Raw genomic sequence first — 131749 nt, forward strand, 5'->3', positions numbered from 1 at the left:
TGACGGTGTAAGTTCACTATGTGAATATGGGCCTAGGTGGGCAAATTGGAAATCCTGCTCCAGGTTTGTGCTGAAATAATTGTTTATGAGTTTGTGGATGTCACTGACAACAATTTCTTGCAGATCCAGACTTGTATCTTGAGAAGATGGACGTGAACCATCTTAGTGAACGTTACACAGCGATGGAGAGTGGTCTCATCAATGATTCCTCCAGAGTTGCCGGCTGACCAGAGATGAGTGACCAGACAGGGTACCGTGAACAAAGGGGGACCCAGTGGGGGAGCCGCCGAGAAGGGACGGGGACTCGGCGGGGGAGCCGCCTATGGCCACGTGCTACTGCAGGCCTGGTTGTAGATAAGACTGTTTATGAACTTTTGTAACTTTGTTGCCGCCAGAAACATGGTGGTAACTCTGTCTACTGCCTAGGTGAGAGGTCTGTATGATTTTATCAGGCTGTAACAAAGAATTTCACTGTACCCAAGTACATGTGACAATAAAGTAGCATTAAATCATTGACCTGCACTTTGTGTTTTACATGCAAGAGTGCCATTTATGGCATGGTCTAGAATTTGGGCTCAAAACCAGAAAGGTGCTTGTGCATTTAAAAAAAAAAGAAAGTGCATTAATCCAAGCAACTTCAGTTTGAAAAATTTATTTTGATTATAGTTTGTGAGGATTTCACAGCAGTTCTCAAATCAACACAGAGACAGGCAGACAGAATACAATACACATGCACTATGAAGAAGAAACATGGTGCCCTTTATTCAGACCAAGCTGACACATGTTACCTGAGTAACCCAAGAGGATCTTGGGGGAATTGAGTGCAAGATCTACAATTAAATAATAAAGGCTTTGGGAGACAGCCAGCTATAAAACACATTCCTGAAGAACACAAATTAAATAGAAATGAAGAAATCAATGACGCACTTTAATAAATAATTAAACTTCAGGGTACAATAATTTACAAATATTAGAACTAACTTCTTTAAAACAATATTAAATATAATAGATATATATGACAAACCAATTCAAAATATAAAAGATATGAAGTTCTTAAGATGTCGTTCATAAATAAACAATCTATCACAGCGTGGACAACAGCTATTAAATAGAATGATTTGTTTTTAAATATAATTTTTTTTTAACTCAAAAAACCTATGATTTTAATTATTTGCAAAATTTTGGTTGATGAATGTAGAGAGGAGAAAGTCAAGGGGATTTGGATAGGATGTTTAGGAAGGAACTGCAGATGCTGTTTTACACAGTAGACACAAAATGCTGGAGTTACTGAGTAATTCAGCAGGTCAGGCAGCATCTCGGGTCAAAAGGAAAAGGTGACGTTTCGGGTCGAGTCTGAAGAAGGGTCTTGACCCAAAACATCACCTATTCCTTTTCTCCAGAGATGCTGCCTGACCCGCTGAGTTACTCTAGCATTATGTGTCTATTAAGAAGATTTGGACGTTCAAAATGATGAGGGCATTTGATAATAGGGAGTAACTGTTTTACAGGTAGGAGGATCAGTAACCAGAGGTTACAGATACAAGGTATTTGTCAAAAGAACCGGAACAAAGGTGAAAAATAGTACTTAGTTTGCACGCAGAGTAAATTGTAGATATCTAAAGGGGGAAAAATTGTCTAGCAATAAAAACAAGGGAGCATATCCCTCAGCAAAACTTCCACCGAGCTGGCACAGGCAATAATGACCTTGCTCACTGCTCATGATTCAATTGCAAATTGCGACACAGCATTAAAACTGCCAACTGCTCTTTTGTCTGCATGCTACAGTACGAAGGAGTGGCTGCATGCTAAATGCAGGAGTCTGCCATGATGCAGATGAAACCAGTGTCTGGGTCACCGCTGCTTTGACTCCAAATTACCACTGTACAGTAAACCAGACATATTCACTGTACCATTTTTCCAGTTAACAAAAAAAACATGCAAACTCATCTCAGTGGGGCTCAGTGGGCAAATCCATCATGTTATGTGTTGAGAGAAGCAAATAGAATGCCGATGATTTTGTTCCCAGGCTCAGTAAAATATAGTCAGGCCAGCAACTAATGCCCTTGGGCTTGAGTGGGAGAATGAACAGGAGAGGAGAGTAACGTAACCTGCAGTGGTTCTTAAACATGACTACGAGAAACCAGGTGATAAATTTATATAAAGGAAAGATTCAACCACAGGTGTGATGCCTTCCTTTGCGAAACAGCCCATGAATACATCGGATAAATTACTATTTGAATTAAACAATAATATAAAAGGTAAATCAATAAAGTTAAGGAGTATGAACAGCGGGTAGAGACACTGATAAAATACCTATAGTCTCTTGCGTTTTATTTGATCAGGCTGAACGTTGTATCCTGTCCCCATGTACCCAGGCAGTTGGTTATCTGATCCACTATACACTACTGTGTAGGAAGGAACTGCAGATGCTGGTTTACACTGAAGATAGGCACAAAAAGCTGGAGTAACTCTGCAAGTCAGGCAACATTTCTGGAGAAAAGGAATAGGTGGCGTTTCGGGACAAGACCCTTCTTCAGACTGAAGACTGGTCTCGACCTGAAACGTCACCTATTCCTTTTCTCCAAAGATGCTGCCTGACCCACTGAGTTACTCCAGCATTTTGTGTCATTCTCCACTGTACACTATTGTTGTATCCGTTTAAATACAGAACAAATGAAGCAGCACAAAGAACCGATTATGTTGAACAATAACGCCTCTATGTGACAGCTTCAGTTACCTTGAAGGTTCCAGCTATTCACAAAACGACAGGTATCATGTTCCAAAGTCCTCTGCAGAAACCTTTCAACTTTCATTGTGAATATTAAATATTTACGAGAATGATCCGGGGGCTGATTGGGTTAACCTATAAAGAGCGTTTGATGCCTGGGCCTGTATTCACTGGGGTTTAGAAGGATGGGGGGGGTCTCATTGAAACTTACCGAATATGAAAGGCCTAGATAGAGTGGATGTGGGAGTGGGAGAGTCTAGGACCATAGAGCCAGAGGGCAGATGAGAAGAATTTATTTCAGCCAGAGGGTGGTGAATCTGTAGAATTGCATTGGGTACGTTTAAAGCGGAGATAATCTTGATTTTTAAGGGCATCAAAGGTTATGGGAAAGAGATAGGAGAATGGAGTTGAGAAGGAAAAATAGATCAGCCATGATTGAATGGTGGAGTAGACTCGATGGGCCGAATGGCCTAATTCTGCTCCTATGCCTTATGGTCTTATAAAACACTGGCTAGGAATGACTACCGATCACTTGGACTTGTATTTGGCCACAGAGGTCCACTTGGAAGTGAAGGGCTGGGAGAATGGGTGGGAGAATGTAGGGTGGCTGGAGGAAGCAGACACGTAGTCAACCTATTCCTGGAACAATGCAAGGAAGTGAAGAGGAGGAGACTGAGCAACGCAAGAGTGCACTGACCATGCGAATCCTGCAGCAGCAGCAGCAGCAATAACTCTGGAGATGTCCATCAATTGATACCAAGGAATGACTTCAAGCAGTTTCTGTAGAGATGTCAGGAGCAGCCTCTCAGCCCCAGATTGCCCTTTAGTGGATGTGAACCTGTAGTTTAGTTTAATTTAGAGATACAGCATGAAAACAGGCCCCTCGGCCCAGGGCAACCATCGATCACCCATTCACATTAGTTCCATATTATCCCACTTTTGCATCCACTCCCGACACACTATTGAAATTTACAACGGCCAATTAACCTACATGTCTTCGGGATGTGGGAGGAAACCGGAGCACCGAGAGGAAATCCACGCAGTCACAGGGAGAATGTGCAAATTCCGCACAGATAGCACCCGAGGTCATTATTGAACCCAGTCTCTAGCGTTGCCTAGCTGTGCCATTGGAAGGGAACTGGAAGGAGTGAATTTCCAACCCAATCTACAAAACAAGAATTCTTGTGCAGAAAATTTGCTGCATGCAGATTATTGAATGTACCTTGTGCAATTAATATGCATTTTGGACAAATAAATATTATTTTAAAGACTGGAGACACAAGGAACTTGAAGAAAACATGAAATGCTGGAAGAACTCAGCAGGTCAGGCAACATCTGTGGAGGGAATGGACAGACCAAACAGTCTCGACCCAAAATTCTGTATGTCCAATCACTCCACAGATGCTGTCTGACCCGCCAAGTTCCTCCAGCAGTTTGTTTTCTGCTCAAGTTTCCAGTCCTGTTTTTTACACAGTGTGCCTTGTTTACAGACATCAGTCAGGACCAGAACATATTCAGCATATTAACCTTGCTTTAATAACCCACTGGACTGCGTAAACAAGACATCAGAAGATATCTGGCAGCTTCTAGCAAGACTGCAATATTAAACAAAAATAGCATAAAAAGTCTCCTCCTAGCATCGTCTACCCCTCCTTGACCTTGAGTGCAGTTCCACAAGCACTACTTTCCTTTAAGTATCTCATACAAGCAGATAGTCTTTATCCGAGTACAGGATGTGTAGGCAGCTCAACAACCAAAGGAGAAACAAGTAACTGCAGATGCTAGAATCTTGAGCAAAACACAAAATGCTGGAGTAACTCAGCAGGTCAAGGAGCATCTCTGGAGGACATGGATAGGTGACATTTTTGATCGGGACCCCTCCGGACCCATTTACGTTCTGGGACTGAAGAAGGGTCCCGACCTGAAACATCACCAATCCATGATCTCCAGAGATAGATACAAAGTGCTGAAGTAATTCAGAGGGACAGGCAGCAGCTCTGGAGAAAAAGGATGGGTGACATTTCAAGTCGGGACCCGTACCATCACCAACACTTTATCTCCACAGATGCTGCCTGACCTGCCGAGTTACTCCAGCACTTTGTGTTTTGCTCAACAACCAAAGGCCCTGCTGCCTCGTTTGATTCTTGCCCAATCTCCACACCAATATGTCTCCCCAATACGTCACCATGAAGTGTAGGAAACTTACCAGATTTCTCCTGTAAAAAATGCTTATTCCAAGGCCAGTGGTAGTTATTCTCAAACCACTCCGACAAGACCAATGAATAACAACATAGTATAGTGTAAAGCTGGCACCTCACTTGTCAGAGCTCCGTTAGTGCCTGGGAACACTGACTGGGAAAAGTAGGAAGAAAAAATAATTTAAAAAAAGACCAGGATCTGGAAATCTAAAATAAAAACAAAAATACTGGAATGCAGAGTGAGTGAAGGGTGTTAATATTTTGGGTGTGATCACACATAAACAAGCTCACTCTTATGCCCCTCTTCAAGCAAGAAGACTAGGAGTTGTCGTTCCTGCCTCTTACCCTGCAGTTGGGCAGGTGAGAGGTCAAATAAAAGGGTAAATAACACGGAGAATACAAAGTTGAAGATTGCCCTTCCTAATCACTAGCCACTGATCCAACTTCCGAACAGACATCCTGGCTGGACCTGGCGCAGCTGAGGTGATATGTGCTGCCAGATAGCCTGCCAGTGCTTGCAGACAAAAGCTGACGGAGGAATGAAGTGTGGGTGAACAAACGGTATCCACCCCGACGTTCTCTTTTCGTTCTGAACCCTGATTTAAGGATGGGATGAATATAAATGGGGCAGTTTGTCCTTGCAAAGCATTCAACGCCATTCATTATTCTGGAACGGATTCACAGCTCCACATGCAGATCGCGGAAAATGGTGTCGACAGCCCACTCGGCAGGAGCATCGTCACTGGCGTATCTGGAGATTGCCTGCTGGAATCGCAGCTGCCGCTGGATGTCGGGGTCGATGTTGATCCAGTTGTTGGCAATCCATTTGGTCCCCCGGATGACAATGCAGCCGCCGTGCAGGGAGTATTCGTCTTGCTCTCCCACCCAGCCTGCAGGAGTCCGGAGAGAACAATGAGGAACACATTTCCCAGGCTTCTCACACTGATCTGACAGATTGAAATGTTGGCTTCACACAGCGAGTCCCACTGGGCAGACTGCACTAGCATTTATTTTGTGAGGACTAGAACATAAAAACAGGTATGTAATGCTGAGGCTTTATAAGGCACTGATCAGACCCCATTTGTAGCTTTGTGAGCAGTTTTGGGCCCGATATCTGAGGAAGGAGAGAGTACAGAGGAGGTTTACGAGAATGATCCCAGGGACGATTGAGTTAACATGTGATGAGCGTTAAATGGCACTGGGCCTGAACTTGCTGGAGTTTAGAAGGATGCATCTGTGGAATTCTCTGCACAGAAGGTAGTTGAGGCCAGTTCATTGGCTATATTTAAGAGGGAGTTAGATGTGGCCCTTGTGGCTGAAGGGATCAGGGGGTATGGAGAGAAGGCAGGTACAGGATACTGAGTTGGATGATCAGCCATGATCATATTGATTGGCGGTGCAGGCTCGAAGGGCCGAATGGCCTACTCCTGCACCTAATTTCTATCAGAGGGGACCTCATTGAAACTTACTGAATGGTGAAAGATCTGGATGGAGTGGGATGGGGAGAGGATGTTTCCACTGGTGAGTGAGTCTAGGACCAGTGACCATAGCCTCAGAATAAAAGGACGTATCTTTAGAAAGGAGATGAGGAAGAATTTCTTTAGTCAGAGGGTGATGAATCTATGGATTTCATTGCCACAGAAGGCTGTGGAGGCCAAGTCAATAGATATTTTTATAGTTGAGATTGATAGATTCTTGATTAGTACGGGTGTCAGGGGTTTATGGGGAGAAGACAAGAGAATGGGGTTGGGAGGGGAAGATGGATCAGCCATGATTGAATGGTGGAGTAGACTCAATGGGCCGAATGTCCTAATTCTGCTCCTACAACTTATGAACTTATTGCGACAGGATGCCTTAATGACCGTCGTCAAAGTTTATGCTTGCAAGGCAAGTTCCAGCTTATTGACTGGAGGTTGCGATGAGAGGATCTGCAAACAAGCAGGTGGAAGGGGAGGAACTAAATCAGAGGAGATACAATCAGCTTGGCTCTCCAATGCACCCTATGGCTGGTTCTAGAATAACAACGGAACAGGAGAACGTCAGAGCCATAGATAAATAATGTTGCCGTACAGTAATGGAAGGGGTCATAGATAGGGTAGACAATCAGAACCTTTTTCAGTGTGGAAATTTCAAAATAGAGGACACAGGTTTTGTTTAGAGAGGTAAAGTTTAAAGGAGATGTGCGGAGCAAGTTTATTTATACAGAGAGTGGTGGGCTCCTGGAACACGCTGTCAGGGGTGGAAGTGGAGGCAGATGTAATAATGGCATTTCAGAGGCTTTTACATAGGCACAAAGATATGCAGGGAATGGAGGGATATGGATCATATGCAGGCAGAGGAGATTTGTTTATCTTGGCATCATGTTTGGCACAGACATTGTGGGCCCCTCTCACCTGAAGCTATGCCCTCTGGTCTTTGACATTGAAAGGATTTGACTGCCTTAGCTATCTATGCCTCACATAATTTTATATACTACTCTCAGGTCTCCCCATAGCCTCCAACGCTCCAAAGAAAACAATACCCAGTGGCAATGACTCGCTATTTAGTTTCGAGATACAACATGGAAACAGGCCCTTCGGCCCACCGAGTCCACGCTGACCATCGATCACACATGCACACTAATTCTATGTTATCCCACTTTTCCACTCCCTACACTCTAGGGGCAATTTACATAGGCCAATTAATTTACAAACCCGCACGTCATTGGGATTGGGTTAACCCGAGCAACTGGAGGAAATCCATACCGTCAGGCACCCGAGGACAGGATTGAATCTGGATATCTGACTCTGTGCGATGGCAGCTCTTCTAGCTGTGCCAATGTATATGCCACAGGCAGAGCAACCATCGTCGAAGTCAGGAGAGACTCCCAAATGGTACTTCCAATTGAATAAATGCAATTTTCAGAAGAAAAAACAATTTCTGAATAAAACAGCAGCAGTGATTTCCATCTCCTCTATCCAGGTTAATTTGAAATGGCAAATAGAACAGGAGGGAAATTCAGGAGGAACTGCAGTTAATGGGTTACAAACAAAGACACAAAGTGTTAGAGTAACTCAGACAGTCAGGCAACAACGCTGGTGCGCATGGATAAGTGATGTTCTGAATCGGAACCCTTCAATGGATCAGGCAGCATCTGTGGAGAACACGGATAGGGTCGATATTTTGGGTCGATAGCCTTCTTCAGTCCGATTCCATCTCTTGTCCAGAGATGCTGCCTGACTCACTGAGTTACTCCCAGCATTTTGTGTCTTTTTTAGGAGGTAAATTCAGTTAGCAAACACAAGGGGCACCTTACTTCTCAAGCAGCGAGACTGTAAAATACTGTAACTCCAAACTGGAGCAAGTACCTTCGCCGTTGGAGAGGTAGTTGTACCAGAAGAGAGCGGTGCCTTGCACAGGCTTCACCAGCAGGTTTGCTCGGTTACAGTTTTGCCGTGTATCTCGTAGATCCACATCATTGTGCATTAAAGACTGCGGAAGGAACCAGAGACAAGATTGCAGTGCATGTCAAGAGATCTCATTCAATATTATTTTCTAGTCTGTCTATTTATGGAATCCGACATAAATTATCTGCACTGACTATCCGTGGATTAGCTTGTTGGAGTGCTATCCAAACTTAGCACTGACAAGTCGACCACTAATCCTTCACTGGTGGAACGATATATTTAAAGTTCACCTCATACTATCAAAGGCTTCCTCTCACCGTCCCTGTAAATAAGAGCGATGATTAATGATAGAGAATGGTTTCGAGAGGCCTGCCACCTCATCTCTCTGCAGCTATTCCACATGTGCAGACATTGAACGTTCTGCGATGGGGGAAAAGGCAAAAGTATAGCTGAGCACAATCCTGTCTGCACCGAATGTCTCATAGAAGTCTTTCCAGCAGGCGTCACTGGAGAGTGATCAGAGCAAGACACAATTGGCTTGCTTTCACTTCCCGAGCCCCAAGAGCACTGGGAACTTCCTGACCTGATGTGTTCTAAATCGGGCATGTGCCTTTCCAATATAATCAAAGCCAAAGTGATAAGGGATTCACAAAAATAGCAGCTCGCCCTGCCACAAATACATCATGTTAATTTACAGAATACTGTTAGAAGCTTCTCCTCACTGATAATATGAACTGCTATTTAATGTACGGTAAGAGCTATAATTAAGTGAATGCAACAGGGATTGAAAGCCAATCAGCACCGTGAAGCACTTTGAATACCACGTCAGCCTGGAACGTTTCCTCTGTGCCAAAAGTGGGAGATGGACATTGTGTAAATAGATGCTCTAAGTCATAGTGGCGCCAAACAATGTGGGCCGCTGCCAATAAAAGATGCCACCACAATGATATCACCCTCTTGGGCTTAAAAAATCACGGTAAAGCCTCAGCAGACTGATTTCAGCTACCGTCGAATTTGAAGATTATGAAGGCAACACAATGTGCTGCTGTTTCAATAATCAATTGAATGCATGGTTTTGTATTGAATTATTATCATAGGAGTCTGGAGTTCTTTTGGGTTATTTACATCAATGCTATTCCTGGTATCTGTCTGAACTCTCTTCATTTATTTATTACCTTCACTATTCTGCATACACCTCCCCCTCCAAGTATACTTATCATACCATCGGCTGCACTATATTAAAGGTCAGCCATGTGTCAGTGAACGCACTTTGAGAAGGTTATCGGGGCTTCTAGGGGTGACACAGTGGTGCAGCTGTTATAGAGTCGTAGAGAGATGCAATAAGAAACAGGCCCTTCAGCCCAGAGTCCACGTTGACCATCAATCACTCATTTACACTAACCCCACATTAATCCCATTTTTTAATCCCTCTACATTCTTGTCAATTCCTCCCCCACACTGGATAATATCACTCAGGAAAAAGGCTCTGCTTCCGAACAACAGGGCAGTACTTTCACAATCTGGCTTCTAATCAACAGCACTTTATATTGTCTTGTCCAATAATTTTATCACCATGACTTGGAATCACATATATGGGTGTTGGTTAGATAATTGATGGCTGGGCTGATCTGATCTGCTCTGACCTCTATTATCTAAAAGTTTGTTGTCAAGACACATGCAAACAATGGTATTTACAAGTACATTGAAAATGTACCCCACTAACGAGGCCAGAGTTCCAGGAAACTGGGCAGAAATGGAAAATAAATCAATTTGTCACGGCGTTCATTTAGGGCAGGATGAAATCTCGGTACAGGTGCCTGAAAATCATTACCACCAGGTTCAAGAACAGCAACTATCAAGCTCTTGAGCACTACACGATACTAACCTTTCATTATATACTTCCTGCATGTTATTGCACTTACGAGCCTGTTAAGCTGTCGCAAGTAAGAATTTCAGTGTTCTGTTATTGATATATATTAAACTCTCTTGACTTTTGAATACTTAGATAAAATCAAAAATGGGCAGCTCAACAAATCAGGTAGCCAACACCCTAAGCCTAGTCTGCAAATCCTGGGGCTAACATACCAGAAATAAAGTTAAATGCTGATTGTTCTCTGATTGTATAATAGCTTGTCAGAAAAACAAGTTTTTCTTTACCAGTTCTTCATACGTCCTGTTGTCTGCCACAGGAAATGCCGTCTCCCCTCCTTCAGAAACATTGTTCAAATAAAACAGCACTGTCACATATCTGCAGCAGGAGTGGGGATGAGGGTTATGCACAGAGTGAGACATCATTTTCTTAAATATTGTAAGAGGTACAAGTCAAAAAGGCTTTAAAAATAATTTGACTTCCTTAATTGTATAAAATAAATTACATAATTAAGTATAAAATGGAAGACTGACACAGTTCAACCCTAAACATAGACTATCCCTTTGCCTCCACAGATGCTGCCTGACCTGCTGAGTACCTCCAGCAACTTGTATTTTGCTCCAGATCCCAGCATCTGCAGTCTCTTGTGTTTCCATAGACTACAAGAATGGGGCATCATGATTCATGATGGTACTGCACTTGGAGTATTATGTGCTGTTTTGATCCCCTAGCTATGGAAAGGTTTGGAGGGATCTGGACCACAGACTGCCAAATGGGAACACCTCAGTTAAGTACCATACTGGGCACGGATGAGTTGGGCCGAAGGGCCTGTTTCCCTGCTGAACAACTCAATGACCTCCAGACATATAATTTGACAAAGTCTAAGGAGCCCCAACAACCCCCAATCTACCTTTAAAAAAGTGTAAAGCGGAAGGAGTAAAAGTTTATGCTTTGAAAAACCATATGCTGATGTACAACATCCTCAAGTTTTCTTTTTCAGTTTGGAAGGAGGTGCATGGCTTAACTTTGACAGCTTTTAGAAGGACACATTAAGCACATACATTCTTTGCACTGAGAGTTTGCCCTTGGCATGTCAATGATAATTTGATAGGGGGCAGGGGGATGGGGAGCTGTGCCCATTTCAACCCCCTCCATGTTTTCATGAAGCTTAACTTCAACAGGTTAAGAAAAGACTGAAGATAAAAAGGAGAGTTAGACCTGTCACTTATGTGCACTTTGAAGTCAATAATGTTACAGCACATAAAGTGAAATGCTGACTTATCGAATTGTCCATGACACAATGGAAGAAGAAAAACTTCAGGGCAACAAGGAAATAAAGGCTCCTATCTGATGTTAGCCTCTCAAAGCTAACATTAATTGGATGATGACACATGAAAATGCAGCTGCTGATATCTTGAGTAAAATCCATAATGCTGGAGTTACGCAGAAGGTCAGGCAGTGCCTGTGCAGGGAATGGATAAGCGATGTTTTGGGTTGGAACCCTTCTTCAGATTTGGTCAGCCCCTTTAAAGAAAAGACTGGAGAGTAAAAGGAGGAATAGACCTATCACTTATGAGCACTTTGAAGCTAACAATGTTGAAGAGTCTGGAGAAGAGTCTTGACCTGAAACGTTGCATATCCACGCCCTCTTGAGGAAGTTCATTGTCCCAGATGGTGGTGGAGGCCAAGTCATTGGATAATTTTTTTATTTATTTTTTTGATAATTTTTAAGGCAGAGATTAACAGATTCTTGATTAGAAAGGGTGCCATGGGTCATGGGGAGAAGGCAGGAGAATGGGGTTAAGCGGGAAAGATAGATCAGCCGTGAATGAATGGCCTAATTCTGCTCCAATGACTTTTGAACATGAACTTCATAGATGGTGCCTGACCTGCTGAGTTATTAAAGGACTTTGTACTTTGCTCATGAATGGGATGGCAGTAGCTTTGAAAGGAAAACACAGAAAGCATTCTGTAGAGGAACAAAGCATAAACTTGCTAGAAGTGGTCACTAACCGACAGGAGGTTTCTAATGGAGTGGATCCATTGGTTACTAGCTTTGTATGGAAGCAGCTGGTCTCTGCGTAGATTGGACCACTGTCGTGATGAGCATGGTAGTGCCCGCCTTGATCATACTTCACCACCTGTAGTGGCTCACTGTGCTCCACTATCTCCGGAGGTAACTGCGTCAACCTGATCACTCTAACAAAAGATAACATTTAAAGATGGTTAGAAACATCACCTGAGATCAGTTTAGTTTAGAGATACAGCACTGAAACAGGCCCTTCAGCCCACCGAGTCCTCTCAGACCAGCGATCCTCGCACACTAACACTATCCTACACACTAGGGACAATTTACAATTTTTACCAAAGCCAAATTAACCTACAAATCTGTATGTTTCTGGAATGTGTGAGGAAATCGGAGCACCTATGTGGTCATGGGGAGAACGTACAAACTCCGTACAGTTAAGATCGAACCTGTGTCTCGGGCGCTATAAGACAGCAACTCTATCATTGTGCCACCATGCCGCCCCTGATCAGTGGATAATACTCTCACACCTCAGTCATCTGCGCTGACCACCCCAGTGCAGTGCTGAGGGAAGGCTTCACTGTCAGAGGTGCAAAAGTATGAACAATTATTTTGGATTAATATAAATGATCCCATGCAATTATTTTGAAGTAAAGCAGGAGTTCTTCTCGATGGCAGCAGCATTTTGCTCCTCCCATCGGGAGAAAGGTACAGTAAAACTGTGACCTCCAGGTTCAAGAACAGCTTCTTCCCAACAATCATCAGGCTCTTGAACGCTACAAACACCAACTAAACTATGAACGCCCAAGGACTTGGGTTTTTTTGCACTAATATTAGGATTTTTAATTAACTGTATTTTATTTTGTTGTCTATGAGTGTGTTTACAAACCTATCATGCTGCTGCAAGTGAGAATTTCATTGTTCTGTTTTCAGTACATATGACAATTAAGAACTCTTGATTTGACTCTTGAGTTATCGCCAACATCAAAAAGCTGGAATAAGTGCTGGAATAACTCAATGGATCAGGCAGCATCTGTGGGGGAAATGACATTTTGTATCAGGACCTTTCTCTCCACTCCCTCCAGATACTGCTTGACCTGCTGAATTCCTCAAGTACTTTTGCTTAAGATTCCAGCATTTGCAATTCCGTGTGTCTCCAGTTATCCAGTAGGGAGTGGATGAGAAAGTGGGATAACATCGAGCTAGTTTGAACAGGTGATTGATGGGTGACATGGATTTAGTGTATCTCTAATCTAATCTAATACCTAACCTAATAATGTTCTCTTCCAATGAATACAAAGGAGCAGGTCCTCATTTAAAAATCTCTCAAACCTGTCACTGATGGAATATTTGGGAATGAAACATTGATGTTATGTTGATATAATCTAAATATGGTTAGTAGATGTAATATCTTTGGTACAGTAAATGCAAAGTCTCATAAATGTCATGAATAAAATATATTTTCGGAAAAGAACACCCCCTAACCTCCACGTCACCTCCATTTGAGGCCATGGCTATTTTTACTTCAGGACTGCCTTCCTGAACTAACCCAATAACTCCCCCCCCCCCCCCCCCCCCCCCCAACCTTCAGTCTGAAGAATGGTCCCAACCCGAAACATCACCCATTCCTTATTCTCCAGAGATGCTGCCTGACCCAATGAGTTACTCCAGCATTTTGTGTCCATCTAAGGTATAAACCAGCATCTGCAGTTTCTACATCATACAGGTACTGCCTTTCTAGTTTCTTGGTACATACATTTAAATAATTAAACACTTTCTTCAGGAAGATAACGTGATACTGTTTGAGTGTCAAATAAGTACCTGTAATCTCATAAGGAGTCACAGAGCAAACAACGAATAATTACTTTGCATAACCATGGACTCCCTTTCAATGCATTTCCAGTGGTCAATTCAATGCATTGTGACTTTTCTGTTCACACCCCATTATCAATTGGAGCTGCAGAAATGTTTGCATTTGTAAAGTTCTGTAGTGTGAGTATAATATTAATCTTACTTTTGCTTTACAGACCATTTTAAGGGAAAGCTTCTATTCTACCTTACACTGGATTTAGAGTGCACTTTGGAATATGACCAGAAAGACAAATAGGTTGAAACATAAGCAACTGCAGATCTTGCCCAGAACACAAAGTGCTGGAGTAACTCAGCACGTCAGGCAGTATCTCTGGAAGATATGGATTCCTCCAAAAAGGTATATGTGACAGAATAGAATCCTGCCCTAATATCTACTTCTGAGATCTGGACGAGTCAGAGCAGACATCTCAAGGCATAGCATATATAACACCAACACCACCTCAATTAAAAAACCTCAAAATTAACAGGAACAATAAACAACCACTGGCAGCTTTGCCCAGGCCATTATACACTGCCTTGAGCCTCTCGTTATCAGACCAGATCCATCAGGAATAACTGAATCCATTAGGAAGGCATTTGTTTATTCCTTGGAGCATACAAGACAAAGGGTTGATAGAAGTGTATGAAATCATAGAAAGGATACATGAACATAGTCTTTCAGCCACGATAGGGTAGTCAAGAACTAGAGGGCAGACATTTAAGGTGAGAGGGGAAAGATTTAAACTGAGGCAACTTTTTTTTTTTTTTTTTTTTAAAGAGGATGAAATGTATATGGAGTGAGCTGCCAAAGGAAGTGGTTGAGGCAGGTACAATAACAACATTTTAGATACATTTGGACAGGTACATGGATAGGATAGGTTTAGTGGGATTTAGGTCAAATGGAACCAATGAAGATGGGTATCTTGGGTGGCATAGATGAGTTGAGCTGAAGGGCCTGTTTTGAACTGTCCGACTCTATAACTCTGTGACTCAATGTTCAAACTCACCTTGAAAGAAATGCCTCATTCTAATTTGACTTTTGGGAATTTCTGGCCCATAGTCTTTCAGTGATGTAGCTGCGATTAGAATGGTATTGCAAGCCTTGGTTATGCAATGGGTCACAAACAAATCCTACATAAACAGAGAAAAAGGCACACCTACCTACCCACCCTCAACAGATATCTCATACCCTGCTGTGGAAGCATCTGCAGTTTCCTCAATGACCACATCACTTACCCCAAATTCAGAAAACTGGACTGAAAGCAGGTCACCCTCAAGGGACTGCCAAGAAGAGGAGGAATAGAACCAACAGAGGCCCTGAATTTGCAAATGTGCAAATGCATCTCACATTCGTGATAAGTTCGGAACACAAAGAAAATGTAAAGTCCTTTTCCCTGTTCAGCTATTCAACAAAATCACAGCTGTTTTGATCTTTGCCCTCAACCCAAAAATGGTCCAAAAATCCACTTCTCAAATCCAAATATATTTAATGTCAGCACACAAGTCAATTTAATTGTGTCCCAACTGAGCAGCTCTATCCTTCCCTAGGACTGACGCCCATACCCAATGAGTCAAAATCTTTTTCTCTTGCATCACCCTGAACTGTACATTAAATTCCATTCCCCTCCAGCCCCAAGAGATGTCCTATGCCATGGCGTAGTGAAGGCTTCACAGGTTTAACAGCTCACACTAGTGGCTGCAGAAAACAGTAAGTAACCCCTGAGTACACTGTACCATACAGCTACCACATACCTACCTCTCTACCACGTCGATGAGGTCACTTTGCTCATCCCGCCCTTGCAGTCTCTCTATATCTGCAGGCTGCACTATCCTTATTGACTGCTGAACAAATGCCAGAGCTGAAGCTCCTCAACCACAAAGTCTTGAGTAATCACATGAGCCTGATTTGATTATACCCTCCTTTCTTTGACCGACGACAGAGCGGCACAGTGGCGCAGCAGTAGAGTTGCTGCCTTACAGCACCAGAGACCCGGGTTCGATCTCGACTATGGGTGCCGTCTGTACAGAATTTGTATGTTCTCCCTGTGACCACGTGGGTTTTCTCCAGGTGCTCCGGTTTCCTCCCACACTCCAAAGATGTACAGGTTTGTAGGTTAATTGGGTTTGGTAAGTTGTAAAAATTGTCCCTAGTGTGTGTAGGTTAGTGTACAGGGTGATCGCTGGTGGGCACAGACTCAGTGGGCTGAAAGGCCTGTTTCCTCATTGTATCTCTAATGTCTCTAAAGTTAAATTTTCCCTAGTCTGTAGAATAGAACTAGTGTCCGGGTGATCACTGGTCACCACCACAGTGGGCCGCAGAGCCTGTTTCCACACTGTATCTCTAAACTAATCTAGTTTGAAGAAGGGTCTCGATCAAAACGTCACACATATCTTCTCTCTGGAGATGCTGACTATCCCGCTGAGTTACTCCAGCTTTTTGTATCTATCTTCAGTTTAAACCAGCATCTGCAGTTCCTTCCTAGACTATAGCAGTGACTGCCTCTGTGCATCTTCTCCATTCATGATGTTTTACAGTGTCTGCAGCTCCTTAATCCCAAGTCAAACAGCCAACACTTTCTGATGTGCAAGGAATAGAGGGATATGGATCATGTGCAGGCAGGAGAGGTTGATTTGGCATCATGTTTGACACAGACATGGTGCACCAAAGGGACTGTTCCTTTGCTGTGCTGTCCTATGTAAGATGCTATTGCTGGGGCTATGACTGGTCTCCAATAACTGTCACACGCTGTAACAATGACCTCTCACCAGTCCGATATCTCTACTTTGTTTCATTTATAGCTTTAGAATGTTATTATTCATTCAACTATTTATAGTTTCATAATCCAGCTGACAATCCTTGTTTAAAAGACTGCCAGCTGGACAATATGTCAATATGAGAGGTGTGGATAGAGTAGACAGTTAGAACTATTTTCCCCAGGGTGGAAAAATCAAATACTAGAGGGCATTGCTTTAAGGTGAGAGGGGCAAAGTATAAAAGAAATGTGCAGGACAAATTTATTTTTACACAGAGAGTGGCGAGTGCCAGGAACGTGCTACCGGGGGGTGGTGGTTGAGGCAGATATAATAGTGGCATTTAAGACACGTTCAGATGGGCACATGGATATGCGGGGAATGGAGGGATATTTATTATGTGCAAGCAGGTAAGAGTTGGTCTTGACATCATGTTCGGCACGGACATCGTGGACTGAAGGGTCTGTTCTTGTGCGGTACTGTTCTATGTTCTAAAAGATAAATATGTGAATATTAATTATTTATTTGCTGCCAAAAATATTCATAAAACCTGGTAGCTTTTTCCTGCCCTGACCTCTGGAAGCGTTTCAGGGATAGCGCTTCTTCAATGCAATGCAAGAGATCCTACCACAACACAAGCCTCATCTCTGGTGTTTGGATGCTTTGAGCCAGTAAATGAGGCACTGCTATTCCGGGCCATGCAAGCTCGGGCTTGATATACAGTTCCCTCCATAATGTTTGGGACAAAGACCCATCATTTATTTATTTGCCTCTGTACTACACAATTTGAGATTTGTAATAGAAAGAAAAATCACGTGGTTAAAGTGCACATTGTCAGATTTTAATAAAGGCCATTTTAATACATTTTGATTTCACCGTGTAGAAATTACAGTTTATACATAGTCACCCCATTTGAAGGGACCATAATGTTTGGGACATATGGCTTCATAGGTGTTTGTAATTACTCAGCTGTGTTTAAATGCCTCCTTAATGCAGGTATAGGAGAGCTCTCAGCACCTAGTCTTTCCTCCAGTCTTTCCATCATCTTTGGAAACTTTTATTGCTGTTTCTCAACATGAGGACCAAAGTTGTGCCAATGAAAGTCAAATAAGCCATTGTGAGACTGAGAAACAAGAATAACACTGGTAGAGACATCAGCCAAACCTTAGGCTTACCAAAATCAACTATTTGGAACATCATTAAAAAGAAAGAGAGCACTGGTGAGCTTACTACTCGCAAAGGGACTGGCAGGCCAAGGAAGACAGCCGATGACAAAGGAATTCTCTGTATAATAAAGAAAAATCCCCAAATAGCTCTCCGACAGATCAGAAACACTCTTCAAGGGTCAGGTGTGGATTTATCAATGACCACTGTCTGCAGAGGACTTCTTGAACAGAAATACAGAGGCTACACTGGAACATGTAAACCACTGGTTAGCCGCAAAAATAGGATGGCCAGGTTACAATTTGCCAAGAAGTACTTAAAAGAGCAACCACAGTTCTGGAAAAAGGTCTTGTGGACAGATGAGAGGGAGATTAACTTGTATCAGAGTGATGGCAAGAGCAAAGTATGGAGGAGAGAAGGAACTGCCTAAGATCCAAAGCATACCACCTCATCTGTGAAACATAGTGGTGGGGGTGTTATGGCCTGGGCATGTATGGCTGCTGAAGGTACTGGCTCACTTATTTTCATTGATGATACAACTGCTGATGGTAGTAGCATAATTAATTCTGAAGTGTATAGACACATCCTATCTGCTCAAGTTCAAACAAATGCCTCCAAACTCATTGGTCGGCAGTTCATTCTACAGCAAGACAATGATCCCAAACATACTGCTAAAGCAACAAAGGAGTTTTTCAAATCTAAAAAATGGTTAATTCCTGTGTGGCCAAGTCAATCACCCAATCTAAACCCAATTGAGCATGCCTTTTATATGAAGAGCAAACTGAAGGGGACTAGCCACCAAAATAAGCATAAGCTAAAGATGGAAATGTAATGGAATGCTATTTATTGTCATTTACTACTAAAGATGGCTGCAATACAGGCCTGGCAGAGCATCATCAGAGAAGAAACCCAGCAACTGGTGATGTCCATGAATTGCAGACTTCAAACATTCATTGCATGCAAAGGATATGCAACAAAATACTAAACATGACTACTTTCATTTACATGACATTGCTGTGTCCCAAACATTATGGTGCCCTGAATGGGGGGACTGTGTATAAACACAATTGTAATTTGTACATGGTGAAACCAAAATGTATAAAAATGGCCTCTATTAAAATCTGACAATGTGCACTTTAACCACATGTGATTTTTTTCTATTACAAATATCAAATTGTAGAGTACAGAGGCAAATAAATAAATGATGGTTATGGAGGGCACTGTGACCATGGGTAGTAAATGTGGACAATGGGTCCATGCCATCTGTGAAGTTATTAATTTCTAGAGTTAATCCAGCTTTATTCAGAGTTAATAGAGCTGTATTCATCAATCAATCAGCTATCAGCCTGCTTTTTTGCCACTTTTAGGAGATAAAACACACCCTCATCAGATCCCTACAAGATTGCAGAAAAGTTGGAAGAGCAACACTATTCCATTGCCTTGAATGGAACTCAATAACACTCATGTCAGCAGCTTGCAAAATACATATTCAATTAGATCTGCACATCAATTCTATTTGCCTTCTGTCCTTCCACCGCCTTCAACATTCCCTTCATTCTATGTCGCTTTAATTAGCATAATATAATTAACAAATAAGAGACTTGCATTAGTACAGCACTTTTGATGTGAGTTATTTCTGTTAAAGGCATAAGCTTGGCCTCACCAGCATGGACATCAGTGCTTTAGCATTATTGCTGCAGTGTGGGTGTTATTCAAGCCAATTCAATTCTTGCACAGTGGCACAGCAGTGAAAGCTCACAGCGCCAGAGACCCAGGATCGATCCTGAACACGGGTGCAGTCTCTGTGGTGCTTGTGATCACTTGGGATTCCTCTGGGTGCACCGGCTACCTCCAATATCCAAAACACTTGCGGGTTTGTAGGTTTATTACCCTCTGTAAAATTGCCCCTAGTGTGTAGGGAGTGGATAAGAAAGTGGGATACGGATGAACGAGGGTGATCGATGGTCGGTCTGGACTCATTGGGCTGACAGGCCTGTTTCCATTGTGTATCTTTAAACTAAACTAAAATGAAAAGCATTACTGTAAGCTGTCAAAAAAACACCAGTTGCACTTAGCCATTTGCGACTGATATTCTAGAAAAATGGCCGACTGCACAATTTCCTGGCTTGCAAATCACTTCAATATGAACAGCAATCTTGCCAAATGCAACAGAACCCACGGTTGGAATCTCACCTATGCCGAATGGTCCTCAGGATCCGGTGTGCCCCTTCGCCCTGGTACAGCCACGTGTGCTTGCTGTTGCGAACCAGCTCGGTCTTTTGCACCCCACGGTGCCGTAAATATGATTGGAAAGCATTTGTGTTAAGTTGCTTAAATTCCTCCAGGCTTAGCAAACCTGAAACACAGATCGTTTTTAGTCCTTACATTTATCTACCCTTCCCTGTTAAGAAACAGCAACTTATGCTGAGATGTGCACACATGGAAATGCAGATGCTGGTTTACAAAAGAAGACAAAAAGTGCTGGAGTAACTCAGCCGATGAGGCAGCTAGTCTGGAGAACATGGATAGGTGATGTTTCAAGTCGGGACCCTTCTTCAGACTCACGTTACCTATCCACATTCTCCAGAGATGCTGAATTGTTCCAGCACTTTATGTCAGTTTATACTGAGCTACATTATATAGGCCAATTAGGGACAAAAGCAGACTATTTTGCCTCCTAACCTGTTTTACTATTCTATTAGTCCTGCCCTCTATTCCACATCACTTAACAGACTTAGCAAAAAAATCAATCAGTAAAGAAAGAACTTGCAATGGTACAGCACTTTCCACAATTACATGATAGCCCAAAGCATTTTACAGCCGACTCTGAATTATAGACACAATCGTATTGCAAGAAAAGAGCAAGCAATCTATGGACAAGTAGTTCAGACAAACTGTAATGAATTAAAGGACAGATAATTATTTATATTTTTTTACAATCAGCTTGATGGTGAGGCCAACATTTATTAGCTAACCCTAACTGTTTGCAAGAAGATGGTCATGAACCACCTTTTTGAACCGATGTGGCCTTTCAGATGCAAATATTCACGCAGTGCTGTTAGTTTCCGGGATTTAGCCCAGCGAAGGACTGGTGAAAGAATTATAAGTCAGGATGATAAGCAATGTGTGGGTGGTATGTTCTCTTGGGTCTTGATGGCAGAGGTCACAGGCTTGGGAAGTGCAGTCACGGTGAATTTAGTATGTAACTGCAGTGTATTTTGTAGACAATACTTGCAACCCACTGCCGGGGGTGGTGGTTGAGGCAGATACAATAGTGGCATTTAAGAACTTTTGGATAGGCACATGGAAATGCAGGGAATAGAGGAATATGGATTATGTGCAGGCAGTTAAGCGTTGGTCTTGGCATCATGTTCGGCACAGACATTGTGGGCCGACGAGCTGTGCTGATCTAGGTTCTAAGTATGTTTGTTCAGTAACTATTTTCAAATAGATATAAAATTATCGATTGATACCCTTTTTAAAATTAGTACAATATCTCTTACCATGTAAGATCTCAGCTGATTTTCTTTAACTCCACAAAAAAAGTTTAATTTATGTCCCAGCACATACAAGTGCAGGTGGTGGTGAGAGCCAAGGATTGCAATGTTGGACATATCCAGCCATAATGCATTGGTGGTCGGGGGAAAGTATTGACTAAGATACTTGATAACTCCGACCTTTCTGTCCTGGGCCTCTTCCATGGCCAGAGTGTGTCCCTCCTCATATTTCGTTTGGGTATTTAACACCCCAACGGTATAAACATTGAATTCTATAATTTCAGGTAGTCCTTGCTTTCTCCCTCCTTCCCCTCCCCTTCCCAGCTCTCCCACAGCCTACTGTCTCCGCCTCTTCCTTTCTTTATCCCAACCCCCCCCCCACATCAGTCTGAAGAAGGGTCTCGACCCGAAACGTCGCTTATTTCTTCGCTCTATAGATGCTGCCTCACCCGCTGAGTTTCTCCAGCATTTATGTCTACCTTCGATTTTTCCAGCATCTGCAGTTCTTAAAGATAACAATCTTGCTGCATTTCAAAGGGTTTTGTGGGATATTTATGCCATCTGAAAGGGTGGGAAATGCCACAGTTTAACGTGTTATCTTAAAGATTGCACTTCTTAACGCTTTCTTAAGGGCCTGTCCCACTTATGCAATTTATTCGGCAACTTCCCGGCACCCGTCATAGTCGCAGTAGGTCGATGAAAATTTTCAACATGTTGAAAATCCAGCGGCGACCAGAAAAAGGTACGACTCTTTGGGCAATATAGGTGTCACCCCGTGACATGTCGACATGTGACGCCAGTATGCTCGTACCTTTTTCTGGTCGCCGCTGGATTTTAACATGTTGAAAGTTTTCAGCGACCTGCTGCGACTATGACGGGTGCCGGCAAGTCGCCGAAAAAATCGCGTAAATGGAATGTGCTGCAGAGGCTAGTATGTGTGCTCAAGTTTCTGGAGTTTCAATATTATTAAAAGTCCATTTGCAATGCCTTCCTGACCAATTTCAACTCCCATGCCTCCCCACACCCCTTCCCACCAATCCTTCTAACACTTCATTACACCCTTTCAACCGCTCTGCCTGAAGTGAAATGACAGCAAGCATTGAAAAGTTTACAATGGTAAAGGGAACCACAAGTGAGCACAATACTGTTCACACTAATGTAATAAGAAGGAACTACAGAAGCTGGTTTATACCAGAGATAGGCACAAAGTGCTGGAGTAACTCAATATCAGGCAGCATCTTTGGAGAAAATGGATAGGTGATGTTTTGGGTTAATTCCAACCTGAAATGCCACCTATCCATGTTCTCCGGAGATGCTACCGCTAAATTAAGTCGGCACTTGTGTCTATCTTCTGTTTACATTAATGTCTGCTCTGATAAGTTGTCGTATTCCAGGGAATCTGGTTATTTTACTATCTGTCGCTTAGGGTGCAATGTGCTCTTCTGAGCCAGATTACCCAAAAGTGGGCTCCTTCCAATTCCAAACCAACAGCCTGGTTTCATTCATTTCCGACACTTGCAAATCTAGAACGGGCAGGATGTGAAGTAATAACAAGCAGCTGTAAATTGGAATGTTATGTTGTTCTTTTTTTTTTTAAACTCCCCGAACACGTCAGGGAGAGGGGATAGTGTTCATGATTGAAAAGAATTGGCAAAATTTCTCTGCACATTGCAAACCCTAAAAAAAAGAGATAATCTGTAACCCAGCAGGAAAGAATTTGCAGCAGAGGATTAAAGCAACGTGCTACTGGGATGTACACCCTCCCTCGGTGAAATGAAAAGTGGACCCTCTAAATGCCACAATAGATGTGGTGCCTCCTATGGCTGAAACTCACCATGGGGCCTGAAAGCTTAACATGGACTACCGATTCCACCTAATACCTTATTTACATTAAGCTCCCTGCATAACTATTCGGTTGGGATGAGGATGATTAACGCTGAATAGGATATAGATATTCAAACTAGTTTGAGTGCTGAACCACTTGCAAATATTGCCCCACTTGAATTGTGCCACCCTGTCCTAACTTCCGAAGATGTTCTTCAGAGAAAAACAGCAAAAAACAACTTTTGTTTATTATAACGCATTAGAAATTTAGGGATTTAGAAATTGTAGGGAAAAAAAAAATCTGATGACATGTAGAACCAAATCTCCTCACCTCAAAGACCTCCTCCATACAGCAGGCACTTCTTGGACAACTATTGTTACTTAAAATATAATAGTTCAGTATATGCTAAATAAATACTATACATTATTATATGGAGACATCTATTGTGTCAATGAATGTGAATATAGACATATATTATATGGACATATTTGGAAATTTGAAAAAATACAAAAGGAAAACACTGGGTGTTTGAAAATCACATTACATAATCAGTGTATTTTCCACCATTCATTAAAGTCATGACAAAGTCATTAAAGTCAAAATCATGACCCCATTGCCATATTCTTATATATTTCCCGTATTCCTTGGTTCTCAAAATATCCAGAGACAAAAACAAAAAAATGATATATTCAGGTCAGATAAAACCAAAACGCATTGAAATTTGAAAACGTCCAAATTTGATGAAAGGATTCCATCTCAACAAGAGGACCGGCTTTTAATCTGGAGAATAAAATAATAAACTTTAAATAACTGGCCAACTTGGAGTAAGGCCACATTTGGGGTACTGTGTTCTGTTTTGGTCACATTGCTACAGGAAAGATGTTAAGCCAGAAAGAGTGCAGAGAAGAATTACGAGGATGTTGCCAGGACTTGAGGGCCCCGAGCTAGAGAGAGGAGTTGGGCAGGCACGGACTTTATTCCTTGGAACACAGGAGGTATGATCTTATAGAGGTGTATAAGATCATGAGGGGAATAGACAGAGCAGATGCACAAACTCTTTTGTACAGCAGGAGAATCAAGACCTAGAGGACATTGGTTTAAAGTGAGGGGAAAGATTTAACAGGAAGTTGAGGAGCACCTTTTTCCTCACAAAGGGTGGTGGGCATTTGAAACGAGCTGCCGACAGGTACTACAACAACATTTAAAAGACACTTGGACAGGAACATGGATAGGAAAAGTTTAGAGCGATATGGGCCAACGCGGACAGGTGGAAGTAGTGTAGATGGGGCATCTTGGTTGGCATTAGCATATTGGGCTGAAGGGCCTGGTTCCCTGCTGTATGACTCTATGACAATAGAAGGACTGATGTGGGAAAGTGTGGATGAGAATGTTACAAATGAAGACAATGTAATTAATGCAACTTCCTAAGTGGTTGTTTACATCTAAACTTACTTCAGAACTATTTTCTCTGCTGAATAACTGAAACAGGAAATTTGTATTAAACACAGCTGTGTTTAGTTGACAATAGTGTCATTCTCGGTAATAGCAGGGTAGTAACACCAGGATACATTGTGGCCCTATTCAAACAACCCCCTTCAGAGTTCTCATCTTCAATTAGTGAGCAGAAATGACAGCATCAATTATTGAATCTATTTTTCTGTAGACCCCAGGCAGTACAATAATTTCATGAAGCCTGATTGCACACAAGTACGCTCCATTTACTCAAAATCAAATGAAGTAAATCTAATAGATTATAAAACTGTAGAAGTGTCCACTCTAATCTAAGCCTTATTAAACCATAAAGTCAATGATATAATTTTAGTCAGATGTGTAACAACACAAAGCAAGCTTTCTTGTAATCAACCTCTATTTTTCAGCATCCCTGGACTCCCGAGCTCATCCTCACCCCTACTCTCATGCTTTCCAAGTTGCAATTTTTTCATTGGGAATATGGTAACCTAATACATTTGTCACTTGGCTGGTCACCCCGTGGTCTGTGCTAAGATTTGGAGACGAGTTTTAATCTGGAACTGACGACTGAGGAGTTTAAATTCAGTTACTGAAACAATCTGGAATGAAAAGCTACAATCAGAAATGGAGCCACTGTATCTCAAAAGAAAAAGAGAGCTTGTTTACCCATTCATCCCCCTTATTCAGCATAGGCCATTTGGAACTTTAAACATGCAGTAATCATATAATTCCAGAACATTTATGATACGGAAGTGGGCTGTTTGGTCCATCATTTTGTGCCAGATAAAAAAGAACAGCCCTACCTTAACGTAACTTTCTCTATTTGGAGCAGAGCCCTAGACAGGCACATGGAAGTGCCCCAATCAGTACCCCATTCATGCCTTCTCCCCATATCCCTTGATTCCGTTGGCCCTAAGAGCTCTATCTAACTCTCTTTGGAATGCATCCAGTGAATCGGCCTCCATTGCCTTCTGAGGCAGAGGTCCCAGCACTGAGCCTTGCGCCACCCTACTAATCACCACCTGCCATTCTGAAAGGGACTCGTTAATTCCTACTCTTTGTTTCCTGTCTGTCAACTAATTTTCTATCCATGTCAATACCCTACCCCCAATACCTTGTGCTCTAATTCTGCCCACTTATCTCCTGTGTGGGACCTTATCAAAGGCTTTCTGAAAGTCCAGATACATTACATCCACTGGCACTCCCTTATCCATCTTATTTGTTACAAAACATTTCCAGAAGATTAGTCAAGCAAGATTTCCCCTTCGTAAATCCATGCTGACTTGGACCGATCCTGTTACTGTTATTCAAATGCGCCGCTATTGCATCTTTAATAATTGACTCCTGCATCTTCCCCACCACCGATGTCAGGCTAATTGGTCTATAATTCCCTGCTTTCTCTCTCCCGCCTTTCTTAAAAAGTGGGATAACATTAGCTACCCTCCAATCCATAGGAACTGATCCAGTATCTATAAAACATTGGAAAATAATCACCAATGCATGCATAATTTTTAGAGCCACCTCCTTGAGTACCCTGAGATGCAGACCATCAGGCCCTGGGGATTTATCAGCCTTCCGTCCCATCAGTCTACCCAACACCATTTCCACACTAATGTGAATTTCCTTCAGTTCCTCTGTCACCCTAGATCCTCTGGGAGATTATTTGTGACTTCCTTACTGAAGACAGAACCAAAGTACCTGTTCAACTCGTCTGCCATTTCCTTGTTCCCCATAATAAATTCACCTGTTTTTGTCTTCAAGGGACCCACATTTGTCTTAACTAATCTTTTCCTTTTCACATACCTAAAGAAGCTTTGACTATGCTCCTGTATATAGGATGTATAACCCTGAATTTTCAGTTCCCAGCTCCGATCCCCTTGCAGCCAAGTCTCCGTAATTCCCACAACATACCAATCTTTAACTGAGCCCCAAGTTCATCCACTTTTATTCCTTATACTTTGCGCATTCATTAATTCGGTATTCACTTCCCCTCTCACACTGGTTCCTATTTCACCTGACTTCACTCTCTTATCCCTTCTTGAACTTTCCGTCCCATTAATTCGGGTGTCTTTCGTAACTTTTCCTGTACTCTCTTTCCCTTTAACTCCATCCTTATACTTCAAATTTGTCGATCCCTCCCCCCGCTATTTAATTTAAACCCACCCATGTAGCACTAGCAAACCTGCCTGCCAGAATGTTGGTCCCCCTCCAGTTAAGGTACAACCCGTCCCATTTGTACAGGTCACCCCTACCCAAGTCAGAGACACTGCTGGTGCCTCCGACAACTACACCTGTGGAAATTGTGTCCAGGTGCAGCTCCTGAAGGACCGTGTTATAGAACTGGAACAGCAGCTGGATGATCTCAGGACCATCTGGGAAACCGAGAGCTTCCTGGACAGACCTACAATGACATTGTTACACCAAGGATACAAGAAGTGTGAAGGTGGGTGACGATGAGGAAGAGATGCAAGTGTGGAGTGCCTGAGACCCCGGTGGCTGCACCTGTTGAAAACAGGGACACCCTCTTGGAAGCTGTCGGGACGGACGATACTTCCAGTCCGAGCGACGGACAGGTCTTTCAATTAAATCCTGGTACTGTGGCTCAACTGGAGAGACCAACATCAGATACCGATAGGAGATTCTGTGGAAACAGGCGAGACTCGAGGATGGTGTGTTGCCTCCCTGGTGCCAGGGTTCATTGAACGTCTTGGACGTCTTTCCCTTTAACTCCATCCTTATACTTCCAATTTGTCGACCCCTCCCCCTGCTATTTAGTTTAAGCCCACCCATGTAGCACTAGCAAACATGCCTGCCAGAATGTTGGTCCCCCTCCAGTTAAGGTACAACCTCTGTCCCATTTGTACAGGTCACCCCTACCCAAGAAGAGATCCCAGTGGTCTATAAATCTAAATCCCTGCCCCCTACACCAGTTCCACAGCCACACATTCAGATCCCCTATCTCACTGTTCCTGCCCTCATCAGCAAGAGGTACTGGATGCAAACCAGAGATAGCCACCCTCGAGGTCCTGCTTTTCAGCCTTCTTCCTAAATCTCTAAACTCACGTGGCAGAACCTCCTTCCTCTTCTTCCCGACGTTGTTTGTGCCGACATGCACAACCACTTCCGGTTGCTCCCTTTCCCCCTTGAGGATGCCCAGCAATCGGTCCAAGACGTCTTCAGCTTCCTCGCCAAAGACTTGCACTTTACTCACCAAGGCACTTCACCTCAACAAGGCCGCTCCGCTACAGCTGCACTTATTTCTATCTCCTTCATAATCAACTACTTTAGGGCTAATTTGTAAATGATTCGAACCTGGGCATTTGGTGCACTTTTTACATCTTTGTTCCTTCTGACTCACCTTCTTTCAGCCAATACTCGCTCTCGCTGCTTCTGACTGTTGCTTCACTCTGACCTTCACGGTAAAAATATATTACACTTGCGGGCACCGGCATTTTTGGCACCATTATTCAAAGTTTAAAGTTCTGTCGGCCCGCCCGCTCGATGTACTGGAGCAGTTCCCGTGAACCAACATCCCTCTCCTCTCCCCGCCATCTTTGTGTCCTGGGGGCGCCTCCTGCAGCCTACCTGAGGCATTACCCCAGTCCTTGCTCCTTACATCCGACTTCTCCAGCTCCCTCCCATTTACGCCATCTCGCAAGCTTTCGGGTGGATCCAGATCCCATCGGCCGCCAAACCTTCGGGCGAGGTCCCACCAGAGGGATATGGATCATGTACAGGCAGGTGAGATCAGTTTATGTTGGCCTCATGTTTGGCACAAACATTGTGGGCTGAAGGGCCCATACCCATGCTATACTGTTCTATGTTCAATGATCAGACCTAGTGGGTATGCCAAGCTCCATTCCTTTAAGGGGAAGAGCAAACTTGTTGAGTTGTCATAACAGGCTAACCACTGACATGTCAATTTTTCAGATGATCAAAATTAATGAATTTATTAATCTGCCATGATTGAATTGAAGCTCACAAATTTTGAAATTGGTCGTTCTGTACTTAGATGCGATAGCATTAAGTTCACTAGTAGGCATCATGTTCGGCACAAACATAGTGGGTCGAAAGGCCCATTCCTGTGCTCTACTGGTCTCTGTTCTAGTAGTTGGTCATTATTTATGCACAAGCCCAGATGGAAAGGAACAAAGTGCTGGAGTAACTCATAGTTTCGGGCAGCATCTCAGGAGGACATGGTGACATTTCTGGTCAGGATCTTTCTGCAGACCGAGTCTTCAGACTACTTCTGCAGTTCCTTGTGTCTTAATTGAAAAGGCCATTTACAGTTATGATGATCTTCCCTAGATGCTTGTTCTTCTCTTGAAACTGGTTAGGCGCTTTGAGAGCAATTCAAATCAGCACAATCCAGGTATCCAGAGAAAAGATGTTTAGACTGTGATTTTCAGCCATGTCCTGGCTACACTGCTGCAGCAGCATTAAAAAATGAAGCAGAGTTCCTCACAACCTGGTTTACACTGCTTTAGGACTGTCATAACTTTACCTGATAACATCACCCATTTTTTATACACATGTAGAAATTAATAAGCTTTAACTTTAAAGAATCAGAGATCAAAAATCAGTCACAGCTTACAAAATATTGCTAATTTCTTTTAACGTTTCTTTTGCTACTTAAGTCTGTGCCTCTAGTGACCCATCCTTCTCCAAGTAAAAATAATGTCCGCTTATCTACTCAATAAAAATTCTGCATTATTTTGAGTAATATTAAATTTCCTCTGTTCCAAGAATAATGACCTTGGCATCTTTTGTCTCTCTACCTGCATTACGGTTTCTCACCATTCCCATCAGGGTCAGCTTCAAGTCCTGTGTAGATTTCGCGAATATTTTCAGGAGTAATCCAGACACCATCACCAAATCGTGTGTGCGTCAAAACCTGTTATTAAAAATAATACAATCTTTAAAAACAGTGTTCGATACTAAATAATTGCATTTTCTAGAAAGGTAAATGGTGTAGGATTAGTGTGGTTAGTAAATGCAACTTTGACTGAAATATCATAAATTATTGTATAATGTTTTTCAAATAACCTGATGTATTCTTGTCAGTAGCCACCAAACACCAGAATGAATTCACATAATAAATCTGGCTAAATTTGGCTTCAACTTGCCAACATGCCAGCCAAATACTTTATGTTGATTTTTTTCTTCCGTCATGTCTCTCTGTTGTCCTCATGCTCAAAAGTGGAATTCAATGAGATCCTCAGTGAACAACAAAAGTAATGAAAGTTCACTTAATATAGCAAACCATATGGACATAATGAAATTCAAAAAAATCTATGGTTGCTGGAAATCCAAAATAATAACAGATGATGTTGAAACATGAAGGTATTGGTTTATTATTGTCACATACACTGAGATACAATGAAGGAAGGGACAAGAAGGCACAGCCTCAGAATAAAACCATGTACCTTTAGAATGGAGATGAGGAGGAATTTCTTTAGCCAGAGGATAATGAATATGTGGATATCATTGCCACAAATGGCTGGGGAAGCCAAATGCCATTGAGTATTTTTAAAGCGGAGATTGATAGGCTCTTGATTAGTAAGGGCATCAAAGGTTAAGGGGCGACGGCAGGAGAATGAGGTTGAAAAGAAAAAATAGATCAGCCATGCTCAAATGGTGGAGCAGACTTGATGGGCGGAATTGCCTAATTCTGCTCCTATGACCTATGATCCCATTCTTGAAATGTTAACCTGTTTCTTTTTCCACAGATACTACCTGACCCGTTGAACATTTCCAACATTTAGTCTTTATTTCTTTATGAAGATAATAGATGTTTAACACCATGGTGTATTGTTGTATGACTCAAAGGGTGATTGTAAACCATTTAGAAGTTGGGAGGGTGGCAAAATCTTGCAAATGCTGACTGGGATGGAAATAAGATCCAGCAATATGGGGAAAGATGCATCCAAAACGAGCTTCTTTTCTTTTCTGGCTATCACTTTATTGCCTAAATTATATGTGACAATAAACTGAATTTATATAGCACTTTTACCACAGAGATGATGAAGGGTCCAAAGGGTGACTGACGAACAGGTCAATAATAATAGCAGATCATAATGAGGATTCCAAAGATGAAGAAGCAAAGAAGTTTAGGGAGGAAATTCCCAAACTTAGCGGGATCCAATAACCAAAAGCTGGGGTTTCTATTTTATCCAAATGATAGTCATATTATTTTGAAAAGCACCTTCACCTCATATTCATGTGCATTGAAAAGAGAGCAATGTTTCTGGTTGTTTGCACCAGTAACATCAACACAAAAAGAATAGAATTGGCTGGTGTGAGTCATACACAAACCCACATATCCATTTGTTTTAACATCATTTCAAGATTTAATGCACCTTCAATTGGGTCTCATAATTATTTTCAGGATTAGTCTTCAAATTTTGAATGTTTTCAAAGATTTAAAATACTGAAAAATATGTTATTATTTAATTCACACATAAACTGATTGATGAGCCATTGGGAAAACTTTAATGTAGATGGTACAGTTAATCTTTAATTGTTCCTATTTATTTCAAACTGCTTCAGATTCTACAGAAAATACATTAAAGAACTATGTAATATTCAAGGAGATTTATTCATTGAAAATCACTATTTGTTAATCCTAGACCTTGTGATTTTTAACCACTGACATTATTAGTCATACAGCATGGAAACAGGCCATTCGGCCCAATTCGTCCATACCAACCAAGGTGCCTGATCTAAGCTAGTCCCATTGCCTACATTAGGTCCATATCCCTCGAAACCGTTTCTATCCATGAACCTGTCCAAAAGTCTTTTAAATGTTGTTATTGTATCTGCCTCAACAACCTCCTCTGGAAGCACATTCCATATACTCACCACTCTCTGAATTATTATATGGTATGATCCACTTCAGGGAGCATTATTATCATATATCATTTCTGGGCTGAAGTTTAATTCACTCGTACACATCTTTAATGAAAATATTAAAACCAAGATAAAGTGTCAAAGAAAAACAGCAGCTGCTGGAAATCTTAAAACCAAGCAGTCATTCCTTAGGCTTTAGTTAATACTAGACTAAGTGGAACCCGTTGGGTCCCATGTTCACACGGGAGGGCTGGTCCCCCGACGCAATATTCCACCTCTCCACCAATTCCAATATTGGTGGCCAGTGGGGGGGCTTTCTGGAGTGCTGGTATGGGTTCTTGGGGTGGCAGCTCAGTCCCTCAAGCTTGATCTGCTGGCAGCTAACTCACGGCTGGTGGGCTGGCAGTTGACTCATGACTATTCCTTGAAATTCCATTTCAAGCAGGGTGCAAGGCCACCAAATTCAAATCCATGTTCCTACCATTTCAAGCAGGGTGCAAGGCCATCAAATTCAAGTGCAGTTTCTTACCACTACGAGCAGGGTGCAAGGCCACCGAATTTAAGTGCAGTTTCCAGCCACTTCAAGCAGGGTGCAAGGCCACCGAATTCAAATGCAGTTTCATACCACTTCAAGCTGGATCCATGGTCACCAAATTCAAGTGCAGTTTCATACCACTTTCAGCAGGGTGCAAAGCCACCAAATTCAGTGCAGTTTCATACCACTTCAAGCAGGATGCAAGGCCGCCAAATTCAAGTGCAGTTTCATTGCACTTCAAGCAGGGCCGAAGGCCACAAAATTCAAATGCAGCTTCATACCATTTCATGCAGGGTGAAACCACCATAAAACCACACAAAACACCAAACTCACAGTTCAGTAGACATTCAGTGTGTTCAGTTGATTCACAGCTCAGAGTGAGTCATGACCTCTCCCTCCCCCATCATGCAGAGACTGAGCCACACCCACACTTCCGGGTTTTATAACCCCTCCCCCTCCCACCGGAAAAGGTGTGGCTTTCAGGGCGTGATTGACAAGAGAGAGATTCTCAACATTTTTTAAACACTAATAACACTTTTATTTTTCATTGATCGGAAGAATTCTCTGCACCTGCTCAGCGGAGGGGAGACTGAGTAAGATGGCCATAAATCACAGCCGTAAGTGGTAGCATTTTATCTTAAATTAATATACAGTGCAAACAGGAAGTAAGTGCATTTGCAGTAGTGCCTTTCAATTTCAAGCAAAGCACCCAAGCCACCATTTGCAGTAAGTAGTGCCTTTCAACCTCAAGCCAAAGCACCCAAGCCACCATTTGCAGTAAGTAGTGCCTTTCAACTTCAAGCCAAAACACCCAAAGCCACCATTTGCAGTAAGTGCAGGTGCACAACCTTTTATCCGAAAGCCTTGGGACCAGACACTTTTCGTAATTCAGAATTTGTCGGTCTTCGGAATGGAAATTTTTTAGCGTAGATTTTAATGGCTGGCTCAGTGGTAGAGTGCTCGGCTCATATCCGCAAGGTCGCGAGTTTGCGCCTTGATCCCGGCAGTTACTCGGTCGCGAGTTTGAGTCTTCAATGTCGTTTTTTCTTGCAGAATAAATGTCTGTATGAAATGCAGTGTGTTGAATGAATTCCTGAATTTGTAAATGTGCCCGCAGCATTGAATCACCTCTCGCACTCATGTCACCCTAGCGGGGCTACATGCCCTTAGGCGGCCTAGCTCGGGGATTCTTGAATCCCCGAGCTAGGTCGCGAGTTTGCGCCTCGATCCTGGCAGTTACTCGGTCGCGAGTTTGTGTCTTCAATGTTGTTTTTTCTTGCAGAAAAACTTGCAGGTGTACTGACTGTGTGGGCAGAACTTTGGAAGTGATTGCCCACCAGTCTAAAAAGCCGCTGTGTCTCCCTGTCCCTGGGATAGCAGGGGGCGATCAAACAGCACAATACCCCCTCCCCCTCCAACTCCAGAGGGATCCGCTCCCCGATGGGCCGCTACGGCGACAAGTGGCAGTTTGCCCACAGCCCGAGCTGCGCCCCCTCATCAGCCACCCCAAGAACAAGACGTACCTTGCACACCATCAGCTTCTTCCCCTACGTGTTCCTCTGGAGTTGGAGCGGGGCTGGGCTGGAGTTGCTGCTGGCTGTGGGTCTCTGGGATCTCCGTGCTTGCAGTGGGCCTGGGGGTCGGTGTCCCGTTGGTCCTGACGTCTCCGGCCACCCCCGTGGACTGGAGCTGAGACTGGGAACTGTACCGCCCTTGCCCCCTCCCTCTGCAACTGCAAACAACCCCACTCTCCTGCAAGGGCGGTACAGTTCCCGGAGGATGGCAGGTGGCCGGAGACGTCAGGACCAACAGGAACCCGCTCTCCGATGGGCCCCTACGACGCCCCGAGCTGCGCCCCGTCATCCGCAACCCAGGTTCCTCTGTAGTTGGAACCAAAGATCTTTGGTTGGAACAGGGCTGGGCTGGGCTGCTGTTGCCTGTGGGTCTCTGGGATCTCCGTGCTTGCAGTGGGCCTGGGGGTCGGTGTCCCGATGAGGGGGCGCAGCTCAGGGAACGGCTTCTGGTGGTCCTGACGTCTCCGGCCAGTTTGCAGTTTTCCTCTGTAGTTGGAGCGGGGCTGGGCTGGGCTGCTGTTGGCTGTGGGTCTCTGGGATCTCCGTGCTTGCGGTGGGCCTGGTGGTCGATGTCCAATTGGTCCTGACGTCTCCGGTGACTGGCACGGTCCTGCTGGAATCGCCGACGCGAAGACAGTGCAAAGCCCCCGCGCCGGTGCAATGGGCGGGGAGCTGGAGAGGGGAGGGAAGGGGTCACACACATGGCCGGGAAGCAGAGGGGTGGGTGTAGGTGGGGTGAAACTGAAGGGAGCGACAATCTGCTGCTGCCTGCGCGCTGAGTTAAAAAGTTCCCACGCAAGACTCACGATACACTGTGTATCGTGAGTCTACCGTGGGAACTTTTTAACTCAGCGGGCAGGCAGCAGCATATTGTCAATTATTAACCTTCCCGCGCAATATACCCTCACCTTCTCTTTTATGAATGGGGATTTAGTTCCCCTTTCTTCGAGGACCGACCGGAGGTTCCGCTGTCACCTCTGCGGGCCGCCCTCGGTGAACGTTTTCAAGGACCTTTCTTCAAGGACCGAAAAAATGGCTGCTATTCGAAGGTTTTCGTTATTTGGATCTTCGGATAAAAGGTTGTGCACCTGTAGTGCATTTCAACTTCAAGCAAAAGCACCCAAGCCACCATTTGCACGTAGTGCCTTTTACTTCAAACAAACCATATTTTCATTTTCAAACCACATTAAGGGTACTCACAGTTGTGTAGACATTTGTTCAGTTATTCAGAGCTCATAGAGACGTGACCCTTGGCTTCATCCATCTTGCAGAGAGTGAGTGAGGCACACCACTTCCTGGTTTTATAGTCCCTCCCCCTCATTCCAGCAGGTGAGCAGAGAGAATGGTGATTTATTTAAACTTCTAGCTAAAGCTCCCAAGCCACAATTTGCACTAAGTAGTGCCTTTCAACTTTAAACCAAAGCTCCCAAGCCACCTTTTGCAGTAAGAAGTGCCTTTCAACTTCAAGCCAAATCACCCAAGCCATAATTTTCAGTAAGTAGTGCCTTTCAACTTCAAGCCAAAGCACCCGAACAACCATTTGCAGGTAGTGCCTTTTACTTCAAACAAACCATATTTTCATTTTCAAACCACATTAAGGGTACTCACAGTTGTGTAGACATTCGTCCAGTGTTATTCAGAGCTCATTGAGACGTGGCCCTTGGCTTCATCCATCTTGCAGAGAGTAAGTGAGGCACACCACTTCCTGGTTTTATAGTCCCTCCCCCTCGCTCCAGCAGGTGCAGCAGAGAGAATGGTGATTTTTTTAAACTTCAAGCCAAAACACCCAAGCCACCATTTGCAGTAAGTAGTGCCTTTCAACTTCAAGCCAAAGCTCCCAAGCCACCATTTGCAGTAAGTAGTGCCTTTCAACTTTAAACCAAAGCTCCCAAGCCACCATTTGCAGTAAGGAGTGCCTTTCAACTTCAAGCCAAAGCACCCAAACAACTATTTGCAGGCAGTGCCTTTTTACTTCAAACAAACCATATTTTCATTTTCAAACCACATTAAGGGTACTCACAGTTGTGTAGACATTTGTCCAGTGTTATTCAGAGCTCAGAGAGACGTGACCCTTGGCTTCATCCATCTTGCAGAGACTAAGTGAGGCACACCACTTCCTGGTTTTATAGTCCCTCCCCCTCCCTCCAGCAGGGGCAGCAGAGGGAATGGTGAATTTTAAAAATATATTAATATCTCTCTGATTTTTCATCGATGGGAAAAATCCTCCGCACCCGTAAGGCGGAGAGGGGCTCTGAGCGAGGTGGCCAAAAATGACGGCCGTAGATGGCGGCGTTCTGTCGGAAATCGCAGCACAGTGGGCCAAAAGCGGTCAAGATCAGAGATTTAGTAATGTAGATAGATACAGGCTGGATTGAATGAGAAAGGTCTTCAGTGTGCGACTGCCACTGCAGTCCCCTCTGACAATAGGTTGTGTCACGCCTCATATCCGTTCCGAAGCGACTGAATTGGCAAAGTTACCCAGATTCATGAGAAATTAGAACAGCTGGCAATCATTTTGCATAAGATATATGGATAGTATGCAGATAGCTTTGGTCTGAACCTAATCAGTGCTGTGCCTGATCACAATACATAATGGTGACAGATTATTCAAGTAGGAAGTGTTTAATTCTCACCAGTAGTAATAATCAACCCAATGAACAAGAAGTTACATAATTATTTTTCATCACAAGAACCACAATCCCTAGGAAATACTCTCATGCAATCCAATGTACCTCTGTCATCTGTAGCTGCCCATCTTGGTTGTAGTCAAGCAGATTGAAGATTTCCTCTTTGCTAATGTCCATCTCATCGATGGCCTCCTGTTGAAGGTCAGATGGCATAATCTGGCTTTCCTGAAGTCCCTTTAACTTTGCGAGGTGGATAACCAGTTTACATTCTTCCTCTGAAAGGAAGTTTGCAATCTCTGAGGGGAAAGTAAGAAACAAATAGCTTCTATGATTTAAAACTCCAACCTTACAGAATGCAAAAACAAAATACCAAACAATGACTAGGCTTCATTCATTAAGATCTTTGGTTCAAATATCACTTCAGCCACGTCAACCTGTCAAGACGCTTCAATAAAGTATCGTGCACATTGTAATAATGAGTGCACTTGGCTGCGGAACAGTTTAGCGATGTCTGAGATTATGAAAAGTGATACATGGAATTTACATTTACTTCTTTATAAAACCTAGAGAGTGGCCAACGATTTGGCCAGACACTTTTATAACAAAAAAAGGAGTGTGACCATACACACTTGGGAAATGCTTAAGTGACCCCACGTGGCTATTGGCTAAAACAGCATGGTTTACATAATCCAAGATTTGTTATTACATATTGCAGTGGAGACTTGGGTGACTGGATGATGTTTAAATTTAACATTAATGTAATTTGCACAAATCTCATTACTGTCAATAACAGATTTTGGTATTCCCATTTAGAATCATCCCACATGATGAATAACAAATAATATTCAAAGCCAAGCAAATGCCAAGTACTAGAGGAAAGACACAGAATGCTGGAGTAACTCAGTGGGTCAAATGCTGGACTAACTCCTTGGAGAACATGGAAAACTGATGATTCGGGTCAGGACATTTCTTCAGACGGCACAAGTATTGACCTGTGCGGAAAAGGAATAGGTGACATTTCAGGTAGAGTACCTTCTTCAGACTGAAGTCTCAAGAAGGGTCTCGACCAGATACGTCACCTATTCCTTTTCTCCAGAGATGCTGCCTGACCCGCTGTTACTCCAGCATTTTGTGTCTATCTTCGGTGTATACCACCATCTGCAGTTCCCTCCTACACATGTACTGATCATCTCCAGCAAGAGTTTAGCCACATCCCATTAACATTCAAAGGCAATGCTAACCATGCCACTTAAAATCTTCTCAATATCACACCAATGATGTGATGACCCGCAGTGAATTGGCCACCTTGATATTTTGGAGCTCAGCGAACACTCAACGCTGAGCAAAACCATCAATGAAAGATGCTGTCTTGCTTTGACCCACATGAGAAATCTGGGGCAAATGTATTCATGATAGATATCCAAAGGGAGATAATGTCCAAACGCTTTCCTGATGCAATGATGCCAACACCTGGGTGTCAATGGAGCTTTCAATACAAATGATTGAGCAGGGCACCTATCTCCTCCTTGTACTTTTACTGGACTTCAGAAGGACATTCACCAGTTCAGACAACTATCCAATTTAACATTAGTCATTAAAGGTTTCTACAACCTAAGGGAAAGAAGTTGAATTACATTCAAAACAGATGTTAATTCCAAAATGCTCTGTGGAAGGGGAAACAGTTAACATTTCAGGTCCAATCGTCTGATTTTAAATTCAAAACCAATTTGCTTTCAGAAATTCACATTATGGAACATAAAACATAGAAATGTAAAGCCTGCAATATCTGTACCGAACTACAATTCTGCCTGCAATATCTGTACAAAACTTGACACCTACTTAAACTAACCCCTTCTGACGGCACGTGATCCATCCCCTACATATTCATGTGTATATTAAAAACCTCTTAAGGGTCTGTCCCACGGGCGTCATTTACGAGACATCATTTACGTGTCATGACGCACAACGCGCGCGTGACGTGTGCATGACGTGCATTACACGTGCATGGCGTGTGGTGAGGCGTGGTGGAGTATGCAGTGACGCGCGGTAGCGCGGCGCCCCAGGATTTTGGGATTCTCAAAATCCTCACGTTCCACCTGCGTGACGCGCAAATGACGCCCGTGGGACAGGCCCTTTAAATGCCACTATCATATCTGCTTCCACCATCAGCCCCGCCAATGTGTTCCAGGTACCCACCACCCCATGCGAAAAAAATATAATTCTCTTTTACACTTTACCACTTTTACTTTATAGTGATGCCATCGTACAGTATTTGGCATGTACACCCTGGGGAAAAAGTCAACCATATCTGTGCCTCTCATACTTTTATGTAAGATCTCCCCTCAGCCTACAACGGTCCAGAGAAAACAATCTAAGTTTGTCCGACCTCTCCTTATTGTTGATATCTTTTCATCCAGGCAGCAACTTGGTAAACCTTTTCTGCACCTTCTCCAAAACCTCCAAATTTCTCCTGTATGGGGGCAACCAGAACCGTATGCAATATTCCAAATGCAGTCTAACCAAAATTCTATATTGAAACATTTTCAATATTCCTTCGGGAATTTCCTGGCAGGTCCTCTTTTGTTCTGTAGTCAGGTCAGCGGGAAAGAAATGTTCAGCTACAGTCCTCATAAAATTAAAATGACAAAAGAGTTTTTAATTTACACTGCCGTGCTTTTTAAATTAAAAAAACTTGGCGTAGTTCGGTGTGGTCAGAAAGCGGGATATGCACTTTCCGGAACAAATCTTGAGCTTCGCGGACATTGAGGATGAATGCAGCGAACAGGAAAGAACCCCTGTTCTCTACATTCATCCCCGATCCCCGCGACGATATCCAATGTAACGTCAAATTCCCCAGGGATTGAGCTCGCTTTGTAGCAAACATTAGTTTTATTGTCAAAACACATTCAATGGTAACAAAGCAATTTCAGTGAAGTCAAAATGTTGCAACAGTGATAGAATTGAACACAATTCTCCCGAGGATTCCCAACCAGGAAAGAACCATTACACAGTTCAATCGCAACGGGAATATATGGTTACTCTGTATTGAATTTCAATCTGATCAGATTTATAATAGTTATGGGAATCTAATTCGCAAAATCCACATTATTTGCAGAAAGTTAAGCATTGCGTATTTTAAAACCACATAAAAAATATTTAATAGAAACATAGAAAATAGGCGCAGGAGGAGGCCATTCGTCCGTTCGAGCCAGCACCGCCATTCATTGTGATCATGGCTGATCGTCCCCTAACAATAACCCAATAATGAAGTGTTAAAATAACTACCGGAGTCAACTTGCTTCAAGAAAATACCAAATAAGAAGATTTTGAATCCTGCAAGCTCTTTTAGCTGGGTGGTATTTTAATATTACCTACTAAAACAGCAATGTTTTTATTAATTGCAGAATTGATCACCTCTCCCCCCAAAAATATGGATCTATAGTCCCAGTGAAATCTTTAATAAATTGTAAATTGTTGATATGTTTAAACGTTTAACTTTCTCTGGCGCCGTCACATCTTGGGCCCGTCTCGAGATCAATAGTCTGCATATAACCAAAAGTACGTATTTCAAAATTCTGCAACCATGAGAAGTCCTACGTTGCCTGCAAAAGAATTCCGAGCAGAAAGTGACACGAATGGGTTTACCCAGAAAAGGTGCCACACAGTAACTAGGATTTGAACTCGTCTAAACCCGATGGTGTTACATGTGTGGTTCGCTGCACAAAATAAACAAGAAGCGCATCTAATTTGAAGTAGTCACAATCCATCCCCAGATGTGACATTTCACTTCCGGGTAATTATCGGGAAGCGTGTGGAGGCAAACAGCCACCACCGATTGCTTCCACATAATGAATAAAACCAAGTTAATAATTCGAAGCCTTGTACAATGGCAGCCCCCACCTGCTCCCATTAAGGTTACCTGCTGATCCCAGCTTGTCTCCACCACTGAAAAACACAAAACAATTGGTAAATAAAACTATGGCATTGTCCTTGTTCAACCTAATGAGCAGGGATTAGGCAGAGATCCTCTCCTATAAAATGGCCCGAGCAGTGTTGAGAACACTTGGCCACTATACCCTGACCCACAAAGCTGCTGCTGCTTCTTTGGCTTTGTCCAAGATTCAGGGAGAGCTGGGATTGGGGGGAAAGTGAACGAAATGGAAAGCAAACTGCTTGTGACCTCTCTGCTGCTTGTGACTTCTCATGGCTTGTTTGTTGCCCTTGCCACCTCCACCCGATGTGTGCCCATCCCCAAGGCCATGGCTCTATGCCATGACATTGGCTATTCGGAGATGAGGATCCCAAACATTCTGGAGCATGAAACGATGGCCGAGGTGATCCAGCAATCGTCCAGCTGGTTACCCTTGTTAGCCAGAGAGTGCCACCCTGATGCCAGGATCTTCCTCTGTTCTCTCATCGCGCCCGTGTGCCTGGACAGGTAAGAAGCATTAATGCAACTGATCAGCGCCTATTGATATGTAGGAAGGAACTGCAGATTCTGGTTTAAACTGAAGATAGACACAAAATGCTGGAGTAACTCAGCGGGATAGACAGCATCACTGGAGAGAAGGAATAAGTGACGTTTCTGGTCAAGACCCTTCTTCAGACTCGACCCGAAACATCACCCATTTCTTCTCTCCAGAGGTGCTGCCTGTCCCGCTGAGTTACTCCAGCATTTAGCACCAATTGATGGTGGCATTTCAACAGATAGCCTCGTGCAACTTTCACCTATTAACGTCTGAACACACCGAAACCAAACATCGTGAAATAATAGCTAGAAACAGGCAGAACAAAGTTGTCTTATGCAGTGTTTTAAATCCTGTCGCGTTTCATAATGGCACCTTGACCAATTTTACTACAGAATGAGAGGAAGTGTTTAAACTGGTGGCGAGTGAAACTTGCATGGTCTGACTCAAACTGAGAAACAGTTAAGAAAGGTTCAATGCTTTCATTTAAGCTTACAGAACTATCTTTTCTGCTTAAAAAACATTGAGTGAGTGGATTGTCCATGGCGGACACAGTATAATGTTGATCAATGTAGGATTATCCACTTTGACACAACAGGAAGGTTAATTATTTAAATGGCCATATATACGGGTGCATCATAATAAAACTTTGGTTAGGCTGCATTTGGAATATTGTGTGTAGTTTTGCTCAGCCTCTTACAGGAAGGATGTGAAAGGGTACAGAAGTGGTTTACCAGAATACAACCTAAATTAGAGTGCATCAGCTAATAGAGAGGTTGGATAACCTTGGATTGTTTTCTCTGGAGCATCAGAAATTGAGGGGAGACCTGATAGAACCATAGAAAATACTGGGGCATAAATAGGATAGGCCGTCAGAACCTTTTTTCCAGGGTGGAAATGTCAAGGACTAGAGGGTATAGCCTTTAGGTGAGAGGGGCAAAGGAGATACGTGGGGCAAGTTTTTTTACACAGAGGGTGGTGGGTGCGTGAAATGCGCTCCCAGGAGTGGTGGTGGAGACAGACATGACTGGCGTTTAAGAGGCTTTTACATTGGCATTTGGGAATGGATCGATGTGGATCACATGCAGGAGATAGTTATTTAACGGCATCGTGTTTGGTACAGGCATTGTGGGCTGAAGGGCCTGTTTCTGTGTTGTACTGTTCTATGTTCTATGGTCTTACAGGTTCAAAAAAACAATAACTGCCTCCTGTTCTTAACTTTCATGTATTTATGGAATAATCAAATTTAGCAACAATATTTCAGTTATAAAGTCACTGAAACAGTCACATGAGCCATTTGGCCCGTCAAATATGTGCCAACCATCTATTTACACTAATCCTACATTAATCCTATTCTCCCTACATTCTATCAACAACCCCAAATTCCACCCATCACCCACACACTAGGGAGAAATTTGCAGTGCACAATTAACCAACTAATCATTATGTCTTTGGTATGTGGGAGGAAATGGAGCATCTGGAGGAAGCCCACACAGCAAAATCGCATTGGCAGCACCCAAGGTCAGGTTTGAACCAGAACCATTTGTGCTGAGAGGTTGCATAATGGTCCACTAATTACACCATTATGCAACTGAGAATTTTCAGCTGATTTTTAAGCATTCTCCGAATAGACATTTTGGGGTTATTCCCCCCCCCCCCCCTTCCCTTTCAACAACATCCTTCATCCAATCAAATTTATGGTATGTCCTCTACACAAATCTGTCAATAACCCGGGATAGCTCTGCAGAAAATCACCAAGGGCTCATTCATAAACTTTATTTTTGTAAATGTACTTTAGTGTCTACAAAACATTTCAGAGACACTTAATCCCTTTGATCTGTGTAACAGAAATTACATTTACAAAGCTTGTACAATGAATAGCTGATTTCTAAGCTCCCCGATGTGACAATTGCATTATCCCGAATATCTGACCTACGTCTTTCTTGTGATTAATCATTGATTTGTTCTGGTAAAGTTAATACGAGCATAGCATCCGTCAAGCATAAATATCTGACATAAAGCTCTGGGTTAAAATGTTTTTTCTTTACAAGGTTTAATATTAAAATCACTAATTAGCAGCCATGTATGGAACATGTTACTAAGTAAAAGATAACATACAAAGATAACAGCTGCAAAAATGACAATTTCCTTCAGAAAAGCTATACACGGGATCTATTAGCATTTAAAGACACAAAGTACTGGAGTGACTCGGCAGTTCAGGCAGCATCTCTGAAGAACATGGATATGTGATGTCTCGAGTCAGGACCCTTCTTCAGACTGAAGAAGGTTCCCAACCAGAGACATCACCTATCCATGTTCTCCAGAGATGGTGCCTGACCCGCTAACTTGCTCCAGTACTTTGTGTCCTTTTTTGTAAACCAGCATCTGCAGTTCCTTGTTTTTACATTTTCTCTATTAGCATTCAGTTTAGTTTCACCAACCATTCCCAATTTCCAATCAAGTTCAATGAGAACATAGTCTAATGATGTCTTTAGCTAAAATTGTACATCTCATTGGACTCCCAATCCAACGCAAAACAATAGTCCAATGATGCTCACTTACATCTCCTCCACTGAAATCCTAGAATTTCCAAGCTCGGCCTCTCTCCTCCCCTCTTCCAAACAAATGCTGACCATATACAAACAAAAGACACAACATACTGGAGTAACTCAATGGGCCAGGCAGCATCCCTGGAGAGCATGGATGGGCGATGTCTTGGGTTGGGACCCTTCTTCAGACTGACCATATACACAGGTTTCCACTGCAAGTCTGCATACAATGCCTATTTGATCAGTGACCTTGTGCTCCTTCCCTCTACACCTTTCACCTTAGTCTCTGCAGGAGTCCTCTACTTTCCACTCTGCATGATAGACCAAACTTACAACCACTCTATCTGCTATGGAACATTTTTCCAAGGTCACAGTACTTCACCATTACTGGGTTTTTTTAAAGCTACATTTAAGAAAATAAACTTGCTGGTATTAGCTTTCAGTATACCAAGTGAAATACTTTGCTTTACTGTAATTGTTACAAATTTTACTTGAAATAAGATTAATAAGAATCTAGTATTAAGATTATCTCATGGCTGTCATGTGCTGTGGAATTCACCTAATATACCGTGCATATCTATTGGATTTATTAAGCAAATTAATAATGTACGAAAGGACGGAAGAAGCAATTGTGCAGTCCTAACTGCCACAAACATTGGCATTTGAAGGAAGAGAACGTGGTGAAAAGGTAATGCTGCAAATAATTCATCTTCACTTTTTTCCTTTTTGTCCCCTTAAGGCTTATATACCCTTGCCACAGTCTCTGTGTGGCCGTGAGGAACAGCTGTGCTCCCATCATGGCTTGTTATGGCTACCCATGGCCTGACATTTTGAATTGCGATCGGTTCCCCACTGACCATGGCATGTGCTTATCCTTGATCAACAACAGGACAGCATCTCACAAAAAGAGTAAGTAGTCATGATTGAACTGAATGATTTCAATTAATGGTATATTGCAGAGAAAATAAAACAGACACATATTCTAATCAGCTTCCAATTCCAACTATAGCCATTAAAATATTTGAAGTGAGTGCTTGCAGTATCATGGTTACGATGAGGAAACATAAAATATGAAAAGGTTTGTTCGGCTTGATCATTTGGAAGGCAAATACAATAAAATACAATACATGGCATCTACAATGCTCATTGCACGTAATCACTAATCAGAAGAAAGACACAAAGAGCTGGAGTAACTCAGCGGGACAGGCAGCATCTCTGGAGAGAAGGAATGGGTGATGTTTCGGGTTGAGATCCTTCTTCAGACTAGTTAGGGAAAAGGGAAATGAAAGATATAGACAATGATGTAGAAAGATAAAGAACAATTAATGAAAGATATGCAAAAAAGTCTTTATCTCTCTACAAGCCAGAGGGTTGACAAACTGCTAACATTCCATTGTTCAAATGGAGGTTAAGATAAAGCAAGTAATTATAGGTCAGTTCATGTAACCAGTATTGAACAGATTATTAGAAACCCTTTTATGAGGCAGTATAAATGTTAAATTAGAAAGATATAGGACAACCTGATAGTCAGCATGGATGTATTACGGAAAGCCCTTTATTGACTGATTTAATCCTAATTTTTTTTGGAGGAGGCCACAAGGGGAACCATGGACCCTGTGCATTTGGTGCTACCACCATGAGCTTTGGTAAGGTTTTTGTGTTGAGGTCCCACAAAACAGACTGATCTGAAAAGTAAAAGCCTATATATCCATGGAAACTGCATGCGGTGTCAGTACGCAAAGCATAGTGTTTGAATGCTTTTCCGACAGGGTCACAGAGGTCAGATATTTGGTCATTCCTTTTGTTTTATATATATGAATGAATTAGATGCAAGTGTAGGGAAAATACTTATTTAAACATTTTTTTAAATAGAACGTGGTTTGCAGTGAGCAGGAATGTTTTAGATTACTGTTCTGAGAGAGGAAAAGTAGCAATCTAGCAAAATGGTGTACCTTCCCAAATGTATTACATTACAAGCAAAGAGAATAAACAATAAATGGAGGCTACTGCGTAATCTGGCAGAACTGGGGAAACTTTGCAGTGCATATCCACATACTATTAAAAGATTATGGGTGTGGTCAATAATGGTTAAAGTACAAAGACTTGTTTTATTAGTCAAGACCTAGAATGACAAGAGGAGATAATTTATGCTAGAACTGCATTTAGCATGTGTTCTGATCATCATATTACAGGAAATATATGATTGTAAAAGAGCTGCGAGGACTAGAAAGTTTTAGCTATGAAGAGTGCTTGGAACAGCTGGGTTTTGGTCTGTAGGACAGGTAAGGCTGAGTGAAGACTTATGTGTCAAAGTTTGTTTCTTAAAAAGCAGATAGCAACAAATGTTAAAGGTAAACCATGGCAATCTTTAATTGATTCTTCAGACGGGAGTGGCAAGATCTACAATGAGCACAAACGTTGCTCAGTGCTTCTCGGGCTCCACTCACAGAACAAAGGAAAGTTAGCACAATTATATATTTTTCTTATCAGTAAAACACTCCTACCAAGTTTGAATATGGCATGACTGAAAGATTCTGCAGCCTTTCAGAATATAGGAAAGCTGGGTCAAAATCAAGCTCATCCAATAACAAGTTATTACTTATCTCTGGAGCGTCAGCTATTTTTTTCAATCTTGGCTTCTTTATGGCCTTGAAAAGAAGCACATATGGCCTTGAAAAGAAGCACCCGCAGGCAGCCATCTTAATGTCTTTATTGAAAAGACAACCTGTCCTCCATATTGTGTTCCATATAATTTGCAAAGTCATTCAGTCTTGTCACCAAGCCATTCTTTTGTTCTACTGGACCATGCTTTTGGAAAAGAAAGACTCCAATTTAGATTTGACTATTAGATTTAACTATTAGCTCCATCATATGTAATGAGGGGTGTAGTTAGATATATAGGAATAACCCATTTCCTTTTGCATACGAGTCAAAACCATTTGACATAGATTTAAAGTAACTGTTGATGGATCAGAGGGGAGAGATGGAATCTGTTTCTCACCAAGAAATAACTGGCAGTGATAAGAGCTCAGTACTCAAAGGAGTGGCTGGTCGAGAAAGTAACCCTGATTCCATTTTTAAATTATTCAAATGCAATTGTAGAGCCACAACCTTCAGGCCAACAAACCACGTGCAAGAAAGTTGCATCCGACTGGATGCCTCATTTTGGATGGCAGAGACATGAAGGGCCGAATGGCCTTCTTCTCCATGTAATTTATCTATGAATTCATCATAAAATGGTATTGTAGCAAGTTTCAAAAGAAAAACAATCCCCTCTATGCTATTCAACAATATAGGTAGATGGATTAACAGAAAAATCAAAGATCTTAAAGAAAACCAGTATCGACTGCTCTTCCTCAAACCTAGAGAAATGGCAGTAGCAATTTATTGCAGAGCTTGGTACATGTGCTTCCTGTATCTAATTATAAATCTGCATTTCCACCCATTACACAGCAGTGCCCCAAGCAAGCTGTCGAGATTGTGAATTGGAAGAAACTACCTCATCAAAAGAAATACTCAATACGTTTTGTTCGCATGATTTTGGTAAGTACAGGTCAGGGAAATGTTGAAAATTGCCTCTTATATCGAAATATTTTATTAGAAATATTTTTGCAACTTTGTGTGAGCGACACACAAAGAATGCGGTTTGCAGATTTCAAGAAAAAAAGAAATGGGAGCAAAACTAGGCTGTATGGCTCATCAAAGCAGTTCCACCATTCAATAAGACCCAAGCTGATTTTCGCCCTATATCCGCCTGCTTGCCTGTTCCCCATAACTCTTGGCTCTCCCTCAGCACATAAATCTGACTATCCTAATCTTGAAATTAGTCATTGACTGACTCCATGTGGATGTAGAGATTATGTTTCTACTAGTAGGAGAGTCTAGGATCAGAGGCCACAGCCTCAGAATGAAAGAATGTACCTTTAGAAAGGAGATAAGGAGGAATATTTTTAGTCAGAGGGTGGTGAATCTGTGGAATTCATTGCCACAGACTGCTGTGGAGGCCATCATTGGGTATTAGTAAGGGTGACATGGGGTAATGGTGAGAAGGCGGGAGAATGGGGTTGAGAGAGATAGATAGATTGGCAATGATTGAATGGAGTAGGCTTGATGGGCCGAATGGCCTAATTCTGCTCCTATAACTTATGAACTCCACAGCTATGAGGTGGAGAATGCCAACGATACACAATATGAATAAATACATTTAATCTCTATCAAACAGGAAAAAACTATTACTAAAATTAAATCGGATAAGGGTGAGTTTTTAACACTGCCTAAGGATATTAATAAGAGGTTTGCCCAATTTTATCACAATTTATAAACATCTAAAATAAATACAGATGTAAGTAAAATTACAAATTTTTTAGATAATTGCAAGCTCCCAAAATTGGATAATTTAGAACAAGAGCAATTAGGAGCACAGATTACTAGTGAAGAAATAAAACAAATAATAAACTCACTGAAAAATGGGAAGACCCCAGGACCAGACGGTTTTAGTAATGAATTTTATAAAAGATTTCAGGAGTCAATTATACCAAGATTATTCAATTTATACACGCAGGCTTATACCGAAAATAAACTACCAGAAACCCTAGCAGAAGCAACAATAACACTTATACCAAAAAAAAATAAAGATTTAGATGAACCGGGTTCTTATAGAGCTATTTCACTACTAAATACGGATCAGAAAATTTTAGCAAAGATTCTAGCTAGAAGGCTAAATAATTATATTAACAATTTAATAAATACGGATCAAACGGGATTTATACCCAAAAGACAATCATTTAATAATTTGAGAAGGCTTTTCAATATAATGTACTCTCATAATGAGGACAATGAAGATATTTCAGTTGTCACGCTGGATGCAGAGAAGGCATTTGATCAAGTAGAATGGCAGTATTTATACAAGGTACTCCAAAAATTCAATATGGGAGAGAATTTTATTAGATGGGTTAAACTACTTTACGATAGACCTACGGCAAGAATATTAACTAACAATACGCTATCTCCAAAATTTTACTTATCAAGGGGTAATAGGCAAGGGTGTGCCTTATCACCATTGCTATTTGCCCTTATGATAGAACCGTTGGCCGAAAGGATTAGAAATCACCTGAATATTCACGGATATAACACTAAGGATTCAAAGAATAAAATTTCACTATATGCTGATGATATTCTTTTATATATTACTAATACACAAACGAGTATACCCACCTTATTAACACTGATTGAGGAATTCGGCTCTTTTTCAGGATATAGAATAAATTGGAATAAAAGCGAAATTATGTCTTTAAAACCACAGGATTCGAGACACTTACTAAAATTCCCCTTCAAAATTGCAACAGAAAAATTCAAGTATCTGGGTATTCAAATTACGAGAAGACACAAATCATTATTTGGTGCCAATTTTATACCATTATTAAATAAACTGAATGATATGATTAAATTTTGGAAAACACTTCCGCTCTCATTGATAGGTAGAATTAACGCTATAAAAATGACTTTCTTATCACAATTAATATATTTGTTTCAAGCGATCCCAATATATATTCCAAAATATTTTTTCAAAAAACTAGATTCCACTATCACTAATTTTATATGGGATTACAGAACACATAGAATTCAACAAAAGCATTTGTGCAAATCTAAAAAAGTTGGGGGTTTATCATTACCTAACTTTATGTATTACTACTGGGCAGTGCATATTAAGAACATAATGTACTGGCTGGATAGTTCCACTCAGCAGTTGTAGTGGATAAGAATGGAGAAAGAGGAGTGCTATCCGCACGATATAGGAACGATCCTGCTCTCACCGATAAAATTGAATAGTATAATATATAAGAAGAACCCAATTATTCACAATATAATAAGAATTTGGAAACAAATAAAAGTATCCTTGAAATTAAATAATTTATCAGTACTAACCCCACTATTGAACAACCTCGCATTCAAACCTTCTCTCATCGACAACACATATCAACAATGGGATAGACTGGGGATTAGGAAAGTAGGGGATATGTATGAATTGGGTAAGCTGTTATCATTTCAACAATTAAAATTTAAATTTAAATTGAAGGATAATCAATATTTTAAATATATACAGGTATGTGACTTTATGAAGAAATATACACATAGATTTCAAACTATATTTTTAGATCCTTTAGAAGAAGCAATGAATATTAAGGCTGATTCACAAAAATTAATATCATACTTTTATAATAATATATTATATAGATAATCACCCTCAACAGAAGCACTAAGGGAAGATTGGGAACATGAGCTAATGATAAAGATCTCGAAGGATAGATGGGAAAAGTATTTGATGAATACACATAACTGTTCTTTTAATACAATACATAATTTAATTCAATTCAAATTATTACATAGACTATATTATTCAAAAACGAGGTTGAATAAATTTTATCCAAACGTCTCTCCCAGATGCGATAAATGTTTGTTTCAAAACGCTAATATAACACATTCATTTGTAGGATGTACAAAGTTGAATAAATTTTGGAGTGATATATTTACAAAGCTCTTCAAGTCAAGAATAGAACCCAAAATGGAATGGATTATATTTGGAATAATAGAAGATACCAATTTAAATAAAGACCAAAATGTTTTTTTTAATTATGGGTTAATAATTGGAAAGAAATTGATACTTAAATTTTGGAAAAATACAACCATACCAACTGTTAAAATGTGGATTAGGAATATGATGGACATAGCACGCCTTGAAGAAATGAGACTCCGACTAATAGATAAATATGACCAATTCTTAAGGAGTTGGTCTCCTTTCATCGACTTTTTGGAATCATGTGATGCAGCGGTACCATAAGGATTGTTGATTTCAGTTCATGACGTGGATAGATCTACATCTCCGAATATAGATTTGAAAATTTCTCTTTTAAGGGGCCTTCTCTTCTATTTCTACTTTCCACCTTTTCTTTTTTATTTTATTTTTTTATTTTTATTTTTTATATCCACACTTCACATTTTTCTACTCTCTACCATCTATTTTTCCACTCTTTCCCCTTTCTATTGTTTTCTTTTTCTTGTCTTGCTTACTTCCTTCTCATAACATAAAACTAGAGGTTGTACATAGAATGGATTACGGTATGACATAGTTGGCACCTAAAATTAGGTGCCACTGTATTGTTTTGTATTGTATTAACTTCTAATAAAATAAAGAAAAAAACAAAAAAAACAAAAAAAAACAAAAATGGGGAATCCCTGATTCTGAACCTGCTTCTTAGTTCCAGATTCCTCAAAGAGGAGAAACATCCTCTCAGCATCCGTTATGTCAAGCCTTTTCTGAATCTTATGTGTTTCAATAAGCTCATCGCTAATCTTCTAAACTGCAATCAGTTCAAGCATTCTTTCTTTTGGCTGAATCAGCTGAACTGGTAATGAAATTGAGACGACATGTTTGGCAGAGCAAATTAGATTGCTAGATACAGAATGTTTTCAGCACTATCTTATTTTTAAGAGGCAAATGCATTTCAGTAGAGTTAGAATTAAAGGCAATCAGTAAATAAGTCAATAACTGTTCTACCAGATAGATACCCAAGTACCCTGCTGGACATTTCTTACTAATTTAAGGATAGGAGTACATCTGTTGAATTAATTCCTCATTTTATTCATTTACACCATGGACGCCATGTGACTTAATCTTCTAGACAAGCCAACCAAGAGGCACCTTGTCAAATGCCTTAGTAAAGTCCTTGTAGAGAATGGCCACTGACCTACTCTCATCAATCATCTTCATCACTTTTTCAAGGAACTCAATTGAATTTGTGCGCTAGGACCTCTCCCTACAAAGGGATGAGTATTTTAGAGAGAAGTGGGTGCTTGGACAGTGCTACCAAGAGTATTAGTATAGGCAGATACGATCATGGCATTTAAGAGGCTTTTCGATGAGGTATGGATCAAGTGCAGGCAGTGGAGATTAGTTTGTTGGCATTATGTACAGCATGGACATTGTGGGCCGAAAGGCCTGTTCCTGTGCTATAATGTTCTGTGTTCTATGTAGCAAAGCCATGTTGACTATCTCTAAGTCCATGCTTTTGCAAGTAAACCCTTGTGACTGATTGCACTGGAAACTTATCTACAATATTATTTCATCTTCCACAGCCGTGAAAATCAGAATCTCAAAGAGAAACATGAGTTTCTCCCGGATCTTGGATTTTGAGCTTGATAGCAAGTTTGAGGTCTTCAAACATGGGCCCCTCCTCATGACAGAGATTCATCCCAAACTTCAGCGCTGGCTTGATTTGGATGCCACATGCGTCCAGAACATGACACAAGGAAGGCAAGCAGGGACATTTGTGATTGTGGGTAGAATCCAGAATGGCAAAATTATGGTGAATAAGGTGTACTTATGGCAAAGGCGTGACAAAAATCTCATGCTTGCTGTCAGAAAATGGAAATATTATAGGTGCCGTTCACAATATTAAAATGGATATTTATATATTTGTAAATATTTGTATTTTTAGGCAAGTGTAAAAATCCTATTAAAAAAACTTTATTTTTTTCAGTATCAATATCTATTCTTTACAGCAAATTCAAATCAAAAATGTATAAGTGAGCCAAACTCCTATCATAGAAACATAGAAATTAGGTGCATGAGTAGGCCATTCGGCCATTCGGCCCTTCGAGCCTGCACCGCCATTCAATATGATCATGGCTGATCATCCAACTCAGTATCCCGTACCTGCCTTCTCTCCATACCCTCTGATCCCCTTAGCCACAAGGGCCACATCTAACTCCCTCTTAAATATAGCCAATGAACTGGCCTCACCTACCCTCTGTGGCAGAGAGTTCCAGAGATTCACCACTCTCTGTGTGAAAAATGTTTTTCTCATCTCGGTTTTAAAGGATTTCCCCCTTATCCTTAAGCTGTGACCCCTTGTCCTGGACTTCCCCAACATCGGGAACAATCTTCCTGCATCTAGCCTGTCCAACCCCTTAAGAATTTTGTACGTTTCTATAAGATCCCCTCTCAATCTCCTAAATTCTAGAGAGTATAAACCAAGTCTATCCAGTCTTTCTTCATAAGACAGTCCTGACATCCCAGGAATCAGTCTGGTGAACCTTCTCTGTACTCCCTCTATGGCAATAATGTCCTTCCTCAGATTTGGAGACCAAAGCTGTACGCAATACTCCAGGTGTGGTCTCACCAAGACCCTGTACAACTGCAGTAGAACCTCCCTGCTCCTATACTCAAATCCTTTTGCTATGAAAGCTAACATACCATTCGCTTTCTTCACTGCCTGCTGCACCTGCATGCCTACTTTCAATGACTGCTGTACCATGACACCCAGGTCTCGCTGCATCTCCCCTTTTCCTAATCGGCCACCATTTAGATAATAGTCTGCTTTCCTGTTTTTGCCACCAAAATGGATAACCTCACATTTATCCACATTATACTGCATCTGCCAAACATTTGCCCACTCACCCAGCCTATCCAAGTCACCTTGCAGTCTCCTAACATCCTCCTCACAGCTAACACTGCCTCCCCAGCTTAGTGTCATCCGCAAACTTGGAGATATTGCCTTCAATTCCCTCATCCAGATCATTAATATATATTGTAAATAGCTGGGGTCCCAGCTCTGAGCCTTGCGGTACCCCACTAGTCACTGCCCGCCATTGTGAAAAGGACCCGTTTACTCCTACTCTTTGCTTCCTGTTTGCCAGCCAGTTCTCTATCCACATCAATACTGAACCCCCAATGCCGTGTGCTTTAAGTTTGTATACTAATCTCTTATGTGGGACCTTGTCGAAAGCCTTCTGGAAGTCTAGATACACCACATCCACTGGTTCTCCCCTATCCACGCTACTAGTTACATCCTCGAAAAATTCTATAAGATTCGTCAGACATGATTTACCTTTCGTAAATCCATGCTGACTTTGTCCTCATTAACAGTGGCATATTTCTACATGGGCACTAAGTAGTATTTCCTCTACTGTGCAATTCATATCCAAAACTTGCATTTTTGCAGCACCTAGGTTGAGGCAAGCAGATGTAGAAAAGACGTTGATCAAACTAACATATCATTTGGTTAAATTGCTTATATTCAAAGACCGTAACTATTTTATCTTCACAAATTTCACCGTGTTTTAACATTGTTGCTATTCATATTATCCTATAGATTAAAAGACACAAAATGCTGGAGTAACTCAGCGGGTCAGGCAGCATCCCTGGAGAGCATGGATAGGTGATGTTTTGGGTCAGGACCCTTCTTCAAACTGGGTCCTACCCATGTTCTCCAAGGACGCTGCCTGACCTGCTGAGTTACTCCAGAACTCTGTGTCTCTTTTTGCAAATCAGCATCTACCGTTCCTTATTTCTACATCCTAAAGATTAATTTTCAAGCCATTCTTCATAACCCTAGCCCCTTATTCCTGGTTAAACTTAAGATAATCTTCACTGTGCCCTTTCCTTGGCATCAATAATAAGATGCCCAAAACCAACAAGTATGGTGGAGAATGTTCTGCGAAGATTATGGTGGTATTGGTTACATATTGCTCTATGTTTATATATCTGTTGTGCTGCTGCAAGTAAGAATGTCACCGTTCCGTTTTGGTGCATATGACAATAAAACATTCCTGACTCACTTGACTCTTGGTGCCCTGAAATACAATGAAAAACGTTTGTGTCCTTTCCAGGTCAATCATCCATGCATGATTACAATCTAACCATGCACAATACAGTGTTACAGCTGCAGAGAAAGTGCAGATAAAAGCGCCAGTACTGTAACGGGTTACGTGGCGAACTCGCTGTTGTATACGTAATCCTGAATTTACTGCAAAAGAAATATGATTATTCCACACCAACCTCAGCGCAAGTGACCACAGATTAAAACGTGTTATATAGAAGCAGCTATGTGTTGTACTCTACTCCATTTCCTATGGAAGCAGAATTTGGATAAATACAATTGCACTGATAGTAATACTGCTTTACATGTTTGATGCGTGCACACATGGGAGAATTTCTAGGCTGTGCTGAGTTTTTAAAAGAATTAGCCAATTTAATACCACTCTTGTTTTTCAGTATGGGAGAGAAAACAAAGTTTAAAAACGAAAAGCAAAAGTGCTGTGCAGTAAGATTTGCAACTGATAAATGTCATACCTGAAGCACAAAAGCTTCAGTTGAAATTGATACATTTCAATACTTTCCCCATTCCTGCAACAACTTTCTCTGTTTCCCCCCATTTCGAAGACAGATTGAAATTCACAGACCAGCAGAGAATACAGACAGGAGCATTGAAAAGGTGCTGGCAGACGATATAAAGGATATTGCTATTTTGAGCCTGCAGGAACAGACACCAAAATTCTGGATTTTCAAGGCAACAACTCTGTAGCAATGTGTAGGAAAGAACTGCAGATGCTGGTTTAAATCGAAGGAGACACAAAATGCTGGAGTAACTCAGCGGGACAGGCGGCATCTCTGGAGAGAAGGAATGGGTGACATTTCAGGTCGAGACCCTTCTGGGCTTAGTTTTTGGGTGCCCGGACGTGGCGCCGACAGACAAGAAGCCGAGGCAAAGAAGTCGAAGCCAAAGAACCAAATGGAAACGAGGCCGAAACGCCAATAAACCAAAAGAGTCCGAAGACGAAACGCCTACTAACCGAAAGGATGGGACACCTAAATGCAAACTAACCGAAAGGGCGGGACGCCTAAAAGCCAACAAACCGAAAAGCTGCGTCGCCTAAAAGCAAACTTACCGAATGGCCGCTCTGTCGAAATGCCACCTACCCGAAAGGCGTCGTCGCCTACAAGCCAATAGACCGACTGCCGCTCAACTGAAAAGTCCAATAACGGACATGACGTTGCCGGGGGGCGGGACTTGTCAGTGATTGGGGTTCATTTTCCCACACAAGCCATAGGTGACTGGGCAATCTGTACCCAAGCACCAAGTTGAAAGCGGCCGAAGGTGTACAGCCCCCACTCTCCCACGGCCACCCTCCGCGGGCTGTGGGTCGGGTGGAGCGGAGGTGTGAGACAATGTTCATGCCTTCACAGTGATGTGATGGACGCGGGGGGTCTGGACCAATCGCTGACAAGTCCCGCCCTTTCGGTTAGTTTGCGTTTAGGTGTCCCATCCTTTCGGTTAGTAGGCGTTTCGTCTTTGGACTCTTTCGGTTTTATTGGCGTTTCGGCCTCGTTTCCATTCGGTTCTATGGCTTCGACTTCTTTGCTTCGGCCTCGCGTCCGTCGGCGCCACATCCGCACACATAGTTCTTGATACATCTGAGGATAGACACGAAAGGCAGCATCTCTGGAGAATAGGAAGAGATGACGTTTTGGGTTGGAACTCTTCTTCAGACACCGAGTCTGAAGAAGGGTTCCTACCTAACCCGCTGAGTTACTCCAGCATTTTGTGTCAATCTTCGGTATAAACCAGCATCTGCAGTTCCTTCCTACATAATTTGACACAACTGTAAGAGATCAGATTGACTTCACATACACTAAGAAAAGGATTCAGATTCTATTTATCTGAAATGATCCAAAACATTGTGCAAATCCTTACCAAAGAGAAGTGGTTTTAAGCTCAGCGTTTTCATGTAGTGTACTTTGTTTGGGACAAGATCTACTTTTTGCACATGGCCAACCTGAAGGAAAGAAAAACAACCTTACTTAACAGAAAATATAAAATGTGACAAATCTAAAAAATACTGAACCAAATGAAATCTCAGTTAACAATCTATCTATACATAACTAAAACTCTGATCTTGTGCTTTTCCAGTTTGCGGGGATTTTCTATTTGCGCAAAAACGGTATGTGATAGCGCTACGATTTTTATTGCCATGTTACTCGCCGTTCTTCTGTGCTGCGAGTGCAACAAGTTTCGTTCAGATCGGTGATATATTGTAAAAGTTATCGAGGTTTAAAAATCTTAGAAACCGTGCATGCGCAGATTCCTTCAGTCAGCGCCGCGCAGATTGGTCTCTGCCCCTTCCTGCCCCACCGGTGGCAACCTCTCCCATCTCACTCACAAATTCCTCTCTCCCCTCCTCACAGTAACTGTCCATCGTGTCCCCCACCACCGGCGGCGGCCGCGGGAGAGGGTGGGGATTCAGTGGAGGCCGTGGTCCGGTCTCTCTCTCCCTCATCACTCACCCCTCTCCCCACCCTCCCTCTGCGGCAATAGCGTGGAAGCAGGCTTTGGGTGTCCTCCGTGAAGTAAAGACGCCAAGTGGGGGCGCTGTTTGAAATTTTTTGATAATAATGTGACTAACATAAAAAATAACATCAATCTGAACAAAAGTTGACAGACCACAGCACAACGGTGAGTAAGGCGGTGCAAAAATTGTTGCGCAATTGTGTACCGTTTTGACGTAATTCAGGGTATCTGGGCATGAGTCACAGACAGACTCACAGACAGACACGCAGACTCACAAACAAACAAGATGAGAGGATAGATTGACAGACAGACAGACAGACAGACAGACAGACAGACAGACAGACAGACAGACAGACAGACAGATAGATAGATAGATAGATAGATAGATAGATAGATAGATAGATAATCATCATGAGGGGTGTAGATAGGGTCGATAGTTATGGACATTTTCCCAGGATGGGGGAGACTAAATCTTGCATTTAAGATGAGAGGAAAAAACTGAAAGTGGATCTGAGTGGTAGGCGTTACGCACAGGGTAATGGGGTATATGGAATGACTTGTCAGAGGAAGTGGTAAAGGTAGGTACATTGACAATGGTTAAAAGCCTTTTTGGACATGTTCATAGAAAGGAAAGGTTTAGAGGGACATAGACAGATTTTAGGTGTGCGATTACTGTAGATAGGCATCTTGTTTGGCATGGATGATGGGTAAAATGGGCTGTTTTTGTGGTGTATAAACTATGTGTCCTTTGCAAAACCTCATCATTTTACATAAAGTTTGACTAGACCAAATAAAAGTAAAAATAAGGCATTATCATAATCATTACGCAATGAATTTAATGAAACATTAAATTTGTATTACCACATATCCTGCGTGACCTCTTGAATGTCAAGACTCTTGTTATTAATCACAGCATAATTTTCCTCACTAATCTTCAAGATGAGCCACTTTCAAATCCCTATTCTCAGAAGTTGCCTATTACCCCAGGTCTCACTCTGTTCTCTCTAAACTACCTGGCTCCTCTGCTGCTCTCCCAGTCACTGTTTTAATCAAAGGCTCTGGTCCAGACCACTCCTTTTAGCGTATTAGCTAAGTTCCGCCAATTGAACCAGAGACCAGGGTATGAATCTCACCACAACTAAACTAAACAATTGTGGGGCAATTAAATTCGTGATAAAATGAATTTTAATAAAGCTAATCTCAGCAATGAGGAAAATGTCAGAAGTAGCTATACCGGAAAGAAGTCTGCCATCCTTAGTTGGTCTGGCTTAAATACAACTTTAGACCCAGCAAACCTGTTTACTCTTAAATGCTTTTAAAGTTTTGGGACAATTATGGATGGGCAATATTGTCAGCAGTATTCGTGTCTTATGGATGAATAATTACCCTCAGACCGGTTTCCCCTAATGACTCTCTCTCTCTCTCTTTTCCTCTTGTTTTCTCGTTGTTTATCTCTCTCCTCTCATTTATTTTCTCTCTCTCATGAGGGGAATAGATAGGTGGAATGCACAGTCTTTTACCCAGGGTAGGGGAATCAAGAACCAGACTATATGTCTAAGGCAAGAGAGGAAAGATTTAATAGGAACCTAAGGGGCAACTATTTCACCCTGCCCCAATCCCCACAGGCCCTGCCCTTGCTGCAACATGCCCCTCCAAACCAATATAAGCCACACCCCCGCCCCACACAGCTAGCCCCGCTTCCACCATTACTAGGCCATCCCATCATCATTACAAGCACCGCCCCAGTCCCCACTTGCCCTGTCCCCGCCACACAAGCCTCTCCCTTACCATTATGATCGGACACATACGATTTCATTTATTTATAGATATTGTTTATGACACTTTATAAATATTCTTGTTTTGTTTTTTGTATGCTGTTTCACAAAGAATCAAATAAATAAATAAAGTGCCACCCAGCTGCAAGCCCCTCCCCTTGCAGGAAACCACTCCCCCCAACGCCCCAGGTCCCGCCCACCAACATAAGTCCCGCCCAGATACCCAACTGCCCCGCCCACAGCACTGCAAGCCCCGCCCCGCCAGACGCCCCGTCCTAATTCCCATCCATTCACTACAAGCCCCGCCCCTACAAGCCCCTCGCCACCATTACAAGCCCCGCCCCTCACCTTGATGCCCTCCAGGCGGTGCAGGCGGGTGAACGCCTCTTGCTGCAGCTTGGCAGCAGTGCGCTCCGGCTCCGCCACCTCCTGCCGCGCACTCGCGTCCTGCCCAGGCGTCGTGGACGCGCCTCCTCCGCCGCCATCCGGAGCCGTGTGCGCGCTCTCGCTGGTGTAGTACACGTAGAGCAGCAGGGCCAAGACGTTGAGGATGTAAACATGCACGAACACCATGACGACCACGAAGTAGGAGCGCGAGCACACACTGTCTTTCTGAGGCATGGCGGCCCCGCCCCCTCCCTACTCCTGGCCTGCCGTTACTTTCAAACCCGGCTCGCGACGCACGGCCAGCCAGCGCCGTGTCCTCACGTCATCGCGTCGGCCTGCCCACGTGCTCACAAGGCGTCAGTCAACGGCCGACAGGGGGCGGGGCGTGTTGTGGAGGGGGCGGGGCCTGTGAGAGGGGCGGGGTTGTTGGAGGGGGCAGGGCTTGCCATCAAGACCATCAGATGAGTGGGAGGACCATCGGAGGAGTAGGAGGATCATCAGAGAATAGAGATGTAGAAGGACCATCAGAAGAGTGAGAGGACCATCATTGGTATGGAAGGGCTGTCAGTGGGGAGATCATTAGAGGAGTGGGCGAACCATCGAAGACCATTAGAGGAGTGGGGGGACCTTCGTGGAAATAGGGAGACCATCAGTGGGGCGACCAAGAGATGAGTGAGCAGACCATCAGAGCAGTGGAAGAACCATTAGAGGAGTGGGAGGACCAATAGAGGAGCAGGAGGGCCGTATTGGGTATGGAAGGGCTATCGGAGTGGGGGACCATTTGTGAAGTGGGAGAATTATTAGTGGGGTGGAGGGACTAAGAGAAGAATGGGAGGACCATCAGAGGAGTGGGAGGACCATCAGAAGAGTGAGAGGGCCATAATGGTTAGGGGCAGAGGAATAGGAGGACCATTAGATGTTTGGGAGAACCACTGTGGGTATGGAAAGACCATCAGAGGAGCGAGAGGACCATCTTGGGAGTGGGAGGACCATCAAAGGAGAGGGCAGACCATCAGCAATGTGGTAGGATCAAGAAGGGAAGTGGGAGGACCATCAGAGGAGAGCAAAGACCATCAGAGGAGAAGGAGGACTATTAGAAGTGTGGTGGGATCAAGAAGGGAAGTGCGAGGGCCGTCAGAGGAGAGCAAGGATCATCAGAGGAGATGCAGAGTCATTAGAGGTCTGGTAGGAGTTTTGAGCCATTTGGTCATTGAGCAGACATAATGCCCTTCGGCCCAACATGTCCATGCCGACAAAATTCCCCATCTAATCTAGTTTAATTTGCCTGTGTTTGACCCATAGCTGTCTTAACATTTCCTACCCATGTACCCATCCAAATGACATTTAAATGTTGTTATTGTACCTGCCTCAACTACCTCCTCTGGCAGCTCATTTCATATACCATTCACCTTCCGAGTAAAAATGTTGCCCCTCAATTTCCTTTCAAATCTTTCCTCTCTCGACTCAAACCTAGGTCCTTTGGTTTGGGAATCAACTACCCTGGATAAAAGACTGTGTGCATTCACCCTGCCAATTCCCCTTAGGTTTATGGGATATGGCTTGATAATAATATAAGAGCAGGTGTAGGCCACTCAACCCTCTTGTTGGTTCTCCCATTGAGTGGTAGATTACCTGAATACTATTTAGCCACTCACTCCCCAGGCCCCTTGATTTGTATCTTAATTCTACCTCCACACCCTCTCATAGAGCGATACAGCGTGGAAACAGGCCAACATGTCCCAACTAACCACCTGCCCGCATTTGGTTCATATTCCTCCAACAATGCTTGAGTCGATTGTTAAAGATGTTATTGCAGCAAATTTGGAAAGCAGTGACTGGATCCGCCAAAGTCAGCATGGATTTATGAAGGGGTATCATGCTTGACTAATCTTCTGGAATTTTTTGAGGATGTAACAAGTAGAATGGACAATGGACTTTCAAAAAGCCTTTGACAAGATCCCACACAAGAGATTAGTGCAGTGACTAGTGGGGTGCCGCAAAGCTCGGTGCTGGAACCCCAGTTATTTACAATATATACTAGACTAAGTGGGACCCGTTAGGTCCCAGCATCACACGGGAGGGCTGGTCCCCAACGCAATATTCCACCTCTCCACCAATTCCAATATTGGTGGCCAGTGGGGGGGGAGGGGAGATACTTTCTGGAGCGCTAGTATGCGTGTTGTGGGCTGAAGGGACTGGTTTCCAGAGGGCTAGTATGGACATTGTGGGCCGAATGGATTCTTGGGCTGGCGGCTCAGTCACTCAAGCCTGTTGTGCTGGCAGCTCACTCACGGCTGGTGGGCTGGTAGTTGACTCATGGCTATTCCTTGAAATTCCATTTCAAGCAGGGTGCAAGGCAACCAAGGCAACCAAATTCAAGTGCGGTTTCATACCATTTCAAGCAGGGTGCAAGGCCACTAAAGACACCTCTCCCTCCTCCATCACGCCCACACTTCTGGGTTTTTATAGGCATTTCCCCCCCCCCCCTCCCACCAGAAGGGGCGTGGCCTTCATGGCGTGATTGACAGGAGAGAGAATCTCAACATTTTTTAAACACTAATAACTCTTTTATTTTTCATCGATGGGAAATATCCTCGGCACCTGATGAGCTGAGGGGGACTCTTAGTAAGATAGCCAAAAATCACAGCCGTACGTGGTAGCGTTTTTTCTAAAATCAATATAAAACGCTAACAGGAAGTGGTCAAGATTAGACTTATATAGAAGGCAAGGCAACTTTAATTAGGCAAGGCAACTTTAATTTGGCAAGGCAACTTTAATTATGCAAGGCAACTTTAATTGGGCAAGGCAACTTTAATTAGGCAACACAGCTTTAGCATTTCCAAACCAAAGGCAACACAGCTTTAGCATTTCCAAACTATATTTTCAAACCACATTAAGGGCACTGACAGGTCAGTAAAACCACTCACAGTTTAGTAGACATGTGTTCAGTGTTATTCACAGTTTAGACTGAGAGACGTGACCCTCTCGCTCCCCCATCTTGCAGGGACTGACTGAGGCACTCAACACATCCAGGTTTTATAGTCCGTCTGGAAGGGGCGTGGTCTTCAGGAGAGAGAATCTCAACATTTCTTAAACACTAATAACTCTTTTATTTTTCATCGATGGGAAATATCCTCTTGTCCTGCGCAGCAGATGGGGACTCTGAGTAAGATGGCCAAAAATCACAGCCGTAAGTGGCAGCGTTTTTTCTAAAATCTATACAGAACAACAGGAAGTGGTCAAGATCAGACTTTTAGTAATATAGATTAACGATTTAGACGAGGGAATTAAATGTGACATCTCCAAGTTTGTGGATGACACAAAGCTGGGTGGTAGTGTGAGCAGCGATGAGGATGCTATGAGGCTGCAGGGTAACTTGGATAGGTTGGGTGAGTAGGCAGATGCATGGCATATGCAGTATAATGTGAATAAATGTGAGGTTATCCACTTTGGTGACAAGAACAGTACATCAGTCACTGAAAGTAAGCGTGCAGGTACAGCAGGCAGTGAAGAAAACTAATGGCATGTTGGCCTTCATTGAGAGTTTTGAGTTTAGGAGCAAGGAGGTCTTTATTGCAGTTGTACAGGGCCCTGGTGAGATCACACCTAGAGTATTGTGTGCAATTTTGGTCTCCTAATTTGAGGAAGGACATTATTGCTATTAAGGGAGTGCAGCGTAGGTTCACCAGGTTAATTCCTGGGATGGCGGGAATGACAAATGATGAATGAATGATTGAATGACTGGGATTGTATTCACTGAAATTTAGATGGATGAGAGGGGACCTTATAGAAACATAAAATTCTTAAAGGATTGGACAGGCTAGATGCAGGAAAAATGTTCCCGATGTTAGGGGAGTCCAGAACCTGGGGTCACAGTTTAAGAATAAGGGGTAGGCCATTTAGGATAGAGATGAGAAAAAAAAATTTCTCCCAGAGAGTTGTGAATCTGTGGAATTCTCTGCCACAGAAAACAGGGGAGGCCAATCCACTGGATGTTTTCAAGAGAGAGTTAGATAGAGCTCTTAGGGCTAAAGGAATCAAGGGATTTGGGGAAAAAGCGGGAACGGATGTACTGATTTTAGATGATCAGCCATAATCATATTGAATGGCCGTGCTGGCTCGAAGGGCCGAATGGCCTACTCCTGCATCTATTTTTCTATGTTTCTAAGTGTTTCCCTCAGAATATTGAATCTCCCTTTGCCTTATTCCATTGTCATTCTGTGAATTTATGGATACCCAAGTTGTTAATCATTTATTAATTATGTACCACAAACATGTCTCCTGCTGCCTCAACCTCCCCATATGACAAATAAACGCACTTAACTATGAGCCCTCTTGATTTAACACAGGAACAACGTGTCACATTGTTATAGGAAGGAGGTCGTTAAGCTGGAAAGAGTGCAGAGAAGATTTACGAGGATGTAAGGGTTAAGTCCCACAGATCCCTCTGTAAGTTAGATGTTATATGAGTCGAAAACAGAAGTGCCACTGCGCGCACGTAAATTTACTATCCTTACTGTGTAGTACTGTGTAGCCGGTGGCACGGTGGCCAGCAGTAGAGTTGCTGCCTTATAGCACTTGCAGCGTCAGAGTCCCTGGTTCAACCCCGACTACGGGTGCAGTCTGTACGGAGTTTGTACCTTCTCCATGTGACCGCGTGGGTTTTCTCCGAGTTCTTTGGTTTCCTCCCACACTCCAAAGACGTACAGGTTTGTAGGTTAATTGGCTTGGTATAAGTGTAAATTGTCCCTAGTGTGTGTAGGATAGTGTTAATGTGCGGGGATCGCTGGTCGGTGCAGACTTGGTTGCCCGAAGGGCCTATTTCTACATTGTATCTCTAATCTAAACTAAACAAAACCACCAGTGGGAGAGCACGTTGGAACTCCGATGGGGAGACCACGGGGGCGCTTTGACGCAGAAACCATATGGAAGCATCCACGAGAACAGCTGACTGGCTTCCCAAAACAGCCACATGCGCAGTAGCGCACTGCTACCGAGACTAAAGAGACGTGCAACTCAGAAATAAAGCAGTGGGCTTAAAGAGTTGCTTAAGAAAGTGCGAGTTTAACTAAATCACCAATTACAGAAGTCAGGGAGTGCCTGTACATGAGGGGCTGAGCTGTAGGGAAAGATTGGACAGACTAGGACTTTATTCCTTGGAGTGTAGGAGGCTGAGGGGTGATCTTATAGAGCTGTATAAAACCATGAGGGAGATAGAGTGAATGCACAAAATCTTTTGCCCCAGGTAGAGGAATCAAAAGCAAGAGAACATATATTTAAAGTGAGAGGGAAAAGATTTAATACAAACCTGAGGGGCAACGTTTTCACTTAGAGAGTTGTGGGTATATGGAACGAGCTGCCAGTGGAGGTGGTTGAGAAAAAGTCCAATGTTCATATTGATGTAATATTGCAAATCAGGAATGAATCTTCAGCCACAATGCTGGGGGATATTGATTTTCAAAGTATGCAGGCCCTTTGATCGACAATGTCTGTGCCAAACATGCCAAGACCAACTCTTTATCTATAACTCTGCACATAATCCATACCCTTCCATTCCCTTCATATCCATATGCCCATGCAAAAGTCTCGTGAATGCCACTATCGAATTTGCCTCCACCATCACTCCTGGCTTCATGTTCCAAGCACTCACCATCCTCTGTGCGAAAGACTTGGCCCACACATCTCCTTTCCCTCATCCCTGACCAGTCTGAAGAAGGGTTTTGACCCGAAACGTCACCCATTCCTTCTCTCCAAAGAGGCTGCCTGTCCCGCTGAGTTACTTCAGCTTTATGTGTCTATCTTTGGTTTAAACCAGCATCTGCAGTTCATTCTTACACATCTCCTTTAAACTTTGCCCCTCTCACCTTAACGTTATGGCATCTAGTCCTTGACATTTCCACCCTGGGAAAAAGGTTCTGACTGTCTACCCTATCTATGCATCTCATAATTGTATATGCTTCAATTATCCAATGAGCAGATTTGGAGGGTAGAGTATGGGTGAAATCATCCCAATGTCTTTAACAGCTTGCTTTAGCAAGTCCAAATCTCAGAAGCACTCAGGACAGGGATGATGGCTGCCTGGTAGACCGTAAGCTTCTGAGCCAGATCTGGGGTCATTATCTACCCTCTTCCTCAATCAACCAAATATGGTTCTGGTGCATCAAAGGTGATGGTGAACTTCTTCATTGACGTCTTCCTTCACCAAGAGGTGGCTGCTCTGGGAAGTGGGGGTCACATCATCCAGGCCCCGACCATGGACCATTAATGTTAGAAGATAGCATCATACAGCAGGGACAATGTGAGGACAGGTATTGCGTAAGTTGAGTACAAGGTCAATCCTCTTCAGTCAACAAGTTGATGATGGCTTGTAAAGGACACAAAGGGCTGGAGTGACTCAGCATGTCAGGCAGCATCTCTGGAGAACATGGAAAGGTGACTTATCGAGTCACAACCCTTCTTTGATGATTTGGACCACGGCCAGCAAGCCTGGAGATGCACAAACATCAGCAATCTACTGAGGTCCTGGAGTGGAGGCAACACAGATAGATTGTGCCAACTGCATTCCTGCATTAGAACACCAGAGAGTGCCAGAGGTGTTTAAAAGAGTGATTGCTGACAACCTGCCCAGCAGTCTGCGAGTCTTGTACCAGATTTCAGGTCCTGATCATCAAATATGCCGAGCAACAGAATGGAGATAATTCTAAGGTTAAACAAAAGGAAAGATCCAGAGAGAGAAGGTCAAATTTAAGAAGAGGGACTGAGAAAGACCGAATACTAGGGATCTCAGGAAGTTAATAGTAATTTCTTGAAGAGAGTCCATGGTACACAAGAGGAGGTCTTAAAACGCACAAAGGTAAATAAATCCTGAGATCTAGTGTATCATAGGGTGTGGTAGGTAGATGGGAAGGAAATTGCAGTGCTCCCAGCAGATATTTATATAATCGATAGCCATGGGTTAGGTACTGGAAGACTGGAGGATGGTTATTTATGGAAGGCTGCAGGGAAAATACTGGTATCTGACGTCAGTGGTGGGAATCCTGGGAGACTGCACTTAGTGAATGGAAGATACAAAGTGCTGGAGTAACTCAGCTGGTCAGGCAGCATCCCTGGAGAACACAAAATGCTGGAGCTACTCAGCGGGTCAGATAGCATCCCCAGGGAACATGGATAGGCGATGTTTCGGGTCAGGACCCTACTTCAAACTCACCTGAAAAGTAGTTTACGTCCGACTTAATAGAGATAGTCAACATAGCTTTACAATATAGAACAGAGAACAGTACAGCACAGGTGCAGACTGTGTACCTTTGGCCCACAATGTCCGTGCGAACATAATACCAAGTTAAACTAATCATCTCTACCTGCACTTAATAATAATTGATCCATATCTCTCTATTCCTTGAACTATCATGTGCTTATCGAAAAGCCTCTTAAATGCCACTATCGTATCTGGCTATACTATCACCCCTGGTAATGTACATAAAAGTACTGGGCAAGATTGGATGTGATAGACTTAATGAATGGAAGATACAAAGTGCTGGAGTAACTCAGCGGGTCAGGTAGTATCTCTGGAGAACATGGACAAGTGACATTTTGGGTCGGGACCCTTCTAACATCCTTTTATTCTGAGTATGGACATGGGATCAAATGTAATGGGAAAATCATGCACCCCCAGGTAGAAGCAAAATATTGACAATATATTTACTATAACATGGTACCCAGAACTGAACACAGTTTTCTAAATGTGGTCTCACCAACGTTTTATACACTGCAACATGACCTCCCAACTTCTATACTCAATACTCAATGAAGGCCAAACTGCCAAAAGCCTTTTTGACCACCTTATCTACCTGCGACTCGACCTTCAAGGAACCATGCACCTGCACTCCTCGATCCCTCTGCTCTACAACATTCCCCAGAGGCCTACCATTCACTGTGTAGGTCCTGCCCTTGTTAGACGTCCCAAAATGCAATACCTCCCATTCTCTGTATTAAATTCCATCAGCCATTCCTCAGCCCACCTGGCCAATCGATCCAGATCCTGCTGCAATCTTTCACAACCATCATCACTATCTGCAAAACCACCCACTTTTGTATCATCAGCAAACTTGCTAATCTTGCCCAATATGTTCTCATCCAAATCATTGATGTAGATGACAAACAGTTACGGGCCCAGCACCGAACCCTTGGGAAAGCACTTGTCACAAGCCTCTAGTCCGAGAAGCAACTTTCCACCATCACCCTCTGCTTCCTTCCATGAAGCCAATTTGCTATCCATTCAGCTATCTCTCCTTGGATCTCCTTGGATCTCATGCAAATTTCACTGTACCTTAATTGGTATATGTGATAATAAACTGACCTTGAAACCTTGATCTAACCTTCCATAGCAGCCTACCATGCAGAACCTTGTCGAATAAAATAAAGGATGCGCTTATTTTTGTTTGAGCTTTCAACATCTGTAAGAATTTCCTCTGTGAAGCTAACTGTTATAATATTGTCTGCTGGGTTCTGACATTTGCGAGTTCCCTCCATTTACCATGTAAAAAAATTAGATGTACTGTATTTCCAGCCAGAAATAGGGCTTTAGAAATAGTGGTTGCATTGGGCGAGAGTGCATTGGTGTGGGGACATGGAGGTAACGAATTGATTCTGCTATTGTTAGCTCTTTCTAAAATTAATAAAGACATGGAGGCCAAGTCACTGGATGGATTTAAGAGAGAGTTAGATAGCGCTCTAGGGGCTAGTGGAGTCAAGGGATATGGGGAGAAGGCAGGCACGGGTTATTGATAGGGTAGGGGACGATCAGACATGATCACAATGAATGGCGGTGCTGGCGCGAAGGGCCGAATGGCCTCCTCCTATTTTCTATGTTTCTACAAAGTCTGTATCACTGTATACCAGCACACTTTATCTGGCACATACTGTAACAAATAGACATGCGGAAGCCTTGTTATTTAAGTCTCTGTGGCGCAATCGGTTAGCGCGTTCGGCTGTTAACCGAAAGGTTGGTGGTTCAAGCCCACCCAGGGACGCAGATTTTATTAGCTTACAAGTGTTGTTCGCTCGACTTACGCACCTTTTTTTTCTGTTCAATTCTTCGCACTTTGCCTCCATTAGTCCTTGCTTTATACAAACTTTTCTTGCTTTTTTCAAATCCAAACTGTATAAATATTCCTTAAAATATAATCATTTTCATTGCTGTCATTACTTAAAAAAAACTATTAACATTATTATATTTTGCAAACTAATATTCAAAATACAAATTTTGATTGAAAATAGGAGCTAAGATGATTGGATAAATGTTTTAGATTTTTGACCAAAAATAGTATTATTAATTTATAATGTTTTCCAAAAGATTAGTGGGTCTTTAAAAATGTCCGCCAGTGAGTGAGGACATTTTTAAAGACTCGATAATCTTTTAGAAGTTTTGAAATTGGGATTAACATTATTCTTGGCGGTATAGGGTGATTTCACGAAAGGTCACTGGAGCGTAGATCCGCACCCACGTGACCGCAATATTTAACTGGAGTACATGCGTCACTTCCGGTACATGTTAGTGAATGGGAAAACACGCACTTTCACACCCGTTAAAAACATCGAAACCTGCCAGTTTTTTAGCTGTAATTTACTGTGCCAGTCGGGGTGACCGTGAGGCACAGCTACCTAAATTTACAGTCCAAAAGAAAGATAGAAACTAAGGTAAATTCAAGAGGGAGCTGAAGGTGCAAAAACAGCGGAAGTGCTTAGCGGACATTTGCCGTGGAGATTTAAAGATCGAAAATATCGGGAATTATCGCTTTTGCTCGCTGCATTTCATCAAAACTAAGGCATTATTGACTTTTTATCTTTATTCATTTGTTATATGAAAAGTTTTAAAAGTGAAAAATCCGTCAGTAAAATTGCAAAATCGCCCATGGTTCTCAGGTGGGTTTTAACATGCAAAATGAAAATGTTTCTGAAGCTCCATTTACCATTTAAATAATCGTAAACTATCAATGCTTGAAATAAATTTTACTCAGATGCAAGCTAAGGAATGGGATAATTGTCAGCTGTTAGTTGGACAAAATTAGGACATTTTATTATTTGCCAAAATATATTTCTCAATGTTTCTTGTTTAAAGCCTGCACAATCACCCAAACTACTTATTTATTTATCATCTAATAACAGACAAGCCTGCAGCATGGAATGATGTCAACAATCCTGATTGGGCACCACTGTGAGCAGGATAGACAATGTACACAAGAACGCCATGCATGTGCAACAAGAAGAGAGTATTAAAGCAGATTTGGTTGCAGCTCAAGCATCTATAGCTCTGCAAGATGATGCTGAACTTCATTTTGCATGTTAAAACCCACCTGAGAACCATGGGCGATTTTGCAATTTTACTGACGGATTTTTCACTTTTAAAACTTTTCATTTAACAAATGAATAAAGATAAAAAGTCAATAATGCCTTACTTTTGATGAAATGCAGCGAGCAAACGCGATAATTCCCGATATTTTCGAACTTTATATCGCCACGGCAAATGTCCGCTAAGCACTTCCGCTGTTTTTGCACCTTCAGCTCCCTCTTGAATTTACCTTAGTTTCTATCTTTCTTTTGGACTGTAAATTTAGGTCGCTGTGCCTCACGGTCACCCCGACTGGCACAGTAAATTGCAGCTCAAAAACTGGCCGGTTTCGATGTTTTTAATGGGTGTGAAAGTGCGTGTTTTCCCATTCACTAACATGTACCGGAAGTGACGCATGTACTCCAGTTAAATTTTGCGGTCACGTGGGTGCGGATCTACGCTCCAGTGACCTTTCGTGAAATCACCCTATACAGAATGGAAGCAGGCCCTTCGGTCCAAAATGTCCACGTTGATCATGTCGGCGTTCTGGGCATTTGTGACATATTCCTCTAAACCAGGAAAGACTCCTGTCCAAACCTTTAAAAGTACTCGGCAAAAACATTGAGATGGAACTGCTACACACCAGTATAGAAACACGGTGTGCCACGGATATGCATTTCAGTGAAAATGAATGTCACTGTACCTCCTCGGTACATTTGACAAATAAAATAGCATACCATACACTGACTAGACGTTCAGAAACATGGAAATTAATCACAACAACGTGTTCAAAAATGATGCTGTATTCATCCGAATTTGTGTTGTTGTTATTGTTGTTTGTTAAAGGAATGAAAACGATACTTGCCAAAGGCGCGGGGGGTGGCAATGTATTATTTTATTTAGTGCTTGGGAGCTTGATATGTTTTTTTAATGTCATATTTTGGAAGTACTTCAAAGAAACCAGTTTCCATGCCTTAAATAATCGCAACGTGCACTCATATAGCTATATAGGGTTTGTTTCAGAAACGCAAAGGAATTGTTATTGTGTGCCGAAATAGCTCAGTTGGGAGAGCGTTAGACTGAAGATCTAAAGGTCCCTGGTTCAATCCCGGGTTTCGGCAAATGTTTTGTTGCAATTTGTTGCACTTGAATGTAAGCCATTGACACGTACTTTGCAGTTCATGTGGAAACAACTTTTCTTTGTAACTTTCCTCAAATGTTGCCACCGAACAAATTAGAACTGAAATGATACTGCAAAAGGGAAAGTGTAGACTCGCTGCAAATGTTGGAATCTTGAGCAAAAGACAAAGGCAGCATCTGGTGAGGGAATGGTCTGGCAACGTTTCGAATCAGGACTGAGTTACTTCAGCACTTCGTTGTAAAGAGTGGATTAGACCAGATTTGGCGATCGTTCCCACAAACAGAGCACGATTAAGTAAAATGCCGAAACCCGGGATTGAACCAGGGACCTTTAGATCTTCAGTCTAACGCTCTCCCAACTGAGCTATTTCGGCAGATGACAGTAATTAATTAAAATGTATAGCAGAAGGACTTAGGAACCGATATATTTTCATTGATTTAAAGTAATTACATGCCTTTTTTTTGCACAGATATCCCCTGGCCTGATTATTGCCCCAGCATTACAACAAACCCCCATATTACAAATGGAGGCCATTCTACCCACCTTGCCTCTGCTGGTTCCTTCCGTTCTCCTCTTTCCCATTTGCTGCATAGCTCGAGTGCGGAATATTTTACTGAATTCTCAAGACATACACTGAGATGCAGAAAAAAAGAAAGGAGGCGATACAAAAGGCTGCAGATGATGGAATCGGGAGGAAACAAAACTGCTACAGAAACTGCAGCGGGACGAGCAGCATCTGTGGGGGCAATGCGCTGGCCAATGTTCCGAATTGAGACATGCATCTAAAATAAGGCAGTTTGGCCAGGTTTCTAAATCTCTCAGTAAAATGTTTACTCTGGGATGGATAACCTTCTGCAGTGTTACGAAGGATTACAAAAAAAATAAACATTGGGGGAGTAGGGATGAGGGAGTAGTAGAGGGCAGGTAAAATTTTAAAAAATGGGCTGTGCTGGAAGGAAGAAAGAGGTGATAATGAAGCCCCGTATAAAATAAACACCAATATTGCCGAAACCCGGGATTGAACCAGGGACCTTTAGATCTTCAGTCTAACGCTCTCCCAACTGAGCTATTTCGGCCGATGTAAGAGAACCATTCAGCCCTTTGAAACCATATTGGTTTCCATAGACTAAGCTTTTCAATTAGTTTTACTATCCTAGAAAGAAAGAAATGCTGGATTACTAAAGAATACAGGAAGTGTTGGAATCATTCAACAGGTCAGGCAGCAGCTCTGGAGAAAAAGGATAGGTGACGTTTTAGGATTGGACCTACTAAAGAAGATTTCAAAGGCCTTTTAGAATAGAATAGAATAGAATAGAATAGAATTGTCACGTACCAATTAAGGTACAGTGATATGCGAATTACCATTACCATACAGCCAAACTAAAAAAAAGCAACAAGACACACAACTATATAAAAATTGCCATAAATGTCCACCACAGCTCATTCCTCATTGTGATGGAAGGCAATAAAGTCCAATCTTCTTCCTATTTATTCTCCTGCGGTCGGGGAGATCGAGCTCCCGCAGCCGGCGGTCGAAGCCCCCGCGTCGGGGCGATCGAAGCTCCCGTGTCAGGGCGGTCGAAGCTCCTGCGGCTTGGAGCTCCCGAAGTCAGTCTCTAACCAGAGACTGCGAGTTCCACGTTGTTAAAGTCCGCAGACTCCCGCGGTTGGAGCTCCCGAAGTCGGTCTCCAGCAAAGGCCGCCAACTCCTCGATGTTAGGCTGCAGTGCCTATAAGATACGATAGGGAAAAAAATCTCTTACCTCGATCTCTGTCGAGGTAAGAGATTAAAAAAAAGTTTCCCTCAACCCCCACCCCCTATATAAAATAAGCTAAAGAATACTAAAAGCATACATTTAGCATATACTATTAAAACAACAAAGAAGGAAGAGACAGACGGACTATTGGCGAGGCAGCTATTGCTGACACCACCCGGTGGGCCCTGACCCGAAACATCACCCATTAATTTTCTCCAGAGATGCTGCCTGACTCACTGAGTTACTCCAGCACTTTTTGTGTCTATAGGGAGGTTGCACGGCAATCGGGTCACGACCCATGACCCGTGCTGTTGCTACGCTAAGCCAACTGGATTACACGCGATGAACTGCAGGTAAGCACTGACCATTGTTTCCAGCGTAGCCGGTCCGTTAAAACCCGCCGAAATGGTCCATTTTTGCGCTGTAAATAATTATGGAAATCGGGATAAGCGCGAGAGACATTTAGCCTACAGAATTCCAAAATTGAGGAGAAATTACGGTAGATAGTAGCGAGAGCTGAAGGGACAACAACAGCCAAAGTGCTTGACGAACATTGGCCGTTTGCTCACTGCATTTCATCAACAGTAAGGCATTATTTGTGTTTTTTCTTGATTCCTTTGGCATCCAAAAAGTTTCAGAAATCATATATCTGGCTGTAAATTTTTTAAATCGCCCATGGTTCTCAAGTGGGTTTTTACATACAAAAAGAAAATGCCTCTGAAGCAAAATTTACAGTCAGATTTATCACTTCTGAGACTTTTTAGATACCAAACGAATCAAGAAAAAACACAAATAATGCCTTACAGTTGATGAAATACAGTGAGAAAACGTGATAATTCCCAATATTTTCAATTTCGATATCTGCACGGCCAATGTTCGCCAAGCAATTTAGCTGTTGTTGTCCCTTCAGCTCTCGCTTCTCTTTACCTTCATTTCACTTCACTTTTGGAATTCTGAAGTTGGGTACATGTCTCTCACGCTTACCCTGAATTCCACAATTCTTTACAACACAAAAATTCAACATTTTGGCGCTTTGTAACAGGTAGGAAAGTACTCGTTTCATGTATTAACAACATATGCCGGAAGCTGCGATGTACTTCAGATGGATTGAGCGGCTCCGTGCGTCAAGCCCTATGACCCAGTGACCTTACGTGCAACCCCCCTATAATTTATTTTCCTACAGTCCAGTAAAGTATTGGCATACCTAAGCACAATCTGGCAGATGAGATTAGTTTAACTTGGCATGTTCAGCATGGACACTGTAGGTTGCAAGACGTGATCCTGTGCAGTCTTCCCATGTTCTATGTTCACCCAGAGGAAATCCATGCGGTCATAGGGAGATACAGTACATGCGAACTGACACACAAACAGCACCCAAGGTCAGGGTCGAACCTGGATCTCTGGTGCTCTGAGGCTACAGCTCAGTAGTTTAGTTTAGTTTAGAGATACAGCGTATCTCTATATCAGCGTATATCAGCGTAGGGCCCACCAAGTCCGCACCGACCAACAGTCACCCCGACACTAGCACTATCTTACACACCAATTAACTTACAAACCAGCATGTCTTTGGAAGAAACCGGAGTACCCGGAGAAAACCCACACAGTCACAGGGAGAACGTGCAAACAGGACCCTTCGTCAGGATTGACCCTGGTCTGTGGTGCCGTGAGGCAGTAACTCTCGCACTGTGCCACCATACCCGCAGGTATAACTGCCCCATGACTGGGCCAGCGAGTCGCAGTACTGCATGCCCATCCATCTCCAAATTGTGAGCAAACCTGAAGATTCATTTATCTCTGGCATGAAGACAGTTTACAAACAGCAGTATCCCTTCAGGCTGGCAACAATTTACTGACCCATAACCCAATTCCTTATATTTTATCCTTTATTTAACCCTGTGAGCTCCCTTCTCATACAAATACACTAAATCCAAACGCATTATACCCTCCATTTCACATGTCGCCACAGACTGGATTTAACACATACTTAAAATTGTTGGCTTATTTTTTTTAGGTCAAGCAGATTATATTACTGTATTTAACTTTAGTCCCTTGTTTATTTAAGGGATTGACAGCTGGTATTTTTGCAACTTGCTTACAGCTCTTTTAACGTAATCAGGCTTTGATGAATTTTGAAAAATCCCTTGAAATTGCTATTAAAAATGGTGACTGGCTGAGATAGTTCGGCCAGTGTGGCACAGAAAGAGGTCTTGAGGTCCCTTGGCTGTGTCCTGCAGTTTGGAAGGGGCAGGCATTCATCTTTTAGTTTTGCGTTCGCTCCACCATCTCCTCCCTTGTGTATCAAAACCCTATTTTGTCTTTTCAAAGGTTCAATGGTACTTTATTTGTCACATGCCTCCAGCAGCCCAAGTCAAGCCAGGTCCAACCTATTTTCATATGCACATGTACGGTGAGGTACAGGGACAATGACAATCTTGTTGTATCAGCATTACAGGCACATAGCATCAGACAACACACAAAACATTAATTATGCATAAATTCCACATAAATTCTACAGGACAATGAAAAGAAAAAATGACTGTGCTAAAAACAAGGGATCAGTAGGTTTCCTCCAGTTTCCGGTTTCCTCCCACATCCCAAAGACGTGCGGGTTTGTATGTCAATTGGCCTCTGTGAAATCACCCCTTGTGTGTAGGGACTGGGTGCTAAAGTGGGACAACATAGAACTCGTGTGAACAGGTGATCGAGGATTGGTGTGGACTCAGTAGGCCGAAGGGCCTTTTCCCTTGCTGTATCTTTCAATCAATCAATGAATCGTGAGTGGGCCATTTGGGTCAGAGATGGGCGGCGCAGTGGTGCAACGGTAGAGGGGCTGCCTCACAGCGCCAGAGGCCCAGGTTCAATTCTGACTACGGGTGCTGGCTTCATGGAGTTAGTATGTTCACCCTGTGACCACATGGGTTTTCTCCATGTGCTCTGATTTCCTCCCACATTCCAAAGTCGTGCAGGTTTGTAGGTTAATTGGCGTCTGTAAAAATTGTCCCTCGTGTGTAGGATAGAACTAGTGTACAGGTGATCACTGGTTGGCACAGACTCAGTGGGCCGGAGGGTCTGTTTCAATGCGTTATCTCTAAACCAAACTAAAGTAAAGATGAGGAGAAACATCTTCACATAGAGGACTTTAATTTTCTCCATCTTGGAGGGTGGTGATAAGCTTTAGTTTAGTTAATTATTGTCACATGTTCTGAGGTACAGCAAAATACTTTTTGTTGTGTGCTATCCAGTCAGTGAAAAGACTATACATGATACAGCGGTCATTGAAGTTATTAAAACTTAGCAATTGATGCATGAAATTAAGGGATTGATCATAACTGTATCACACTCTGCTTTTATTTCTTAAATCACAGTTTCAGCCCACTTCTTCCTCTCGGAAACGTAAAGATGAACTATGTGTTAGCAATTCCAAGATTTTATATTTTTTTTGTTGATCCATTTGCTTAAGAATTTCTCCAAATATTTACTCTTTTCCCTCTTTACTTCATTGACGTTATAATGAAGCAGATCCCCTGGGATGGCTTCAGGTTTCGAGGCACTGAATATTAGTGCCCCATGTACTGCTGCTGGGGATAGCTCAGACAAACACCAGAATACAGGATCAAAAAGATGTTCTTTATCTTTTCATGTTCAAGAAAGAACTGCAGGTGCCGGAAAAATCAAAGATAGACAAAAATGCTGGAGAAACTCAGCGGGTGAGGCAGCATCTATGGAGCGAAGGAATAGGTGACGTTTCGGGTCGAGACCCTTCTTCAGACTGATGTAGGAGAGGGGGGGGGGAGGCAAAAAGAAAGGAAGAGGCGGAGGCAGTAGGCTGTGGGGGAGCTGGGAAGGGGAAGGGGAGGGAGAAAGCAAGGACTACCTGAAATTGGAGGAGTCAATGTTCATACATCTGGGGTGTAAACTACCCATGATGCTACCTGACCCGCTGAGTTACTTCAGCAATTTGTGTGTCCTTTTGTGTGTTAACTGACATCTGCAGTTCCTTGTTTCTACATAGAACAGTACAGCACAAGTACAGACCCATCGGCATGCAATGTCCATGCCAAACATGATGCCAAGATAGATTAATCTCTGCCTGCATGTGATCCATATCCCTCCATTCGCTGCATGTCCATGTGCCTATCTAAAAACAGCTGAAAAGCCACTATCCAAGCTGGAAAGTGTGCAGAGAAGATTTACAAGGATGTTGCCAGGACTTGAGGGCCTGATCTATAGGGAGAGGTTGGGCAGGTAGGCCTTTATTTATTGGAACGCAGGAGGATGAGTATTGATCTTATAGAGGTGTATAAGATCATGAGGGGAATAGAGGGTAGATACACAGAGTCTTTTAATCGGAGTAGGGGAATCAAGAACCAGAGGACATAAGTTTAAGGCGAGAGTGTTAAGATATAAATAGGGGGAATTTTTTTCACACAGTGTTTTCTAGCTTTTGTGTCTTAACCAGGTAAAAATGGTCCCTGATCATGTTGGCTGCTTTCCCGAGGCAGCGTGCAATGCAGATGGATTCAATGGTGGTGGAGAGGAGGCTGGTTTGTGTGATCACCACACTGTGTCATTGTGCTGCATTAGCAAAGATTTTAGCATCATCTTTTGTAATCGTCATTAATGTCTACCATTTTTTCCCTTTAACCTAGAGAATGTTCACTGAACTAAAATTCACTGCTGGGTGGGATTTGAACTCTCGGCCTCTGTTATACTGATCACGTCAATGAACCGCTATACCAACATCAGACTACAGCCAACCTGATAAACTGTTACCCATTGCACATATTCTGAATTCATTGCAGGAATTTCCAAACCTCGGAAAACGGACTAATTTTCTCCAACAGATCCCCAAACCTCAAAGAACCTCACGGTGGCACAGTGCCACCTTACAGCGCCAGAGACATGGGTTTGATGCTGACTACGGGTGCTGTCTGTATGGAATCTGTACATTCTCCCTGTGACCGTTTGGATTTTCTCCGGGTGCTCCGGTTTCCTCCCACATACCAAATACATGCAGGTTTATAGGTTAGGTTTTTCAGCCTGAAGAAGGGTCCCGACCCGAAACATCACCTATCCTATTTCTCCAGAGATGCTGCCCAACCCACTGAGTTACTCCGGCGCTTTGAGTCTTTCTCAGGTTTTGTAGGTTAATTGGCTTCTGTAAATAAGCGAGTTCGGTATTCAGAAAAACGCAAGGAATCGTGGAATTTGTCAAAGATCACTCGTGATAAACATTCTTGCCAGCTGTGCGACTGCATGAATACAGACCTGCGTTTCATCCGTTGTCAGGATCGAACCCGGGTCTCCGGCGATGCAAGTGCTGTTGAATTGCTACTGGACCGTCCCCATCCCCGTCCTGAGTGTCCCATCCCTGTCCGGGGGTGGCCGGAGCTGTCTGGGGTGACCCTGGACTGACGGGACACCGGCCCGTTGCATTGGCGGCCCAGGCTTACAGCCAGTGCATAGAAGAATACCAAACTCGCTTATTGTCCCTATGTGTAGGATAGAACTAGTTCACTGGTGATCGATGGTTGGCATGGTCATGGTGGGCCGAAGGGCCTGTTTCATGCTGTATCTGAATGACACCATCCAGTCGAAATAATTTCTCTCATGTACCCTGCGCCCGCTAATATCTTTAAAACCTAAATCAAGTTACCACTTAACCTTCTACATTCCAGATAACACGATCCTAATTGGTGTAATCTCTTCCAGTAATTTAACCCTTGGAATATAAATGTCATTCTGGCAAATCGGCTCCACTTTTCCTCCTGAGGCCGATGTTCCCTTTCTTAACTCACTTGTTTTGCAGTTGGTTTTTGGGTTCGAAAATGATTGGCGACCTGGAGAAATGTATTTGAAATTCTACCCGCATCTGAAAAAGTACACAACGCAGATTTTCAGGAATACAGTTGCAAGGACAAAACTTGTAACAAGAACACCGTGTTTTACTGCTTTGGCGGTGTTGCAATCAAGATTAGTCAAAGTCCTGGGTCAAGGGCTGGCACCCGCACATGGGACTGACAGCGAAACGCTCCACGTCAGCCTGAAGGCATTTTTCTCCTGGTCGTTATTTACCGCTTTCATTCCCCACCGCGAGAAGAGACGGCTTGTAACATCTCTGCAATGCCCCGACTAATTATAGCGTCATAAACCCTTGACAGATAATCCGCTGTAATTGAATCAAATTCCCCCCATCACTGTGCTTTTGAGATGTGTTCATCTGTTTTTTTCCTGTTAAAACCCCAAAGGTTACTCCCATCTGGCAGCTTAGTTTTTTAGTTTAGAGATTCAGTGTGGAAACAGGCCCTTCGGTCCACCATGTCCATGCCGACCAGAGATCACCCACACAAACCAGTTTTAACCTACACACTTGGGCCAATTTACAGAAGCCAAGTAATCTCCAAACCCGCACATCTTTTGGATGTGGGAGGAAACCAGACCACCCAGAGGAAACCTATAGAGTCTCAGGGAGAACATGTAAACTCCAAATACAGACAAGACCCATAGTCTGGATCGAACCCAGGTTTCTGGCGCTGTGAGGCAGCATCTCTACCGTTGCTCCACTGTGCCACCACTGCACTGCTTCCCATTCTGCTTTACGCTTGGTCTCACTGGGTTGGTGAGGTGCTGGTGCTGTGAGGCAGTGGCATTTGGTGTTAAATAGGAAGAGCATTGATTGTAGGGACACAGAGAAACAGCACAGAAACAGGCCCTTCAGCCCACAGAGTCTATGCAGACCATCAACCACCCATTCACACTAATCCTACGCTAATCTCATTTTTGATTCTTAGGTTCAGATTTATTATTGTCACATGTACCGAGGAGAGTGAAAATCCTTGTTTTACATGCTATCCAATCAGATCAGGTAATGCTATACATAAGTACAATCAAGTCAAACTTAATTACAATCAGTAGAGCAAAGGGGAAGATGCACAGTGCAGAATATATTCTCAACATCGTGGCGCATCAGTTCCAGAGACAAAGTCCAATGTCCACAATGGTGTAATGGTAGAGTTGCTGCCTCTCAGCGCCAGAGACCTGGGTTGAAACCTGACCACAGGTGCTGTCTGTATGGAATTTGTACATTCTCCCTGTGACTGCGTGGGTTTTTTCCAGGTGCTCTGGTTTCCTCCCACACTCCAAAGACATACAGGTTAATTATGTTCAATAAAAAAATTAAATTGTCCCTAGTGTGTAGGACAGTGCTATCATACGGGGTGATCACCGGTTGGTGTGGACTTGGTGGACTGAAGGGCCTGTTTCCACACTGTATCTCTAAAGGAGAATTGGACAGCAACCTAGCTTATGGAAAGGGCATTCAGAAGCCTGATAGCAAAGGGGAAGAAGCTGTTCACGAGTCTGGTGGTGCACTCTTTCAAACTTCATTACCTTCTGCCCAACATGAGCAGGGAGAAGAGCGGGGAGAAGAAGAAATGACCAGGGTGGGACGTCTTTGATGATGTTGGCTGCTTTTCCGATGGAGTCAATAGTTGGGAGTTGGGATTTTGGACAAAGCATACGATGAGGTAAATTTAAAAAATAAATAAATGCGGAGATTTAGGGAGTGGGAAGAAGATGTGTGGCGAGAAGGGAAAAGGGGCAAACAAAAATCCCCCTCATATTTACTGAAGACGTTCAGAATGTTTTGGATGCACATCTAAGTGTGTGTTTGTTGTGCCCCTCCTAAATAAGAGATGTTTATATTCCTCTGCATGTTTTTATAGTCATGCCCAACACCAAACTAAATGCCGGTTTGTGACTAAACCCACGTCTGAAAGTCACTTCCCGTGAACCACCTTCCTGAAAGTACGTTCCAGCAGAAAACAGACCACAAAATGGTAGAATTGCTGCCTCACAGCGCCGGAGGCACGGAATCAATCTTGACTACGGTGCTGTCGGTGTGTGGCGTTTGCACGTTCTTCCTGTGGGTTTCCTCCAGCTGCTCTGGTTTCCTCCCATATTCCAAAGACGTGTGGGTTTGTAGGTTAATTGACCCTCTATAAATTGCCCCTAGTGTGTAGGGAGTGGATGCAAAAGTGGGATAACATAGAACTCGAGTGAACGGGTGATTCACTAATCCTGTATAGGTTTTTGATTGAAATTTGAAAAATACAGCATGAAAACAGTCGTTTTTGCCAACTGAGTCGATAGCCAACATGGTCTTGGTGGGCCGAAGGGCCTGTTCCCATGCTGGACCTTTCAGATTTCAATCAAAAACCTATACAGGACTGCAGAAAAGGCATGAGACCCAGGCTGCCTGGCTGTGGGTTAGAGTCAGTGAAGATGTTTACCTAACCTTTTCACAGAGGGAATCAGAGCCTGTTATCTGCAGAGAGAATGTATGGAGACATGAGGCAGGATTCCAAACTAGTCCCCGGAGACTGCGTTTAGCCAGAGTATCCATTAAAGTTTCAGCTTCCCCACCCCCACTGCACTGATCATTCAAAGGGTCAGGCTTAGACTGTTTTCCTCCTGACGTGGTCTCGGTGAAAGTGTTCTAGCTCCAGCGACTAATCTCGAGAAAACATTGTGCGCAGATTATCCTTACAGTTTATTTTAGTTTAGAGATACAGTGTGGAAACAGGCCCTTCGGCCCACTGATCGATGCCGACCACCTGTTCACACTAGTTCTATCCTACACACTAGGGACAATTTACAAAAGTCAATCAACCTACAAACCTGCACGTCTTTGGAGTGTGTGAAGAAACCGGAGCACCCGGTGGAAATTCACGCGGTCACAGGGTGAACGTGCAAACTCCACACAGGCAGCACCCGTAGTCAGGATCAAACCTGGGTCTGTGGCACTGTGATGCAGCAACAATACAGCTGCACTACTGTGCCAGCACATGATAAACTTTGTGAGTGCTTATTCAAAGTAAGCAACTGGTAGAGCCACTGCCTCACAGCGCCAGAGACCTGCTTTCGATCCTGACCTTGGGTGCGCTGTCCCTGTCTGGTCTTCGATTCCCCTACTCTGGGCAAAAGACTCTGTGTATCTACCCAATCTATTCCTGTCATGATTTTGTATAACTCTATAAGATCTCCCCTCATCCTCCTGCACTCCATGGAATAGAGACCCAGCCTACTCAACCTCACCCTATAGCTCATACCCTCTAGTCCTGGCAACATCCTCGTAAATCTTTTCTGAACCCTTTCAAGCTTGACAATATCTTTCATGGTGCCCAGAACTGAACACAATATTCTAAATGCAGTCTCACCAATGTCTTATACAACTGCAACATGACCTCCCAACTTTTATACTCAATACTCTGATGAAGGCCAAAATGCCAAAAGCCTTTTTGACCATCTTATCTACCTGCGACTCGACCTTCAAGGAGCCATGCACCTGGTGAGGTGTTGGATACATGGATATTGGCACAGTGGCGGAGCTGGTAGAGCTGCTGCCTCAGCGCCAGACACCCGGATTCAATCTTGACACCGGGTGCTGTCTATGTGGAGTTTGCATGTTCTCCCTCTGACGATGTGGATTTTCTCTGGGTGCTCCGGTTTCCTCCCACTTCCCAAGGACCTGAAGTTGTTTCTGTAAATTGTCCCTTGTGTGTAGGGAGTGGATAAGAAAGTGGGATAACATAGAACTAGTGTGAACTAGGGTGATCAACAGTCGATGTGGACTCGGTGGGCCGAAGGGCCTGCTTCCATGCTGTATCTCCAAACTAAACTAAACGTATGCCTGTTTTAATCGGGAAGTGACAAGATTGAACAGGGAACTGATGACCCACTGAGAATTCTCCAGCTTCTTGATGTTAATCGCTGCCGTCAACAGGAAGTCACGGCTTCCTTCCTACCAACCTGGAGGAAGAACAAAGGGGGTAGGCAAGGGGGAACGGAACCGTGACCACTTCCTGTCCTTCTCTCACCTGCCCATTTGGACTCTTTCTGAGGGCCCTGGTTTGGGTACAAGAGGCAGAGCACTGAGATATGTGTCAAGTGATAACATCTGTGCGCACCCCTCTGCCTTCCTGTGATCCCTCATTAGAGTCATGGAGTTATATAGCACGGTTAAGACCGAAATGTCAGATCTCAGAATTTTCTATGTGAAGAAATTAAATTAGTACATCTCACTGCACGCTGGTATTTTTTAACACATATTCTGCACTCTGGTTTTTTTCTCTTTGCACTGCCTGTTGTACTTGCGTATGGCTTGATTATACTCAGGTATAGTATCATTAAGCTGGAAAGAGTATAGAGAAGATTTACAGAGATGTTACCAGGACTTGAGGGTCTTGTTTCTACAAGATAAAAGGAACCGTAGTGGGAGCCCTCCCCGGCCTCCTGGCAGCAAGCCAGCTGAGCTCAGCACGAATCATACCACAAGGAGAGCAAAGATCGACACAACGTGTTGGAATAACTCAGGGTTCTCCCGTTTCCAACATCCTCTTCCTCGGTTGCTCCCTCGGAAGGCCATTTCCCATCTGACTTTGGAATTGCATGGTGGCAGAGTGGTGCAGCGGCAGAGTTGCTGCCTTACAGCACCAGAGACCCAGGTTAGATCCTGACTACGGGTGCTGTCTGCACTGAGTTTGTATGCTCTCCATGTGACCACATGGGTTTTCTATGGGCGCTCTGGTTTTCTCCCACACTCCAAACATGTACATGTTTGTAGGTTGATTGCCTTCTGTGAATTGTAAATTGCCCCATAGTGTGTTGGATAGTGGTGATCACCAGTTGGCGTGACATGTGGGCCGAAGGGCCTGTTTCCATATGATAGTCCCCACCAGACTGGCTGAGAAGATGCTGGAACTGGGACTTAACACTCCCCTGTGTGCCTTGTTCCTGGACTTTCTTACCGCCAGGCTCCAGGTGGTCAAGATGGGAAGACATACATCCAACCCCCTCAACCTGAAGACAGGATCCCCCCAGGGCTGCGTCCTTAGTCCCAGGACTGGACTCCCTATACACACATGACTGTGTGGCCAGGTTCAGCTCAAACTCCATCATCAAGTTTGCTGATGACACTGTGGTGGTGGGCCTGATCTCCGATAACGATGAGAAGGCCTACCGGGAGGAGTTGGCTGATCTGGCACTCTGGTTTCAGGCCAACAGCCTCCTCTTCCATGTCACAAAAACTAAGGAGCTGATTGTGGACTTTAGAAGGGCACAACATCCGAGGACGTACACGCCACTGGAGATAAATGGGACTGCTGTGGATAGGGTGAGCTGCTTTAAATACCTGGGAGTCCACATCACAGAGGATCTGACATGGACAACACACACTGCTGCACTGGTGAGTAAGGCAAGGCAGCGCCTTTACCACCTCAGGCAGCTGAGGAAATTCAGAGTCTCTCTAAGGATCCTTCAGTGCTTCTACTCTGGGGCTGTGGAAAGCATCTTGTCCGGCAACATCACAATCTGGTTTGGGAACAGCTCTGCCCAGGACAGGAAGGCTCTGCAGAGAGTAGTGCGTTCAGCTGTACGCACTATGGGAACTACACTCGCCCCCCTGCAGGACCTATACACCAGGAGGTGCAGATCCAGAGCCAACAACATTATGGGGGACCCCTACCACCCCAGCAACGGACTGTACCAGCTACTACGGTCAGGCAAACGCCTCCGCTGTCATGCTGTGAAAACAGAGAGGATGAGACGGAGTTTCTTCCCACAGGCCATCAGGAATGTAAACTCTTATCTCACCAGGGACTAATTTACTGTACTAATTTACTGTTGTGTGTTTTTTGTAAAAAAATCTTTTCTGACATGTAAATACTGATTCTGTTCTGTTCTGTAGTTTTTGCACAATCCGCAGGCATTGCCACTTTAATTTCACTGCACATCTTGTATGTGTATGTGACAAAGAAAGTTGACTTGACTTGAGGATCGAACCCGGGTCTCTGGTGATCCAAGGCAGCAACTCTACCGCTGCACCACTATGCCGCCACTCAGTTCTGAAGCCAGAGAATTTCTTAGATTCTTTATCTGGCTCCCACATAGCTTTATATGCATATGCTTGTTTAATTTACATACTTTAGAAACTAGACCAAGTCAGAATTGACATCAACACACTTCAAATCTCAACATCTGGAAAATAGCATCCCAGAACCTATGACATCTACACGGAGGAATGAGATCTGGAAGCAATCAGGAGCGCAATATCCCACAGGAAACATTCAATTTGACTTTGGCATAAACACACATTTCCCTCTGTTTACACAGCGCAGTTTCACCTCACTGCAATGTTCAATTGTTTCAGGCTGTTCTCAGGGACTTCACTTCATGTTTGCTCTGTCCTTCCCGCACACACTCCTCCCACTCCTTAGAACTCCGATTCCTGTTCTCATCCAAGTGAAGAGATTTTGTTCTGGTTGCACTTTCACACCGGGTCTGCCCCTTGCCCTGTGAGGCGGCTATTTTTAGATTCACTTTGATAATATTAGACCGGTTAAGAATAGTAGAAACAATGGGACTGAGGATCAGCCCTGTCAATACAATCTGCTGAGTGGAACCTTGCACATTGACTGCAGTCAATATTAGCCTTGGCTACACTCTTTAGACATTAGACTTTAGAGATACAGCGCAGAAACAGGCCCTTCGGCCCACCGAGTCCATGCCGACCAGCGATCACCCCATACACTAGCACTATACTACACACTAGAGGCAATTTACAATTCACAGAAGCCAATTAACCTGCAAACCTGCACATCTTTGGAGTGTGGGAGGAAACGGGAGCACGCATGGAAAACCGGTGTGGTCACAGGGAGAATGCTGACTGCAGTGTGGAAGCTCATGATACGATTAAAATAGACACGGCAAATCGTAACGTTGGCAATGACAAGTGGGAAGTGGGTGCTAAAGACCAGGTGAGGTGGTGAAAGAGCCTCACAGCGCCAAAGACACTGACTACAGGTGCTGTCTATACAGAGTTTGTACATTCCCCCTGTGACCGTGTGGGTTTTTTCCGAGTACTCCGGTTTTCTCCCACATCCCAAAGACATGCAGGTTTGTAGGTTAATTGGCTTAGGTAAAATTGTAAAATTGTCCCTAATGTTGAGGTTAATGTTGGTTTATGGGGTGGTGATCGCTAGTTGGCGCGGACTTGGTGGCCCAAAGGGCCTGTTTCCGTGCTGTATCGCTAAAGTCGAAAGGCCTCCAGGCAGGTATGAAGCACCATGACAGCAGATGGTTCAAGACCCCGGAGGCCAGGTACCAACGTTACAAAATGATCAATGGCAACAGCAACAAACTCCCCAATCCAACAGCCAGAGATACGTAACTTCACCTGTGGAAGCAGTGGGAGGGTCAGCCTGTCAAGGGTAGGCCTAGTCAGCTACAGTAGGAGATGCAACCAGGAAGTGAAACATTTCCCTCTCCAAGCAGGACGACATCAAAGCCGCATCATCATGTGGAACTGAGAGAGGGAAGCCGCTGAGCCCGGCCCTTTTTCACCCCCTGATGACCGGGAACCAGAGAGGAGGGTGAATGGAGCTGATGACAGCAGCGGATACCGGGGATCTTGCTTTCCGCGTCCTCAAAGCCGGCTACGGGAGGCACCTCTGGTGCAGGAAGGTTAAAGATGGCCGAGCAAGGAGGACGTCGGTTAGCGGGATGATCGGATGGAGAGGCTGGCTGCAATGGAACTTTATGCCCAACTGCGGTTGGGACTGTGAAAATGCCGCCAAAACCTGGAGACTCTTGTATATGGACTCAGTGTACTGTTTTTGTGCATTCTGTACCAAATCGGGAATATTACTTATGTATGGCAATAATCTTACTGATCTGTATGCAGGAAACAAATCTCACTGTACCTTGGTGCACGTGGTAATTGAGAACCATTGAACCATCTCTCGCAGATGGACTGATGTCAATCTGCAAGCTTAAGAACGCATGATATGGCCTGACTAATGCTGCTCTGTAAATTGTGATGTTAAAATGAACTTGGATATCAATTTTTCAATTTTGGAGGGAAAGCATCATCTTCCCTGAGTCTTGGCTTCATCCAACACAAATAAAAATATAGACACAAGGAACTGTAGATGCTGGTTTTCAAAAGTGACACAAAGTGCTGGAATAACTCAGCCGGTCAGCCTGCATCTCTGGAGAACATGGATAGGTGACATTTCGGATCAGGACCATTCTTCAGACCCTTCTTTCGGGTCCCGACCCGAAACGTTGCCTATCCATGTTCTCCAGGGATGCTGCCTGATTCGCTGAGTTACTCCATCACTTTGCGTCTTTTTGAATAAAAATATATATGGCTATCATCTCTTCTTCTTCTTGCATGTGAGGCAGCAGCAGTCTGCAGCAGGGTGATGCCGTCTGGTTCAACATCTGTAGGTGCCCGCCCTGTCTCTGTTTGTTGTAGTTCGCCTGACTGAGGTCAGTTGACGGGGCTCACCACGGGGAGGTCGACAACATGAGCCCCGCTGTCATCTCAAAACCCTTTGAATGAACTTGAATTGGTTCCCACAACTTTGTACATTTAAGTATGCTCCAACTAATCTAGTCCCACGCCCATATTTCACCCTTATCCCTCTAATCTTTTTCCTATCCATGTACCTGTCCAAATTTATTTTAAATGTTGTTATTGCACCTGCCTCAACTGCTTTCTCTGGCAGCTCGGTCAATATACATGTGATACTCTGTGTAAAATAGCTGCTCCTCAGGTTCCTATTCAATCTTACCCCTCTCTCCTTAAATCGATGCCCTCTGGTTCTTGATTACCCCACCCTGGGAAAAGGATTGTGTACATTCACCCTATCTATTCCCATTATGTTATACACCTCTATTAGATCACTCTTCAGACTCCTGCGCTCCAAGGAATAAAGTCCTAGCCTGCCTAACCTCTCTCATTAGCTCAGGCCCTCAAGCAATATCCTCATAAATCCTCTCTGTATTCTTTCCAGCTTAATCACAGAATATAGTATTAAAAAATGCCAGAGTGCAGTGTGATGTACTAATTTAACTTCTTTACATTGAAAATTCTGAGGTCTAACATTTTAGTCTTAACCATGCTATATAACTCCATGACTCCAATGAGGGATCACAGGAAGGCAGAGGGGTGCACACAGATGTTATCACTTGACACATATCTCAGTGCTCTGCCTCTTGTACCCAAACCAGGGCCCTCAGAAAGAGTCCAAATGGGAAGGTGGGAGAAGGACAGGAAGTGTTCACGGTTCCGTCCCCCTTGCCAACCCCCTTTGTTCTTCCTCCAGGTTGACAGGAAGGAAGCCGTGACTTCCTGTTAATGGCAGCGATTAACGTCAAGAAACTTCTGACCACACCAGAACGTTGAGAATTCTCAGTGGGTCATCAGTTTCCTGTTCAATCTTGTCACTTCCTGATTAAAATAGAAATACGTTTAGTTTAAGTTAGAGATACAGCATGGAGACAGGCCTTTTGGCCCACCATGTCCGCGCCAACAATCAATCACCCGTTCACACGAGTTCCATGTTATCCCACTTTCTTATCCGCTCCCTACGTATTAGGGGCTATTTGCAGAGGGCAATTAACCTACAAACCCACGCATATTTAGGATGTGGGTGGAAAGCAGAGCGCCCGGAGGAATCCCACATGGTCACAGGCAGAACGTGCAAACTCCACACGGACATCATCCGAGGTCAGGATTGAATTTGGGTCCCTGGCGCTGTGAGGCAGCATTCCCACTGCTGCACCACTGTGCCACCCCAGTCATCCTATCCAATCAGAACATTAGAGTTGCTGCCTTACAGCGCCACAGACCTGGGTTCGATCCTGACTACCGGTGCTGTCTGTACGGAGTTTGCACGTTCTCCCCGTGACTTGTTTAGGTTTACTCCAGGTGCTCCAGTTTCCTCCCACACTCCGAAGACATACAGGTTTGTATGTTAATTGGCTTGGTAGAATCGTAAATTGTCCCGAGTGTTCGTGTTCGGGGATCGATGGTCAACGCGGATTCGGTGCTGTATTTCTAAACTAAACTAAAATTAGTTCTTAGCATTATAGCGCACCATCTCCATAGACAAAGTCCAATATTGTAATGGGGTAGAGGTGAATTGGACAGCTCAGATTATAGAAGGATTGTTCAGAAGCCTGAAAATAGAAGGGAAGAAACTGTTCCAGAGTCTGGTGGAGCATGCTTTCAAACTTCTGTACCTGCTGCTGGATGGGAGTGGGGAGACAGAATGACCAGGGTGGGACAAGACTATGTTGGCTGATTTTCCGAGGCAGCATGAAGTATAGAAGGAGAAGTGCTGTGGCAGTACCCTAGCTTACGGAAGGACCATTCAGAAGCTTGTTAACGGAGAAGAAGGTTGAAGACTAGAAAATATATTGTTGTTGAGGTTGTCGATCTAGACAAGATATTCCACTTCAGGAAAAAAGATAAGGCGAGTACTATAAGTGTAACAATATATCCCAGAGTGGAATGGTAACAGATTCTTGACATGCTTGCAATTCTGGGTGCTTGAAATAGCAAACAAATTCTTAACACTTCTGAAACCAGTCTCCAGTCTGCAAACCATGGAAAGCCAAAAGCCTGACTCAACCACAAAAAATATACCTTGAATGGGCATCATATGAAAGTGACTCAATGAGTCATTTTAATTTTATGTTAATTATTTACCTGTAAAATACCTTAGCAAGCTTGTGCAATATTTGGGAACAAATGTGTCAGGTTTGCTTATCAGAAATGGTCGTAAAGTCTTAGACTAAAAGCCACACAGAACAGAAACAAACCTTATGACAATGATCAAACGTGTATTAACACTAATCCCTTATTATCTCCACACATTCTCATCAACTTCCCGCAGATTCGACCACCCCATTTGGGATTTGGGAAGAAACCACAGCATCTGCCTCAGATTGAGCATAGCACAGGAGCTGGCCCTTCGACCCACAATGTCTGTGCCGAACATGATGCCAAGACCAACTCTTATCCAAAGCCCTCATACCCTGCATATCCACGTGTCTATCTGAAAACCTCTTAAATGCCACTGTCGTATTTACCTCTGCCTCAGCGCTGTCCAGGCACTCACCTCCCTCTGCATATAAACCTACTCAGCACATCTCCTTTAAACTTTACCCGTCTCACCTTAAAGCTATATCCTCCAGTCTTTGACATTTCCACCCTGGGGAAAAGGTGCTCATTGTCTACCCCATCTATACCTCGCAGAATTTTATTTATTTATAGCGCCAGAGATCAAGGTTTGATTTTGACTATGGGTACTGTCTTTTCGGAGTTTGTACGTTCTCCCCGTGACCGCGTGCTCCTGTGCGTATTTCTCCAGCTGCTCCGGTTTCCTCCCACATTCTAATGACATCCCTTTAGGGTAAATTATCCCTAGTGTGCAAGATAGAACTAGTGTGCGGATGATCATTGGTCGGCATAGACTTGGTGGGTTGAAGCGGCCTGTTTCCACACTGTATACCTTAAGTAAACTAGCAAGTCTCCACTCAACCTCAGGTGCTCCAGAGAAAACAATCCAAGTTTGTGCAACTTCCCCCTGTAGCTAATAGTAAAGGAATTATTTATGGTTCTGAAAGTCAGGCTCATTTCACAGTCTGTTCAGTTTATAAAAGAAGAGACCTATAAGCTTTCGAAAGGCAAACAGGTTTCAAAATGCCTGACACAACCACAGAAATGTTGATAAGCCATCCTCTGAAAATGACTCAACATCATTTAATTATAGTTAATGATTGTTGTGATTGAAGTGATCTGCGCTTTGCGTAACAAGCTGGAGCAAATGCGACAAGCTTATCAGAATGTCATGAGCCAAAAAAGCTTGCTCTGATTTAGTTTAGCTCAAAGCCAGTTGGTCAAAAGTTGAAGGATAAAATCAGGAGCTTGTTTTCAGAGGAATGTCAGGTACTCGTTCGTTTCAAATTTCTTTGCCTCTTCTGTGGTGACAATGGTTGGCGTGATTGGCTGTTAACTGAAAAGTTGATAGCTTGAGCCCAGGCAGGGACACAAATCTTTTGGAAGAACAGTGGCGCAGCTGGTAGAGCCACTGCCTCATAGCACCAGAGACCCTGGTTCGATCCTGACCTCGGGGGCTGTCCGTTTGTGAAGTTTGCATGTTCTTCCTGTGACTGCATGGGTGTCCTCCCACATCGCAAAGACGTGCAGGTTTGCAGGTTAATTGGTTTCTGTAAATTGCCCCTAGTGTGCAGGGAGTGTGTAGATAAGTGTGCGAATGTGGTCAGCGTGGACTCGGTGGGCCATAGGATCTGTTTCCATGATGTATCGCTGTAAAACTTAAAAAAAACACCAGTGTGGCATTACTCCAGTTGTCTGTGACTCCTGGCAGTGAGTGCGGACAAATTGAGACTCGATTAGGCCATTCGGCCCATTGTGTTCATTCCAGCTCTTTGAAAGGGCAGCCCATTCATTCTCTACAGCAACATCTCTTTCCTTTTCTATTACATTTGCACAATTCTCTTTCAAAATCTGTTTCCATTGCCTTTTCAGACAAAGAACACATTTTCTCTCTGCAGTTTTCTCCCAAAATTATTTAAATCTGCCTCCATTTCATTACTGTGACTGCAAAGTGTACTTCCTTTTTAACTTTCAAAGCCTCACCATCGTCAGACACAATTAGAAGAGAATGGGAAGAGGAATTACGCCTAAAAATTTCCAAAGACAGATGGGAAAAATATCTCTTATATATACATAATTGTTCGATTAATGTTAGACACGTTTTAATCCAATTCAAAATACTGCACAGACTCTACTACTCAAAGACTAAACTGAATAAGATTTTTTCCAAATGTATCTCCTATTTGTGACAAATGTCTCCTTCAAGAAGCAACTATAACACACTCCTTTGCCTCTTGCATAAAACTACATAACTTTTGGAAAGGAATCTCTGAAATTTTCTCAAAAGCATTAAAAACAAAACTGGACCCCCATACGGAACTGATTATTTTCGGAACAGCAGAAGCCTGCCCTGAGCTATCAATATTTCAAAGATGTTTCCTTAATTATGGCCTGATAATGGCAAAAAAAACATATACTTAAATTTTGGAAAAATACATCTGCACCTACTCTTAAAATGTGGATTGCAAACATATCTGAGACGCTACATCTTGAAGATATGAGACTTGCCTTAGCAGGAAAAACAGAGCAACTTTCAAAGATATGGAGTCCTTTCATTGATTCATTACAAGGATAGTATGGTGCAACACAACTTCGGAATTAAACTGATTTACGGGTTGGGTGATGGGTAGGGAGAGAAATGAAGCAGGTATATCAACACTTTTTGTTTTTTTTCTTTTTTCCGTTTTTGTCTTTTTATTTCTTTACGTTTTTTCTATTTCTTTTATTTACTCACTCTTCGACTACACTCATTTGGTAGTTTAGGGATTCTATTCTTACATTCACTTTCTCTTTCATTTTCTTTCTTTCTTGCTCTTTCTCTCTTTTTCTATTTCATCCTTGCTAAAATTAAAATGGAAGCTGTACAATAAATGTATTATGTCATATGCCGCGGTTTATACCTTTGTACACTGCTTCTAATAAAAATTTTAAAGCCTCTGTCAAAGCTGACTGTTTGTTAGAGCTTGCTGCATATAAATTGTTTCCTAAGTTATAACATAGTTTCCTATGTTTCACTGATTTTTCATAGCTGTAAAGAAACTCGAGACCAGCTAACCTCAGTGAATGTTAGAATCAAGCTTCCAGCCTTCTATCTAGAGACGACACAAAATACTGGAGTAACTCAGCGGATCAGGCAGCATCTCTGGAGAGCATGGGGAGGTGACGTTTCAAGTCAGGACCCTTCTTCAGACTGATTTAAACAGTGGGGGGTGGTGGTGAAGAAGGAAGATGGAAAAGCAGAGGGGCAGGACAGAGCCTGGCAGGTAATAGGTTGAGTGTGTAGGAAGGAACTGCAGATGCTTGTTTACACCGAAGATAGACACAAAATACTGGAGTAACTCAGCAGAACAGTCATCTCTGCAGAGAAGGAATGCGCGCTGTTTTGGGTCGAGACTCTTCTTCAGACAGGTTGATGCAGGTGAGGAGGCAGTGTTTGATAGGCAGATGACTGGACAAAAGCCAGAGATGAAAAGACAGAAGGTGCGAGACAAAATGATTTAAGTTACAAATTGTGAAGCTAGAGGACGGAATGCAAGTGGAAGGGGAGGAGGAGGAATTAAATAGGTGCAAGTCCAAGTGGGACACAGGGGAACGGGGAAGGGGTTTGGTTATGTAGTTACCTAAAATTGGTGAATTCAATACCGTTATGTTGTAAGCTACCCAAGAGCAATGTGAGGTGTTGTTCCTCCAGTTTGTGTGTGAAGACGCCTGACCATCTAATCTATTCTGGCATATAATATACATATTGGGTCACCAGTCGGCATAATACACCCCATTGCTGATCCAAATACCTTCTCCATTGTTGATATTTCGCCAGAGTCAAAGGACATGGAAAACAGGACATATGGTCCAACTCAAACCTGCGACCAAGATGGCCAAGGGCGGCACAGCGGTAGAGCTGCTGCCTTACAGCGCTGGAGAACTGGGTTCGATCCCGACTATGGATGCTATCTGTACTAAGTTCTGTACACTGTACACGTTCTCCCCGTAGATTTTCTCAGAGATCTTCGGTTTCCTCTCACACTCCAAAGAAGTACAGGTTTGTAGGTAAATTGGCTTAGTAAATGTAAAAATTGTCCCTAGTTTGTGTAGGGTAGTGTTAATATACGGAGGTTGCTGGTTGGCGCGGACACGGTGGGCCAAAGGGCCTGTTTCCACGCTGTATTTTTAAGATAAACTAAAGTCCCATTACCCATAAGATCATCCCATAATCTCTCTAACTTTCATATTCGTTTTCTCTTCAAATGTGTCATTGTACCTGCCTTAGTCACTTTGGCACCGGTGTGTGAAAAAGTTAACCCCTCAGGTTCCTATTGGATCTTACTTTAAACTTGTGTTCTCTGGTTCTTAATGCCCCTACTCTGCAAAAAAAGATTTGCCCGATACCATATGATTTTATACACCTTTATAAAATCATCCCTTGATCTTCTAAGCTGCAAGGGTTAAAGTCCCAGCCTGCCAAATCTCTCCCTTTACCTCAGTCCCTCGAGTCCTGGCAACATCCTTGGAAATCTTTTTTGTGCTCATTTCAGTTTGATGGTAACTTTCGTATAACAGGGTGACCAAAACTGACCATAATACTCAAGTGCCACCGTACCAATGTCTGCAACATATCATCCCAACTTCTACTCAATGGCCTTACTGATGAAGGCTTGCTTGCAAAACCCTTCTTCACTATCCTGTGATGCTATTTTCAGAGAATTTTGTATTTGCACTCCTAGATCTCTCTGCTCTACAACACTCACCAAGGCCCTACAGCTTATAGTGAAAGTCCTCTCCTGGTTTGACATCATAAAATGTAACATCACATACTTACCTAAATTAAACACTTATCTACAGTAAATGAAAGCACACCAATGCCTCCATTTCCTAAGAAGGCTTAGGGGAGTTCAGCATGTCCTTAACAAACCTCACCAACTTTTACAGGTGTGCCATAGAAAGCATTTTATCACGATGCTTCACAGCTTGGTTTGGAAACAGCTCCATCCAAGACTGCAAGAAATTGCAGCGTATTGTGTATATTGTGGACTAAGCCCACACCATCACACAAACCAACTTCCCTTCCAATGACTCCATTTATACATCATGCTGCCTCGGCAAGACCAGCAGCATAATCAAGGGCGAGCTGCACCCTGGCCACGCCCTCTTCTCCCCTCTCCCATCGGGCAAAAGGTAGATAAGTGTGAAAACACACACACCTCCAGATTCAGGGACAGTTTCTTGCCAGCTGTTGTAGGCCACTGAACCATCCTACCGTAACCAGAGAGCAGTCCTGAACTTCCATCTACCTCATCGGGGACCCTATTTTTGATTGGACTTTACAGGCGTAATTCCCATATCATGTATCTATACAGTGCAAATGGCTCGATTGTAAGCATGTAGTGTCTTTTCGCTGACTAGTTAGCATGCAACAAAAGCTTTTCATTGTACACGTGACAATAAACTGCACTGAACTAAACTCCATTTCCCACTCCTTCACTCATTTAGCTAGTTTGGTTTATTATTGGCACGTGGACTGAGGTACAGTGAAAGCTTTTTTGGTGCATACTATACAATCGGCAAAAAGACTATGGATGATTACTATCAAGTCATACACAGTGCACAGATACAGGATAAAGGATTAATGTTTAGTGCAAGATAAAGTCCAATTAAAGATAGTCCGAAGGTCTCCAATGAGGTAGATGGTAGGTCAGGACTGCCTTCTAGTTGGTGATAGGATGGTTCAGTTGCCTGATAACAGCTGGGTAGAAACCCTGAATCTGGAGGTGCGTTTTCACAACCCTGCAATCAAGGTAAATTAGTAATTCTTGATAACTTCACTGCTCATTAAATCATCCATTTTGGTGCCATTTACTATTTTACGAAGCATATCTTTCAAATTCTCAAGATATGCAAAATCTCATTCAAATGTTTCCTATGTTTCACTGATTTTTCATAGCTGTAAAGAAACTCGAGACCAACTAAACTCAGTGAATGTTAGAATCAAGCTTCCAGCCTTCTATCTAAAGACGACACAAAATACTGGAGTAACTCAGCGGATCAGGCAGCATCTCTGGAGAACATGGGGAGGTGACGTTTCAAGTCAGGACCCTTATTCAGACTGATTTAAACAGTGGGGGGTGGTGGTGAAGAAGAAGGAAGATGGAAAAGCGGAGGGGCAGGACAGAGCCTGGCAGGTAATAGGTTGAGTGTGTAGGAAGGAACTGCAGATGCTTGTTTACACAGAAGATAGACACAAAATACTGGAGTAACTCAGCAGAACAGGCAGCATCTCTGCAGAGAAGGAATGCGCGCTGTTTTGGGTCGAGACTCTTCTTCAGACAGGTTGATGCAGGTGAGGAGGCAGTGTTTGATAGGCAGATGACCGGACAAAAGCCAGAGATGAAAAGACAGAAGGTGTGAGACAAAAGGATTTAAGTTACAAATTGTGAAGCTAGAGGACGGAATGCAAGTGGAAGGGGAGGAGGAGGAATTAAATAGGTGCAACTCCAAGTGGGACACAGGGGAACGGGGAAGGGGTTTCCTTATGTAGTTACCTAAAATTGGTGAATTCAATACCGTTATGTTGTAAGCTACCCAAGTGCAATGTGAGGTGTTGTTCCTCCAGTTTGTGTGAAGACGCCTGACCATCTAATCTATTCTGGCATATAATATACATATTGGGTCACCAGTCGGCATAATACACCCCATTGCTGATCCAAATACCTTCTCCATTGTTGATATTTCGCCAGAGTCAAAGGACATGGAAAACAGGACATATGGTCCAACTCAAACCTGCGACCAAGATGGCCAAGGGCGGCACAGCGGTAGAGCTGCTGCCTTACAGCGCTGGAGAACTGGGTTCGATCCCGACTATGGATGCTATCTGTACTAAGTTCTGTACACTGTACACGTTCTCCCCGTAGATTTTCTCAGAGATCTTCGGTTTCCTCTCACACTCCAAAGAAGTACAGGTTTGTAGGTAAATTGGCTTAGTAAATGTAAAAATTGTCCCTAGTTTGTGTAGGGTAGTGTTAATATGCGGAGGTTGCTGGTTGGCGCGGACACGGTGGGCCAAAGGGCCTGTTTCCACGCTGTATTTTTAAGCTAAACTAAAGTCCCATTACCCATAAGATCATCCCTTAATCTCTCTAACTTTCATATTCGTTTTCTCTTCAAATGTGTCATTGTACCTGCCTTAGTCACTTTGGCACCTGTGTGTGAAAAAGTTAACCCCTCAGGTTCCTATTGGATCTCACTTTAAACTTGTGTTCTCTGGTTCTTAATGCCCCTACTCTGCAAAAAAAGATTTGCCCGATACCATATGATTTTATACACCTTTATAAAATCATCCCTTGATCTTCTAAGCTGCAAGGGTTAAAGTCCCAGCCTGCCAAATCTCTCCCTTTACCTCAGTCCCTCGAGTCCTGGCAACATCCTTGGAAATCTTTTTTGTGCTCATTTCAGTTTGATGGTAACTTTCGTATAACAGGGTGACCAAAACTGACCATAATACTCAAGTGCCACCGTACCAATGTCTGCAACATATCATCCCAACTTCTACTCAATGGCCTTACTGATGAAGGCTTGCTTGCAAAACCCTTCTTCACTATCCTGTGATGCCATTTTCAGAGAATTTTGTATTTGCACTCCTAGATCTCTCTGCTCTACAACACTCACCAAGGCCCTACAGCTTATAGTGAAAGTCCTCTCCTGGTTTGACATCATAAAATGTAACATCACATACTTACCTAAGTTAAACACTTATCTACAGTAAATGAAAGCACACCAATGCCTCTATTTCCTAAGAAGGCTTAGGGGAGTTCAGCATGTCCTTAACAAACCTCACCAACTTTTACAGGTGTGCCATAGAAAGCATTTTATCACGATGCATCACAGCTTGGTTTGGAAACAGCTCCATCCAAGACTGCAAGAAATTGCAGCGTATTGTGTATATTGTGGACTAAGCCCACACCATCACACAAACCAACTTCCCTTCCAATTACTCCATTTATACCTCATGCTGCCTCGGCAAGACCAGCAGCATAATCAAGGGCGAGCTGCACCCTGGCCACGCCCTCTTCTCCCCTCTGCCATCGGGCAAAAGGTAGATAAGTGTGAAAACACACACACCTCCAGATTCAGGGACAGTTTCTTGCCAGCTGTTGTCGGCCACTGAACCATCCTACCGTAACCAGAGAGCAGTCCTGAACTTCCATCTACCTCATCGGGGACCCTATTTTTGATTGGACTTTACAGGCGTAATTCCCATATCATGTATCTATACAGTGGAAATGGCTCGATTGTAAGCATGTAGTGTCTTTTCGCTGACTAGTTAGCATGCAACAAAAGCTTTTCATTGTACACGTGACAATAAACTGCACTGAACTAAACTCCATTTCCCACTCCTTCACTCATTTAGCTAGTTTGGTTTATTATTGGCACGTGGACTGAGGTACAGTGAAAGCTTTTTTGGTGCATACTATACAATCGGCAAAAAGACTATGGATGATTACTATCAAGTCATACACAGTGCACAGATACAGGATAAAGGATTAATGTTTAGTGCAAGATAAAGTCCAATTAAAGATAGTCCGAAGGTCTCCAATGAGGTAGATGGTAGGTCAGGACTGCCTTCTAGTTGGTGATAGGATGGTTCAGTTGCCTGATAACAGCTGGGTAGAAACCCTGAATCTGTAGGTGCGTTTTCACAACTCTGCAATCAAGGTAAATTAGTAATTCTTGATAACTTCACTGCTCATTAAATCATCCATTTTGGTGCCGTTTACTATTTTACGAAGCATATCTTTCAAATTCTCAAGATATGCAAAATCTCATTCAAATTGTTGACCTGGATGACAAACAGTAATTGGAAATGTTTCCTGCTTCCGTCCCAACAGAACCCTGATCAAGCTAAGAGCAAAACAAGAGATCATTCAGTCCCTTGAGCCTACTCTGTGCTTGAATGAGATGATGGTTGATCTGAAGCCGAACATCTTCCATTAATCATGGCTCCATTTCTCTTTAGCCCACTAACTAACATCTAGAGGCAATCATTCAATTTTCCAGAGAATACAGACATGACAAAAAGAGAAGTGGTTTCATTAATTAATTAATTAGGAAGATTACAAGCACATGTTACTCAATCATGAGTTAGTGTGGGAAGGAATCTGTTGCCATATTAGGTGTGCATTACATTTTGGCAGATGGAAATAAAGGTTTCACATAGTTTGAAGAGGCTTGTAATACTAACATTAAGTTTATGTATTAATTTAACTGTCTGAAATAGACCAAGATTAGATAAAGAGCATTATCAAAAATGCACCATGGTTGAATGTTTACTTGTTCCATTCTATCTTATGTTCAACAAGGGTCCAGTGATAGAATTAAGATGGAAGTGATGGCAGGTTGGGAGTGATTATTTATGTTTAAATTGAAAATATGAAAACGTTGGACTGGAACAAAAGTAATTTTGCTTCCAAAAGTGGAGCTCTCTCAGTACTACCCCCGACGTGTCAGCCTAGATTTTTACTCAGACCTTTGACAGCCCAACCTTTTGAATCAGGAGAGAATGGTGCAGCTAAATGTACTATTCTCTTTAATCTAAATCAACCAATGAATCTAAGGATCTTCAAAAAAAAGTGGATTTTATCATGATTCTGTTGTGCTCTTTTGACAAAACCTTGGTAGACTCGTTACACGATTTATATGGTGTAGTCCGGAGGCCTCACCTGAAAACCTTTCCTGGGAGGCTATAGATGAGTATATTGCAGTTAATTTTACAATATGGAAACGCACCCTTTGGCCCACAGACCTTGTTGATAATCAAACATCCACTTACTTTAATGCTCCTCAGGCCATCCCTGGGCTATGAACACTTTTGACTTAAGGACACCTGTATGTAGGAACTAGTTCTCATATTACTAAATTCAAAAATCTGGCATCCATTCCTATAAAAGGCAGAATTAGTTTATCTTTCTATATTTAATAATCGTTCTCTGTCAGTCTTATGTGCTTTTGAAGCCATTCGTTTGATACTATGGAGGTACGGTTACCACAGAGTGATTTTATGGACAAAGGTTTGTCCATATTTTCCAATTTAGGGACAAAGAGGCAACTGTACAAGCAGAACCCATTCATTACACTTGGACGGTCTGTATCAAACTCATTTTATTCTCCAATCATCAACTTATTCCAAATTCTTCTTTTTAAGTATTTGAAGTAATTTAGTGCTCGATGGATCAACCACACGACATATCTGTAGAATGTGGGAGGAAACAAACTTTTTTGTCCCTTTTTCAGTTTTGTTAACTATTTCTCTTTCCGCAGATGCTGCCTGCCCTGCCCTGAGTGTTTCTTAAGGGCCTGTCCCACTTACGCAATTTATTCGGCGACTTGCTGGCACCCGTCATAGTTGCAGCAGGTCGCCAAAAATTAATAAAATGGTGAAAATCCAGCGGCGACCAGAAAAAGATACGACTCTTTGGGCGACTACAGGGTGACGCCTGTCTGGTTGTGAGTAATCGCCGAAAGTAGTACCTTTTTCTGGTCACCGCTGGATTTTCAACATTTTGACATTTTTCGGCGACCTGCTGCGACCATGACGGGTGCCGGCAAGTCGCCGAAAAAATTGCGTAAGTGGTACAGGCCCTTAACAAATTGTTTTAATGTAAGAAACTTTATAAGTTGAGGGCAGAACATTATAAACACGAAGACCATGCTAAACTGCGTCAAATAGAAGCTAGCTTAGATTTGGCATAATTCTGGTCACCACATTGCAGAAAGGAAAGTTTCAGAGGAGATTTAATACAGATTTTTAGTTATGAGTAAATACAATCACTAGTCTGGCATTTCTTTGGATAAAAAGAGGCCGAAGAAAATGTTTAAGTGATATGTATGAGGGTTAAAAATGTGATTAGGAACAATCCATTAATCTTAGCAGAAAAATCGACTTTGAGGAATCAAATTTTAAAGAATTGATTGGAGGCAAAATATTTTAATCCTTACTAAGAGGGATGGAAGTCATTGTCTAAAGATGGGTAGCGGCAGAAACCATCACTGTATTTAAAAACAACTTGCATGAGCATCAAATGTGTGGCTAGCCCAGAAGTCAAGAGACCACGAGTTAGGACTAGAGACAAGGAAATGAAGATGCTAAAATTTTGCATAGAATGCAAAAAGCTGGAAGAACTCAGTGGGACAGGAAGCATCTCTGGAGGGCATGGATTGATGACATTCTAGGTGGAACCATTCTTCAGACAGCTTATGAAGCAAGTACAAATTAAGATTAATTTTTTTCCCTTCGGTTTATAATGTCAATACTAAGAATTTATCTTGTCTGTAAATGTGTATACATTATCTCTTCCCAAATACAATTTATTCCATTACTTTGTGTATTCCACCAGTCAGACTTGTTTTGTGATGCACTTAATATAGTAGGCAGCTCATAAACCCGTGCTATTTTTATACAAAGCTAAAAGGTACATGTCAGATAAATATTAATGTTTCCTGACTATATGTTCCTGGACTTCACAATCATTTCTAAAGGTATGAACAGATGGACGGTGAACACAAAAGCATCTGTTACCTGGGATTAATGCACAAGGGGTAGAATTTGAGGCTGAACAAACTGGCATCTTGGCCACTTCCTGGCATTTTCCAAAGACTTAATTTCTACATATCCATATATGAGAATCTCTAGCAAAATGTACTCAGATAACAGAGCATATTTATCCTGATGTTATTATATAGCAGACTTATATTTATATAGCAAAGTTCTTTGTAGTAATTACATAATTATATTATCCAGTATTATGTTCATAAATAATATGCGCAGATTTAGGACATTTGGCCTACTCCGCCATTCAATCATGGCTGATCTATCTTTCCCTCTCAACCCCATTCTCCTGGCGTCTCCTCATAATCCTTGATATCTGTACTAATCAAGAATCTGCCAATCTTTGCCTTAAAAATATCCATTGACTTGGCCCCCCCCAGAACCATCTGTGAAATGAATTCCACGGATTCACCACTCTAACCAAAGAAGCATAGTTTCCACTATTATAACATTCCAATGTTGACTGAGATATAAATGTTGACCAGGGAAATGTACGGTGTTTATCCTAAAAGATGGACAATAGGAAACAGCGCACTTCAATTTGAAGTAAAAAGCTCCATTCAAACCCCCAAGGAAACCTACAATTAACCAAGACTTTGATGACATTTCAAATTCATTGCTCCATTTCTAAGCATCTTAAATATTTTCATTACAAAAAAAAAAGCAAAACATTTGACTATGCTTTGCAACTATATACCCACAACTATGCTACAGGCTTATGTAAATGTTACATTTTTGAAACATAAATTTAAAATACTAATTACAATCTACATGTTCATCTGTAGAACATGTTGTCAGACTGAACCTAGGCTGTTAGAACTCATCTTCAATGTTCTCCACCCCCCCCCCCCCCCACACACACACCACTTCAGTGAAAACAAAATCCTTTATGCCCATAAAAAGACATTGCATTGGTACACAGCTAAAAGTTTGGAGGTTTTTTGTTTTACATTTAAGATACACAAGGTTCAACTCAGTGACGGGTGCTCACCTCACTACTGACGTTCTTGGTTGCAGTTCAGAAACTTGAGAAGTGCAAAACACAAGCCAACATGTCTGTGCCTTGAGCAAATTGAAAACGCAGCCAAGAGACCGCTGGGTGCACGCTAGATGGATTAATATGGTCGATTCCTTTTGAAAGCAGGCAGGCTCACGATGATCGTACTCATTCACGAATCATCCGAGAGTTTACCACAAAATACAACTGTTTTTTGTGTGATCTTTTATTACTTAGCTTTTAATCAGAAAACTGCTAAACTTTAAGACTGCTCAGATTATGGTTCACACAATATATGCTCTTTCAGTGGATAATGGTTCCACGTTAATGGCCTTGAAGTACAACATAGATTTATCAGAATGAGACATTAATGCTGAGTTATAGGAGAGATTACACAAATTAGGGTTGTGGTAACAATACAGCAGAGAAATAGACGTTTTAAATTCAGCATTGCCAGGTTCAAACTCAATGTCAGTAAATTTATTACAATTTATCCAAACTAACACTTCCATATGTACACTTGGATTGCGTAATGGAAGAAATAAAGAATTTTGTGGAATCACTATCATTGTTTGGGAGGACTCCAAATCTTTTTATTTGTTTAATTGAACTCTAGAATTAACAGCCAGAATTGGCTGTTTGTTCCATTTTCAAATGCAAATTAATCACCAGTTATAGAAAGGGAAGTAGTTTGTGTATACGGCAAAAATACACATAATTTCCAGAGATCATTAAATGCCAGAACATTTCAAAGGCAATCTGGGTATTTTAAAAAGTATTTCAAAACTATACACCGAATAAATATGAAGTTTAAAATCTGAAGCATTGGTGGTTAAGTGGCCAATGGGCACTGTGAACAAATTAGATTTTGATACATGCTAGAGAGGGAAAATCAGATTTAACTAGTCAAGTCTACAATGGTTTTATGCATGAGCAATTCATTTCATCCCTTCTGTCCTCTTTCCAAAATCCCCAACGAATTGTGGAATTAAATCAAATCAAACTATGAGATGTTTTCGGAGCCAATAAAGAAAGTGAATTTGATTACAGGCAATATCTCAATGAGGCTTCAGCCTTGTGAGTGGAGTGGCAACTTGGTTGCTCATCCTTAGCCTTTGAGTTGAGACCTTTATCTATCAAAAATGAAAATTAAATTCTGAAAATATGGTCTTCCCGATTTTCTTAACAAATCTTCCTTGATTTTGATTTTACTCCTAAGGTGTGGGAGAACGTCATTTATCTGCAACAAAGTAAGAATGTAGCTCTGGTCTGCTGGAAATAGCTGCATCATCAAAGAGGCTACGGCAGGTAACTGCACCAAAACCTATGTAAATACAGGATGATAGTTTGAAACCAGCATCAAGAGTCAGATGCTGGGTCGAAATGGAGCAATTAAAAGAAACCCGACCCGAAATGTCGTCTCTCCATTCCCTCCACAGATGCAGCCAGATTTGCCAAGTTCCTCCAGCACTTTGTGTTGTGCTCCAGATTCCAGTTCCATGCATCTCCACCATTACACTTGCTGAGATAAGATGGTGGACACATTAATCCGGCTGTTTTCAATCCAGTTACCGAAATATTACCCAGCTGAAAAACAACTGAAGGCATCAATTTCAATGGTGCACTCTCTGTTTAGATTAGATAAAAATAACAACATAATCATATCATGTACCACAAAACGATTTTATTTTATTTATGAAGTTACGCACAGAAACACAGAGGTATTTGAGATCTCAAATAATATGGAATGTTCATGAAATATTTAAAATAAATAGTATCTGTAAGTGCCTTCCTCGAGCACCAACTGTAGGAAATGCCCAGTCTTTTGTCTTCTGCCGACGAGTGTCCACCATGGCAGGTCCACGAGTGCCAAGACCAACAGGCTGATCAGTTGACATTCTGACTACAAATAAAACCCATTCACAACAGCAGCATTACCCTTTTCTACTTTATTCGTTGTTGTCATCTCTTATTTCTTTAATAATAGTTATTAAATTTTGAAGTCCAAAGATATAGCCAGTGTCCTGCCCTTCATGAACTACACTGTCTTCACCAAAATACTTGCAAGTCATGTGAGCAAAGTCAATCATGCGGACATCAACCATGCTGCTGGCAGAGTTCGAGTAAGCATAAGCTCCCGCAGACTCATCAGCTGACTCTTCAGAAAGGTCTTCCGAGTATTCAGAATCAGAATCCATTGTCGACTCCTTGCCATCATAAATGATAAGCAGGGAACTAGAATAGAAGCGATAGGACTCCCGCTTCTCCAATACAGATTTGAGTTCAGAGAGTTTTTTCAGAACAGAGTCAAAAAGGTCCCTGCGCAAATACTTTCCATTATTAAAAAATTGGTAAAGTGCATCTTTGAACCCTTGTACAGAAAGTTTCCTTCCGTGATATTTGTTCATAAACATAAGTTGGCTGGAGTCCAGTTGATATACCTAGAGAGAAAAAGGACAATGCTTATTACAATTGCTTTCCAATTATCAACTTTTAAAAAGACAGATTTACATTTGAGAAAAAGGCTTTCAGCAGCATTATCAACTCCCAAGGAAAAGTGAAAGTCTATGATCAATGTCAGTTTTAAAAATGCACATATAGTTGAACACAACTATTTCATCCTTTTGAACAGGACGCATAGCGAACTCAACCAAAAACATCAGGGTCTCTGTTAATTTTGGTTACAAAATGTCTTTAGCTAAATTATCAATTAGTCTACAACATATTGGCTAACTAAACCAACCACAATTGATAAGATGGAAGTCCCGGTGGCAAATGTGGGGGAATGACTACTGTTTATGAACAATTTTCACAGCAGGTTATTAACATTCTTTCTTTGTGTATCCAAGTAATAAAAACCAAATGCCTCTTGAAAATAATGCACAATCTATTTCCTCATGGCAGCATGTAAGATTTTTCCCCCTTTAAATCTTGACTTAGCTGAACAAGATTTTTGATTGCATTGAAGTGCCAGAATTAAAATCATACGCTAGTGGGAGAGAGTATGACCAGAAGGCATAGCCTCAGAATAAAAGGACATACCAATAGAAAGGAGATGAGGAGGAATTTATTTAGTCAGAGGGTTGTGAATCTGCAAAATTCATTGGCGAAGGCAAGAAAATGGGGTTGAGAGGAAAAGATAGACCAGCCATTATTGAATGATGGAGTAGACTTGATGGGCCGATTGGCGTAATTCAGCTCCTAAAACTTACGAACTATTCAAATATACTTTTCTCTGAGGCAAGATTAAAATATAATAATAATTGGCTAGCAACAGTTGTTTCACTGGATAGGGGTTCAATGGGATCAAGGTTCACAAGAGGATCTCAGGGTTCTGCCCTTATTGATAAATTGAGTGTCATAATTGAGTTGCAAAATTCAATAAAAAACGTCTACATTTATAGCGCTTAATATGTAGTTGACAATGTGTCAAGAACTAGTTCCTCACAGTAGCTATCAATATTTACGGGGAATTTTATGTAATCAGAAATGATTGATAACATATGTTGATTCCTTCATCCCCATCATCTCCTGCTTTCATCAAAGCAACTATCCCTAATAGAGAAGACTTCTGTACTCTCCCACCTGCTTCCCTTATATTGACTATACATACCTGCATTCCACAGACTCTGACACCAATAACAGCTGAAGTGCTTTGCTGACATTTACGGATTTGATTCGCTTTCTTTTCCTCGGAAGCATCATCTCCGTGCTGACGAGTTCCCATTTTTAAGTCCAGAACACATGGAACTTCATACCGACAGGTTAGATTTTCCAATAAAATAAATTCTGACAAGGGCGTTAAGGTTAAATACAAATTTTCAGGAATTAGGCTTAATTAGGCCAGTGTGATAATTTTGAAATACAATGCAATAAAAAAGTTATGTTTAAACACAACTAAAAATGAATATTTCAAAATGTATATACAAATTAAGGGTCGTTAAAAATTTCTGCAATCTCACTAAACATATCGATCCAAATAGGTAAATATTGTCTGTATTTTACAATTCGCTGGGTAATTAAAATCATTCAAATCATATGGAAAAAACACAATGTTCAACTTAAGTTTTTGATTGGAAGCTGTGGCGTTGTCCAAGGTGGTGTGATTTTTTAATTTGCAGACGGCACAAAAAGAAAATCAGTGATGCTGTGGATAGCAAGGAAGGTTGTCAAATGCTATTGCAGGATATAGATTAATAGAAAGTTGGGCAGAGCACTGGCAGATGAGATTTAATCCCAACAAACACATGTTCATATATTCTGGGAAGTCAAATAGGGGCAGGACATATACAATGAACGACGAGGTACTTTTAAAAATGTTAACGTGAGGAGGAGTTTTAAATGAATCCGAGGGGTTTTAAAGTTTTTTTTTTAAAGGGACTGGCTGATAGAACGCATATCCAGAGGTTTTGGTGAAATCAAACAATTTTCTAGTTCATAGGCATTTAGACAAAACTAGTATCAGCAAGGTATAGAAAAATACTGTCTTCATCTGGGTAAATGGGATTAGTGTGGAAAGTCAAACACATCAGTGTAGATGTGGCGGGTTGAGCAGCCCCTTTCTGTACTACAAGGAATTTTTGATCATTTGCTTTGCTGAAAGTTCTAAATTCCTGAAATGTGAAAAACTGCTTCAAACATTTCATGCAAGAAAGCGTCTTCCTTTCAATGCCAATTTAAAAAAAAAGTTGATTATGCCTCAAGAGCAGCCATTGGTTTCAAATACAGATCTAATACCACCCCAATATCCCCCCCCACACCACCACTCAACCCACATATTCAAAAAAATTAAAGTCCGGATGAAGTATACGGTTTGGATAGATTGTGCATGAAACTCCAGATTGTTGCAAAAATCCCTTCCAATTCATAAAATGATTATCAGGAAAGGGAACCTGACATTTGTGTATATGACAGGGAAATGAAATTATTTATCAGCCTCGCAAATGGAAAAATAACGTGTATGATATACACTAAGTCATGCTGAATTTCCAAGTTGAATCCCAAAAAGGGGGAAAAAAAGCAGAAGAGCACAGGCACACACTCACACCACATAGGAAGGATGCAGGAGGGCACTTCACTCTCATGGCACAATGATTTTAAAGGATACTGTATTGGTTTCTATGTTTGGCATTATCCTTCATACGTTTCAACTGTTGCTGGTGACACTTCATGCTCCAAGGGTTATGCTTTACCTTCCCAGACTTCTTCTCTGCACTATAAAACAACACCTCAGACTTCTTTGATTCAAATTCCTCGTCTAGTTTATGGCTACAACAGAAAAATAAATTATCCGTTAGATTCACTGTCAATTCTACAGAGAAGTTAGTTAATTAAAATTAAATATCAAACATAGAACTTGAAGCTCCATCTCTTTACTACTTCAAAAAACATTGATCGTTTACGTAAGGAAAAAAAATGTATGTGGAAAACAAGCAACAAATTGGACATAGACAAGTTGCTGTATGACTATCCACCTAATGGTGAAGAGAGATGAAGCCCAAATAAGTTTAAAATGTTTAAAATCTCCATAATAGATGAAAGGCAGTGAAATGCTACTTAAACCAACCTTTTCATTTTTTCTTCTTTCCTGTGTTGCCTGACCCGTTCTTTGCTATAATTGTCATTTTCTAGTAACACGGGTTTTTTATTACTCCACTTTATTAGCTTATTTTTGGGTTCACATTCGGAGTTATCTACATTTTCCAAATCGGTTTGGTCCCCCGTTAGTGGGTAGGCGATTAAACACAGATTTTCTTCTTCATCTTCTTCAAAACTTACAGAAACAACGCCTACAAGAAGAACAGAAAAGCCAACAATTGTCAGGTGGGCAGAAAGCAGCCATTTAAAAACCTTAGCAACTAAATTAGTCATTTGATTGTACAGAGTAACAGCAACAACAAAACAGCCTGTTTGCTTACCCAAGCCTTCAGTTTTTAATGCAGTTGCGCCGCCTCTGAACCTAACAAATATCAAAAAAACTAGACAGACATCTTCGTAATCTGGAAAAATATAAACTTCCAATTTATAGACACCCACCCCAAACACTGCACAAACATCAGCATATAATAAAGTAGGAGTCAATAAAACGAGAGAGACAAATAGACTTGAGGAAGTTGTTTATTGGAATTGAAGTTATTTTTTGTGCAGTTTATTGAGTAAATGTATGCAATAGAGCAACATGGAAAATACTTCATCCAAATCTTGGAGGTCAATAAACTACAGTTTTCCAATTATGAAACAGAGCATAGCAATGCACATCATAAAGCCAAATAGTAAAGAGGCTGATGCAGAACAGTGAATACAAAGCTTGCTGCAACTTTCTGACACAGTGAACTACAGAATCTTTGAAAGCTTTGTCAAACTTGGGTAAACTGCAATTACGAGACAGACAAACAGCACATAATCCCTAAACAATCCCTATTACTCAACATACAATTACAAAAATAAAGTCAAGAAAATGTATTACATTGCAATTATGAAAAAGGATACCAATTATTTTTTTTCCATGTATTGTTCTGCAATTCATTGTAGATGTAGTGCAATCCCACCACCAAACCACACAGTCAATGACCAGTGCTTGCTTCTTTGCAAGTTCATTGAAGAGGTCTGCAAGTAAATCTGAGGCCAGTCTTTGATTTGGCTCAATGAGTTAAAGAATTTGGTTCAGCTGTTGTTGGTTGACTGCTGCTTCAATCCTAATATCGTCTTTTTTTGAGCATTCCAACAGCAGACTGAATGGGTCTTTGTCATCCTGCACGATTGCCAGACAGAGCATTCTGGATGAAGGAACCCGTAGTTCAGAGCCTTTAATAGCTGGCCATGGTGTGTAAACATCAAGAATGGACCTAACCAGGGGGTGGCCGAACCCAGGTTGTCCTTCAGACAGGCAGGGTTAACTAAGGGAAGCATGGACAAGGACTAGGGTTTTATCCTGGAAAACAAACATGATGGAATAAAGGGGAGCAGTCAGCCCCACCTTCTTCCAAAGCACAACACAAAACAGCCCTGCATTCACATTTTACACATTAAATTGATTATTGCAAACTTAACATTTTCTTAGCAACTGCTTATCTTTTAAAACATTATTCACTATAACATTAAAGCCTTAAGTCCATCTAAAAAATATATAAATGTTCATCTTTCACATTAAAGCATTCCAATGAATGCTATGATTAACATATTTACTGTTACGGTAAAATATTATTATCCATGTTCCAGAACTGAACTTAACCTAATCATATTACTTTACTGTGCCAAATAGGAACATAAACTAATCTGTGAACAATTACTTTCTTTCCTTTTATATTAAAACTGCATGAGATTGCAACATCGATATGTTGTCACTTACTGTACTAGGAACTTCCCCAACTACAGCCTATAATGGAACTGGCCGACTCACACACCCTGGTGGAGCTAGTTGTTCCAGTCGGTCCTGTTCTAGATGAAAGGCGGCAGACTGCTGCTTTTCCAGCTTTTACCTCAACTTTAAAAAGCCTGCTAAAGCCTACTGAAATCGTTAGAGAGAGAAAAGCTCCAGCGGTTTCATTTACAATTCAATTTAATCAAAAAAAATCCATAACAATTTTGCAAAACTGCCAAGTCTTTACATTCAAAATCTATTTCATAATCAAGTTCATAACCTATAACACTTTAAATATTTTAACATTTTCTTCACCTTTGATGAACTTACCTCCATCAGCAGACCCACTAAAGTATAGAAGAATACAGGCTATTCAATCGTCACGCAACTACACTGCGATCTAGCTGGCAACTGGACCCCACCTGTCAGATCACGGCTTTCATCTGATAAATTTGAAAGAAAAACAAGACAAATTTTCTTTGTCCCACCCTCCCAAAGTACCCAAACACCATAACAGATTTGTACAACAATAAAGGAGAAACGGCCAAAATAAAATCATATATACAATTTTCGTAGAAGATGTGTTTGCACATACCTTTATATTGTGGTGTAAACCGGCGCATCTCTGGAGGCAGTGTCTCATAAAACTGATGCTCTCGCTGAATAAGGGGTTTGCAAATGGTCTTGTCATTGAAGCGGAGGACACAAGAATGCCCTCCAACCTGGTGAACAAACGGCTCTAGGAGGACTCCCTTTGCATAGTTCTCCACTTCCATTGCTCCTAGTGCTGGGCTCATCCTTAAAGCACATTAGACAAAACAAGTACAGCAGGCTGTATGAAGTCTGTGGCTACAAGCCGGCGTTTCTTAATCCAAAGGATGGCTGATTATGGCGCCAGGATCCTGCAATAACAATAGAATTCCCAGTGTTTAGGTTCCTTCAATTGCACGGCAAAATAAATTCTCCTTGAAGCAAACCACGAAGCATTCCAGTAAATGATCTTTTAGTAATCTGAAGCACAACTGAGCTGAACCACTGGGAAGGGCAATGAAATACTGAACTGTGAGGTCACACACAGATAAAACACTGATCCAATTATACTCCTCCTACGTCACAAAGTGTGACCAATTGACTGCCACTTACTTTCAGTGGGAAGGCCATGGTAGTGAGCCAGATAAGGAATACCGGGGGCAGTGAAAATGGAACACTGCTGCTCTCAGCTGGTTTGCATCGACTTCACAGCATTTGGCAAGATCAAAGTGCAACGTCAATGTACACAGATCTGAACTATCCTGGTCAAATGCAATAGGGTCTTGCCTTTATGGTCAAGATTAATAAAACTTTAAAAAAGGGCTGCAAGGTTTAAAAGTAGTACCAGGTATTTCAGGAGTAAAATGACCACTTCTGTAAAAACAACAAGCTTCACTCTCCTAAATGAGAATGGTAAACATGATCCTAAAGGGATTGCAAAGGTGAGCTGAGACTGAATTGAACCCTGTTTGTTCCGAACAGAATCGGCTCCTACAATATTCTGAACTGAAGACTTCTCTCCTTAAATTGAGAATTTCATGATCCCTAAATGTTTTATACGTTAAAAACAGAATTTGTCAACAGAAAACAGAGTCATTTTTTTTTAATGTACTTTGAGAATTATTTACAGTCACTTTGGCTTCATATTGCAATGCTGCCTTTGCAGAGCAGATACCGTAATAAAACTTTAGTTTTAATTAGAAGTAAATTTAGTATAGTGAAAATTAGACATACAACAAAAATAAGCATTATAGTCTCGCAAAAGTTTACGGGCACTTAATTGGTCAAGTAAAGAGAAACTTGTGATTCTGGAAGAAAATTAGAAAAATACTAATAGCACGTTCAAGCAAATGTACACCAATCAAAATATTCATTGTTGTTAAGTTACAGACCTGCGTAAGTATTCTCCTAAACGATTTCCAGCTGTACTTTTTTTAATGAAGGGTTGAGTACAAAGAACAAAATGTCAACAATCCACTTTGGAAGGACAAAGTACAATAAATTTTTAGAATTCAGATCTAACCAAAGTCCAAGACAAAGGGTTTCAGAACTAACATTCCAAGCATAAATGGTGCCATCTGCTGAGTCACGACTAACCACGATCAGTGACTGGTAATTTCACCAAAAAAGTCAATTCTTTATGCCAAAAGCATATCATTCTAACAGCAGAAAATAAAAGGGCACATCACGTGCATTCCTTAATGATGAACCAAACACCCTCAGTCACAATTTCATTGAATCAGAGCACAGAAATGGGGCCTATCGTCCCCACCTCACCTATGCCAACAATACCAATCTACACTAATCCTATTACCTTTATGCTCATATTCCTCCAAGTTGTTCCGCCCCAACTCCTGGTCAAATGCCTTTTAAGATGTGATTTTATCAGGCCTCCACCACCAACTTGTTCCATAATAATCACATCCGTTCCATAATAATCACATCCCTCAGTTTTCCTTGAAATTTATCCCCTCACCTTAAATGTACACCTTCCAGTAGTAGACACCCCTGCCTGATGAACTATCTATCCTATTTATGTCCTATTCTATCCATTTGATAAATAGATATATTAATGATGAAATAAATGATTTTAGGTAAATATCCTGGTGCATATTAATCTATGTGTTTATTTTTGTCACATGTACGGACGGGGGTATAGTGAATAACTATTGAGGCATACAATTCCATACACAAATGCAACATGTAAAAGTGCAAAAATAAAAATAAGCATTCTGTAGAATATTGTGTTATAGTTATAGATTAAAAAATACAAGTGCTGCAGAACGGGAAGATTTTGCCCGAATGTGAGCGATGTAACTGAAAATACTGAGGGTTGAAACCAATTACACCAAAAATCAGTGAACTTAGTCAACTCATTCCAATCAGGTCCACAATCTTTTAGACTTCTCAATGGTACACCGTATTTGGACTAGCAAATCTGACCCCAATACAAGTTATGTAAATTTGACTTCTTCCCCACCCCCACTTCATCAGTTAATCAGCTGAATGCTATTTCCAGGTTGTCTTATAATTGTAAGCTTTGATCTGCATTCAAAATATTAATGCCTACTATAATTCTTCATTCAGTACATCTCCCCCAACTTGCATCAATTGATAAAAATCTCAACTTTCTGCAATGATTAGCAGTGCAGAGAAATGCAATAAACCACATTTTCCAATGTTTAAACAGTCAGGATTCAGATCAGTATACCAACTCTTCCTTCTTTGTGTTGAAAACATACACCTTGAGGACAGTGATCACCTCCTGCCTCTTTGCTTAAGTGAAAACACCAACTGCAAAACAGCTAGGCAATTTTCTCTTATATCGATTCATACTGAGCAAATTGAAGAATTAGCATTCTCAAAGTAATTTTTTTTGCGCAAATAAGATTTTATTGAAATGCAGGGAGTATGGTTATGCATCACAAATTAAAAGACTGCGAACATACTGCAGTTATCACACTGCATAGTTCAATGCACTGTGTGGGTTTCCTCCGGGTACTCTGATTTCTTCCCACACTCCAAAGACGTACAGGTTTGTGGGTTAATTGGCTTCAGTAAATTGTCCCCAACATGTTGAACATAGGTGATCGTGGGTCGCATGGACGTTGGGCCAAAAGGCCTTTTTCCACTGCGTGCCTCCAAACTAAACCACTTGGTTGAAGGGGGTTAATATCAATAACCTGAAAATTCAAGTGTGCATGAAACTAAGATTTCCAGAAAGTCAAACCAAACATTGAGGCAGCTTTCAATGATTGGCAAATGTGGTTTAATTATGGTTTTAGGACGAAACAACTACATTTAGGACTATTACAAATTACATTCCTAAAATGTAAAATTTGTTAAAATGTAATTGAAATAAATTTGAAGCAACTTTGTGGTGAAAATCAATACAGCCAAATTTACAACTAGACCCTTTAATTATACCCCTAACTCAACCAACTGGATTGAACTATTTAAAACATGTTTGACCTTCAAATGTGATTCCTATTTGCAAAATATGTATCACTGCCACATTGACGATTCTTCAGAAATCTTATATGCAAGATCCATTTAATAGCCAATCATTTCAAGAGTATAACATTTACTAGGATTATCTATCCAATATGAACCAGTGCTTTGCAGACTCATACAGTCAAAAAATAAAAGTTGCATATTAGGTGTAAGAGGGAACTGTAGATATTGGTTTACACCGAAGCTAGACATAAAATGCTGGAGTAACTCAGCTGGTCAGGCTGAGAGACCCTTCATCGGGGAGACCCCTTTATCAGGTACCAAGAGAAAATATAATGCATTACTGCAAACTTTTGGGAACCCACGTTCATCATCAATTCCCATCCGTCAACATTATAGGACATTATTTTCACATGCACCAAACTTTTTTATTTTTATATTAGCCATGTTATCTCATGGTTGGATGCTGTTTCCAACTAACAGCCAAACCTCAATGTTAATCAGCACAGTGAATTAAAAGTGCACACAACTTATTCTGTGCAGAAGTGAGGAAGCAATACTGGATTTCAATAATTTGGAACATGCTAAACCAACATCCTGCATATGATAAATAAAATAGAAAAGCATAGAGGAAACAAGCAGGTAAACAAGCCTCAAATTGCTTGTTGTAATGGAAAAATATAATCCAGAAAAATGCACACACCACTTTCTTAGAACAGTTGATCAGCATAAGGCTTAATTTAAGGTACATCATAGGCTAAAGTGTTGAATGAAATTTATACAAAATTACTTTTCTTCATCAGCTAATGTGGCGACTGGCATCAAAAATATCTACTACAAAAAGAATAGTTTAATAATGAATGGCAGATCAGCAAAAGCAATTGTGAACATATAGTGTTATAAGCACATTTAGAATAAACATTGAATTGGCCAATCTTGTGGTAAATGTCAATAGTTCCACAGCAAACTGCAGGTATTTACCCTGCAAACTGGAGCAGTTAGTACTTCAGCAAGTCTGAATTTATTTACAGACCTAGTACATTATATAACCAGGTGAAATTTTTAGTGGTATAATTTTGACCTCACTTTTTTATTTTTGAAATATTTCAATGTAAAGTCAACTATTTCTCTTTTTTTAAGCAGCCAGCCATCACATATTGGTCTACATGAGGATATTTATTAATTAAATATAAAATTAAGGATAGTGAACACTAAAGAAATCACGATCATTCCAGACTCACTCATTAATTGGCGAAGGATTTTATGTAATAATAAAAACAGCAATTTATGGATTAACAAACAGAAAAACTTTAGGTAGTTGAAGAAATAGACAGGTAAGGAACAGGCTGATCATATGGAGCTAGAATCTCTATGGAGCACAAATGTATAAACATTTCCATGGTGCAATATTTATGCAGCTCAAATATTATTGCAAAATTTACCAGTGCCTCTACTTTCTCTAAAGTTTAATGAGATTCAGTAAATAAAATACTCTAACTTCCACAAATGCATTGTTGAAAGAACCAATTGTTGCATCATGGCCTGGTACAACAAATCCAACACACAGGATGCAAGAGGCTGCAAAGTGGTGGACTCAGCTTGGTCCATCACAGGCAGAGCTCTCCCATCAATGAAAGATTCTAGACAAAGTACTACCGCATGATAGTAGTATCTGGTAAGGATCCATCATTCAGACCATGCTCTCTTCTCACTGCTACCATAGGCCAGGAGTACAGAAACCCAAGGTCCCACAAGACCAGGTTCGGGAACAGTTGCTTTTCTATAACCATCATGTTCTTCACCCAACCTCCATATTCTTAAACCTATCTCAGCAACAGAACACCTCTACTTGTTTTCCAAGTGCTTTGCACGCTCTTGTTTTTTTTAAACTTGGTAGAAATGCAAATTCAAATACATCTTGGGAACTTTAACTCTAATTTGGCAGACATGTGCTTCAATTTAATTCCCTATTTTAACGTGTGAAGAGGTACGTTGGGGCGAAAGGGAGGGGTGGGGATGAACTGAGGTAAGAACTCTACAACGGAGGTCAGAATAATGCAATGTCAATTAAGGTTCAATAGGTCAACTGAGCCATTATTTATTCCAACAAATGGTCTCAAAGAGATTTCAATAATCTTGCAATTTATATTAACCAGATAACCACAAGAGGAAGATATTAAAATGTGTCCAAGAAAGAAAATAAGCAAAAATTATTTACGATATTCGTGAAAGCCTGACTAGAGTACCACCATCACACCCCCTCCACACAGACGTGCACAGGGAGATATAGCTAATGGGAAGAAAGCAAATTACTAGGTCATAGAATATAAAGAGATTAATAATGGACCAATGATTACAGTTTCAAAACAGAATTTTTAGCTTAAAAACAAAGAACAATTAAACTCCAGGAAGTCTAGCAAATTAAGAAGCCATGTGAGACATTATATGGTTTAATTGATTCCAAAGTACAGTAAAATTCTGATGTTACTTTCCTATTGTTTTGAAATTCAGATAGTTTGGCATCTGACTCACCTAGTTCTATTTTCCATGCAACCTTTACTCTCGCTGAGTACATGGGAACATTTATTATGCTGTGCAGTATCTATAAATGATTTAAAAATGTACAGGTGTGTTAATAGCAGCAATATCCAGTAGTCTAGAAAATTGATATCCAGACATGCTGCTTGGATGCTGGAATTACTCCAGCATTTTGTTTCTATGACCTCCCGGTGGCTCAGCACTTCAACTCCCCCTCCCATTCCCAATCCGACCTCTCTGTCCTGGGTCTCCTCCATTGCCAGAGTGAGCAACAGCGGAAATTGGAGGAACAGCACCTCATATTCCGTCTGGGGTCCTTGCGCCCTTATGGCATCAACATTGAGTTCCCCCAATTTGGCTAGCCTGTGCTGTCCCCTCCCCTTCCTTCACCCTCTAGCTGTCTCCTCCCACCCTCCCATCCGCCCGCCCTCGGGCTCCTCCTCCTCCCTTTTTCCTTCTTTCTTTCCCCACCCCCCATCAGTCTGAAGAAGGGTTTCGGCCCGAAACGTCGCCTATTTCCTTCGCTCCATAGATGCTGCTGCACCCGCTGAGTTCCTCCAGCAAGTTTGTGTACCTTCGATATTCCAGCATCTGCAGTTCCCTTTTGAACATTTTGTTTCTATCTTCAGTTTTAAAACAGCATCGGCAGTTCCTTCCTACACGGTCTAGAAAATTGGCCTGTCTGGCACCAAAGTCCTGAGAGTGCCAGACTTTGTTCTGCATTTTGATCTAAAGCTCAAGAATGATTTCCACTGCAAACCCAGTATCAATCTCTCCATTCTGTCTATACCCATCTAAACTCTGAAAACTGCATTGCAAAATCTAATATTCGGTGTTTAAAAGTGTTCCTGCTAAAGTAAATATTTTGATCTGAATATAAAACACAGCCAACATTACATGAAAAACCACCGATTGCATGCTACATTTTAATTGTGCATAACCACTACAGTGTACCACTTTCAAAAACCACAGTATGAATATCTAATTTAGCAATGACAAAAATAGTTGATATATCAAACCGAAGATTTTCCACTATGTAGTACAAGTTATCTGGCAGCAATAAAATGCCAAAGAAACGAAATCATTTTAAAGACTTGGGAACAAGTAACCACATCTTTACGCTTTGTTGCTCAATATAGAGCAGGCATTCTTTTGCTAGATTTTAAGAAACACGAAATACAATGCTCTGAAATAATATTTTAAGGAGAGGCTCTAGTAGAAGACTAAAATGGCAAATGTTACTTTCAAGTTGATTTCTTCTACAGCTACAACAGTAGTTGAGCAGATCACTGAGGAATATACACAATTCCAGTGCAAAATAAATACAATGCACAAAGATACTGAACAGCTTTGCTTAAAGAAATGTAAATGTAAATTTCTAGGACTCGCTGACAAAAAACATTTCCTTATTTTCAAGTCAAATTGATCTATGCATGCAGATTGCCTTAAGAACAATCTCAGAAACTGCAAACACATTACTTATTGTTCTAAACCTCATCACTTCAAAAGCTGAAAATATCATCCATTTCAAATACTTACAAAATAAACTTAACTACCTCTGCTACTCTGAATATGCACCAGTCAATGCAACATCTTCCTTGCTAAAGGTAGACAAAAAATACTGGAATAACTCAGCGGGACAGTAGGATCACTGGAGAGAAGGAATGGGTATTATCATTTTGGGTCGAGACCCTTCTTCAGACCGAGAATCAGGGGAGAGGCAGACGAGAGATATGGAAGGGTTTGGTGTGAAAACGACAGATCAAAGCATGCGATGATCAAGGAAATGTAGAATGGTTCATTGTTGGCTGAGGGAAAGGTGACAATGAGGCATACAATCAGTAAAATTAATCAGGACGGTGAAACTAGTTGGAGAACTAGGGTGGGGGAGGGACGGAGAGAAAGCAAGGGTTACTTGAAGTTAGAGAAATCAAAATTCATGCCACTGGGTAAGCTGCCCAAGCGAATAAGAGGTGCTGTTCCTCAAATTTGTGTTGGGCCTCACTCTGATGGTGGAGGCGGCACAGGACAGAACGGTCAGTGGAGGAATGGGAGTGGGAGGTAAAGTGTTTAGCAACCAGGATATCGGCGGGCTGAGCGACGTATTCAGCAAACCTAGGCAGACAGAGCGGATGTGTTCTTCCTTTACAAGTCTTTTACATGAGAAAATGTTGCCCAAAAAAAAATCTACAGGAATTGTATGTAGTTTACCAAAATACTCATATTTAACAGCTAAGAAACAGGATGCATGTGTCAAAAAATGCAGATGGTACAAAATAATGTACACCAACTAGATCCCAAAACAGAATTAGAAACAATACAGCCAACACTACATGATCTCATGACATAAATGGACATACAAAGAATTGTCAATTCATAATATATTAACAGAGCTCGTGATTATACACTACATTCATTTTGAAATATGTAGCTAATATCTACAAACTTTACATTTAAGTACAATTTTCAAAGATAAATTGGCAAAGGCCTTAAATAGCGTATGCACCAATACAGTCCTTTTAAAATGCAGGACACAATACAGTGCAATTTCACTCAAATTAATTCCATCTATTTCATATTGACAAGTGTTTAGTAGAAAAACAGCCATATTTGTGTAGGTTCCAACACCAAACACCCAACCCCCAGTCAATATCTACTTTGGCTCCAAATCCAGAATGAAAATTTACTTGAATATAAAATGGAAGTTTGCTTTATAAACAGATTTTAAAAAATCCAGATTTTCATCAGCAATAGAGAACCATTAGTGAAGAAGCCAAAGCAGCCTTTTTGCTACAAAGGATCTAGACAATTGCAAGTCCAACTCCATTTAGACAATCAAGATTCTGAACTAGTCTACTGCCAAGGAACATGGGATGGGTCCAGGTTATCAAAACATTCCAACAGAATTGTCTTAAAAAAAAATAATTACAATAACTCAGCACAAAAGTATGATTACAAAATAGTTCCTTCATTTGCAAAATGAAGAATGCTATGGAATGCTACATAAAAATGTAGGACACATTCACTTACCAAATTCACCAATGCATGGTTGATCCACACATACACACTTCTGATTTAAATAGATGAACAAACTTCTATTCCTTAAACGCTTAACTGATTAAATGTAAGCTGTATCAAAACAACATAAAATGTCAGTGCTCCAAAATAAATGCAATAAAAACTGGAATTAGGTAACTATTTCAAAAAGGAATTGGAAAATTGAAGAAGGGTCTCGACCCGAAATGTCACCCATTCCTTCTCTCCAGAGATGCTGCCTGTCCCGCTGAGTGACTCCAGTTTTTTGTGTATCTTTGGAAAATTGCTAAAACATACTAAATTTTTGATGTATCTATGTGAATCTGGATTTTATCATGTATAGCTTCAAGAAAAGCATCCAATGACTAGTATAGAAGTCACTAAGTCATGTTGCAGCGTATAAAACTTTGGTTCGGTTGCTTTTGGGATACTGTGCACCGTTCTGGCTGCCATAAGAATGTGGAGGCTTTGGAGAGGGTGCACAAACCGGGAAGTTGCCTGGATAAGAGTATTAGTTATAAAAAGAGATTGGATAAACCTGGGATTCTTTTCTCTGTAGCAGAGATGGAGGAGCGACCGATAGAAGTTCACAAGATTACAAGACAAAATAGGGTAGTCTTTTTCAGAGGGTGGAAGTGCTAAATACTAGACGGCATAGCTTTAAGGTGGGAAATGGAAGTTTTAATATGAGCGAGGCATGTTTTTTTGAAACACAGAATGGTAGTTGCCAAGCACGTACTGCAATCAGGGTGATGGCGGAAATGGATATGATGGTGATGTTAAGAAGCATTTGGACAGTCACATGAAGATGTAGGGAATGAAGGGATGCAGGCAGATAGGATTCGTTTAATTTGGCATCAGTCATCATGGATCAATGGTCCTGTTCATGTGCTTTATTGTTCGATCTTAATTCCAATGCTGCATTTAAATTGTAGAACTATCCACCCACAGGATCTCAGATGAGTATTTAAATACCCACTTCACAATTAAACGCTGAATGCCATTTACATCGCTATAGAAAGGCTCATAAAAGCATTATTTCCCTGTTTTTTTTTACAATTAATGATCACCAATCATCCATAAAACCCACTCGGAAATGTACTTTAAGAAACAATGCTTAAACATTTTTTTTATCCCTGTAAAGTTGCATGGATTTAGTTTGATGAAATGCTAAATAGATCATTCAGATCATTTTACTTTCTAGCCACACTTAAAACAAAGCTTGGTGTTAGAACTCAAGTGCTTTTAAAATAGAACCTGCAATAATAGTTGTGAACAATAATTTCAAATTGTTTATGACTACAAAATGATCATGCAATTCTTGATGATCAGATGGATATGTACAGATTTCCTGACCTTATAATTAAGGTAGCAATAGAACTTGTGAATTACAATTCAGTATCTACCTAGTAAATACTTTAATCAATCATTAAGTTTTGATAAGTGTATAACCATAAGATCAAACAGTTATCACTAGTTGTGCAATTCTAAAGTTTTTCCAGTGCTCTATACTTTTACAAAATCACTTCTGCAAGAAACATAATATTTAGATATCTAAAGTTATATTTATAAGCAATTAAATGCTCAAACTAAACTTGCTGCCTCATGCAATTTGAATGTTATGTTTGCAATATTAATAATGCAACATTTTATTCAAAAATGTATAGCAAGTTGCAACTCAACACAGTTCTCAATGTGTAAGAAGGAACTGCAGATGCTGGTTTAAACCGAAGATAAACACTTCTCAATGACTAGTTTTTGATGCTTTATATGGGTACTTTCACATTGTTACATTAAAATCGTTAAGAAATCATTGCGCGGTACCGTCTGCAAAAAACCTCTAAAGCTGCAATTTTCTGCAGTGACTCGCGCGAGGTTACCTAAAAATTATTTTGGGAAGAAAAGTCAAAAAGTGTCTGATCAGTAATCCTCTTTTTATTAAAATATACAACACCCATTTAACACATTCATTATTCTACAAATGGCAATAGTTCTAAAATAATTTACTCATAATTTACACTGATAGAGCACCAGATCTAACAACGTCAATACTATAAACAAATTTAAGCTACCCAAGGTGCATGCAGAGGGTGTAAGCTAAGGGGAGAGGTTGAATAGGCTGGGTCACTATTCCTTGGAGCGCAGGAGAATGAGGGGTGATCTTATAGAGGTGTGCAAAATCATGAGAGGAATAGAGCGGGTAGATGCACAGTCTCTTGCCCAGAGTAGGGGAATCGAGGATATAGGTTCAAGGTGAAGGGGAAAAGATTTAATAGGGATCAGAGGGGTAACTTTTTCACACAACGGGTGGTGGATGTATGAAACAAGCTGCCAGAGGAGGTAGTTGAGCTTGGGGCTATCCCATCATTTAAGAAACAGTTAAGGCAGGTACATGGATTGGACAGGTTTGGAGGGATATGGACCAAGCAGGCAGGTGGGACTAGTGTAGTTGGGACACGTTGGCCAGTGTGGGCCAAAGGGCCTGTTTCCACACTGTATCACTCTATGACTCTGCAAAAGTGTTTAATTCTACCCATATTAAAAAAATACATTTAAAATGTTTTGCTTGATCAAATGAACTGTGAAAGCACAAACATGTACACCACAAGTAGTTCAGCAGAAAACATCGAGTACTAAATACAAACGTGAATCATTAAAGTTTCAGTTTCCTTTTATGGGAAATTTGGAGCCACTTCTTCCTGGTAAATATATTTTGCAACAGTGGAATTTACATAGGAACAGGTCCTTTGACCAAAATGTCAGTACCGAATGATGCCAAATTAAACAAATCATTTTTTTGCATGCCCAAGACCCATAGCCCTCCATATTCATGTGTCCATCTAAAAGCCTCTTAAATGTCACCATCCTACCTGCTACCATACCACCCATGGCAGCACATTAAAGGCACGTACCAAACTGAACTCAAAACTCTTGGACCCCCCCCTCTGTAACTTGATCCTTGAATTCCACAGATACCATTGAGTCAGATATCACAATCAGTATGGATAGGCAACTCTTACATAATCATCAAAACCAGTGCCCTGCAAGGTGGTATCCTCAGCCCCTTAATATACTGCCTTTATACACACAACTGTGCAACCAAGTTCTGCTTCTAAAACCATCCACAAGTTTGCAGGTAACACCACTATAGGGTGATTTCACGAAAGGTCACTGGGTCATAGGTCTTCACGCACGGAGCCGCAAAATCCAAATGGGGTACAAACGTCACTTCCAGTACATGTTATTGATGCTAGAAACGCGTACTTTCAAACCTGTTAAAAACCGCGAAAACGGTTAGTTTTTGCGCTATAAATAACTGTGCCAGTCGGGATGACCGTGAGGCACAGTTATCCTGCTTTAGAGTTCTAAAGATTAAGGGAAATGAAGGTAAAGAGAAGAGACCGAAGGGAAAATAACAGCGGATGTTGTTGGCCGTGCAGATATAAAGATAGAAAATATCGGGAATTATCGCGTTTGCTCACTGCATTTCATCAAAACATCAATAATGCCTTAGTTTTGATGAAATGCAGTGAACAAACATGATAATTCCCGATATTTTCTATCTTTATATCTGCACGGCCAACAACATCCGCTGTTATTTTCCCTTCAGCTCTCTCTTCTCTTTACCTTCATTTTCCTTAATCTTTAGAACTCTAAAGCAGGATAACTGTCTCACGGTCATCCCGACTGGCACAGCTATTTATAGCGCAAAAACGAACCGTTTTCGCGGTTTTTAACAGGTTTGAAAGTACGCGTTTCTAGCATCAATAACATGTACTGGAAGTGACGTTTGTACCCCAGTTGGATTTTGCGGCTCCGTGCGTGAAGACCTATGACCCAGTGACCTTTCATGAAATCACCCTATAGTTGGCCAGATCTCAAACAATGGCGAGATGAAGTTCAGAAAGGGGAATGCGAACATGGTGTCATGACAACAACCTCTACCTCATGCAAAATGAAGGGATTGGTCATCACCTTCATGAAGTGGCATGGAGTACAAACTCCAGTCTGCATCAATGGTGCTGAAGATGGTCGAGAGTTTCAAGTCCCTAGGGTGTAAATATAATCTGCCATTTGATCAAGGACCCTTTTCACCCCAGTTATTCCCTCTTCTCCCCTCTCCCATCAGACAGAAGACAAAACTTTGAAAGCATGTACCATCAGACTCCCAGCTTTATCAGACTAGACAATGGTCCTCCCACAAGCTAGCCCCAATCTTCCAATCTACTTCATTGCAGATGATGGACTTTTCCTCTAATTGTAACAATGCTGTAAAACTATATTCTGCATGCTGGTATTTTTTCTCTTTGCATTTGTAGGTTAATTGCGTAATTGTAGGTTAATTGCGTCTGTAAATTGCCCCTAGTGTGCAGGATAGTACGAGTGTACGGGGCTATCGCTGGCACCGACTCGATGGGCCGAACAGCCTGTTTTCACATAGTATCAAAGTCTAAAGTTTATTATTATTGGCCAACATATTAATCCAGTTTGAATTGAAAATCTGATAGCACATTGCACATAGTCCATGAAATAGTTGGTATGAATCAGCCCTATGGATTTTGTTATAAACCACTTAAGTCACTAGAGTAAACAGAAATCAGTATACACACACAGAAATCTTGTTTTACCGGAAGGCCAGTGAAATAACTGAAACCAAGTTCTAATCATTGCTCGAGCTAAACAACAGGTGTGCTGCCTGAAGATTAAACCTGTAACCAACCAGCATTGGAGATGCATGGTCATAGTGATAAAATAAAGCAAGAACACGGTAAGTAGGACAACTGAGGCAAGGCTTTAACAATTAATGGTACACTTGATTCTATCAGTTATGACCAACTACATTAAAGATTGTAGTTAGCTTATGATTTGTATCACTGTATTACATGGTGGTGTGACATCCGTACAAGTTTAAAAAGTGGTAACCTACAACTATCAGGTAGTTTTCCAAACCATCTTTACAGTGAACAGATTAGGCAATATACATTGCACAGTAATTACAACCTACACGCATTAAATTGCATCCACAATTGCCTTATTTTTCAGGTACAAGAAAGGATTTCGATTCCAATTTTTCTTTTCTCAAAAAATGTTGAGAAAATATTTTTATAAACATTTATGTCAGGCAAATATTGCAACACCACATTGTCATAGCAAACCAAGTTATAAAACAGCAATTAGCTTGATGGCAAAAAATACAATAAACTTATATGATGCAAGATGCTATTCGCAAATTTAATGTAACTTATAATGGCAGCAAGTTAATCTCCGAATCCACTGGGTTACGAAGGGTAGAGTGTAAGTAATATTTCAGTATTGCCTTGAGGAAAAGCTATCAATCATCCAAAACTCTTAGCAATATCCCGCGGGTGCAGGCATGGAAAACAAACCAAAGTTTTTAAAAAAATTCAACATATGAACTGGGCCAAAGAGTAGGATATTCAGCCCTCTGGGTTGCTCTGCCACTCAATGTGCTCACGGCTGCAGTGCAACATAATGCCAAGTGAAAAGTTCCTCGGCCTTCTCCACTGCCACAGTGAGGCCAAATGCTGGATTGAATACCACCTCATATTCCCCTTTGGTATTGTACAGCTCAATGGTACGAACATAAATTATGCCAATTTCAGTAACAGATCCCCCCTCCCCCCTTTCATAGTCTCACCTGTCCACCTGGATCTCTCCTCCTTTTCACATTTTCCTTCCTCCTCTCCCTTCCCCAACAATTAATTAGACTTGCCTCCCCCCCCCCCCCAATTAACTAGACTTGGCTCAGATGATGGCAGTTTTGAAATTTACTTTAAAACACTGATAGAACACAAAACAACATGCATGTCAATAACAGTGGCTTGGCAAATGTGGAAGTGAGTTAGTACATGAAAAGATCTATAAATAGTTTTGAATAGTCAGGAATGGTGCTCGTCATCAAATATGAAATTGGACCTTAAGCAGAGTTTCAATATAATGCATTGCCATGAGGGATCAGTCTCATGTTAAAGAATGGCAATAAACACACAACTTTCAGACTAAGAATCAAATCAGAATCACTCTGTAGTTTAACATAAGCAAACCAGTCTTCAATAAGTAAAAATGTATAAAAGTAACAACAGAGAAACAATAACTCCATTAGTCTGAAGAAGAGCCCCAATCGAAAACGTCACCTGACACGAAGGCACACCGGTGTCTCTACTTCCTCAGGAAACTGCAGAAATTCGATATGACTCCAATGACGCTTACAAACGTCTACAGATAACCATAGAAAGCAAAATTATCTGCTTGCATAACAGCTCGTTTTGGGAAACGGCTCTGTCTAAGACCGCAATAAAGTTGTGGATGCAGCCCAGTCCACCAGAGACCAGACTACCCAATTCCTTCATCTCTATGCTCCCATTGGGCAGAGGATCTGGAAGTTTGAAGCCACGACTCTCCTTTACCTAACAGTGGGCATTGGACTTTTTCCCCTGGAAATGTTGAGAACTCTCTACTGTACTTGAATTTGGCTTGATTGTATATATGTATATATTATCTGATTTGATCGGTTAACATACAAAACAAAGCTTTTCCGTATCCCAGTACACACGACAATAATAAACCTAAACCTAAAGATGCTGCCTGACCCCCCCCCCCCCCCCCCCCCCCCCCCGAGTTCCTCCAATACTTTGCTTTATACGCCTGGTCAGGTACAGCATCAACTCTTATTACAGAAACAAATCCAGGACGTGATGCTTCCTGAAATCGTATTGATAATTTCACATTATGTTGACAAGTCACCATCACTATCTTGTATAATTAACTGTGATTTTCATTTAATAATTTTGTAATGGCACCAGCAACTGGCACATTCATTTTCCAAATCATGCATCTTTTCAAATCTAGAGGGAGCAAGATTGAAGTGCTTCATTAATCCTGATAAAACAGACATTTCAAAAAGGACCAGCATAAAATTTAGATGCTGACCGTGAACCCAGGACTCGGGCACATGCAGAGCAGATGGCGATGAGCAAACTCGCTCAGCAGTTCCAGCACTGGGTTTGTAACAGGGATCAGTGACTGTAACAACGCTTCCGCCAAAAGCAAGAGGTCTGTAAGAAAGTTGCATTATTGATTAGTCAAAGCAACAATAACAGGAATTCTAAAGTGGAGAAACACACTCTGAATTGGTTGAGATTTGCCTTTCTAACCACAACAGAGTAAATCAGATCCTAATCTAATCATAGGTTCAGCCTGTAACCATTAGCCTAATAATAATTTTAAACCAGCAGTTGTACCACAGGAGGAACTGCAAAACCTTACTTTGCATTATAATAATTTAATGTTCACTAATTATGAAGATATTCTATTGAAATGCACAACTAACAAACGTTTTACCTTCCTAATATGCAATTAGTCATGCAGCACAGAAACAGGCTCTTTGGCCCATCTCATCCATGCTGAGCAAAATGCCCAACTAAGATAGACCCACGTTTGGGCCATATCCTTCTAAACCTTTCCTCTCCATGTACATGACCAAGTACATTTTAAATGCTGGTGTAGTGCCTGATCAACTACCTCTGCTCTGACAGCTTGTTTCTTATACCCATCACCCATCATTAGTATACACAAATACATTTATAAATTAAATGAAGAAAATAAATAAAAACACAGGTCAAAAATCGGAATAACACAACAAAGAGTCCAAATCTGGCTAATCATGCCGTTGTTATCAGAATTGAAGCGGGAAAAGGGGGGGTTTTAATAATTAAAGGAAAAACACAACGAGGAAAGAAAAACACACCAATGGTGGGAGGTCTGCTCATTTGGAAAGGACGCGAGGCGGGGAATGGGAAAGAAAAATGATCCCGATTATGAAGGTACACAAGATAAACTGTCGCCGGTCGATTAAATTTAACCCTAGAATGGAAGGGTTTTACCCAGAGGTGGAGGTGCTCTAAATCGGTCACTAAGCAACCGAAGGCATGAGGAAGGAAATAAATATTTCATCCCAAAATACCCCTTATCTAGGTGGATTTATTTAACCGGAGGTTTATTGTTATGTGGTGTATTTTTTTTTAAGGGCAGTCTCCTTACCGGGATTAGGACGGCTGTTTTTTATGCTTCCCCTCACACACGCCGCACCTTCTTTGTTCTCAGACGGGACAAAATGGCGGCTGCCGCCTCTTCCTTCCCGTTGACAACAGCACTGCGGCCTCGTCCCAGCGCCGCCGCGGTGCAGCCCCGCCCCTCCCCCGCTCCTATAGGCCGCCGCCCGCGCTTGCGCACGGGTGGATGGGCCAACCCCCTCCCTCACGCAGCACGACCCAGCACGACCCAGCAACAGCGATCCGATTGGTCGTAACCGAAAAATAATACGCGATACCATTGGTTGCTCCTAAGTGCGTTGACGTCATTGTTGTCAACGTTATTTTTTTTGAACAAGGAAAATGTTCTTGCCTCCCTTCCCCCTCTAAGTTGTTATTTATAGTGTGTATCACCTTAATCCAATATCTCCACTTTAAATCTATATGATAACTCATCTATAATAATCAGCAATTATGTTTCTTCCCTCAATCTGCTCTTGCATCCCCAGTATTTTGATTATTTTTTAATTTGTATATTTAGTGTTTTCATCCAAAATTAAATAAAATCCACCTTCTCTTCCTTTAAAGAAGCATATCTTCTGCTGAATCAACTCATTATGTAGGTCAGCTGGCAAATTTTATGTGAAAAAGGAAATAGTTGCATTTATACAAGAAAAACAGTTCTGAACCAAAACATAATTTATTCATGTTCTCCAGAGATGCTGCCTGACCTGCTGAGTTACTTCAGTACTTTGTGTCTTCCCTTTGTATAAACTAGCGTCTGCATTTCCTTGCTATTGCATTTATACATTGTGATTTATTGTGCACAGTGGTTGAGCTGCTGCCTCGCAGCTCCATGGACCCGGTACGATCCTGACCTTGGGTGCTGTCTGTTTGGAGTTTGCACTTTCTCTCGGTAACCTGCGTGGGTTTCCTCCGGGTGTTCCGGATTCCTCCACATCCAAAAGATGTACGGGTTTGTAGGTTAATTGGCGTCAGTAAATGACCTCTAGTGTGTAGGGAGTGGGTGTAAAAGTAGGATAACGTATATCCTATGCGAATGCCTGATCTATGGTTGACATGGACTGCATGCCGAAGGGCCTCCATGCTGTATCTTTGAATCAATCGACCAATCAATCAACTAATATTCAGTGGGCATATGGAATGAGCTGCCAGACGAGATAGTTGAGGCAGGTACTATCATAGCGTTTAATAAATACTTGGACAGAAATATGGATAGGAAAGGTTTAGAGGCATAGGGGTCAAACTAAGGCAAACGGGACAAACGTACAGTAAGTGGGGCATGTTAGTTGATATGGAAAATTTGGGTTTAATGGCCTGCTGTATGACTCTATGACTCAATAAACCAAAGAACATAGCATAGATACAGGCCATTTGGTCCACAATATCTGGCAAGTTCAACTGGCCTCCTTTGCCTGCACATAATCCATATCCATTCCCTGTATATCAATGTGCCTATTTAAAAGCCTCTTAAACATCACTGACATATCTGCTTTCACCGCTACCCATGGTGGCATGTTCCAGGGACCCACAACCGTCTATGTAAAACACTTTCCTTGCACATCTCCTGTAAATTTCCTCCCACTGACCTTAAAGCTATGCCCTCTAGTTTGGGTTTTGAATCCAGGGCCTTCTGATTCAAAGGCAAAGTTGGCTACACACTGAATCTCAACTGACCTACATGAGATCAGATGAATGTAATTGATCCATGGGAGGCTTTTAATATGTTAGCAGCACCATACCCAACTCATCTAATCATTGTTGAAATAGTACTAGATCCATCAAAACTACTTACTAAGATTGCCATTTGTGTTATTTACTTGTGAAGGTAAACACAGCTCCTGGTGTTTGAAAAAATAATTGCAATCTATTTCAATCTTTGCGATAGTTAATCACACTCCTATCATTTCTTCAGCCCTAAATAAACAAGTGCTATCTAACCAAAGGATGTCATGGAATTGTTGCATATCGTGATAACATATCAAATGACATGACTTCTCCTTTCCAACTGCTATTCCACGTGCTTAAACTGTTTTTAGTAATATAATAAGGTTGATATTTCAGTTCCCACTGCAAAGACTTTCCATAGCAAGCTGCAGCCCAAAATACCAATGTTACCATCGACTGTGGTCGGCACAGTGGCAGCGCAGCTGGTGGAGCTGCTGCCGCACAGCACTGGAGGCCCAGGTTCGATCCTGACCTCGGGTGCTGTCTGTGTGGAGTTTGCAGGTTCTCGCTGTAAAGAGGAGTTCTAAACACACTGTGTCTTTACTACTATTTATTGGTGATACACAAACGTTGCTGCCCTAGCCTGTCACAGGAGCTAGAGAGAGATCAATGGGTGGGGAGGTTGCAATTATACTTCTGATATGGGGAGTGGTTAGTAGTGGTGAGGTCACTATGTTAAAGGCACATGCACATGTCATCTACATCCTTCCCCTTGGAAACAAAAGCAATACAGTAGTGACGGGGCGACCACGTCTCATGCGCTACGAGCAGGTAAGCAAACAGCTAAACAAACAGAGGAGCAAACAGCTAAGCAAATTCACCATAGCGGACAGGCGGCTTAACCAGCCGGCCAGACCGGGTACGCAGCTCGCCATCTCCCCCCTCTGCAGGAAGAGCAGGGGCCGGAGCGGGTGACGGAACCGGGGAACCCGGAGGAGAAAGAGCATGCGGAGCCAGAGGAGGGGATGCAGGCGCAGCAGCGGGTGGACGGGCAGGCGAGCGAGGGCTGGCTGGTGGAGAGCGGGACTGGAAAAGTTGAGATGGCAAGGACCGAGGCATGCGTGGGGCGGCAGGCAATGTGGCGGACAACGGAGGGGAGAAAGGGCCGGCAGGCGGTGGTGGGGGCTCGTTGACAAGCCGCAGATGTTGGCGGGACCGGCGGTAGATGGTACCGTCGTGGTCGACCAGGTAGGACCGCGGCGAACCAGCATCACCGACGACGGTGGCAAGCTTGGAGTGACCGGAGGGGGACTGCAACCGGACGACTTGGCCGGGGAACAGACGCGGTAGGGGACGGCAGGACTGGTCGTGGGAGCGCTTTTGCACTGCGTGCTTGAGGGCAATGCACTCCTGGACAGCAGCTGGCTGGAGGACAGAGGGCACGAGGGACTGCTGGGTCACAGGGAGTGGAGGTCTCGTAGTGCGAGCCATCAGCCGCTGTGCTGGCGAGCCCAAGGCAGGGTCGCGGGAGATGTTACGAAGATTGAGGAGGGCCAGGTAAAAGTCGGATTCGGACAGTCTGCAATGCTCCAGCAAGTCCTTAGCACTGCGGACAGCGCGCTCCGCCAAGTCGTTGCTCTGCGGGTACTCTGGACTTGCCCCGGGAGCGGCAATTTTTCCTCCCATCAGTTTAATGTGCATTTCTCTCTAGCTCCTGTGACAGACCACGTACAGCTAGGGCAGCAACGTTTGTGTATTACCAACTTCTGGTCTCCAATTGGACGCGTGAGTTCGAATCCCACATCTGACACCATGTAAAGATTTGTTCTAAATACACTGTGTCTTTACTACTATTTATTGGTAATACACAAACGTTGCTGCCCTAGCTGTATGTGGTCTGTCACAGGAGCTAGAGAGAGATCAATGGGTGGGGAGGTTGCAATTATACTTCTGATATGGGGAGTGGTTAGTAGTGGTGAGGTCACTATGTTAAAGGCACATGCACATGTCATCTACACTCGCTATGACCGTGTGGGTTTCCACCGAGAACTGAGCAGTACAAACAGGAATAACAATCAATCCATATCTAAGTGCAATAAAACAAACTGCTGGAGGAACTTTGCAGGTCAGGCATCATCTGTGGAGGCAAAAGGAAAGTCATGATTTTTGATTGAGATTCTGCATCAGATCTGATGCAGGTTTTTGACCCAAAACATCAACAATTGCTGCTCGACCCATTGAGTTCCTCCAGCAGTCTGCTTGTTGTTCCAGATTCAAGCTACTGCTATGTCTTGTGTCTCTGATGGAGCATTAGCTTGGGTTAGTTTCATTTATTTTATTTTATTATCTTGTGTACCGAGGCACAGAGAAAAGATTTTCTTGTATGCTATCCAGTCAGCAGAAAGTCAATACATGATTACAATCGAGCCATTTGCGGTGTATAGATACATGACGGGGGAATAACATTTAGAGTAAGGTAAAGCCAGCAAAGTCCTATCAAGGATAGTCCGAGGGTCACCAAAGAGGTAGATAGTAGTTCAGCACTGCTCTCTGGTTGTGGTAGAATGATTCAGTTGCCTGGTAACATCTGGGAAGAAACTGTCCCTGAATCTGGAGGTAAGCGTTTTCACACTTCTATACATCTTGCTTGATGGAAAAGGCGAGAAGAGGGTGGCCAGGGTGCAACTTGTGCTTGATTATGCTGCCTGCCTTGCCCAGGCAGCATGAGATATAAATGGAGTCAATAGAAGGGATGTTGGTTTGTGTGATGGTCTGGCTGCATCCACAATTCGCTGCAATTTCTTGCGGTCTTGGATGGAACTGTTCCCAACCCAAGCATTGATGCATCCTGATAAAATGCTTTCTATGGTGCTTCTGCAGAAGTTGGTGAGAGTTATAGGGAACATGCCGAACTTCCTATGCCTTCTAAGGAAGTAGAGGCGTTGGTGTGCTTTCTTGGACGTTGCTTCAATATGGGTGGTCCAGGAGAAATTGTTGGTGATATTGACTCCTAAGAAGATGAAGTTTTTCACCATCTCTACTTTGGCACCGTCAATGCAAACTGGGATATGTGTATCATTTCGCTTCCTGAAGTCGATCACTATCTCCTTTGTCTTGCTGACATTGAGAGAAAGGTTGTTGTCACGACACCAGGACACGAGGTTCTCAATCTCCTTCCTGTACTCCGTCTCGTAATTATTTGATATGGGCCCACAATGGTGATATCGACTGCGAATTTGACTATTGAATTAGATTTGTAAATGGCTGCACAGTCATGGGTGTGTGTACATGGAGTAAAGAAGGGGGCTGAGAACGCATCCTTGTGGAGCCCCCGTGTTGAGGATTATCTTGGAGGATGATTTGTCCCCTATCTTCACTGATATGGGTCTGTAGGTCAGGAAATCGAGGATCCAGTTGCAGCGATGAGTGCTGCCAGGTGACCTAATCTGTTGTGCTTTAACATTAAGAGTCCAACATCTACAGTCTCCGATGTCTCCGCTGTTCAGATCATGATCAGATTGTCCACAATCATGTCGAATGGCAGGGGCTATTAGGTCCCCTTTTTCCTCCATTTCTTTTTTCATATTTTGTTCCCGCAAGCCACACTATAAGAAGGATGTGATTGAGCTCAAGAAAGTCAAGAACCTTTAATTGTCATATGCACATGGAGCGAGAACAAAGTCTGAAGAAGGAACACAACCCAAAATATTGCCCGTTAAGTCTGAAGAAGGGTCCTGATCTGAAATATCATCTGTCCATTCCTTCCAAAGATGCTGTCTGACCTGTTGAGTTCCTTTGTGTTTTTCCTCAAGGTTCCAGCATCTGCAGTTCCTTGTGTCTCACTCGAGGTACAGTATATGCCTGATTCATGCTTATGAGAGAGTGAATGGCCCTCTGTATCTTAAGTTTCTATGATTCTGTGAATGGTTGTGACAGAAACGATTTAAAATGAAATGTTTAGCTGTGATTTTGGACCTATTGCTAAAGCTTTGGTGGCTTATTTCTAAAGTCACTGTTAGCTGTTTGCTGTCATTGTGTGTGCATTCCTATTATACACAAATACACAAGATAGTATTAAAACTGAAGA

At 42.1% G+C, this 131749-nt stretch overlaps 2 protein-coding genes and 4 non-coding genes across 10 annotated transcripts; 2 read left to right on the forward strand and 4 right to left on the reverse strand.

Annotated features, from left to right (window-relative positions):
• Positions 1-636: 636 nt before the first annotated feature.
• p4htm (prolyl 4-hydroxylase, transmembrane) lies at positions 637-58998 on the reverse strand. 3 transcript variants are annotated; one of them, XR_004414666.1, is made up of 10 exons: positions 58617-58997; positions 55900-55981; positions 36457-36647; positions 29564-29660; positions 20168-20330; positions 12196-12381; positions 10470-10560; positions 8274-8397; positions 4935-5816; positions 637-3566 (listed from the first exon to the last, which is right to left on the reverse strand). XR_004414666.1 is itself a non-coding variant. In XM_033037007.1 (9 exons), exons 1-9 carry the CDS (start codon positions 58887-58889, stop codon positions 5605-5607), a joined length of 1419 nt encoding a protein of 472 aa, XP_032892898.1. In that variant the 5' UTR covers positions 58890-58997; the 3' UTR covers positions 3726-5604. The 3 variants fall into 3 exon arrangements, 2 of the variants coding, with proteins under 2 accessions (XP_032892898.1, XP_032892899.1); XM_033037007.1 differs by lacking the exon at positions 637-3566 and having other exon boundaries at positions 3726-5816; XM_033037008.1 differs by lacking the exons at positions 637-3566; positions 12196-12381 and having other exon boundaries at positions 3726-5816; positions 58617-58998.
• An 8612-nt stretch (positions 58999-67610) lies between these two features.
• Positions 67611-67684, forward strand: trnan-guu. Its single transcript has one exon. It is a non-coding gene; the product is annotated as a tRNA-Asn (tRNA).
• A 2346-nt stretch (positions 67685-70030) lies between these two features.
• trnaf-gaa lies at positions 70031-70103 on the forward strand. Its single transcript has one exon. It is a non-coding gene; the product is annotated as a tRNA-Phe (tRNA).
• A 320-nt stretch (positions 70104-70423) lies between these two features.
• Positions 70424-70496, reverse strand: trnaf-gaa. The gene has a single exon. It is a non-coding gene; the product is annotated as a tRNA-Phe (tRNA).
• A 630-nt stretch (positions 70497-71126) lies between these two features.
• trnaf-gaa lies at positions 71127-71199 on the reverse strand. Its single transcript has one exon. It is a non-coding gene; the product is annotated as a tRNA-Phe (tRNA).
• Positions 71200-102670: 31471 nt separating this feature from the next.
• Positions 102671-126129, reverse strand: ip6k2 (inositol hexakisphosphate kinase 2). 3 transcript variants are annotated; one of them, XM_033037011.1, is made up of 7 exons: positions 125984-126129; positions 124900-124998; positions 108960-109266; positions 106571-106793; positions 106112-106272; positions 104618-104793; positions 102671-103445 (listed from the first exon to the last, which is right to left on the reverse strand). In XM_033037011.1, the coding sequence occupies exons 3-7, from the start codon at positions 109159-109161 to the stop codon at positions 102954-102956; spliced, it is 1254 nt and encodes a 417-aa protein (XP_032892902.1). In that variant the 5' UTR covers positions 109162-109266; positions 124900-124998; positions 125984-126129; the 3' UTR covers positions 102671-102953. The 3 variants fall into 3 exon arrangements, with proteins under 3 accessions (XP_032892902.1, XP_032892901.1, XP_032892900.1); XM_033037010.1 differs by having other exon boundaries at positions 124874-124998; XM_033037009.1 differs by lacking the exon at positions 124900-124998.
• Positions 126130-131749: the final 5620 nt, after the last annotated feature.

Source organism: Amblyraja radiata, chromosome 18 (genome assembly GCF_010909765.2).
Source record: "Amblyraja radiata isolate CabotCenter1 chromosome 18, sAmbRad1.1.pri, whole genome shotgun sequence".
In the NCBI taxonomy this organism is placed as follows: Eukaryota; Metazoa; Chordata; class Chondrichthyes; order Rajiformes; family Rajidae; genus Amblyraja; species Amblyraja radiata.

What these genes read in the sequence shown, in the direction of transcription:
- p4htm (XM_033037007.1), bottom strand. Translation starts at nt 58,889, where the DNA reads ATGCCTCAGAAAGACAGTGTGTGCTCGCGCTCCTACTTCGTGGTCGTC. An exon ending in ACCGCCTGGAGGGCATCAAG is followed by an intron (nt 55,982 to 58,616) that starts GTGAGGGGCGGG and finishes TCTTTCCTTCAG; the next exon opens with GTTGGCCATGTGCAAAAAGT. An exon ending in AGCTGACCCTGATGGGAATG is followed by an intron (nt 20,331 to 29,563) that starts GTGAGAAACCGT and finishes TCTGTGTTTCAG; the next exon opens with GTTTGCTAAGCCTGGAGGAA.
- ip6k2 (XM_033037009.1), bottom strand. Translation starts at nt 109,161, where the DNA reads ATGAGCCCAGCACTAGGAGCAATGGAAGTGGAGAACTATGCAAAGGGA. An exon ending in GTTTACACCACAATATAAAG is followed by an intron (nt 106,794 to 108,959) that starts GTATGTGCAAAC and finishes TTCTTCTTGTAG; the next exon opens with GCGTTGTTTCTGTAAGTTTT. An exon ending in TCAGAGTCTGTGGAATGCAG is followed by an intron (nt 103,446 to 104,617) that starts GTATGTATAGTC and finishes TTTTCTCTCTAG; the next exon opens with GTATATCAACTGGACTCCAG.